Genomic DNA, 143,789 nt, shown 5'->3' with positions numbered 1-143,789 from the left:
TTGGTAACCACAGTAGAATTCCCGGAAGGAGTCCAGGTCTTCACAGTTGTTTTGTGTAGAACAGAATACAGAGAAGTGAGCTTGGCAGCCTGCAACTTCTTAGGGTGTGAGGGAAAAATAGTGACTTGACCACCTGTTATGACAGAGGTCATCTCATCCATAGAATGCAGAGCCGCATCATCAACAGTCAGTGTTTGAAGAAAGCCATTAATCACAGCAGGACTGAAAGAGAAAATATGTCCACGCACATACTCTTTACCATACTTGACATATTTGGGATCCTTCACGGCTTCAGTGAGGTTACAGTAAAATTCACGAACAAGTGCCCTGCAGTACGGACCAGCAGTGGTAACAGTGGACAACATGTTCCTTACCTCAAACAACTTCACCATGTTCTGAGCTTGATAGCTTTCCTCATCAATATTGTGTTCCTCAAGGAACTCTCTATCAGCATACTTATCCCAGCAGTCAGCAATTTCCTTGGAATAAAAAGTTGAGGAATAGGAAGAATTTACTCGGTAGTCTTCTCCTAAGGTGTTGTCCAGGGTGTCGGCAACACCTTCCTCAGCATCTTTTTCTTCTTCCTCAGAGTCATCAAAATCTGACTCTTCATCCAATTCTTTCTCAGCATCTAAGTCTTAACTTGAGTCAGTGCTGGAACTATCAGAGGGATGTGGGCGGTTATCAGCATACTCTTGAAGCATCTCCTCATCTGGTTCATCATCGGAATTTTGAGGAGGAGCAGCAACTGTAGGATTCTTGATTTTGGACTTCTTCATCTTAGCCATGAACTGTGCTATTGAAATTTCTTCATCATCAGTGAACATAGAAGGAGCATGTGTGGAAGTCTCCTCAACAGCAACAGATGCAGATGCATCTTCCTTGACAGTAGGTAGGAACAGAGGTTTGAGTCTCTGAGGCAGAGGACTCATCATCATCAGAGTTGGAATCTTCCTCAGATGCTTCGACAGCAACAAATGGAACTGAATAGCATGTCCCGAAGCTTCCATCACAGAAGACTTTCCTCTTTTCCGATGTACCAGTTTGTAATCTTCATCATTGCTTGCATCACCAGAGGAGAATTCAGTGTCCACCAGAGAAGGTCTAGATGATTGACCCTTCCCTCGAAATCTTTTCGAAGCGGTGTAATCTGGATTATAACCTGCTTGCCTCTTGGATCGGCGAGTCAAGGGTTTCGTGGGAAACACCTTGTTTAGTACGGACATGTCAGACAAATTTTCCACGTCAATGGCATTACCAGGCTCTCCTAGAGGGATGGAGTCCAAGGGCACAGGCTCCTCAGCAACTGGATGCTTGTTTAGCCACGGGGTGTGGTGATGTAGGTGTTGGAACACCTTCCACAACATCTTTTGTGTGGCCCATCTTAGATCGAATATCTTGGGGATCAAAACACTTTTCTCCCATTAATTCTTACGAGATTTAAAAACATAGAAGAAATTAGGGCAATATGTGAGCAAAGACTATGAAAATAAGGAGAGGCGAGGTTTGAAACAAGGAATTAATGTATTTCCAAAAACAGATAAATACTCAAATATATATATCACTCAACCTTTCCTAAACTCACTCGGATTCTCAGTAGGCCCCAAAGGTAACAAAATCCCCTAATGGTAATAAATTTGATTTAAATTAGGCACTAAATCTCTTCGATTCCCACCAATAATCTAGGTCCAAATATTTCACCAATTATTTCCAAAATAAACTCCTCATCAGAATATAACACCACTGAAACAAAATCCAATCCAATTCAAATTCAAAAAATCAGAGGATAGGGCAAAAATCAAAAAAATTTTGTTTGATCAGAATTCATAACCTTTCGGCCAAAGATATTCACAAATAAAAATATGCATGTCCTAAAAATGTCTAAAACAAAGTGTGACATAAAAATAAAATGCAATCACATGCAAAATTATATGTTGACAAATGAGGTGTTTTCAACGATGTTGGCAACATCTTTCAGCAACACTTCTGGATTCAGGAAAAATTTTGGTAACCAATTCATTATTATAGAAGTGGTAGCCTGCACACTAAAGGAAACGATCTTCAATGGACCCCTTTAGGTAGATTTTTCCATTTGCTTCTGATTTTCAATCAAAATTGATGATTGAATCGATTCAAGTTTAATCTTTTTGTTTTTTTGAGATTCTGATTTTGCAAAGTCACTTTTCATTTGGGACTGGATCATAGAATACACGAACATCCCTCCACTACTTCGTGACTGTAAGGCCCAGAATTATTTAATTTTAATTCGAGAATATTTAATTTGGGAATATTTAGAGTTTAGAATGAAATTCTAATATTCTTAAATAAATAAAGATTGAAATTGAATTAAATCGCTTTTTTGGGGACTGAATTGCAAATAGCCAAAAGTTTAGGGACTAAACTGCAATTTGGCTAATATTTATCTAGACTTACACTTATATTCAGCCATTCTCACGTGAAGATCAGAAAAGAAAAGGCAGAACTCGACTTCAACCCACCCTCAAGACGCCATTTTTACCCACAAAACCTCCGATAACTCGTGCTCCGGCCGTCAAAAATTCGAGATAAATATATATCTGCGATCACCGCTCCGAGAGCTACGTTTTGATACAAGTTTCATTCACTTTTCTCAGATTTTATTTTTATGTTGAAGATGGAAATTCATGATTTGAATATATATGCATATATGAGCTGTACCGATTATGTATTCGCAGACGGTTTGAAAAAAGACTGTCGTTCGAATTTTATATGATTTTAGAAAGCAAAATTCAAACCCTTTCATTTCTGTCTATGCTGATTTTTGAGTTATGTGAGCTGATATGACAAAGATTATAAGTTATATTGATTGTTGGATTGATTTGATTATGATTTGGATCGTCGGTTTTTAGCCGTTACGCCGTCGGTTTCAGAATTACTACACTTTTGAGTCTATTGAATTAGTGAAGCTTAGATTGAATGTATAGATGATTTTTTGGCTCATTCATATTCCATTTTCAGCTTGGTATCAAAGTGTATTGAAGCCGAGACAATAGTCTTCGAACCGAGAAAGATTGAAAAAGGTTTGAAGTAGTTTGATTGATTGACTTGCAACAAATTCGAGCAGATTTTGATATATATATTCGTCATGTTATGTTTTCAGATTTAAAGTACTTTCAGACGCGACATTGAAAGGTATAAATGACAGCTAATCCAGATGGGATAGAACACTCGAAATAGCTATTGTTTCGAGTATTCCCTTGTTAATCACATACGTGTTTGATTTTGTGTTTTTATGTGATTAGATGATTTGATGATTTCCTTGCTTATGTTCTTAGATGTTCAAGATGTTTTATAGTATTTAATGCATACAGATTATGTTGCATTCATCTTGAACTCCAGCCTGAAAAGCACAGAGGGTTGAAAGGCCTAGAGTGCATATGACGTTTGGAGGACTGTAGTTGAGTGACATGGAATGTAGACTTACTTCCAGAGCCAGAAGACTCACTATAGTTGCACCAAAGTCAGAGGAAATAAAATATTTGACTTCACCTCGATTGGGTGAGTTGGTATTTGTTGAAGATTTTATTTTCTCGGGATCCCAAGAATTAATATTCAGTTGAAATAAGATTTGATAGTCTTCCATTGAAACATGCATTGCATTCATGTTTATTAGATTGCATGTTTTGTTATTTATACTGGGATTTATTCTCACCGGAGTTATCTGGCTATTGCTGTGTGTTGTATGTATGCATGGCAATAGGTGGGGCAGGAGCTGGTCAGACTCAACGTGGATAGCTCGAGATAGAGTTTTAGCCTCTGAGGACAAGGGATTTTAAGCAAGAGAACATGTCTTTTGAGCTGTTAAACATGTTAGAACACAAACAAGAACCTTTGTATATATATGTGCGAGTACTCGTTTATATTTGATGTCGTGTATCCTAGATGAAGGGATTAATTTACATGTTTATGACTGTGTAGTTGAATCAGAATGCATGTAAATGAGGTTTGAGATTGAATAAGAGTTGTATATCTCATGTTTACAGCCTTGAAATGTTAAATTCTGATTTTTCAGTACAGGGCACAGACCCCGTGCCAAGGTCTGTGCAAGGGTCCGAATGCACTCTGTCTTGGAATCCCATTTTTGTTGCATTCAGCCATGGGCACGGACCCTGGTCCAGAAGAGGCACGGACCCCATGCCTTGGGTCCGTGCAGTGTCCGGACCAAGGTCCGTGTGTGGTTTGTCCGGAAAAAAAAAATTATGCTTTTCGCGAAGTGTTTTTGCGTCGCCAAATGTAAGGTTTTGCGTCGCCAAATGTCCTGTATTATTTTATTTGATTATTAAGCAGACTAATATTCAGATTGAATATTTCTAGTTATTAATTACCCTGTAAGATTAGATTAGCACCCGAGGTCCCCACAGTGACTTAGTCAGAATTCTTCTTTAATTAATCCATATTAAACTGTAAAACAATTTTCAAAGAATCCTGAGTGAAAAATAGTATATGGTTACAAAGTATCCAACACATCACAAAACAGAATGAATGAATGAATGCAATATGCCTAAGGAATCCTAAAAATTCACATGCATGAAAAGGTGTTGTCACAGGGTGTTGGCAACACTCCTGACAACATCTCAGTTCTGTCTATAATGCACACATACTGAGAGACTTCCTTAGACTGGAGAATCTCTCGAAATCCAAAGCTTTTGTGAATATATCAGCTAATTGGTTATTTGTTCCAACAAACTCAATTAAGATCATGCTTTTCTCGACCAAATCTTGAATGAAGTGATTTCTAATGTCAATGTGTTTGGTTTGAGAGTGGTGTACTGGATTTTTGGATATATCAATGACACTAGAATTATCACAGTACACAATAGGAGTATCACTCTTAACACCATAATCATTTAGCATTTGATTCATCCAAAGGAGTTGTAAGCAACAAATACCAACATCAACATACTCAGACTCGGCAGTAGAAAGTGAGACAAAGTTTTGTTTCTTATTATACCAAGACACTAAGTTATTCCCCAAGTAGAAACATCCTTCCGAAGTGCTCTTTCTCTCATCTAAATCCCCAGCCCAATTAGCATCACTAAACCCTAACAAATTTGAATTGGTTTCTTTAGTGTACCACAAACCCAAATTCAAAGTACCTGCCACATATTTCAGTATACGTTTCACGGCCTTTAAGTGAGTAATTTTTGGGTTAGACTGGTATCTAGCACACAAACAAACACTATACATGATATCAGGTCTAGTAGCACTTAAATACAAAAGACTATCAATCATGCTTCTGTAGAGGGTGTTGTCAACATCTTCGGCAACATCCTCCCTAGACAGTTTTCATTAGACCCCATAGGTGTGCGCATGTATTTAGTGTTGTCATTCAGAAAATTTTTCACAATATTTTTAGCATACTTGCTTTGACACAAAAATATACCATCATGCATTTGTTTCACTTGCAATCCCAAAAAATAAGTTAACTCACCAACCATGCTCATTTCAAATGTAGAGGACATGCACTTCACAAAATCATCAACAAGTTTATCATTTGAAGCACAGAAGATTATATCATCTACATACATTTGGCATATTAAGATATTACCTTTAGACTTTTGCACAAATAAAGTCTTATCAATTTCACCTATTTTGAAGCCAATATTGAGCAAGTACTCGGTTAGTCTTCCATTCTATGCACGTGGTGTTTGCTTCAATCCATACAATGCCTTTTTCAAGTTATACACATAATCAAGATGATTTGGACCCTCAAACCCTTTAGGTTGTTTCACATAAACTTTTTCATTTAGGATCCCATTCAAAAAGGCACTTTTTACATCCATTTGAAAAAGTTTCATTCCCATGTTACATGAAATAGCAAGAAGAAGTCGGACTGACTCAATGCGGGCTACAGGAGCAAATGTTTCATCAAAATCCACCCCTTCAACCTGTGTATACCCTTGACCTACCAACCTAACTTTATTTCTAATGATGTTTCCCGACTCATCAGTTTTATTTTTGAAAATCCACTTAGTTCCTATAACATTACCATGAGCAGGACACTGTACTAAGTACCAAACATCATTCCTAACAAATTGTTCTAACTCTTCATGCATAGCATTGACCCAGAAGCATTGACCCAGAATTCATATTTTAAAGCTTCTTCAACCTTTTTGGGTTCAATGTTTAACACAAAACAAGAAAATCTTACCTAAGAATATGTAGAGCTCATGCATATTAAACCTGCCATCTTTCGATAATCCACGTTCTCTTTCCTTCTAGTTTGCAAGTCTCCATGCACATATCCAATTACTTGTGATGTTGAGTGATTCTTCTGAATTCTGCTGGGAACATTTTTTTTCAGCTTCGTTTACCTCACTTTCTCATCAGTATCCTCATTAATAGGTTTCTCAACTTTTGTTTCTGGAATTTCTGCAGAAGGTGTTGTCGGAGGTGTTGTAACACCTTGGACAACATCTAAATTTCCAGAATTATCAAGCAGATAATCAACTTCATCTTGCAAAGTCCTATTTTTTATTTCAGCTATTTCATTTTGTTGTAGGAGCAGAAAATTCATGAGAAATACCTTTCTTATCACATAAACTAGCAAAAGAAGAGTTTTCGAACTCCTTACCATGATCATTACGAATTCGGATTACCTTCAAATTGTGTAGGTTCGAAATCTTAGTGAGAAGTTTCTTGAAGGCATCAAAAATGTGTCTGATTTTTCTCTCAAAAAATTTACCCAAGTATGTCGTAAAAAATCATCCACACAAACAAATAAATATTTTTTACCGCCAAAGCTTTCAACATCCATTGGACCCATCAAGTCCATATGTACAAACTCAAGGCAACATGTTGTCACAGATGTTGGCAACACCTCGTGTGACAACCTAGTCTGCTTCCCTTTTTGACACGCTTTACACATAAATGAAATACCAGATTTTAAGTTAGGCATACCTCTGGCAAGATCTAACTTACTCAAGTTCTTTAGTATCTTGAAATTCGCATGACCCAATTTTTGATGCCATAGGTCAAATTCAGTCACTTTTGTGTGCCTACAAGCCATCTCTTCTCCGAGTTGATAGCAGTTGTCAGATGACCTAGTACCTATCATGACACACAAATTTGAATTATCAAATACTTTGCATAATTTCTTATCAAATTGCACATGCAAATTATCATCACAAATTTGGCTTATGCTTATTAGATTTGCAGTTACCTTCAACATGAAGCACATTGCGAAGCTTAGGCAAACCAGCAACATTCAGAGTTCTTTTTCCAATAATGTTTCCCTTTGAACCTCCTCCATAGGTTACTTTTCCACTTTTATGTTCAACATAGTCAGTGAGAAACTTCTTGGAACCTGTCATATGACGTGAGCTGCCACTATCAAAGTACCAAGCACCTGAAACATTAGTTCTCAAAGCAGTATAAATCATATGACAGAGATTATCAACTTTTGGTACCCAAACTTTTCTTACAGAAGATCTGTTTCTATAGATGTTGTGAAAGGGTGTTGGCAACACCTTAGGCAACAACTTTAATACAGATCTCTATCTGTAGTCTTCCTGCAGATTAAAACAGTATGGTTTGATATGACCAGGTCTATGACAGTAGTGACAAATATACTTACGTTTCCTTCTAGACATTGAAGGAGCGGTAAGTTGTGGCTTTGGTTTTGGAATATCAATTGGTAAGGAATTTTTGCTTGAGCTTTCAGTATTGTTACTTTTCTTGACAAACACAGGGCCTTTCGAACTTTCACCAACCTCAAATTTGCTGTTTTCAAAACCTAAACCAGTCGTACCATCTCTTCCCATCATGAGTAGATAATCAAGCTTGGAAGTGCTTGAATTAAACTTGACTAATGTAGCTTTTGATTTTCCGAGTTCTTTCTTAACTTGACTTAATTCCATGTCTTTATTACTCAGCATAACTTCAAGTCTTGACACATCAGCCTTTAGATCAGAATTTTCTTTTGAAAGAATAGTATTCATTTTATTCCTTTCAATCCAATCAGTATGTAGTTCTTCAAACATCATCCGAGCTTCTTCCATGGATATTATCTCATCACCTGAATCATTATCACACACATTATCAGTAATGAAAGAATTTAAACATACTGACCTTTGGGAGGTGTTACAACCAGGTGTGGAAAAACCTGCGGCAACACCTAAAGGATTGAATTGAAACTTATTTTTGCTTTCCAGTAGGGCAGATAAGGCAGTGTGGCTTTCTTCTTCTTCTTGTTCTTCTTCATCAGACTCTTCATCACTCAAAGACATATTCATACCTTTCCTAAGTGTGTTAACACACTCATTTGCATAATGTCCAAAGCCTTGATAAGCATGACATTGTACCGTGTCTAACTTCTTTGGTACTGACTGCTTCTTCCCTTCCAACATCAGTCGAGGCTTAGGAGTATCAGTAGGTTTCTTTTGTGACTGTTCTGGTCCAGTAATTTTCAAAGGCTTGCTAGTAAACATTGGAGTCTTGAGTTTTTGATCCGTCTTTCTTGTCTCTTTCATCTTCTTCAGATAATCATTGAATTTTCTAGTCATGAGAGAGATCGAATCATCTTCTAAATCAGACTGATGAACTTCTTGATGGAATTGAACATACTCCTCATATGAGGGCTTTGAAGCTTGAAGTGCTATTGATTTCCCTTTATCCTTCTCTTGTGCTGTAAGGTTCATCTCAAAAACTTGAAGGATACTAATCAGTTCAGTCATCTTCATCTTTGAGGTATCTTTCACTTCTTCAAGCGCCCAAATCTTCCCATTGAATCTCTTTGGCAAAGATCGAAGAACCTTGTTCACCATACTTTCACTAGCAATAGGTCCTCCAAGAGCATGCGCCTCTGTAGCTATCTCCTTAAGTCTTTTATCATAATCATCAATAGTCTCATTCTCATCCATCCTGATATTCTCAAATTTTGTGTTTAGTAACCTCAGTCTTGTTCTTCTCATACTATTGATGAGTGCATTTTGTATTCATTATTTCGTGATAGTTTTATGTCTATTTTGTGTGCATTCATATTATTTTTATGTGTTTTTATGTGTTTTAATGCATGCTTGTGTATTTCACTCTCTGGGTTAATTTTGTAGGAAAATGGATTTCTGAAAAATGAGTTACGGAGCATCCTTGGTGAAAAATTCAAATTTAATTTTAGAAAGACCCAAATCAGATCTCCACTGTTCAAAATAAATTTCAAGATGTTTTGAAGCTGCTGTCAAATTTTAGGTCGATCCGACGACTAGAACTCGAGATATGATTTTTTTGAAGAAAACTGGCATTGGGAAGAAAAATCAGGCGCCTAGGCGCCGCGTCTGTGCAAAAATAAAATCTGGGCAGAAAGGGACGCACTCGAGCGCGATTTTCTTTCGCTCGAGCGCGCCCCTAGGATGAGAATTTCAGCGCCTAGGCGCTAGTTTCGGTGCCTAGGCGCTGCTTGCTACAACTTAAATTGTAATTCACCCAAGTGTAGGTTGTCTGCAAGTAATATACTCGTGAGTACGAGATCGATCCACGGAGAGGATGTTGTAAGTTTAATTTTAGCAATAATATATTATAGATGAAAATATTATTATAAAACTTCAAATACACAAATTATAAAATTGTCAAGGTTTCAAAGGTTCATTGTTGGTTTATTTAAGATTGCTTAATAAAAATAAATAAAAGAAACTAAAATAAAAATAAACATAAAAGAACAATGAAATATTTAAACAAGTATATCATATAATATAGTTCCCACTATATTAATATCAACCGATATTTAATACATGGTACCCATAATATATATATAAATGCATAAATATAAATTGACATAAAAGTAAATGTTAGATCAAATCACAATATTTTATTTAGAACATCCGGCAGAGCCACGCTATCGTCTAAATAAAATATATGACTTTATGTTAGATGCGATAAAGTAAATGTTAGTTGCGGAAAAGTAAAAGTTAGATGCGAGAAAGTAAATGTTAGTTGCGGAAAAGTAAATGTTAGTTGCGATAAAGTAAAAGTTAGATGCGAGAAAGTAAATGTTAGTTCAAATCACAATATATTATTTAGAACAACCGACAGTGTCGCGCTATCGTCTAAATAATATATATGACTTTATTATAAATAGATACATATATTTATAGTATATAATTATTGTAGTATTTATTGTATCATATTTGACAACAAATCAAGGTAACCACATTCAAGGTACCAAGCATTTGATGTAAATAGATAACAACAAATCATCCAAAATTATACCTACAAATAAAGATCAATTAGTAAAAATAAAAATAGAAAAGAAAAGAATATACAAAATATAGACAATCTTACTTGACCAACAATGAAACCTTTTCACCTTGACATAAAAAGATTTAGCTTTCCATGAACATGAAACTCAAGAATAAAGATAAAAGAAATTTCATACTTGAACTTGAGAAACTTGCACACTCAAACTTTTATTCTCACACACACAATATTTATTTTACAAATGAAGAATTCTCTACACTCTTACACCCTACAAAGCTTATACAACACATCTATTTATAGGCCAAATGAGAGCAAGAGTCCAAGGCTCATTAAATGTGAAATAGTAAAGTTGGTGGGTGCTTGTCTCCTTGAATGTCAATACCATGACCCAACTTTAATTGGCATGTTTGATGCCTTAGACCACCGATTCAGCCTTTCTTTTCAACATAGAACACGTAGGATATTTTGTGTAGATGTGTTTGGACAACTCATTCACCCTTTTGGATAACATATGAAATACTTATGATATTTTTACTCCAAGCTGGTCATAGTAAAAGTAAATCTATCTCCATTTTGATGTTTGATTATTTTGATCATCTTAATGAAGTTTTTGGAATTTCTTGTCTTCTACAAAGTTGAAGATGCCTCTTTTGTGATTCTACAGGTTTTGAGATTACTCCATTATGACCTCTGTAGCTTGAGTAATTTTATTTTTACCAAACCTGCGTAAACCGTAAAATACAACATTTTAGTAAAACATTTAAATATAAACACATAACACTAAAATAATACAACTTCATAATTTTAATTAAACTTAAATTTTAAAACACACTTTTTAACATATAAATAATTACAAATTTTAAGTTTCATCACACCCCCAAACCGGATAATTACTAGTCCCTTAGTAATAAAATATCATAAAATATCATAAAATCACAAGTTAGATTTTTATTCCTTAATATATATATTTAAATTTGCAAACTTTGAAATTTTAAAAACACACTTGTGAGGAGATCATATGTTTATTTATAAATCTCATTATCAACCAATATATCAATATGTAATTGGATGGGCTATACATATATATTTCACACAATATCAAAATATTAAATATATATAATTTCTTTTTTTTACATAAATATTTTCTAAAAACTTTGAGAATAATATAATTAAAAGGATAATAGAAATCATTTTCATAACATGTATATCAAGAATATTAATGTAAAAGTCTCAACTCCATATTCTCTCGGGTTAAAGTATTTCATATATAGCTGTTTTTCACTCATGGAGTTGGAAGAAATTATACACTCTTTGAAAATGGCTAGTAAAGCAGACAATCAAATAACCTAATATTGAAAATAAGATAGGATGATTTACAAAGAATAAACCCATTTTTTTTTTTTTTTTTTTTTTTGCTTGGCTGCAAAATTGTTTTTACATAATCAAATACCTCCAATAAACTTTGAAAATGTAACATTTTTTTTTCAAAGTTTATTTATTTTTTTATTTTTTATGAGGTAAATCTATTACATTAATAATTATAGTAGAGATATTAATACTCTACATCTTTACAATCAAACTTCAAACAACTTTGCAGCCAATTTTCATTTTTCTTTTTTTTTTCTTTTTTTTTTTTTTTCAAAATGGGTTTAATCTAGTAATCAACCATTTCTTAATAATCAATAAAAGCTTATAAGTTGTTTTCTCAATTCTTACCCCTCACTCACAAAATTTATGTGAGTAACTATTGCACTTTTACAAATTAATTCCCTCAATTATACATGTTATTATTTATTCAATCAATATCACTTTAATTATATACTCATAAAAGTTTTAGAAAATATGTATTTGAAAACACACAATTATATATTATTTATAACTTATATCCCATCAATTATATATTTTCTATTAAATTGATAAAAAGAAGAATAAATAAACATCTATACAAAAAAACTTCATTTTCTTAGTAGTTTGCAATTTAAATATATACGAAATATTAAAATCTAATCTATTGTGATAAGATGATAAATAAAAACTAATGCGTGTCAGGAGTTTTTGACTCCTTACTCTGCCATTGAAAAAGAAAAATAAATATTATTATAGAAATATATTTTTTTTTAAATTTTAATTTTATTATTATTTTTTTTTTTTTAGAGATAAACCCTCCCCCAAACTTGAATATGACATTGTTTTTAAATTTTTTTTTTTTTTTTTAATAAAGAGTACATGATGAAAGAGATATCACCTGGAATTATTGAAGATGAGGAACAAACACAAACCATTTCATGACATGTTGAATCAATGATCCAGTTTTCTTTTCTTACTAGTTGGTTGAGACCAATTGATCTTTGTTATAGCTGAATCAGGTTGATGAACAAAAGCTTGGAGATCATCAATTAATTGGTCTTCATTCGAAGCAGAGATGAGCATCCTTCGTGAATTTTCTGAAATAAAATTTTGTTCCACGGCTACATCGAGAAAAGTCAACAAACCATCATAATAGTTATTAATATTCAACAAGCCAACAGGTTTATTATGGATATTAAGTTGTGCCAAGAAACAACATGAAAAATTTCTTCTAAAGTACCAAAACCACCAGGTAAGGCAATAAAAGCATCAGAATTTTCTATCATTTTAGTTATTCTCTCGTACATTGATGAAACTTTCAACTCTTCCCCAACCGTAACACCTGTAATATTTCCTTCAGCTAAAGCTGTAGGAATAATACCCAAAACCTGACTACCTCCAAGATGAGCTGCTGTTGAAATAGATCCCATTAACCCAATATTGCCTCCTCCGTAAACCAAGTGAATTTTTCTCTCTGCTAACTTTTTTCCAAGATTAATTGCTGCATCAACAAATATTTCATTCTTTCCAGTATTAGAACCACAAAAGACACAAATATTTTTCAATTTTTGTGAAGAAGATCCTGTCATGTTTTTTTCTTTTTTTTTAAAAAAAAAATATAGAGAGAGTTGAGTGATTTTATAAGGAAAACAAGGAATAAGACAGAAATAGGAATACAGATGTGAACAAAATGATGAAAATAGTAAAAAAATAATATATAATAATAACATGCATGCGTATAAACAGTGATGTGATTGTGGCTCACAGTGTTCCTTCAATATTTATGAGTCGAGGGTTGGCTTACCATCCAATTTTCTTATAAATTGGCAAATAGGGTCTTTTTTAGTCAGATTCCCAAGACTATCACCATGACGCTGCGCTTGGAATAGTTTCCATAAATGGAGAAGTTGACCTTGTACATCTCCACTAGAATGCGTCTCAAGAGTCAATGAGATATCATCCAATGACTCTTTACTCAGCCCATTCTTAATGAAATCAATTTTATCTTCTCTATTTGTGGAAACATATCCCAAAGATCTGCATTGTCTATTACAAGTCCATCTGGCACAATTATGACAAACATCTAACCTTTTAGCCCTTCTTTTCTTCGCATAGGTACTTTTTCCTAGTCCAGACATATTTCGAACAAGTAAGAATTTTGGAACTTCACCACCTAATCGAACCTTGGCTTCAATTATAAGACGAATATCCTCCGGGATTCCTTTTTGCATAAGCATTCTCAATCTTTCACATCTGCCTTCATAAATCATTCTCAGAACTTTTTTAGAAATAGATGGAAAATATTTACCAAGTTTTTTGATAGCTTCATCCATAATATATATTTATATATATATATATTCAATTATTTTGGGAAATTGAAATAAAACCGACTGAAAGTAGTCACGGAGTACCGTTATCCGCCACTTAACCGGGAAGTGAACTCAATTCTGCAAAAATAAAATAAAAATATAAGTAACAATTAAGTTGGATCATATAAAGGCATAAACTCTTCATTAAGAACTTCATTTTCTATAAACGGTTTAAGTCTTTGCCCATTAACTTTAAATACATTATTATTTTTAGGATTTTCAACATCAACAGCACCATGAGGATAGACAAATTTAACAATAAATGGTCCAGACCATCGCGATCTAAGTTTTCCTGGAAACAAATGCAAGCGAGAATTATAAAGTAAAACTTTTTGTCCGATTTCAAAAGATTTTCTCATAATATTTTTATCATGAAATGCTTTTGTTTTATCTTTATAAATCTTTGCATTTTCATATGCATCATTTCTTAATTCTTCTAGTTCATTTAATTGCAATTTTCTTGATTTAGATGCATCATCTAAATTAGTATTAAACGCTTTAATTGCCCAATAAGCTTTATGTTCAATTTCAACAGGTAAATGACAATGCTTTCCAAAAACTAATCTATATGGTGACATCCCCAATGATGTTTTAAATGCAGTTCTATATGCCCATAATGCATCACTTAATCTTAAAGACCAATCTTTTCGATTTGGATTGACTGTTTTTTTCCAAAATTTGTTTTATTTCTTTATTTGCAAGTTCAACCTGACCATTCGTTTGAGGGTGATATGGAGTAGAAACTTTATGTGTAATACCATATTTTCTTAACAACGAAGAAAATGATTTATTTATAAAATGACTTCCCCCATCACTTATTATAGCTCTAGGTATTCCAAATCGACTAAAAATATTTTCTTTCAAAAATTTTATCACAACTTTATGATCATTAGTTCTACATGCAATTGCTTCAATCCATTTTGAAACATAATCGACAGCTACTAAAATATAAGTGAATCCAAAAGATAATGGAAATGGACCCATAAAATCTATTCCCCAACTGTCAAATATTTCAATAATCATGATTGGATTTAAAGGCATCATGTTTCGTTTTGAAATTGAACCCATTTTCTGACAATTTTCACAAGATTTGCAAAATGAATGTGTATCTTTGAATAAAGAAGGCCAATAAAATCCACATTGAAAGATTTTTGCAGCTGTTTTCTTTGACGAAAAATGACCTCCACATGCCTCAGAATGACAAAATTTAATGACACTACTTACCTCATTGTCGGGTATGCATCGTCGAAAAATTTGATCAGGACAATACTTAAACAAATAAGGATCATCCCAATAAAATTTTTTGACCTCTTTCAAGAATTTATTTTTATCTTGTGAACTCCAATGAGAAGGCATTTTATTTGTCACAAGAAAATTTACAATATTAGCAAACCAAGGCATAGTAGTAGCATAAAATAGTTGATCATCCGGAAAATTTTCATTTATTGGTATTTTATTTTGAGATGATTCAGAAATTATTCTTGATAAATGATCGGCTACTACATTTTCTTTTCCTTTTTTATCTTTTATTACAAGATCAAATTCTTGTAACAACAAAATCCATCTTATTAATCTCGGCTTAGCATCTTGTTTATTTGATAAATATTTTATGGCAGAATGATCAGTGTAAACAATAGTAGTAGAACCAATTAAATAGGATCGAAATTTATCTAATGCAAACACTACTGAAAGTAATTCTTTTTCAGTTGTTGAATAATTGATTTGAGCACTATTTAAGGTTCTACTTGCATAATAGATCACATAAGGTTTACCTTCTTTTCTTTGTCCTAACACGGCTCCTACAGCATAATCACTTGCATCACACATTAATTCAAATGGTAAAGACCAATCAGGAGGTTGTAAAATAGGTGATGTAGTTAAAAGATTAATTATCTTTTTAAAAGCAGTTTCACATTCTTGAGTCCATTCAAATTGTGCATCTTTTGTTAAAAGATTTGAAATTGGTTTCGATATTATGCTAAAATTTTTTATAAATCTTCTATAAAATCCCACATGACCCAAAAATGATCGAATTTCTTTGATCGTGTTTGGTGATGGTAGATTAGCAATAACATCAACCTTAGCTTTATCAACTTCAATTCCTTTTTCAGATATGACATGCCCTAACACAATTCCGGATTTAACCATGTAGTGACATTTTTCCCAATTTAAAACAAGATTTTTTTCTTCACATCTTTTTAAAACTTCTTCCAAATTTTTAAGACAGTTTTCAAATGAGTTTCCAAAAACAGTTATATCATCCATAAAAACTTCCACAAATTCTTCAATCATGTCACTAAAAATACTTAGCATGCATCTTTGAAAAGTAGCCGGGGCATTACATAAACCAAATGGCATTCTTTTAAAAGCAAAAGTTCCGAACGGACAAGTGAAAGTAGTTTTTTCTTGATCTTCTAATGATATTGGTATTTGATAATACCCCGAATACCCATCAAGAAAACAATAATAAGGATTACCTGCCACTTTCTCTAAAATTTGATCTAAAAATGATAACGGAAAGTGATCTTTTCTAGTTGCATCATTTAATTTTCTATAATCAATGCACATACGCCAACTAGATGGAATCCTAGCTTGTAATAATTCTCCCTTTTCATTTTTTATAACAGTGATGCCTGATTTTTTTGGTACTACTTGTGTTGGACTTACCCATTTACTATCCGAGATTGGATAAATAATTCCGGCATCTAATAGTTTTAAAACTTCATTTTTAACAACTTCTTTCATGTGTGGATTTAATCTTCTTTGTGGTTGTTGATATGTTTTAGCATTTTCTTCCAAGTGAATTCTATGTGTGCAGATTAAAGGATTTATACCTTTTATATCTTGCAAAGTCCATCCAATTGCATTTTTGTGTTTTTTAAGTAGTGTTATTACATCTTCTTCTTGTTTTGGTAAGAGGGTAGAAGATATTACAATAGGATATGTTTGATTTTCACCAAGAAAAGCATATTTTAGTTCTATTGGCAAGGGTTTTAATTCAAGTTTTGGATGATCATTTTCTTTTACTTCTTCAAGTTCATTAATTTCTTCAAATAACTTTGATTTAAAAACATTTTTTGAATCAAAACTTTCCACTAAACAAACTTCAGATTGTTGATTTAAGTTTTCTTGGTGTATATTTTCTTCCACAATTGTTTCTATTGCATTATCATCTTCATCTTCATTAATACTTGGTTGTTTACATAAATTGAACACATTAAGTTCTAAAGTCATATTTCCAAAAGACAATTTCATTATTCCATTTCGACAATTAATTAAAGCATTTGAAGTTGCTAGAAATGGACGTCCCAATATTACTGGAATTTCGTTATGTACTTCTATTGGTTGTGTATCCAAGACAATAAAATCCACAGGATATATGAATTTATCGACTTGAACTAACACATCTTCTACGATACCTCTAGGTATTTTGATTGACCTATCGGCTAGTAAAAGAGTGACAGATGTAGGTTTTAAATCTCCCAACTTAAGCTTTTCATAAACTGAATAAGGAATTAAATTCACACTTGCTCCCAAATCTAACAAAGCTTTTTTAATTTTATTTTTTCCAATAATACATGAAATTGTTGGACAACCGGGATCTTTATATTTCAAGGTAGAATTATTTTGAATAATAGAGCTTACTTGCTCCGTTAAGAATGCTTTCTTCTTTACATGCAATTGTCTTTTCACAGTACATAAATCTTTTAAAAACTTTGCATAAGAAGGCACTTGTTTAATAGCATCTAATAATGGAATATTTATTTTTACTTGTTTAAAAACTTCATAAATATCAGAATCATTTTTTTGTTTTTTATTATTTACTAATGCATGAGGAAAAGGAACATGTTTATTTATTTTATCATCAATTTTCTTATTTTTAGGACTCAAAGCATCATCTTTCTCAAAAGTATCAGGATTTGAATCCTTACTCTTTGAGTTTAATTGATCTTTGTTTTCATCACTATATGGATCATTAACTATTTTACCACTTCTAAGAGTAATAACAGATTTTACTTGATCAAATTTTTCTTGATTTTGATTTTTAGGATTAGGTTGTGGTTGAGATGGAAATTTTCCTTTTTCATGAATATTAAGTGCAGATGCAAATTTTGCAAGAGTTTCTTTCAAATCATTCATAGATTGAATGTTTTGAATATTGATAGACTCTTGCTTTTGAATGTATGCATGAATTTCATCTTCAAAATTTTTTCTTGGAGGTGGGATATAAGGAGCATAACCTTGATGATTTTGGTTATTTTGAAAAGGTTGTTGTGAAGGTTGTACATTATTATCGTTCCTCCAACTAAAATTGGGATGATTTCTCCAACCAGGATTGTATGTTTGTGAAAAAGGATCTAATGTTGGTTTTTTAAAATTGTTAACATAATTGGCTTGTTCATGGAGACATTCTTTAAATGAAGGCAAAGTAGGACAATTTTTTGTAAGATGATCATGTGTGTCACATATATGACAAACAATTTCTTGAACACTTTTTAATTGATCACTCTTTTTCATTTCTAATGAATCGATTTTTCTTGCTAAAGATGCAAGTTTAGCTTGAACATCTACATCATCTCTAAGATGATAAATACCACCTCCATTTGTTGAATTATTGGTTTTACTTGGTGGTTCAATTGAGCCTATATTATCCCAATTTTGAGCATTTTCTGCTAATGACTCCAAATATTCCATAGCTTCATTTGGGTTTTTATCTTCAAAAGTTCCATTACACATGAATTCTATCATTTGCCTATCTTTAGGTATTAAACCTTCATAAAAGTGAGAAACTATTCTCCATATTTCAAAACCATGATGTGGGCATGTATTAAGTAACTCTTTATATCTATCCCAACATTGATAAAATGTTTCCCCTTGTTTTTGAGAAAAAGTTGTAATTTGTCTTTTAAAAGAGTTTGTTCTATGGGAAGGAAAAAACTTTTTTAGAAATTGTTGTTGCATTTCTTCCCATGATCTTATTGAACTTGATCTCAAATTTTGCAACCATGTTTTAGCTTTATCTTTTAAGGAAAAAGGGAAAAGCTTTAATCGAACAGTATCCATGCTACAATTTTGATCATTATAAGTGTTGCAAACCTCCTCAAATTCTCTTAAATGCAAATATGGATTTTCAGAATCTAAGCCATGAAAATTTGGTAAAAGTTGAATGACTTGTGGCTTAAAATTGAAATTAGATGCATCAGGAGGAAAAACTAAACAAGATGGTGTACTAGTTCTTATTGGATTCATATGGTGCCTAAGTGTTCTTGGTTGTTCATGTTCTTGATGATGATGATTATTATTATTATCATCTTGATTATTAGAATTATCGTCCATGTTTAAAATATTTTCAGTTACTCGAACAAGTCTACCACTTTGTTTACGACTCCAAACAATCATACAATAAAAAACAACATACTATTTACATAATAACAAAATTAAACTTAATTTATACCTCCCCGGCAACGGCGCCAAAAACTTGCTACAACTTAAATTGTAATTCACCCAAGTGTAGGTTGTCTGCAAGTAATATACTCGTGAGTACGAGATCGATCCACGGAGAGGATGTTGTAAGTTTAATTTTAGCAATAATATATTATAGATGAAAATATTATTATAAAACTTCAAATACACAAATTATAAAATTGTCAAGGTTTCAAAGGTTCATTGTTGGTTTATTTAAGATTGCTTAATAAAAATAAATAAAAGAAACTAAAATAAAAATAAACATAAAAGAACAATGAAATATTTAAACAAGTATATCATATAATATAGTTCCCACTATATTAATATCAACCGATATTTAATACATGGTACCCATAATATATATAAATGCATAAATATAAATTGACATAAAAGTAAATGTTAGATCAAATCACAATATTTTATTTAGAACATCCGGCAGAGCCACGCTATCGTCTAAATAAAATATATGACTTTATGTTAGATGCGATAAAGTAAATGTTAGTTGCGGAAAAGTAAAAGTTAGATGCGAGAAAGTAAATGTTAGTTGCGGAAAAGTAAATGTTAGTTGCGATAAAGTAAAATTTAGATGCGAGAAAGTAAATGTTAGTTCAAATCACAATATATTATTTAGAACAACCGACAGTGTCGCGCTATCGTCTAAATAATATATATGACTTTATTATAAATAGATACATATATTTATAGTATATAATTATTGTAGTATTTATTGTATCATATTTGACAACAAATCAAGGTAACCACATTCAAGGTACCAAGCATTTGATGTAAATAGATAACAACAAATCATCCAAAATTATACCTACAAATAAAGATCAATTAGTAAAAATAAAAATAGAAAAGAAAAGAATATACAAAATATAGACAATCTTACTTGACCAACAATGAAACCTTTTCACCTTGACATAAAAAGATTTAGCTTTCCATGAACATGAAACTCAAGAATAAAGATAAAAGAAATTTCATACTTGAACTTGAGAAACTTGCACACTCAAACTTTTATTCTCACACACACAATATTTATTTTACAAATGAAGAATTCTCTACACTCTTACACCCTACAAAGCTTATACAACACATCTATTTATAGGCCAAATGAGAGCAAGAGTCCAAGGCTCATTAAATGTGAAATAGTAAAGTTGGTGGGTGCTTGTCTCCTTGAATGTCAATACCATGACCCAACTTTAATTGGCATGTTTGATGCCTTAGACCACCGATTCAGCCTTTCTTTTCAACATAGAACACGTAGGATATTTTGTGTAGATATGTTTGGACAACTCATTCACCCCTTTTGGATAACATATGAAATACTTATGATATTTTTACTCCAAGCTGGTCATAGTAAAAGTAAATCTATCTCCATTTTGATGTTTGATTATTTTGATCATCTTAATGAAGTTTTTGGAATTTCTTGTCTTCTACAAAGTTGAAGATGCCTCTTTTGTGATTCTACAGGTTTTGAGATTACTCCATTATGACCTCTGTAGCTTGAGTAATTTTATTTTTACCAAACCTGCGTAAACCGTAAAATACAACATTTTAGTAAAACATTTAAATATAAACACATAACACTAAAATAATACAACTTCATAATTTTAATTAAACTTAAATTTTAAAACACACTTTTTAACATATAAATAATTACAAATTTTAAGTTTCATCACTGCTGTGCGAAATTTTTAAAAAAAGGAATTTTCGAAATATTAAATTTTTGAATTTTTGGACTTTATTTGACGGGCTTTCAAATACATATAAAAGAGGGTTTTAAGACCGCATCGAGGGAGGTTCCAACACGCAGAGAACACAGACAAGAGGCGAGAGTCGGCTACGGGCGTGTAGATTGAAGATGCTCCATCAGAGTTTTTCTTCTTTTCTTCTTTTATTTCTTAATTTTTGTTTAACTATTATTTTCAATTATTGAGTAGTTTATTTTCAACCAAGACGGCGTGATTTGGCCGAACAAATTCATGTAAAAAACTTGGATGTTTGTTTGGGATTTTTCAGAGTTGATTTTATTTTATTGATTGTCAGATTTATATTTGTCTTGTGAATAGTCTGATCAACTGTTTGCTTGCATGTTAATCGATTCCAAGTCGACAGAGGAGGTATTGATTTCGATCACTCTGATAATTAACACATGGTAAAACCGACTAGAAATAGAATTCGGTTTCAGTGTGCGGTTTGGGTGTAAACTGAATTTTCATAAATATTTAATGCATTCAAATTTGATTAGAATTACGAAAGATTAGTTCATCAATATTTGAATAGGTTTGATTGTTCTAGAAATAGTCCTTTGAACAAATTAGGAGGATTCCCGTAAATTAAGATTAAATCTGAATCCTGAATCAACTACATGTTACATGATTTGTTTGGTACCTTCGTGTGTCTTGGTTGTCTTTGTTTGAATTATTTTTATCTTTAGTTATTTTTTTTCTTATTTTTTAAGCAGTTTTTATTTTATATTCTTATTTTATTTAATTCAAAATCATTTATATTATTTTGTCTAGATTAAGTAAAATAATTAATTTTTGATAATTGACTGCAGTCCCTGTGGGATCGATACTTGGACTCTCAGTCCACTTTACTATTACTTGACCTGGTGCACTTGCCAGTAGATTTTTATCAAACCAATTTAGCCGGTCAAGTTTTTGGCGCTGTTGCCGGGGACTGTTTAGTTAATATTAGGATATATTATTTGCTTGAGACTAGACATTTTTTCCCCTTCTATCTTTTCATTCTTTTCGTTTTTTTTTTAAATTTTGATTTTTTCTTTTTCTTGTGAGGTACTTGAAGATGGATTATCGACAGGTGTTCACAAGATTTGGCCAACAATACTCAGAGCCATTCTATGCTGTTTGGGGGAGATTCAATGAATTGGCGAATAATTTTCGATGTCATCAGTTTTCGAGCTACACCCTAACTCAGATTTTTTATGGTGGTTTAGATGAGATAACAAGACGTTGGGTAGATGATGGAGCTTTTGCAACTGACAGTCACTTGTTCAACAGAGATGAAAATAGTGCGATGCACTTGTTAAATGATATGGCAGATTTCGACTACCATTGGCATTGTGATCCTTCACTGCAGGGTTGGAGTCATCAATATCCTCCAGATATCAACTCTAAAAATTTTGCTAATCAACCACCTGAGCATCAAGAAGAGTATATAGGGCATTCTGAGGACCACGTGGCTCATTTGGAGAAAATTGTGCGACAACAGACAAAGATAAATCAGTTCTTCAGAAGCCGCATCAAACCTTTGAGTATTTTGGATGAACAGATTGCGCTTCTTAGAAAACCTATTTCTGAAATCTGCCAAGAGAATGAAGTAATTGAGCCAGATCAAGAAGAACTATCAATTGAGGAATCATCTTGTGATTATGAGCCAACAGTGAAATTGGAGGAGGAAGACACATACAAGACTACAGATTTTACCTCGTCAATGGTCGTTCCATGTACACCGTTAGAAGATTATTTCTTGCCATTGATGCCACCTCCAACATATTCCATTCTCTATGAGCTTTAGCCTAGATTCGAAGTCTCCTTCCAAAAGAAAAAAAATAATGCTGAGTATTGTTGGACCGACAAGCTTAAACTGCATATACCACGTCATGCTTGAGGGCGTAGGAAATCAAGACTCATACGTAGAGTTGTATGATTCCTACTATAGGCGGCAGCCACTCTTTGATGTTTGCTACTGCATAATCGGGCATTAGACTATAAATTTAGCGCTGACTGGGAGGCAACCCAGTATTCTTACCTTGTTTTTTAGTTTATTTTTGTTTAGTTTTGCTTTTATTTTTTATTTTATTTTGCTTCTTTTCCATTCTAGTTTGCCGTGCCTGCCGATATACCCAGTTTGTTGCTACCGTCCCAGCGGATACTGTCAAGAAGAATGAGAATGAATCGAAAACCAGGGGAGTGTTGTTTTTTTTTTTTATTTTGTTTTTGTTCGTCTTGCATATGTGTGTTTGTTCATGCATCTTGTTTGTGTTTCTAGAGCATTAAGGGCAATGCTTTGGATAAGTATGTGGGGTGTTGTTTAATTTTATTTTGTTTCGTTCATCATTGTGTTTTGCATTCATATGGTCTAGTTTATGGCATATAGTTCGTAATCATCCATATCATTGTGTTGTTGTTTGTCTTGTGTGAATAAGTAGAATGATGATTGTTGGCCTATGATGATAGAGTTATTAAAATTATTTTTGGAAAATGTTGCTTTTGATTGAACATGAGAAACTGTTGGTTGAATCGTGAATCATCTTAAGCACGCATGTTAGACTAGTGTATTGTAGCGATGTAATTGATGAAGTTCGTTTTTGCTTGACCATTGCACGACGATAGATGTTTGTTGATCATTATAGTGACTTTGGATTCCCGATGATTTTTAGACATTGCATGTATGATCTTGGGCGTACCGATAAAATTTTTGAAAAACTTTTGTTGAAAATTAAGTTAACTCCTTCCGGGTTACGAGTAGAGATTGAAATCCTAATCTCTTGTTCTTGACTAAGTATGCGGATTCCATGGGGTTAATAATTTTGAAATTTTAAAATAACAATTCCATCCGGACTTGGAAATTGATTGAAATTCTATTCAATTTTCCATAGCTAAGTTTGCGGGTTAAATGGGATTGATGCTCCATCCGGGCTATAGACGAGGGGATTGAAATCCGAATCCTATCTTAGTTATAGCTAAGTTTGCGGGTAATTATTGGGGCTTAATAAAATACCGGGTGCAAAATCCGGAGGTACGTAATTAATCTCAAGAAAGCGCATGTTTTTTTTTTGGGATTGTTGGGATGACGGAGTGCTGGATTGTGATACTTACACTAATTTTTCATAGGTCGCTAAGCATTCTTAGGACATATTCTTTTGAAGTTGCATGAAACTGGAATAACATGGCACACACACACGTTTACATTAAACTGACGGTGTATTGTGAACAATCAAAAGTTTGTGGTTTTTAGTTGTTGAAGTTGAAACTTATTGGAGGCTATGTTGTTCATGATTCATTCTTACTTATGTCGTTGTTTGCATATTATTTTTGCATGACTTGCTCGAGGGCGAACAAGGTTTAAGTATGGAGGTGTTGATGAATGCATTTTGTATTCATTATTTCGTGATAGGTTTATGTCTATTTTGTGTGCATTCATATTGTTTTTATGTGTTTTTATGTGTTTTAATGCATGCTTGTGTATTTCACTCTCCGGGTTAATTTTGTAGGAAAATATATTTTTGAAGAATGAATTACGGAGCATCCTTGGTCAAAAATTCAAATTTAATTTTAGAAAACCCAAAATCAGATCTCCACTGTTCAAAATAAAGTTAAAGATGTTTTGAAGCTGCTGTTAAAATTTCAGGTCGATCCGACGGCTAGAACCCTAGATATGATTTTTTGAAGAAAACTCCCGCTGGGAAGAAAAATCAGGCGCCTAGGCGCCGAGTCTGTGCAAAAATAAAATCTGGGCAGAAAGGGACGCGCTCGAGCGCGCCCTAGGATGAGAATTTCAGCGCCTAGGAGCTAATTTCGGTGCCTAGGCACTGCTGTGCGAAATTTTTTAAAAAAGGAATTTTCGAAATATTAAATTTTTGAATTTTTGGACTTTATTTGACGGGCTTTCAAATACATATAAAAGAGGGTTTTAAGACCGCATATAGGGAGGTTCCAACACGCAGAGAACACAGACAAGAGGCAATAGGCGGCTACGGGCGTGTAGATTGAAGACGCTCCATCAGAGTTTTTCTTCTTTTCTTCTTTTCTTTCTTAATTTTTGTTTGACTATTGTTTTCAATTATTGAGTAGTTTATTTTCAACCAAGACGGCGTGATTGGGCCGAACAAATTCATGTAGAAAACTTGGATGTTTATTTTGGATTTTTCAGAGTTGATTTTATTTTATTGATTGTCAGATTTATATTTGTCTTGTGAATAGTCTGATCAACTGTTTGCTTGCATGTTAATCGATTCCAAGTCGACAGAGGAGGTATTGATTTTGATCACTCTGATAATTAACACATGGTAAAACCGACTAGAAATAAAATTCGATTTCAGTGTGCCGTTTGGGTGTAAACTGAATTTTTATAAATATTTAATGCATTCAAATTTGATTAGAATTACGAAAGATTAGTTCATCAATATTTGAATAGGCTTGATTGTTCTAAAAATAGTCCTCTGAACAAATTAGGAGGATTCCCGTAAATTAAGATTAAATCTGAATCCTGAATCAACTACATGTTACATGATTTGTTTGGTACATACGTGTGTCTTGGTTGTCTTTGTTTTAATTATTTTTATCTTTAGTTATTTTTATTCTTATTTTTTAAGCAGTTTTTATTTTATATTCTTATTTTATTTAATTCAAAATCATTTCTATTATTTTGTCTAGATTAAGTAAAATAATTAATTCTTGAGAATTGACTGCAGTCTTTGTGGGATCGATACTTGGACTCTCAGTCCACTTTACTATTACTTAACCTGGTGCGCTTGCCAGTAGATTTTTATCAAACCGATTTAGTCGATCAACTATCAGATCCTTCACAGTTTTCTTGAAGGGATTCCCACGCATCTTTAGCAATAGTGCAGTCAGCTATGAGTCCAAACATTCTCATATCCATAGATGAAAAAATTGCATTGAGTGCTTTAGCATTGTGACTCGAACTAAGTGTTTTCTCAGTGGTCCAAGTTGCTTCTGGCTTGATAATATATTCTTCTTCTGGATCTAACATCTTTGGAGAAGTCCTGTAGTAACCCGCATTTCTAATTAGTGATTAAATGAGTAATTAATCACGTGTTCATGTTTAGATTAAGAAAAACATGATTAAGTAAGTTCTTGTTGGGATAACGGACTTCAGAAATGGATTCAGGACACTCGGAAATAGCCGGGAAGGTCCTAAGGGTTCGGATGGTTCGGAAGCTCCGAACCAAGTCAGGAGGCTCCGAACGGGTTCGGAGGACCCGAACTCAGGATCGGAGGCTCCGAAGTGGATCGAAAGCTCCGTCGGTAAGATCGGATGTTCCGATCAGGACCAGGGCACACATCATCGCTTACATCAGCAAGGTGACGTCATGGCTGACGTAATATTGGGCGATCGGATGCTCCGAAGGAGGGATCGGAGGTTCCGATCGTGTTCAGACAATCCGAACCAGGTTCGGAGGCTCCGAACATTGCCTATAAATAGAGGGTCCGAGAATTCATTTTCTCGCACCAATTTCCTCTCCTCTCTCTCAATTCCTAAGCCTTCTAACTCAGATCTAGGGAGATCTAGGCGTCCTACGGGGAATCCGGAAGTGGCTTAGTGATCTAGACGTCTTCGCAGAGCTACGGCCTAGTTTTGAGGCTATCATCAGCAAAGGACTAACGACGGACGCAGGTATAGCTTTGGCATCCTAAAAATATTTAGGAGTATGCAATAGCTTAGTTAAGGCTTTTAGAGCTTTATTGTTGATGCATGGATATTTGCATTGTAGTAGCAGTAGACTGGACTAGTAGGCTTGGAGTCAAGGTCAGTGGAGCTAGGTTTGATTAGCAGTGTTAGAGGTACGTAAGTACTGACCGAGATAGCCGGCATGATATATTTGCTTATATGTTGCATGAGTATGTGCTATATGTTTTATCATGTTTTAGCATGTTTTACCGTCTTAGCACATACATGATTTTACGTGTGACTGCATCCGAAGAGATGTGAGTCATTGACAGTCTCCATAGGGAACAATGATCTCATTTTGGACTCGAGTCAGGTATGACAGTTTCCATATGAGGCTTGTATCCTGTTTTGGATTCGGGTCAGGATGGGGTTGACTCAGCCCTGATATGGAGTATACGAGTACCCCGCGGAGTAGCTCTCTAGCCGGTACTGTATATTCTCGACGTCATGAGCAAGTGTTTCCACTTGAGTTTTAAATCATTTGTGTGCGCATATTTGTATTTATATCATTGCTTCGTATTGAGCGTTCTAGCTCACGCCCCTGTGTTTGGGTATTGTGTACCTTGTGGCGGGTCAGGTTTGAGACTGGACGGTCCAGGCGGCTCTCAGCAGGATTGAGCTTTGGGGAGTGCGAGGTTGTAGAGGGTAGGGATTTATTTACCCTGAACCTTCGATTTGGTTGTATAACAGTACTTATACACTTGTGATAGCGTCGGTTGTATTCTGCCGATTGGATTTGTTGTATTTTAATTATCCACTCTTTACGCTTTAAGCTTTTATTGCGTGCGCTTTTACTATAACTCTGATTAGGTAGTGAATCCGGGTTGGATCACTACATTTTTGGTATCAGAGCAACGCATTGCACTGAAAATATCGTAAAGCGGATTAAGTAATTATCTGTTCTTATGTAACAGATGGCAGATTACGACGAGAGTCACGGTAGCGTAGATGGCGGTCGTTGGGGCGATCCGGACGATCGTAGACGTCGGGGACAGCCCGAGGAGCGCAGGCGAGTGAGCATGCGTAGATTCAAGGAAGTTAGCCCGAAGCCTTTGACGGGTGGTGAGACAGCTGAAGAGGCGGAGGATTGGATGGAGAGGATGGAGCAGTGCTTTCAGGAGTTCCGTTGCACGGCTGAGGATAGGATGGAGATTCTTGCCTTTATGCTTGAGGGCAGGGCGAGGAAGTGGTGGAGATCTACTTCCGCACCGTTCATAGCAGCTAGAGGTGCAGCTACTTGGGTTGAGTTCCGTACTGCTTATCAGAGATTTTATTTTTCTCTAGCTCTTCGTCAGGCAAAAGCCAGTGAATTGTTGAGTTTGCGACAGGGGACGATGATGATCGAGGAGTACCAGCAGAAGTTCTTTGATCTGCTACCCTTTTGTCCTCATATTGCTGATAGTTCTATGGCGAAGTTTGATCATTTCCTTCAGGGTCTGAACCCTGACATTCATCGTATGGTTGCTGTGGCCGGCGATGGGACTTACAAGGATTTGGTGGACCATTGTCGCCAGGCCGAGGACAGTATTCGGAGGAACAGGGGACTTTACTCTTCTTCTTCCAGGCCAGCGAGCTCTAGTCCTTTGGGTTTGAGAGGACAGTCCTTCAAGAAGCCAGGAGGTACTTCTTCTTCTTTCTCTGGATCTGGTGGAGTGCATCGTTTTGGTGGACAGAGACCGAACCGGTGTACTCAGTGCCGACGCAGACATCCGCCAGGGCAGTGTGGTCGATCGACCACTGCATGTTTCCAGTGTGGCCAGGAGGGTCACATGAAGAGAGATTGTCCTATGCTGATTAGGGCAGTGAGTGGTTCCGAAGGTTCTCAGGCATCTGTTCAGCCACCTCAGTACCAGCAGCCAACTTTCCAGTAGCAGTATTCACAGCAGCGCCAGCATCCGCAGCAGTCTCAGAGACAGCCTACTCAGACTCCTTCTCGGGGTCATTCTTCTTTGAGGCCACGTACCCAGGGTTAGGTCTTTGCGCTTAACCAGGAGCAGGCAGAGGCTGACAGCGATCGGATGATTGCAGGTATCTGTAGTTTATGTGGTTTTCCTGCATATGTTTTAATTGATACCAGTGCATCGCATTCTTTTGTCTCAGCACGTTTTGCTAAAAAGTATAGATTGCCATTTATTCCTTTAGACGTGTTGCTAGTGGTTTCTACTCCTATGGGGAGCGAGGTTTTAGCCAAGCGTCTAGTTGTGGGTTGTGTTTTGGATTTCGAGGGACATCAGCTTAGTGCTAACCTGATGATTCTAGCAATGGAGGATTTTGATTGCATCATTGGGATAGATCTATTGACTACCTATCGAGCGATAGTGGATTGCTATCAGAGGTTCGTCCAATGTACGGGATAGTTCTCTCCGTACAAATAGTGACGCCAGCGATAGTGGATTGCTATCAGAGATTCTAGTCTTCACATGATTTAGATCTTGCAGCCATTGTCTTTGCTCTTAAGATATGACGTCACTATTTGTACGGAGAACGATTCGAGATCTTCACCGATCATAAGAGTTTGAAATATCTGTTCACTCAGGCTGAGTTGAACATGCGGCAGCATCGTTGGATGGATCTTTTGAAGGATTACGATTGTGAGATCAAGTACCATCCAGGTTCTTCAAATCCCATTGCTGATGTGCTTAGTCGCAAGGTTTATGTGAGTTCCCTTCGTACCAGTTCGGTTTCGAAGGCAGTGGAGGAGTGTTGTTCTTTGGGATTTACGTTCCGTCATAAGAAAGAACAACAAGAGATTTGTGTCTCTTCTGTGCTTGCAGAGCCAGCGCTATACAGACGAATCCGAAAAGCTCAGAATTATGATCTGAAGACTCAGAAGTTGGCCCGGCTGGCTGAGGGTGATAACACTTCTGGTTTTCATCTGCAAGAAGACGGTCTGTTGTGTCTTTCTGGTCGAGTTGTGGTACCCGAAGATTCTACTTTGAGGGATGAGATCTTATCGCAAGCTCACCGCAGTCGATTATCTGTACATCCAGGCAGCATGAAGATGTATAAGGATCTTCGCACTCGATTTTGGTGGAAAGGGATGAAGCTCAGCGTTTATCAGTTTGTATCCTGATGCCTTGTGTGTCAACAAGTCAAGGCAGAGTTTAGACGATCCGGAGGGTTACTTCACAGCCTAGAAATTCCTGAATGGAAGTGGGAGCATGTGACGATGGACTTTGTCACCCACTTGCCTATGTCTTCCAGAAATTGTGATGCTATTTGGGTTGTCATGGATCGGTTATCGAAGTCAGCGCATTTTCTTCCCTATAACCGCGATTACACCTTTGATAGGATGGCGCAATTGTATGTGCGAGAGATTGTTTGATTGCATGGGATTCCGTTGAGCATTGTCAGCGATAGAGATCCGAGATTCACCTCGAGATTTCGGGGTAGTTTCCAGCGAGCCCTTGGTACTACTTTGAGCTTGAGTACGGCTTATCATCCAGAGACGGACGGACAGTCGGAGCGTACTATTCGCACTCTAGAGGATATGCTTCGCGCGACGGTGATGGATTTTGGTCCAGTGTGGCATGACCATTTACCCTTGGTGGAGTTCGCCTACAACAATAGTTTCCATCGCAGCATTGGCATGGCACCATTTGAGGCTCTTTATGGACGTCATTGTCGTACACATTTGTTTTGGGACGAGGTTGGCGAGCGTCAGGTTGAGGGTCCACAGATGATTCAACAGATGATTGATGCAGTAGAGTTGATCCGACGTAGGGTTAAGGCAGCCCAGGATCGACAGGCTAGCTATGCGAACACTCACCGCAGGCCACTTCATTTTGAGGTAGGAGAGTATGTTTTCTTGTGTGTGTCACCTTTCCGGAAGGTGATGAGGTTTGGTCGCAAGGATAAACTGACACCTAGATTTATTGGTCCTTTCGAGATTCTCGAGAAGGTTGGGGATGTTGCTTATCGTCTGGCCTTGCCACCCGATCTTTCGGAGATCCACGATGTGTTCCACGTGTCCTTGTTGAGGCAGTATGTGGCAGACGAGTCGCATATTTTGCATCCGACCGAGGTAAAGGTAGATCGAGATCTATCATATGTGGAGAAACCCCTACGGATTCTTGACAGGAAGGACAAGGTACTTCGTAACAAGCGCATAACATTGGTTATGGTACAGTGGCAACGCAGAGGGACAGAGGAAGCTACTTGGGAGTTGGAGAGTCGGATGTTAGCCGAGCACCCCGAGTTATTTTGAGATTTTGTACTTCTTTGTATCAAGTTATACTTGTTCAGTTGTAATAAAGAACATTTGGTTGGCTGTTTATCTTTTCCTCTAAGACTTAAATTTCGAGGACGAAATTTCTTAAGTGGGGGAGAATGTAGTAACCCGCATTTCTAATTAGTGATTAAATGAGTAATTAATCACGTGTTCATGTTTAGATTAAGAAAAACATGATTAAGTAAGTTCCTGTTGGGATAACGGACTTCAGAAATGGATTCAGGACACTCGGAAATAGTCGGGAAGGTCCCAAGGGTTCGGATGGTTCGAAAGCTCCGAACCAAGTCAGGAGGCTCCGAACGGGTTCGGAGAACCCGAACTCAGGATCGGAGGCTCCGAAGTGGATCGGAAGCTCCGTCGGTAAGATCGGACGTTCTGATCGGGACCAGGGCACATGTCATCGCTTACATCAGCAAGGTGATGTCATGGCTGACGTAATATTGGACGATCGGATGCTCCGAAGGAGGGATCGGAGGTTCCGATTGTGTTCGAACAATCCGAACCAGGTTCGGAGGCTCCGAACGTTGCCTATAAATAGAGGGTCCGAGAATTCATTTTCTCGCACCGATTTCCTCTCATCTCTCTCAATTCCTAAGCCTTCTAACTCAGATCTAGGGAGATCTAGGCGTCCTACGGGGAATCCGAAAGTGGCTTAGTGATCTAGACGTCGTCGCGGAGCTACGGCCTAGTTTTGAGGCTATCGTCAGCAAAGGACTAACGACGGACGCAGGTATAGCTTTGGCATCTTAAAAATATTTAGAAGTATACAATAGCTTAGTTAAGGCTTTTAGAGCTTTATTGTTGATGCATGGATATTTGCATTGTAGTAGCAGTAGACTGGACTAGTAGGCCTGGAGTCTAGGTCAGTGGAGCTAGGTTTGATCAGCAGTGTTAGAGGTACGTAAGTACTGACCGAGATAACCGGCATGATATATTTGCTTTTATGTTGCATGAGTATGTGCTATATATTTTATCATGTTTTAGCATGTTTTACCGTCTTAGCACATACATGATTTTACGTGTGACTGCATCCGGAGAGATGTGAGTCATTGACAGTCTCCATAGGGAACAATGATCTCATTTTGGACTCGAGTCAGGTATGACAGTTTCCATATAAGGCTTGTATCCTGTTTTGGATTCGGGTCAGGATGGGGTTGGCTCAGCCCTGATATGGAGTATACGAGTACCCCGCGCAGTAGCTCTCTAGCCGGTACTGTATATTCTCGGCGTCATGAGCAAGTGTTTCCACTTGAGTTTTAAATCATTTGTGTGCACATATTTATATTTATATCATTGCTTCGTATTGAGCGTTCTAGCTCACGCCCCTGTGTTTGGGTATTGTGTACCTTATGGCGGGGCAGGTTTGAGGCTGGACGATCCAGGCGGCTCTCAGTAGGATTGAGCTTTGGGGAGTGCGAGGTTGTAGAGGGTAGGGATTTATTTACCCTGAACCTTCGATTTGGTTGTATAACAGTACTTATACACTTGTGATAGCGTCGGTTGTATTCTGCCGATTGGATTTGTTGTATTTTAATTATCCGCTCTTTACGCTTTAAGCTTTTATTGCGTGCGCTTTTATTATAACTCTGATTAGGTAGTGGATCCAAGTTGGGTCACTACAAGTCCAACGAGGCAGAATGCTTTGCCAAGCACGGACATCCATCGTTTTGATGGTATATCGCATCATAGTCTTCCATAGTGCGTAATTCATGCCATTAAGAACCGTATGTTTCAAAAACGAGTTCGCAACAGACGATGAGTCCATCTTATTCCCTGTAATAAAATAAACAAACCAAGATCAGTTCTTAGTATATCAAGAAGATGGCTCTGATGCCACTTATAAGAGAATGGGGGTTGCATATAAACAGTTTGAGGTGTTTTCACAAGGTGTTGACAATACCTGAGTAATTTGCAGCGGAATATAATTTAAACGTGAATAAAATAAACAAGCAACCAAATAAATAGACTCAAATGATTTTAAGCAAGAGTATAAAATACTCTTGCAGCGCCTCAGGGCAAAACTTCACTAGAAAATAAATCAAAGAGTTTTACAAACCCTAAAACTAGTGATTATTGTAAAAAATCAATTTTTTCCAACATATGAGAAAATAAACGAATAAAAGTTTCTTCTAAAAATTCTATGAAAGATAGAATAGTAAAACGAGATAAGAAGAAAAATCTTGAAGCCAAAAATACGTGAGCATGACACTTCTTGATCAATGATCTTTGAGTGTTCTTCAATGCTTCAAGTAGTCACGACCGATACAAGCTTTAAAAGATCTTCAGTTCTTTCTCAACGTACGTATTATGAAGCTAGTAGAAAATCTCACGGTCTCTCTCTCTTTCTCTGTGTACGTCCATCTTCAATATATAGGATAGAATCCTTCTTCAACATATTTCCTTGTAGGCGTAGGATTCTTGTGATTTGATCATATCAAATCTACACAATTAAAGCAAGATATATATTAGATATGATATGATAAATATTATAATAAGCTTATCAATATCTCAAACCAACTTATTCAAGGAATAAATAACTTGTTACTTCATGTCCAAGAAAGGCAAAAGATATTAAATAAAATATTTTCAAAATTTGAGAAATTTAAGGAATAAAATATTCCTTTCAACACTGACTTAATATTCTCCGCCAGATGCTCATTAGTATTCGGACTAAAAGATAGGGACGATTTTTCAAAATTAATAACCTGCCCCGAGGCCTTCTCATAAAGCAGTAGACAGTTGCGCACAACCAAACAGTCCTCCATCGTAGCTCTGAAGAACAACAGACTGTCATCTGCAAAGAAAAGATTAGTAAAAAATGGACATGAGGAAGCAAGGCGAACACCTGTGATCAGCGGCGACTCTCAAGTGCAAGAAGAGCCGCTGATAAGCCGTGGGCACATAATACAAATAAGTACGGAGAAAGAGGGTCTCCCTGTCTGAGCCCTCGAATCGGAACAACATTTCCTACTCGATCACCATTCAGAGAAAATGAATATTTAACTGTTCGAACACAACACATAATTTTCTCCACCCAAACCCGAGAGAAGCCCAGCCGGAGCATAATTCCTTCAAGAAAAGATCACTCAACTCTGTCATAAGCTTTACTCATATCAAGCTTTAAAGCAGCATAGCTCTTTTGTCCCTGTTTTCTGCTCCTTATCCAGTGCAGTGTTTCGAAACTCAAGATAACATTATCAGAGATTAGTCTGCCTGAAATAAAAGCACTCTGGAATTCATTCACCGTATTTTTGAGAATGGGTCTCAACATGTTAATCAAAGCACGAGCAACAATTTTATAACAAACATTGCACAAACTGATAGGCCGATAATCCTTCATAGTCATTGGATTTGGTAACTTGGGTATCAAAGTGACAGTTGTGGCAGGGCCCTGATAATTGTATTGTTGTTATGTAATAATTGATGTTTTTATTGTTGTAAGTGCAAGTCTAAATCCCGTCCTATCCGTCTAAATATTCTCCATTACTTTTTTCTCAAAGTCTTGGAATAAAAACCATGCCAACTAGATGATACGAATGATTCTCACAAATTAACAGGTTCGTCAACTCTTTCATGATGAACATTTCAAATAATATGTGATATTTCATCCCCTCTAAAATCGTAGATCGGAGAAACATTATTACTCACTCGTTCGTGTGGGTGTTTTATATGATGGAATTCAAGATTTAAATTAGGACATCAAATTACATAGTTACACAAAAATTTTTATGAGACGATCTCACGGGTCAATTTTCGTGAGACGGGTCTTTTATTTAGGTCACCCATGAAAAAATATTTTTTTATTAGAGGTCTCAAAACGGACTAGCGGAATGGACCGATCTACAACCCGTCGCAACCCACCATTAGACGGGACAACCCACCTTTTAAGCGGGTGGAAAAATATTAACTCAACCCCCTATTTTAGGTGGCGCGAAGGACCAACCCAGCGGGCCTTCATGTAATTTGACGGATTTTGGTCGGCCAATCCGCAACCGACCTCCAACCCATCATTAGACGAAGCGAAACGGGTCAGCCCATCTTTTAGGCTGGTTGAAAAAATGTCAACTCAAACCACCTATTTTGTATGGCAGGGCGGGCCAACCCGAAGGCCTAGCCCATTTTGACACCTCTATTTTTTATGCCGAAAGTATTATGTTTTAATATAAATATGATTTTGATTGTCCCGTCTCATGAATAAAGACTGATGAGTCTCACAAGAGACCTACTAATTAGTTGTGGTACTGATTTATTATCTTTTGCGGAGGAAGAATAGACAAATTGTTTTGCAATAATTCCTTAATTTTTCAGGTCTATCAGTTCTTACTAAAAATTCTGAGTAAATAACAAACTAACGCTAGATTATTAACACAAAAGTATCAAATTTCATTAATACTAGCTATCTACGTATATAATTTGTATGAACATAATATTTATACACAAAATTTCTATGAGACGATCTCACGAACTAATTTTGTAAGACAAATTTTTTTATTCAATTCGATCAGTAAAAAATATTATTTTTTATGTCAAACATATTATTTTTATTGTAGATATATGTCTGATTGATCTGTATTATAAATATATATTTGTGAGAACGTTTCATATTAAATATACTCTTATTTATATGTATATAATAAAAATTATTATAATTTTTACTCACATATTGTTTAATATATTTTTTTAGAATACAAATACAATATTGATTTAGATTATAGAAATATGAAGCAACTGTCCGTACTACAAATGAGATTTGATCGTAGACTCGAGACGTGTTTTTTTTTTAGCAGAAGAATTACAAATAAAACTTTTAAATCTACCTAAATAAATTAAAAAAATAACCCGCATAAAAATTACAGTGAAAACTTCTAAATCTATCTAACTAAAGAAATAGAAAAAAAAAACCCACAACCAACGATAATCAAAACTAAGACCAATTCGTCTCAGGGTCTGAACTTTAGCCACTGGGTTATAGCCTCATCGGTTGTATAATGTATTTTGAATGAACAAATAACATAAATTTATAAATATTTGTATTATTTCAATAGTTAAATAATAAAAGAGATGAATGTAATCTAGAAAGAAACCATTTTTATGATTTGGACTCGAACCTAACTCCAATCCAAAAAGTTAACACAAGGATGGAGGCTTGTCCAAATTTATATATACAACTCACATGATTTTTATCCAATCGATATGGGACTATTACCATACCAACATCCTCACATCCAGGAACGAACATCTGAAGTGTAGAGATATTAACGGATGAACCAAAAACTATGGGTAGTCCAACACATGATGGTGAATCTGACTCTGATACCATGTAAAAGATGATGAAATTTAATCTAACTCAGCCCTAAAAGCTAAATCAAGAAGGAATTATCCAAGTCCATATATGTAACTTACAAAAAATTTACCCAACTGATGTAGACAATTACACAGTAGTACACATCCCTCACGCACATGAATGAACATATGCAGCGTGAGGTCTACAAGACTATGGGTCACCAAACTACGAGAAGAACATGTGGCGAAACTATAAGATACCCAATTATAGACAGTCCAACACATGATGATGAAACCTAATTCTACCGACTAAAACACGATAGAAGTTAAAAGGATATCGATGAATTTTTTTAAACAATTTAACCGACATGTCACTAACAGATTAATAATAGATTCTCGTGTAAGAATTAGAATTAGAATTTTATTTTATCGTACAAATGTATTTAAATTACTTTAAAAAAATAAATTTATTGAATTGCATTAATATTAATGTTTTTTTGGTGAATAAAACTGGATTGAAGTTTGGAGAAAATAATATTAAAACAACTATGAATTAACATGACTTAGGGAGTGTTTGGTAGAGCTTCTACAAAGTGCTTTTTAGCTTCTAACTACATAGAAGCGCTTTTGAGTGTTTGTGAATATTAAATTCTACTTTAGCTTCTACAACTTTTACCCAAAAGCAAAAAGCTAAAATTTGATGTTTTTTTTTGCTTCTGCTTTTTTGTTTAAGACATAAAATTATAAATTAACACTTATACCCTTAATAAACTTATTATATTACATATGCTTTTATCATTTTTTTAAAAATATTTTTTTTAATTTGAATTATTATTACAAGCATTTTTTTAAAAAAATATTTTTTAATTTTACATTATTATTAGAAGAATTTTTTTAAAAAAATATTTTTAAAAATTTTTACATTATTATTACAAGCATTTATTTAAATATATATATATATATATATATATATATTGAATTTTCATAAATTTTTGTACATATCTTGTATATTTATACAAATTTTTTCATTTTTCATTTTTTATATTTTTATTTTTATTAATCTTATATATTTTTCAAGTATTCATGTTATAAAAATAAAATATATTCGATACAAAATTCATAATGTAATAATAATAATATATAAACTCATTTTTTATAGTGTGAATATCAAAAATTAAATAATTAAATAAATGTATGGTTGTCATTTAGTTAAAAAATTAATCTTGGAAGTAATTATTCTCCAAACACTAAACTTTAGCTTGTATTAGCTTTCAACTTCTATTTCCAAGCACTCTCAACTTTAGCTTCTCGCCAACTTCAAAATAATATCTACTAGAATCACTTTTAAATAAGTAGAAGCTCTCCAAAACACTCCCTTATTAGTATTGAAAAGGGAACTGCTTCTTATGGGGACGGGACTTATTGATCAAAGGATTACGTTGAAGAATAAATACAAGTTCTAAGGTGTTTGTTTTAAGGGATCCTTGGCTTCTTCGACCCAAGCGTTTAAGCCAATCATGATGCCAAATCATTTTCATGCTAATATGAAGGTGTGCGAGTTGCTAACACCATCCGGGGATTGGAATTGGCCTATTGTAAACAATCCTTGTGGGATGTGGATAGAGATGAACTAGCTCATATTTCTATAGGATTTGGAGAGGGGAATGATACACTTGTGTGACACTATAATCCAAAAAGAGAATACACGGTCAAGTTTGGGTATTTTTTTATCTAATGACATTGATGAATCTGATAGCAATGGGCTTTCTTGTGGGTTTAGTCCTGGGCTTCGGAAGTTATGGAAGTTAAACCTCCCTAGTAAGATCAAGATTAGAGATGATAACAGGTCAGATGGTAATAGACCCGACCCCGCATCGAACCCGGCGGGGCGGGTCTAGACCCGGCCAAGCGCGTCCATATGCGGGTCCTGTTTTGGCCAGACCCGTCCCGCCAAAAATATATATATTAATATATAAATATAAAATATATATGTATATATATATATATTAATAACATATAATTATATTTTTATATTAAATAATCAATACTTTATTCATAATTTGAGTTTATAATATTTTTGGGTTGAAATGATTTTAATATATCATGATATTTTTAATATGAAAATATATTATTATAAAATTTCTTTACTTTTTAATTATTAATTAAATAAAAAATGATATATTTTAATTTGTGAGAATATTTTTTGTCCTAAATATTGTTAATATAAATTTGAAAAATAAATTTAATGATTTTTTTGTTAATTTTTTAAATTATTTAAAATTTTTATTTAATAAAATTTAAATTATATAAGATTTGACGGATCCAACGGGTCTAACCCGGATTTGACCCGTCGGATTCACGGGATGGGGCGGGTCCAAGGGGAGGTGGGGCGGGTCTCGAGTTTGCCCAAACCCGCCCCACTGCCATTCCTAATCAAGATACATCTCTGGTGTGTATTATTCAATGCACTTCCAGTTCGCACCAATCTAGCTGTTCGAGGATTGAAAGTCCATCATCTATGTCCGAGGTGTAATGCTTATCCTGAGGACATCACACATACATTTTGGTACTGTTCATATGTCCGAAAAATATGGAAGAAATCAGACTTATGACCTATTCTTCGAGGATTTAATGTTGGTTCAGTTTTCGATTTATTCTGTTTTATCACTGCACAGGGGTTTAGACTTTAGTGATGGTATAGCTCAATATGGCAGTGTTGTGTTGGAGTATATGGATGGATAGAAACCAGCTGGTCTTTAAGGGCAAGGCACAACTGCTTGATACAGTATTGGCTCGGGCTTTCGGGGTAAGGTCTCTCACCCCATTCCTGTCTATTACTCGTAGTTCTAATGTTGTCCACCCTTTGCCAGCTTCCACCTGGCAACCTCCTTCGGTTGGCACACTTAAAGTTAATGTGGATGCAGCGATGAATGAGATGCAGAACTACTTTAGTGTGAGATTAGTGGGACGGGACAACAATGGTCTTGTTTGGTTTGCTGAAGGAAAATGCTTCCCATGTAGGTTCTCTCCTCATATCGCATAATTAATTGCAGTTAAAGAGAGAGTCTCAAGGGCAATACATATGGGGTGGAATGATTGGATGGTTGAATCGGATGCGCTTTCGATGATTCAAGTTTTAAAGACTCCCACACCTTTTTCTTTGGATGCTCCCATATATGAGGAGGTGCGCAGACTATGTTCCAACAATCATGTTAAAGTTATTAGATATAACCCAAGAAAGACTAACATGGCGGCACATGTTACAGCCAAACATTGTTTTCAATCTGAGATTAGTTCTTTGTGGATGGAGGTCATTCCTTGGTAAGCCTGTCGTACCAAATAACTTGTTGATCATCTAATGAAATGTGATTATCTTTAAAAAAAAAAAAAAAAAACCAAAATATATTTATACGTAATTCTTAAATTAACTTTAAATATAAAAATGAGATTAAAAAAAGTTAAATATAAAAATAAATAAAATAAAATAAAATTTGAATTGTCCCGATTTGACGTCATCAATCACCAGTCTTGCATCAGGAATAGTCTTCCCGTTCCGGTACGCCTCTACTCCTCTCCTGAATTAATTCAAGGATCTACGGCAACGGCAATCACAACACACCAAGCAAATCCTATCGGGACACGTGTCCATCATTCCACGTGTTTTATCTTCATTCGTTAGAGCCTTTACAAAAACCCCCGCTTCCAAAACCCCCTCCGTCCATATTAGCATCGCTCTCCGGTCTTTGTTCATGCCCTCCTGAGAACATCTAAATCGCTCTCCGACAATGGCGACCGCGAGTTATATTCGCGTGCTGCTCTTCCTATCGATCTTGTTTTTGAATTCGATTCGATCTGAATCGGCGGTGGCGAGCATAGATCTCGGTTCGGAATCGCTGAAAGTCGCCGTCGTCAATCTCAAACCCGGACAAACTCCGATCTCTATCGCTATCAATGAAATGTCGAAGCGAAAGACCCCAAATCTCCTATCTTTCCACGCGGATACGAGGTTAATCGGTGAGGAATCGCTTAACCTTCAAGCTCGTTACCCCAACAAAGTGTTTTCTCATCTACCCTCACTACTCGCCAAGCCGTATAGTTTTACTCGGGATTTTCTGCGATCACTCTATTTGAGTTACGAGATTAAGCCGGATGAAACTAGGGATGTGGCGGTTTTTCAGACAGATGGCGCTGGGGAATTTGGGAATTTCACGGCGGAGGAGATGGTGGCGATGATTTTGAAGTATGCGGTGGGATTGGCGGAGACGCAAGCGAGGACGACCATCAAGGACGTGGTGATCACTGTGCCCCCGTTCATGGGGGTGGCGGAGAGAACGAGTCTGGTGACAGCGGCTGACTTGGCTGGGATCAATGTGCTAGCTTTGGTGAACGAGCATTCGGGTGCTGCATTGCAGTACGGGATTGATAAGGACTTTTCTAATGGGTCGAGGCAAGTGCTGTTTTACGACATGGGCGCCAGCAGTACTTATGCTGCGTTGGTGGAATTCTCCGCGTACAATGCTAAGGAACACGGCAAGACTGTATCCGTTAATCAATTTCAGGTGACTTTTTTGGTCATGCAGACTTTAATTATTGCTGTTTCTGGTTCCTGACAGTTTGTTGCTGGTTGAGAGATGGCTATTTCATTGTTTTAACTTCTTGTAATTGCCTTTGTGTAGCACGACATATTTTGAATTTTTTCTATGGCATTGATCTTAAAAAATAATGCTAAACCCTTGGTAGTTGGTACTCATACCTTATGTGATGATAGCACACCTTATGACCTTTTGTGAAGATAAATTGCGTAGCCCTTAGAGATATTTTTGCCTGTCTGGAAAATGTAGAGTTAATGGGAAATATTACCACTAGGACTCCTTATTTGACTCATGAATATGGATATGTATGCGGTATGTCACAGAGCATTCTGGCATATTTGTTGTCCTCAGTTTATACAGACAGACAGAACAATGTTTTCATGCATCAAGCTAATTTCAAGAACTTTGTGTATGCTAGTGCTACCTTGAATAGCATGACATTGTGGACCTTATTCTAGGTGAAGGATGTCAAATGGGACGAAAAACTTGGTGGTCAGCACATGGAACTGAGGTTGGTGGAGTATTTGGCAGATGAATTCAACAAACAGCTTGGAAATGGAGTTGACGTTAGAAACTCTCCTAAGGCAATGGCCAAATTGAAGAAACAAGTTAAGCGCACAAAAGAAATTTTAAGTGCCAATCTGATGGCTCCAGTTTCTGTAGAATCCCTTTACGATGATCGGGACTTTAGGTCAGTCTCAAGCTTGAAAGATTTTTCTATACTTCTGCTTGTTTATCTAGTTTAGGCAGGCAATTCATCTTACGTTTTCAAAGTACTTCCATGAAAATCAACAGACAGCTGGAGATACCAACTTTGAGTTCATGGATTAACAAACTTGTGTGGGAACCTGAGTTGTATGTTGTGAACAGGAATATCACACGCCCACAATTTTTTGAGCTAGAGATTCCAGTTGACTCTTGTCCAATGACTGAACTCTTGCTATTTACCTTGACAAGCCTCTCTGTTATGTATTGTTCTTTAGGAGCACAATAACTCGTGAGAAGTTTGAAGAGCTTTGTGAAGATATTTGGGAAAAAGCCCTTGTCCCTGTTAAAAAAGTTCTCGACAACTCAGGACTGAAGGCAGATGATCTTTATGCGGTGGAGTTGATTGGAGGTGCCACTCGAGTGCCAAAGTTGCAGGTCTTTCTCTGATCCAACTAATAGAGCTCTATTATTTGATGAAAGAGCTAATGCAAATACGATTTTTTTTAGAGACTAATGAAAAAGTTCTTCATATCTAGAATTTGTTAGTTTTGCATTTAGGTATCAGAAATTGGAACGATGCTTTGTCTTTATACCCTTCAGGTTTAACCATCTAAGTCGAACAAATATATACCAAGTCATGCTTTTGTCGCTAATTGACTTGTGTGTCTGGCCAAAGATGCCGCCATGCTCTTTAAAGTAGTGGAAGGAAAATATGGCCAGCCATTTACAGCATTTTTCGTATCCGTGCGTACTTGATGATTTTGAACAAACCAAACAAAACCTTTTTCTTCTGCAGGCTAAACTTCAGGAATTTCTTGGTAGGAAAGAGTTGAGCAAGCATCTGGACGCTGATGAAGCTATTGTTTTGGGTGCCTCACTGCATGCTGCAAATTTAAGTGATGGAATCAAGTTAAACCGAAAGCTAGGAATGATCGATGGTTCTCTTTATGGATTTGTGCTTGAGTTGGATGGTGATGGTCTTTTGAAAGATGAAAATACCCGGCAGCTGATCGTTCCAAGAATGAAGAAGTTACCTAGCAAAGTAAGATTTTTTTGGACAGCACAGTGGTGTATTTGTTCCATGGTACTAAGTTGATATGATTTACTCTTATCACAGATGTTCAGGTCTGTTGTTCACAACAAAGATTTTGAAGTTTCACTTGCATATGAAAGTGAAGATATGTTGCCACCTGGCACACCCTCTCTTACATTTGCTCAATATGGTGTCCTAGGTCTCACAGATGTCAGTGACAAGTAAGAACTTTGTGCTTAGAAACTCGATTACATCTGACCATGGATTCTCGATATGAATGAATAGTTATAATGCCTGCTTTGTCTCCAGGTATTCAACACGGAACCTTTCCTCCCCAATTAAAGCCAGTTTACACTTCTCTCTCAGTAGAAGTGGTATATTTACCTTGGATCGAGCAGATGCCGTAATTGAAATAACTGAATGGGTAGAAGTTCCTCGAAAGAATCTCACATCGGACAACTCAACATCTGCTACTGTCAATATTACAGATGCTGCTTCTAAGAATGTTTCGGAGGAGAGCAGTGCCGAGTTGGAAATGAATAATGGCGTCAGTAACAATTCAGATTCCAGTGTTGACAATTCTAACACGTTGGATCTAGGCACTGAAAAGAAGCTGAAGAAGCGGACTTTTCGTGTTGCTCTTAAGGTATTAAGTTATGCTAGTGCTGCAGTTTTCTTATAATAACCTTTTAAACAATTTTTATTTAATATGTATTACAGTAATTTTACTTTCTAGAATTCTGCTTGTTTGTTTCTTGTAGGTTATTGAGAAGACAAAAGGGGCTGTAATGCCTCTCTCAAAAGAATCTTTTGCTCTGGCTAAGCACAAGTTAGAAGCTTTGGACAAGAAGGATGCTGAAAGGAAAAGAACTGCTGAATTGAAAAACAACTTGGAAGGATATATTTATTCTACTAAAGACAAGGTGATAACATTAATCTGTTGGATTGTTCATGCCAATCGATTTTGTCTTATTATTTATAATATTTTAGCGTATTAATGGATGTTATTCGAGTACCTGATAGACTTGTGTTCTTTCAACCATTGATATAGCTTGAATCTGAGGAGTTTGTGAAAATATCTTCAGACGAAGAACGACAGTCCTTCTTTGAGAAACTAGCTGAGGTTTGATGCCACTCTCTCTGTCTCTATCTAGTATCTCCCCGTACTTGCTTTCTCGTATATTTTGACTCATATATTTGAGTTAAGTACTGTTTAAAATATTGGTTTAACCGACCTACAAATTCCAGGTGGAAGATTGGTTGTATATGGATGGAGAAGATGCTTCTGCAAATGAATTTAAGGAACGCCTGGACATGTTGAAAGCTATTGGCGACCCCATATTCTTTAGGTCTGCCACTGTGGTTTGTTTAAACAGATTAGCAAAAAACATATGCGTTACTATTGTAGCTGTTACATATAGTTATGTGATGCAGGTATAATGAGCTTACAGCACGACCTGCTGCCTCAGAACATGCACTGAAGTATCTTACTGAGCTGCAACAGGTGTAATACAGTAATACATTTGTTGCTTTGATGTTTCTCAAGTAAATGACTCTTTCTGATATAGCTGAACGCTGCTAATTGGCAAACACAAATATTTTTTTCCTATTAGTGATGGAAATAATGTGGAATTGTTTTTAGTTGGGTTTACTAGTAAGTGAAAATTGGAGAACAAATGAAATGCAGTAAAGTTTTTCATCGACTCCTCCTTTTCCACTAATGCATAAAATCTGAAAGAAACTGGACTTGCATGAAGGTCAAAAACTGAATTTCATAGCTTCCCGATGTTATTGATATTTTGAATTATGAATTCCTGACAGACAGCATTTTGGAAATATGCTTGGGCATACAGTATTGGGTCAGTCTCTTACGTTTTTCTGTCAATGCATATTTTAGGTTGTGAAGGGATGGGAAAAAGACAAATCCTGGCTGCCAAGAGAGAGAATAGATGAGGTGCTCATGACTTTATTATAATAAACATTCATGTATATTACAAAGGACCCTGCAGAATGAGTACAAGTATGAACTTTGTTTAATACAAATAAGAATTTTGTTTTAATTCTGTCTTTCAGGTTATACGAGAAGCTGAAAAGTTAAAGAATTGGTTAAATGACAAGGAGGCTGCTCAGAGGAAGTAGGTCACCTTTTGTCATTAGTTATTTTCTATTTTACGTTGGTTTCTCCACCTTGCCTCAGGTTTTGAATGTTGTTGGTTTTTAATGTTTGTTGTCCTAAATATTTTTGGCATATCATTTTCTGTTTCTCATAACCTTTTTGGCAAAGTTTGGTTGTTTGTTAGCTTTTACATTTTTGGGCTAGTGTATGATTACTACTTTTTCCTTATTGCTTACAAGAGAAGTAATTTTCTGAATCTTTTGGGCTGATGGTTCTTCATAAAATCCCCAACCTGACCAATTGATTTTAGTGAAGCCGAGCCCCATAGGAACAAGAAGGTAGAAATTTTCCAGCTCACTGATGTAGTGATGAGAACTTATCGTATTGCTTTAGGAGATCGAAGTTGGGAATCACAATTGTTATTCATTTGCAAGTAGTTGGATGGAGGGTTTTTATGAGGTGTCATCCTAGATAGATGTCTTCTCTTAACTGTTCAACCTGTCTCTCTTACCATTGCTTTTTAATGAACTCTATTTGTTATTAAGTAAATCTTTAAAAATTAAATCTTCAAAGTTAAACATTAAACACAAAATGAACTACCCTATTTTTTAAGCATCAAATTTGTCATTTATTTTTTATATTAAAGAAGTTTTTACTGCAATAAATAACATGAAACCGATGGGTAGCTCTTATTTTACCAATATTGATTGGAAGAAAGAAATGAAGTAATTTACTAAGAATATGTGATGAAGGTAGGTTGGTCTACTAATGCTTTTTTTTTTGGGAATACTAATTTTATTGATGGAATAATTGGCAAATTTGTGGGGATGGAATGCTTGATTTTCTTATTCCTCTGGATCATAGTATTTGTTGAATCTTTTCATTATCAAGCCCTCACCGTCGTCTTCAACAGGACTTCTGTATTTGGAACACCCGCTTTCACATCCGACGAAGTATATTCGAAGGTTTTTGATCTACAGGACAAGGTATCTATTTCTATTTTGGGCCTTTTCTTTGCTTAACGTCTATAGATCATCCCTGGTTTTTTTCAGTCCCATAACTTGGACATTATTTCCTCGTTGCAAATGGGAGAGGTTCTTCTTCCAAGTCTTTGTTTATGTTAAATCATTAACACTGCACACCATTTTTGCAAGTTAATTTACCACTCATCCGTGTTAAAAAGACAGTTATCATAGTAAATATCGGGCTCACCACCGGAAAATTACTTGGTTGGCTAAGTGATTCTTTCATGTCTAATGTGACATAGTAAAGTACTTGTGAGATGTGATCATGGCAGTTGAGTTCCTTGCTAATGTTTATTCTCGTTTATGTTGATTTGTGTAGGTTGGAAGCGTCAACAGAATTCCCAAGCCAAAGCCAAAAGTTGAGAAACCTCCGAAGACAGAAACCCCAAGTTCTGCTGATAAAACAAATGCCACAGACACTACTACATCTGAAGAGACAACGGCTTCAAAGGGCCAAGCAACAGGAGATTCAGACACTGTCGGTGATGACAAAGTCGATGTGGCACATGATGACAAAGTCGATGTGGCACATGATGAGTTGTAACAACGATTTAGAGATGCAAAACATTGGAGCTAGTAGTTCTGCAATACGAGAGCAGACATAACCTGCCTCCAATATCGAACAGTAGCGTAGATAAGAACTGTTTAGAGATCACAGGATTGAACCCACTTTTGGTGACGGGATCTTGCTTCTGATCCATCAGATTATTAGACACATCACCCTGGGTTCAAACCATACTCTTTACAAGGCACCTTTTGCTTTTCTTATTTATGATCTTTTATACTTGTAACATTAAGATGCTTTTAGGATCATGGCCAGGCATATCATCTACGAGCTTTGTTTGGCCATGGAAAGAATTTTTGTCCGACATTCGAGGAATAGAAGATTGAATTCACAGACTAATATTTGGACTCTGTTATACCAGTTATGTGGACTAGTATTTTTGTCTGTAACAAGAAATTCATTTTTAACTTTGATGTCATATTATTCTCCACCATGCTTTATTGAGACTAGTAACTGTCACGCATTACATACAATCTAAAGAAACAAATATTTGCACACTGGCAACTGCAAAATTTGTAATATCTGTACAGAAAGGAAAGAGACTAAAAAACCGAGAAGCATAATGATGATATCACATATCCGGGATGACGATACCCTGGGTGGATATCACATACCCGGGATGACGATACCTCGGATGGATTGGACCCGGAAAGATAGTGTAACTACGACATGTTAGAGAACCCGGGACTGGGGGGCAGTAACCTGAGATCTGCAAGAAAGGCTTAACCTGGTAGGTCTTAGCATCCGGACCGACACAGGAGATCGAAAGGGGCCTGGGAGCTAGAACCTCCCGGAGTAAGCCTTCGGAAATTAGGAAAGGAAAGGAACACCAGTGGGGCCCCGGCCTTTCTATTTTTAGGGCCAGGAAACGGCCACGTTTATTTGAAGTATGTCAGAGTCAAATCACAAATCCAATCATTACTAAACACGAGCCAAAGGAATGGACTCTGTCCGGAAATTATGGGGGTCTAAATCACACGTGATAACCATCTTATCACCCTAAAAGTTGTCAGTAAGGTCATACCCAGTGATCATTGAGGTCCCGGGTGGGCGAGTATAAAAGCCCATTCTGGGGGGCAAAGGGAGGAGGCACTGAAAAAAAACGGACAAGATATTCGTATATTTTGTATCTTCACTTACCTTTTTCGCTCGGGAATTTACCCATCCCCGGGTAGTCATTTTGTGATAATCACATCATTGGCGCCGTCTGTGGGAAACTTGAGTCTAAGGCATAGATATGACCATCGTCGATGATCCTGAAAGCTCTCGTCGAGCAGTGGCCGCAATCCAGGAGCAAGTGGACGCTATGGTGGACGCAGCTCTACAAAGGATCATGGCGGTACAACAAGGAGAAAAGGAGGGCCAAAGGAAGGATAAAGAAAAAGAAGTAGAAGGGGAAGGAGAGCCAGAACCGAGGCCCGAAAAAGAGAAGAGTAAAGGCATACACGTAGAGGATGAGGGAAATTCACATGCGGGATCGGCAAATGTCACCATGGCAGGGGAGCTGAAAATATTGAAGCAAAAAATACAAAAACTGGAGAATACTGACCCGCGGGAATCCGCGCGGATCAAAAGTTTGGGCTGTCCCTTCTCTCCGGAAATCATTGGGGAGCCATTGCCAGTCTATTTCAAATCCGCTAAAATCAAAGAGTATGATGGCAGCGCTGATCCCGAGGAGCATGTAACCCGGTTTGAGAATGTGGCAATGTTGCATTGTTATGGGGATCAAATCAAGTGCAAGGTATTTCTAACTACCTTGGTGGACTCCGCCCAGAGATGGTTCGAAAATCTGGAGGAAGGAAGCATCAAGACTTTCAAAGAATTCCGGGAGGTCTTCTTGCAACACTTCAGCAGCAGCAAGCGATACAAGAAAACCACCCTCAGCCTCTTCGAGATAAAGCAGCTGAAAGAGGAGTCTCTAAGAACTTATATTAAAAAGTTCAATAGAGTGGCCTTGGAAGTACCTGCATGTGCACCTGAAACCAAAATCACTGCTTTCACGCAAGGGCTCAGAGAAGGAGAATTCTTCCGGTCTCTGGTCAAGAGGGCCCCCCGGTACTTCGAGGATCTCTTGGCTCGAGCCGAGAAATATATCAATATGGAGGAGGCCCAGCGACAAAAGAGGGAGAAGGACAGGAGGGAAGAGCAAAAGGAGAGAGGAAACCAGGGTGGTCAAGGAAGAAGAAGGCAGGATCAACCGGGGAGGCTTGCTGCTTTTGCTCCTCACAGGGTAGCCCGGGACCGGGAAATACACTTGTGTGAGGAGAATGTCCAGCCGTTGCCTCCGAAAAGGCCGGGAAAATACTGTTCGATACACCGGGTTAACACACACGACACTAGCGAGTATCGGAGGCTCGTCGTGGAACCAGGATAGCCTATGCCTGAGGAAACAAAGCATGTGGAGAGAAAGCAGAGGGGACGCCCCTGGGTACCCCGGTTTGACATCTCACGAGACAATAGGCCTGACCCCTCGAAAGCCCGGGAGGTAGCGTCACGGGGACCTGACAAAGGACCCCGAGAGGGACCTTCCAAAGGGGTGATCAACATGATTTCGGGAGGATCCACTGATGGGGACTCTAATAGGGCTCGGAAATCTTGGAGCAAAAGGGAGGTCCTGGGAATCGAGGCCCGGAGACCAGATCCCTGTCCCGTCGTTACCTTTGGGCCCGAGGATTTGGAGGGAGTGTGTTTACCCCACAACGATGCTTTACTCATCCGAGCGCAGGTGGCTAACTATGACATAAGAAGGGTGTTTATGGATTCGGGAAGTTCTGTGAATGTCATTTTCCAGAATGCATTCGAGCAAATAGACTTGCGGGGATGTGAGGTTAACCCTGTAAAAACATCCCTGTATGGGTTTGCAGGACATACCATTCGGCCTAAAGGAGAAGTGCGGCTGCCTATTACGTTAGGATCGGGCGATATAAAGAAGACTGTCATGGCCCTCTTCACCGTGGTGGAGGCCCCATCTTCCTACAATATTATCCTGGGAAGGCCGGTCTTAAATGCCTTTAGGGCTGTCGCTTCCGCTTACCACCAAAAGATCAAATTCCCGGTGGGGGATCGAGTGGGCAAAGTAAAGGGAGATCAACACTCATCCCGACGGTGTTATGCGGACACCATCCGGGTGGATAACAAGAGGGCACGAGGGACGAAGAGGATAGATGGTTCCAGGCAAGAAGAGGTGTGCGCGGTAGGAGAAGTAAAAGAAGAAAATGAGGAGGTGGAGGTAGTGCCTGGACAGCCAGGGAAGATCACCCGGGTGGCTCGGGGGATGGAGCCTGCTTTGGTTGAGCAATTAAAGATCTGCCTGATCCAGAACGCGGATGTGTTTGCCTGGTCTCCCAAGGAGATAACTGGAGTCCCGGCCCACTTGGCAGAACATAGGCTAAATATCCTCTCAGGTTCCCGGCTCGTCAGACAAAAGAAGAGACACTTCGAGGCAGAAAAAGACAAGGTCATTGCTGAGCAGGTCCGGGAACTTCTGGAAGCGGGGCACGTAAAAGAGGTACAGTTTCCTACTTGGTTATCTAACGTAGTGCTGGTACCCAAAAGTACAGGGAAATGGAGGATGTGCATAGATTTCCGAGACTTAAACAAAGCCTGCCCCAAGGACTGCTATCCCCTCCCCCGGATTGACCAGTTAGTAGATTCTACTTCTGGTTATGAGCTGCTTTGCTTTATGGATGCTTACCAGGGATACCATCAAATTCCCCTGGCTAGGGAAGATCAGGATAAGGTCAGTTTTGTTACGTCAGGAGGAATGTTTTGTTATGTGGTTATGCCTTTTGGGTTAAAGAATGCATGAGCCACCTATCAAAGGATGATGGACAGAGTTTTCAAAAATCAATTGGGCCGAAATGTCGAGGTGTATGTAGATGATATCCTGGTGAAATCCAGGACCAGGAACCATTTTATTCCTGACCTGGAAGAAACCTTTGGTACCTTGCGAAGGTATGGGGTGAAGCTTAACCCGGCCAAGTGTGTGTTCGGAGTGAAAAGAGAGAAATTCTTGGGATTCGTAGTGACCGATAGAGGAATAGAGGTAAACCCGAAGAAAGTAAAAATCCTGAGGGAGATGCCATCACCCTCCTCCATTAGGGAAGTGCAGCGGTTGACTGGAAGAGTCACTGCCCTGTCTCGTTTCGTCGCTCGGTCTGCCCACCGGAGTCATCCCTTCTTTCAGGTGTTGAGGAAGGCCCAGAGATTTGGATGGAGTGAAGATTGTGAACGGGCTTTCCAGGAATTAAAGGAGCATCTGGCAAATCTGCCCATCCTGGTTAAGCCCGAACCAGGGTAGAGATTGTGGGTTTATATCTCCACGACAGAGTCTGTTGTGAGCACGGTGTTAATAAAGGAAGAGGGAGGAGATCAAAAGCCATTTTATTATGTAAGTCATGCTCTGAAGGGGCCCGAGATCCGATACAATGAAATGGAAAATATGGCCCTGGCCCTTATTTTGACTGCCCGGAAGCTCCGACCTTACTTCCTATCGCATCCGGTCACCGTCCTGACCAATAGCCCCTTGGGCCGGGTGATGACTCAACCAGATGCTTCAGGTCGATTGGTCAAGTGGGCAGTAGAATTGGGAGAATACGATATAGAGTACAGGCCTCGGGCAGCTATTAAGGCACAGGCTTTGTCTGACTTTCTGACCGAGGTCATCACATTTGGACAGGAGGAAGTGTGGAGAATCTTTGTGGATGGGGCCAGCAGTTTGGAAGGAAGCGGAGTGGGGGTGATCCTCATTTCTCCCACTCAGGAAAAAACTAAAGTGGCGATAAAATTATCATCTTTCAAGTCAAACAATGAAGCGGAGTATGAAGCAGTAATCTCGGGCTTGAAATTGGCTCGGGAGGCGGGAGCCAGGCATGTGATTGTATATTCGGATTCTCAGCTGGTAGTACAGCAAGTCCAGGGAACTTTTAGCATCAGGGAGAAGAGATTGCAGGAGTATGTGGGACTTATCAAACAACAGGGAGAAGAATTTTCTAGTTGGAGCATTGAGCAAATTCCCAGGGAGCATAATGCGGAGGCAGACGCCCTAGCCAGGGTAGCATCATCCCTCACTGGTATTGATAGCCGGGAGGTGATACAACAGTCCGGGTCGGTGATGGCCATTGAAGAAAGGGAAGAAGAGGCCTCGGAAAGATCCTGGATGGCTCCCCTTGTAGAGTACTTGCAGACAGGAATCCTTCCTGGGGAGGAGGCACATGCCCGGAAGCTCAGGAGGCAGGTAGCTCGATTCACCCTGATTAATGAAAAGTTATACCGGCGATCTTTTCAGGGTCCCTTGCTAAGGTGCCTAGCCCAAGGAGAAGTGAGGTATGTGCTTCAGGAAATACACGAAGGCTGTTGCGGAGATCACGGAGGGGCTCTGAGTTTGGTCCGGCGTACCCTATTGGCGGGATACTGGTGGCCCACCCTGCAGCAGGATGCCCGGCAGGTAGTCAAGACGTGTGAAGGATGCCAAAGGTTTGGGAACTTCTCTCATAAGCCAGAGGCGGAGTTACAACCAATGTGGTCATCCTGCCCTTTTGATCAGTGGGGCATGGATATCGTGGGGCCATTTCCTGTGGGCCTTGGACAAAAAAAGTTATTGTTGGTGGCAGTGGACTATTTCTCTAAATGGGTGGAGGCTGAGCCATTAGCAAGAATCACTGAAGAGGCGGTGTTGGGATTTATTTGGAAGAACATTGTCTGCCGGTTTGGTTTGCCAAGTTCCAGGGAAAGAAAATAAAAGATTGGTGCACAGAGATGATGGTAAAACAGGTATTCACTTCCGTGGCGTACCCCCAAAGCAACGGACAAACGGAAGTAACTAGCAGGACTATCATCCAAACTTTACAAACCCGACTTTTTGGTGCTGGTAAAAGTTGGGTGGAGGAGGTTCCCGGTGTGCTATGGTCTTACCGCACTACCCCCAGGACGGCCACAGGAGAAACACCTTTCAGCTTGGTGTATGGGTCCGAGGCTGTGATCCCAGTGGAAATAGGACAAACCTCCCCCCGGTTGAGAGCTCACCAAGAGGGAGAAATCATGGATAGGATGCAAGAATTAGACCTTATTGAAGAAAAAAGAGAACGGGCCGCTATTCGAATGGAAGCCTATCGGAGCAGGATAGTCCAGGCGTTCAATCAAAAGGTCAAAACCAGGGAATTCCAGATAGGAGATTTGGTACTGAAGAAAGTTAACCCGGCAGGAGGGGTAAAGAAGCTAGAAGCAAAGTGGGAAGGACCTTACAAAGTAATTCGGAGGATAGGAAGGAGCGCCTGGTATTTGGAGGACAGCCGGGGCAAAGTCCTACAGAGGCCCTGGAATACCCTGCATCTTAAGTCTTATTATCCTTAAAAATACATATATGCCTGTAAATTATGTTCCTGCCGTGTGTATAAATAAAAGGTATGTTTTGATCTGTTGTAAATCGCAAAAATATTCAAAGGCCCGTGGTAATTCACGAGTCATGTAAACCCAGGTGATCCACCACCCTGGTACTCAAAGGCCCGTGGTAATTCACGAGCCATGCAAACCCAGGTGATCCACCACCCTGGTACTCAAAGGCCCGTGCTAATTCACGAACCATGCAAACCCAGGTGATCCACCACCCTGGTACTCAAAGGCCCGTGGTAATTCACGAGCCATGTAAACCCAGGTGATCCACCACCCTGGTAGTCAAAGGCCCGTGGTAATTCACGAGCCATGTAAACCCAGGTGATCTACCACCCTGGTAGTCAAAGGCCCGTGGTAATTCACGAGCCATGTAAGTCCAGGTGATCTGCCACCCTGGCACCAAAAAGCCCAGGATTCTTGGCGCTCGGGCATCGAAAATGCCCGAGAGAGTAGGCCACCCTCGTGGTATATCAAAACAAAGGATTTATCCAAGCATACAGAAAAAATCATTCGAATAAAGAGGTGAATCAAGAGCAAAGTTTTTTCCTTAACAAACAAAATATACATGTGTAAAAGTTAGGAGCCCAAGCCTAAAAGCTCCAATGAATAGTCTAAATCTAAGAACCCGAGGGGTCCGTCCCCTCTTGAGATTTCTGCTCTTCGCTGGCGTCTACCCTTTCCTGGGGCCCTTCTCCTTCATTTTCAGGACCGGAGGGTAAAGAAGCAATGGCCAAATTAAGATCTGAAACTCCTTCCCGCATCAGGCCAGCTGCCTCGTACTGAGCAGAACAGAGGTCAAAGCCTTGGGTGAAGAAGTCGAAGGACTTATCCATCACCGTCTGCTCGAACTCCTTAGAGGAAAGGAAATAATTCTGCCATTCAGCTTCGGTGCCAAAGCGCTCCTCCAAAGCCTGGGCAGCATCCAGAGCTGAAGAATGATGCATATCCGCCTCCGTACGAGCGATTACCAACTGGTTCTGCATCACCTCCGCAGAAGCCTGAAGCCCACTCACGGCGTACAAAGCCAGGTCTTTTTCCTGCCGAACTTGACCAAGCTCCCGGGTAATTTGCTTTATTTGAGCCTCCAAAGATTGAATCTCGGCAGAGCGGCGATCTTGGATCTCAACTAACTTACGCTGCCATCTTTCCTCACCCGCGCCACATCTGCTCGAAAACCCTCCAGCGACTCTCGGTGGGATCGAACTTCCGCTTCATGAGTCTCTCTTAGGGCGGTTGCCTGCGATTGAAGTGGGGTGATATGCTCCTCAAAAGAGCTGCACCTCTCGCTCTCTCGGGCAAGACTAGCGTTAGCCTCATCAAGGGCATTGGCCAGCATGCATAAACCCTGCATCCAAAGCAACCAAGGGATTAAATAAAAACGTGCACAAGCACCTTTTTTCAGGTACCTAAAGGGCAGAGTTTACCGTATAAGCATGAGAAACACCCTCCGATAGTTTGGAGGTGATACCACGAGCTGCCAGTAAAGAGTGGTCTTCTGGGGAGAGCAAGCTTTGGATTTGGGCAACTTTGGAAGAGGCCGTCCCTGATAAGAACAGAGGAAGTCGAGAGCCCCAGGAGGTAGAATCCACTTGGTCACCCCAGGCGTGAGAAATGGGGTCACCCGCAGAGACAGAAGCGTCCCAGCCCGGAGCCCGAAGGGCCATAGAAGAAATAGGAGCAGATGAGGCCGGGTCCTTGGACAGCGGGAGGTCCTCCGAGTCCGCCAGGTCGATCATCTGGGATACCTGGCCAATTTTCCTCTTACGATGGGAAAGTGGTACCTCATCTTCCAAGTCCTCTGATGACAAAGATAGCTGGGCTTGGGAAGCAAGTAGAGGTGGGCATAGCGCCGTCACAGGAGTCCCGGCAACAGCAGTGCTTAAAGGGGGAGAGAGCACAGCTGAAAGAACCGGCACTGTAGACGGGGGACTACCACGGTGGGTAAACGCAAAGGACTTTGCGGATGAATAGGACTCTTTTCCTCCCTACGGGCCTTCTTCCTTCGCTCGGCTAGGGCTTGGGTTTTCTCTTTAGCAGCCTTCCTCTCAGCTGCCCGCCGGGTGAACTCTTCCCTGATCATATCTGATGGCTCTGCACCAAAGGAACAAATGTGAGTACGTGTACGTATTAATAATAAAGTAGTGTAAAGAAAGTCAGAAAACAGCCATTACCAGGTTGAGCCCCCGGGTCGCTGTATGCATTGATTACCTGGTCAAGGAGATCTTCCACCCGGGTGCCCAACCCGTAGGCTATGATGTTATCATTCGTTAATAAGGCAGGGGAGGAAAATGTCCTATTCTTGACTAAGGTCAAACTACGAGTATAAGGTTCCTCAACCTTATAATGTTCGGGAAGCTCAGGTTGAGGAGGGAGACTAGATAAGAACCCGGTCCTAAAAGGGAAAGGAGCCGGGGGTTGAATAAAAAAATACCGCTCTTTCCATCCCTTTAAAGATGAGGGGATATCGGAAAGAAAACGAGCATTCAGCCGTGCGGCCAGGGAGAAAGCTCCTTTGTTGAAATGGCAATAAAAAAAATAGTGCAAAATTAGAGGGGTAATGGCTAAATTGTGCATTTTAAAGAGGATATAGGTCGAGGCCATTATTCGGAAGGAGTTCGGGTGGAATTGATTAATAGGAACGTGAAAGAAGTTGGCAACATCTAGATAGAAAGGAGGAATGGGAAATCGAAGGCCACTCCGAATCTGGTCTCGGAAAAATGTGTAGCAAGCGTGAGGAGGAGTATCAGGAGTGCTCCCAGGTAGAGGACGGAATAAGGAATAGGATAAAGAGATTTCCCCTGAGCCACGAAGTTCCTCCGCGGCCCCTTGGGAGAGGGTGCTAGGAAGGTAAGTGTACCAACCCAAGGAAGAGGGCACAGAAGATAGGGGTTTTGGGTTCTTCACTTTTTGTTTGCCTTTTCCTTTGGGGCGAGAGGAAGAAGCAGCGGAAGGCTTCGTCGGGAATCGGGAAGCTGGCTTAAAAGAAGAAGGTCGGGAAAGCAGCGCAGAAGCAGAGCGAGCATCGCTCGAGCTACCGCTTGGCTCCTCGTCTCTGGGCGAGCCTTTGGCGTTCGCTCCAGAGGTAGATGAGGTACCTGTAGACATTGAAATAAAACTTACAGAATTAAAGCGAATAAGGGATGCAGGGAAGCGGACAACGAAACTGAAAGCACAGTCGCTGAAAGCCAAAGGGTAATGAGTTCGAGAAGAAAGACGATGAGAAGAAGAAGGAAGGGTCGCGAAGGATTAAATACTAAAAGGGGGCCAAAATAATCTGAGCCGTGTATTTTGAAATAAACGGCAGAGATACGCAAAGCGTGCTCAAGAAGCTGAAGCAACGTCTGACAAATTCTCTGACAGACGCACTACGAAGCATCTAGGGCTGACGTAAGGGTAGCGACTCCCGGGTAGATACCCCGGGAGATAGGACCCGGGATGACGATACCCCGAGTGGATTGGACCCGGAAAGGTGGTATTGGCCTCTCGGGACAGCGGAGCAGGTCCTAGTCCGACTATCTTTAGGAAGTGTGATGATATCACATACCCGGGATGACGATACCCCGGGTGGATATCACATACCCGGGATGATGATACCCCGGGTGGATTGGACCCGGAAAGGTGGTATTGGCCTCTCGGGACAGCGGAGCAGGTCCTAGCCCGACTATCTTTTGGAAGTGTGATGATATCACATACCCGGGATGACAATACCCCGGGTGGATATCACATACCCGGGATGACGATACCCCGGATGGATTGGACCCGGAAAGATAGTGTAACTACGACATGTTAGAGAACCCGGGACTGGGGGGCAGTAACCTGGGATCTGCAAAAAAGGCTTAACCTGGTAGGTCTTAGCATCCGGACCGACACAGGAGATCGAAAGGGGCCTGGGAGCTAGAACCTCCCGGAGTAAGCCTTCGAAAATTAGGAAAGGAAAGGAACACCAGTGGGGCCCCGGCCTTTCTATTTTTAGGGCCAGGAAACGGCCACGTTTATTTGAAATATGTCAGGGTCAAATCACAGATCCAATCATTACTAAACACGAGCCAAAGGAATGGGCTCTGTCCGGAAATTATGGGGGTCTAAATCACGTGATAACCATCTTATCACCCTAAAAGTTGTCAGTAAGGTCATACCCAGTGATCATTGAGGTCCCGGGTGGGCGAGTATAAAAGCCCATTCTGGGGGGCAAAGGGAGGAGGCACTGAAAAAAAACGGACAAGATATTCGTATATTTTGTATCTTCACTTACCTTTTCCGCTCGGTAATTTACCCATCCCCGGGTAGTCATTTTGTGATAATCACATCACATAACGTCGTCGAGAAGAGTGTGCGAAGAAAATTTTTTTTTATCACTATTTGTTTCTAAAATACGTGAAATCATATGGTAGTTTTTGAGATATTTATGAACGTGAGCACTAATATATTTTATAACGTTGGAGAACAAAGTAAAAAGTTCGTAAGCATGTATAACTGATCTATTAAAGAACTGAAGCAAATGTCGACCTAATCTGTAGTATATATGTATTAAAAAACTTTCCTTATTATATTAGACCACCTCAACAATAACTTCAAAAAATCTAAAAATAAATATTATTATCATATCCATTTCTGTGTGCCTTCTGCCATCTCCATGCTACACTCAAACTTCGTTCAAGATTTGTGTATGTGGCTGTCCAGTTAAGTTCATTCTTGATCTTGGAAGGATCACTATAAACTTCTGCATAATCCCCTGGCCGTCGGCTTAGGTAATCCACCTTTATGTCCACACCCGTCGCCTTTTTACAAGCTTCCACGAATTCTTTAACTGACCTACCTGTAATTGTTGCAATGACATCAGTTTAGAACAATGCAAATATGATAGAAACGTTTCGACTTTTTTTGAATTTTTTCGACTGTGTTTCAAGTATAGCTGGAATGATTGACCTCTCCCTGTTCCAACATTGTAAATACCAACTTTTCCGGGTTGAGCATTAGCTAGAGCTTTCACATGTGCGTCTATCAAATCAGTGACATCAATGTAGTCTCTCACACAAGTTCCATCAGACGTCTTATAATCGGTTCCTCTTATCTGCGATCAGAGAACGATGTGAGCTTTTCTCGCATAATACCCTCCACCGTTGAAAGGTATAAAACATGAAAATTTAATGAATATTAATCTTTTTCTTTGTTTTATGCATCTGCTTTCAATTGTTCCATGTGACCAAAATAAGCCATCTGTAGAATATTTACAAGCAAAGTAGAACCTTTAATCCTGGAATGATTCCTCTTGCTGCATCAAAACAAGCACCCGATATTCTTCCTTGTTCTCGCAATTCTGGTCGTGGAGATTCTCCTAGACGTCCCTCGGGGTCTGAGCCAATCACATTGAAGTACCTGATCACAAGCTCATGCCATGTAAAACTTCTTGCAAACACGTGATGGATAGTTTGTATGTGACAAATGTCATTTTGCAACTGCTATTTCAGTGAATGAGAAAGATATGTAGTCCTTGGGACAAGAAGTTCATGTTAAAAACATAATATTTTTGCGGTACTCATTTTTTTCCCAGTTTCTTCACTCTTGGTTATTGTTGTCTGAAGTCGGACAAAGAGAGGCACATACCTTAAGATCATGACAGCCATGTTTGATGTACTCGAGAAGTCCCGTATAATATCTTCTGCCATTTTCTTGGCCTTTCCATATGGATTAATAGGTAGCTGAATTTTTTAAATAACTAATATCAGCCACAAATCTAAGTCTACTCTGTAAATTCTTAGTTCTCCCTATGTTCAGGGAACAAGAGCAGCATTCTCGAGTCTTTTAGAACTTCATAACCTTATTTTAGCAGTGGTGGGATAACTGATCACAGCTCGTGAAAATGATCTATATTATTTATAGGTGAGTGGTGACTCACTTGAGGAGTGGCTTCTGTTATTGGCATCGTGTCCGGCTCTCCATATGTTGCACAAGTACTCGAATATATCAAAGTTTTTACACCATGTGTAGCCATTGCCTTCACAATCAGCAATGTGTTTGATGTAATATTATGATAATACCTGCAACAGTTAAAGAAAACAAAGATGTAGGACAAAATTATTGCGATGACCCAAGTACAAATCTTGTAACTCAAATAAAGTGAAACAACGCGTACCTTAGAGGTTCAGCTGTACTTTCACCGACGTATGCAACAGCAGCAAAATGCATAACAGCATCAAATGCATTCTCTGAAAATATTTTGTTTACCTAATACAAAGCTAAGGAAAAGATGATCATATCAGAGAAGGTAGTAGGAAACATGAGCTGATCAAGTACATATCAAAGAACTGTTGAGGATACAGCTGTTGCATCTCCAAGATCAGCATATATAAATTGAAGTCTCCCTGGTTCTGGATAAAGTTCTTGAAGAGTTTTAACGGCCCCAATGTTGCCACGAGAAAGATTGTCCTGTCGAAATTTACATCATAAGTACATTCTGAGAAAATGTTCACACTTTATATATATAAAAAATATATGTTTTAACTTCTCTACATCAGCTGAAAATCAAGTCATTTCAGTAATGAAATGATGCTAAAAGGAGATATACCACAATGGTTACACGATACAAATCCTTAAGAAGTCGAAGAACCGCATGAGAACCTATATAGCCTGCACCGCCAGTCACCAAGACATGTGTTACACCTTGCTCATGCTGAAAGAACTGATCACCAATCAAGATATACAAGTCAGATAACTTCATTTTTATTTGCAAGAACAACTTCTGAGCACCAAGAGAGTATTTATTGTAGCCTAAGAAAAATTAGATTTATAAACATGTTTAGGAAATGCATAAAACATTGAACCAGACAAACACAAAATATATGATGTAACATGAAGGGGCAGTTGGGTAGTTGCCGATGCAATGCCTGCTCCAAAATATGCTCATGCAAAATAATGAGATGATTATGATGCACTTTAGCTTCTGTGCATGGCAAAACCTTCTCCAAAAAATCTTAGGCATTACTCTCTCACAAAAAAAAAAAAGGCATTCGACTAGCAATCTAGCATAATCATTTAGACTTTAGAGTCACAGAGCATAAGAAATAGGTATATGTCACTGTCATTTGCAGCAGCTGCTACAAATTGAATCACCAGTTACCTTGGTTGAGCTACTTGTAGCGGGTGATCGATTGAGCATGAAAAGAAAAAGTGCGGTGATTCCAGCAACCACGATAATTTTCCTTGTGAGGTTGCTCGTGCGCTGCTTTTCTATATAATCCATTCCTAGAAGCACTGTAAGATCCTCAAGCACATCACCAGGAGATAAAAATACAAACTAAAATGTAGAGTACATATTTAAATACAATCTGATGTTACATGACAATGTTCTACAGTAATTAGTGTAATCTTCATTGATATCAAGACTCATCAAGGACCATACCATTAGTTCACTACAGTCAGACTATATAAGTCTCTATCGTTCGTTCTGAACAATTTTGCAACAATTTCTTGATACCACAACGAATTTTCTAAGATCAATGAAAATATGCAATGCATTACCCATCCTAGAAGAAGAGCTGAATTGCGACAGTCAAGCAAGCAATAGGGAATAAATTTTCACCTTAAAATTCTATTAGCAAACTCGAATTATTCAGACGATTGCAGATGTCCTAAGTTGCAACCAAATGCTCGGTCTTGAATCGTTCCATATAAAACAGGATCATGCAAAATCCTTTTTTTTTCATCCCAACAATTGATGAAACAAATTCACGTAAACAAACTAATAAAATCTTCTTTTATGTTTTGCAAAGAGAAAAAACTAAACTAAACTAAACACGATCTAATGACAAGGAAGCAAATTCAACGAACTCGACCCTTTTCAGTTGTCAGAAATATAAAACAAGATGGCAAATGGAATCATTGATCGAACAGAGTCATCGATCCAATCAAAGAAGACAAGAAAAGACTAAACTTTTGCACTTGCCCACAAATTAGTTTTTCACCAAAACAAGAAATCAATCACAAATTATACGCACAATTCAAACTTTTCTCATCTGTTTAATCCATTCAACTGCATCCGAATCACCATGCACATGAGGAAAAAAGAGGAAAAAAAAAAACAGAAACGATTTGAATAAAAGTCTTACCAGGAAACACAGAGAAGAATAAAATTAATTAAACGAAGAATATATGGTAAGTCGAAGCTGGACCGGATGTTATTATATATATATTTATACAGGAAAAGAAGACCAATTGACAGTGATTATTTGGCCTCAATGTCAAACGGCTGCTGGAAAATACGAAAGTTACGAATACACACACATATATAATTGAGTAGGTCTATGCAAGAGGCTAGAAGAGGGTTTTGTTTATTGTGAGAGAGTTCGATTCCGTCTATATTTATAATAATAAATAATAATTTTGATATAAAAATAAAATAATAGGTCAAATAATTTGTAGTACAAAATTGATCGGTTTAATAAGAGTTTTGTTATATATATATATATATATATATATATATATAATATAATATAATATAATAATTAACAAATGTGAAGAAAGAAGGTAGGCGCTAGGAAGACGTGAAGAATGCGGAAGATTTCGAAAATCTCAAAATTTGTAGTGAAAGAAAAGTGGACAACTCTCGACTTCTCGTTCTTCATGCGTTCTTCATGCGTATAAGACTACATAACTAACGATCCATGAATAAAGCAACCTCAAAATCAGGCGATTTTAAATATTAACCACCTTACACCCATTTATAGTGTGTGCATGTGTACATTGACCTTTTGGAAAGTTCCAATCAATTTTACGAGTTGGTGGAGTTGGTAAATATTCGGGCAATGGTCAGGTTCTCAATTATTCCTACCAACAATTAGATTAGCCTATCGCACAGCACTTTTCAGTACAGACTTGCAGTTTACTTGACAAACTTGATTTGCAAGCTATTGCGTTAGTTTGAATTCGATATGACAATTAAACCCGACTACACATTAAGCCCGACCCGGTGGGGCGGGTCTACATCGATCATGCGGGTCCGGGGTGGGTCCCAAATTTGATCGAACTCGTCCCATCAAAAAATATATAAATATAAAATATATGTATATATATTAATAATATATAATTATATATTTTTTTATAAATAATCAATTCCCTATATATTTTATATAAATAATCAATACTCTATCAATAATTTGAGTTTATAATATTTTTAGATTAAAATTATTTTATTTTATTATCATATGTTTAATATGAAAATATATTATTATAATTTTTTGTTATTAATTATTAATTAAAAATTATTATAAATGTTAATTTGTGATAATATGTTTTGTCCTAAATATTATTAATATAAATTTGAAAAAAAAATTTAATATTTTAAAAAACTTTATTTAATAAAATTTAAAATATATAAATTCTGGCGGGTCCAACGGGTCTAACCCGAATTAGATCTATCGGCTTGGCGGGACGGGTCTCAGGTTTGGCCGAACCCACTCGGTTGTCATCCCTAGTTCGAGAAATTTATCCAGTGGACGTCGAAAAATAACAACTGCAAGTAGTTGTCAGAAGTTTACTCAATGCACGTCAAAAGATAGGGGCTCCAGACACGACGGACCAACAACCCAGTCCAGCCCCGACCCATAGCCCATATATATGTGCTCTTTTTAGGGTCCGGTCTAATAAATTTATTTTTTATTTAGTTCACCCACTATTTGATATGAAGTAATTAAAATTTAAAATAGAGTTTGAGAAATTTCAAACAAAGTCAATCAAAAATTTTGTGTTGGATATTAAATCATATTATAAATATAATTAATTGAAAAATAAAGAACGTTCATTAGATCTGATAGACTTTACTTTTTTAAAAAAAAAAAAAAAAAGATTAAACTATTGTAATATAAGCTAATATTTTCTATAAAGTTCAGGGAACTAAATCAACTAATATAATAAAATTTAGTTTTTATATCATTATTATGATATTATATTTAATAAAATTTTAAAATATATGAAATGACTAAATGATACGTATTTAGAGACTACGAGATTTAAGATATACAGTTGACATGTTGGCACAGCTATTATCTATAAATTTTGTGCACATAAAATTTAGATATTAGTCCCCTTGACAAAACAAATCCTTGTTATTTTTCTTGTTTTGTCGTTATTCATTGAGGGCAGCTGAGCTAGTAGTTCATATCTAGGGACTTTGCACTTGTACCATTAAAATATTTACATGCACTCTCTAGAAGAGAAAATTAGTGCAAAATCCAATAATATTAAGGTAGTGTTTGAGAGAGTTTTTATGAAGCACGTTTCATTTTTTTTTTTAACAAAATTTAAAATTTTATTAAAAAAAAGCTGAGAAGTATTTTTTAAAAACTTTTTTCTTCTAAACACTACCTAAACACTACCTAAAAAACAGACGGACATGAAGTTCCAAATGGCCATTAAAATTATGGCGTAAATGGAGAACGTTGACTCCACTATTCCTTCCATTCTACTGCAATCAAATTACTTTCATTTTAGGTAACGCGCAATGTTTAATTAATCCATTTGTTTATATTGTTTACATTTTTGACGTGTTGCGCATCAAGCCTACCATCTTTTATTTGTAGATTTATTTATTCATTTTTGTATCAATCAATGATATTTAAAAGTCAGACATTTTTCATGTTCATTGTAGTTTGTAAGGCTGTCAAAGTCAACGGGTCGGCAAAGAAGCAACAACCATATCATATCTCACACCAATATGATAATGTAGACGACGTAGTTTTTGGACATTTTAGTAGGGGTGTTCACGGTTCGAATAACCGCCCGATCCGAACCGAAATCAAAAATTTGGTTCGAACCGAAAACCGAACCGAAAATTCGGTTCGGTTTTCGGATTTCCGAATTTTCGGTTCGGTTCGGTTTTTTTTCGCGGTTAACTGAACCGAACCGAACTGAAAAACCTTTTTTTTTTTTTTGAATTTGAATTTGATTTTTTTTACCAATCAATTAATATGTACATCAATATTGTGTGCCCATAAAATTAATTTTATTGAAAAACTAAAATAACAAAAGTCATCCTTCGTTCTTTTTTTTAAAAAAACATAATTGGTTTAATTAGTTATCTAATTATTCAATCATACTTGAATTGTGGATTCAACTTGAAAAATGTATTGATTTAGTGATTTTAAAAAATATTGATTTTTGAAATAGAAATAATTAAAAATTAATGAAGTTATTTTATTATACTATATATACACATATTTGCATTATATATTACATTATTTTTATAAATTCAAAAATTATTATTATTGAAATTAAAAACGTTAGCAATTTTTTTTTTAAATGCAGTTATTTTCAAATATATTTTTCGAAGTATTAAATCACAAATATTTGATTTAACCATTAATATTTTTCAAAAAAATTTTCGAATAACTAAAAATATTTATTTTTTTAAAAAAAAAATTATTTTAATATTTTTTTCAAAAAACCGATTTTTAGAAAAAAAAAAAAAAAAGGTCAAAAAAATTTTTTTTTAAAAAAACCGAAAAATCGAAATAATTTCGGTTAAAAACCAAACTGAACCGCCCAATTCGGTTCGGTTTTCGGTTTGGCTTTTCGGAGAACCGAAATTTCGGTTCGGTCCAAACCGCCCGAATGAACACCCCTACATTTTAGGAACACAACAAAATATTCATGTTAACATCTTGAAAAATATATATTCATAACAACATAGTCTAAAATATCAAATATATTTATTTATTTCAATCAATCTACTTGGTTCAATTTTTTAAATGACATCCAACCCATTCAGATGGAGAAAGTTTTTAAAGAAAATTTGTTGGAAAAAAAAACGAGAAAGACAATTTCCAACTACTGTGTGCATCTTGTAATCCATGTGGCTCTAAATTTTTGCTCAAATCAAATTCTTTTCTTCAAATCAATTCGTTTCATCCAAATGTGTAATAAAGAGTTTGCTTTAAACATGAAACTGACTATATGTTTTTGAAAAACAAGAAGGCTGAAAACCTCAATCAATAAATTTTCATGTGTGTAAATAATTTATTAAATTATTATTTAAACATGTGATATGAATTAGAAAAGACTATTTCAATGCACAGCACAGCACCATATGTTGTTTCTCTCTCCACAGCAGAGGATCTGGATCCCAAAATTTTATGTACCATTAATTTTCACAAACCATTACAACAAAGCGTCATACATGTTTTTTTTCTTGAATCGGTCTACCGTCTACGGAAGAAATTTTGACAACTTGTTCCTCTGTATTTTAAAATTTTGGAGAGAAAATAATTATTTAAAGCAGAATAAATGTACGCCTGATGGGTAAGGCACACCAATCATAATTTTTGAGGATGTATTTACATAAAATTAATTAACTAAATTATTACACTGCAACAAAATTATCTCTCACAAATTATTAAAACTTTGATATATATATATAGTGTAATTTGCGCTGGAATTAAATTGCAGTAAGAAAAAGAAAGAAAAGGGCTTTTGGCCTCGGGCCTCCGCATGCTTAAGAGTGTGAGAATAATATTTAGGGCCCAATCATCTATTGGCTTTCTCTAAAGAAATTAGCAATTGTTCCATTGGCTTTATTTAATTAAAACCAGAAAGGGCCGCGTTTTTTACTGGGCCCGATGCCTACCGCCTAAACCAAGTATGGCCCTATAGAGTAGTACTATCTGAACGGGCTACAGAAACAGGCCAGAAAAAAGAAATTGGCAACCTAGTTAACGGATTAGTAATCGCAAATGCATTAAGCATTTATCATTATTGGGCTTCCCCGCCAGAAACAGGGCCACAAGCCAATTTTTGCTGGTGCTATCCACTAATGATACGCATTTGGGCTAATAAAAATATTGGCCCAACACTATGTTTTGTCTTATCGTAATTTTATTTCATGTAAAAATTTTCTCCCATGTTAGGGGTGTATTCGTTATAGAGTTTTACTGGTTTTTTTAAAATTACAGACTTTTGTGAAGTTGATAGATTTGTACTGACTTTTGTAGAATTTCACAGAATTCTAAAGACTTTCACATAATCTTGCAGATTTGTTTTTAATGACTTTTACAGACATTTGTAAATTTTTTCTAGAAGTCTGTGACTTTTGCAATTTATGATTGTGAATTTTTATTTCTTTAAATTTAAATTAATAGTTGGGTGTCAATAACTTCTAATTTATATATATATTTTAAATAATTATATTTCTTTAAAATATTTTTATCTATCGATATTAATAGTTTTTTAATTACTTATCGATTTGATTTAGAAAATTCGATAAATAATATTAAATTCATTGCAATTAAACATTAATGTAACTCTATAAAATATTAATATATTTAATTTGAATAAAAATTTTGTAGAATCTCCCGTAATGATGTTAGTATTTTTATTTATTGTAAATTTGAAATAAAAAAATATGTTTGTATAGAATTATTTTTAATATAAGTAGTATGCATGAGATTGGTGTTTATATAGGATTACTTTTAATAGAAAAGAAAGTGTGTATGAGTTTGAGAAATTTTTAAAAATAAATCTCCACCCAAATCTTTAGGTTGAGCCAAAAACAATTATTGACATTTTATTATTGTACCTTATATTTTAATTTTTGTACTTAATAGAATTTCATGGAGTTTTTAAAAATCTATTGACATTTTGAATATCAAACTTGACTTTTAAAAAACTATACAAATTTTCATCTTGAATACCACTAAATTTTTATGGAATACATAAAAGTCTAGATTGAATACCTCTAAACTTTTAATTTTCATAAAAGTCACTAAAAGTCTAGAACCAATAATATTTACAATATTTTTTTTATGCGAGTTGGTCTCATTTCAATTTTATGACACTCTTCTATTTGAATTATCATGTAAAGTATTATTTTTTATCCTAAAAATATTTTTTTTTATTGTAAAGACTAGTCAATTGACATGTTAAACAATGATCAAACATTTGGATAAAGAAATCCAGAGAAAAGAAAATCCTTATTGAAAAGTGGGATAACATCGCTTTTGACATTAAAGACATGTTTATGGAAAGATGCATTTCTGATTAAACGGAAAAGTTTATTCTACCCAGTGCTTTTGGGATGACGTGGCAATCCGTGATTGGTTAAAATTAATGAGCCTCACGTGATGTCCTTGAGATAACATAAAACTTCCCGTATTTAACACATGTGTAGGAGGGCCAATGGTGCGGCTCATGAGCTAGCAAGATATGCTCTAAAAACTCAACAATCTGTATTTTGGTTTGAATGTAGCTTTTCACCTTGGCTTTAAGGTGTTGTATTGAAAGACTTTTGATATAATATTATGTGAGTTTTTTTTTAAAAAAAAAAAAAAATTAGTTCCACGCGTAATTGTATGAAAAAAAAAAAAATTAGTTCCACGCGTAACGATATTGTTGGTTGTCAAAAAAAGATACAGACGTACCTTGTTGGATTTCTCCTCCGCACGCGGTGTCGCCGCCCCTCGGTTTCTTCGCTCCTTAAGTAATCTCGCGAACTACGACTCCACCTTCATTCATTCGCCATTAACATCCTATATACGCCCCCCTCTTGTCTATATATACCGGTCCCGCGCCGCTCGAAACGTAATACAGATCACAATTCGAATTTCAAAATTAAAAAGCTTCTGCTCTAGATTTGAACAATATGAGTAATTACGGCCAAACTCAAGGTAATTTTTTACGAACATGTTTCAGCTATGTGTGTGTGTGCGTTTGATGCTCGGATGGAGAAATGAAGTATTGGAATTGAGCTGGATGATCAATTGTGAATTCTGATGATATATATGTCGCTTTGAAACTTTGCAGCGGCGTATCCGCCACCGAGCACGGCGCACCCGGAGGAGACGCATGGACACGTGGCTCCGCCGCCACCTGTCGGTTACCCGACGAAGGATGGATCCGAGGTTCAGGCCGGGAACCCGTCGCCGACCAAAACCACCAAGTCCAGAGGCGATGGCTTTTGGAAAGGATGGTTAGTTTTAACAATCATCAGTTACAAATATACTAGTAATTTTCTTTCAAAATATATATATATATATATATATATATATATATATATATATACTAGTAATTGTTTAATAAAATTAATTCCGTTGTCACAAATCCTTTTTGTCCACCATTTTTATAATAATGTTTTTTTATAAAAAAAAATATTTGCGGATAATTATTTTATAAAAATACTTTTAATATGAAAAAATGTTTCGATAGGAAATATTCCGTCTTGGATTGAGTCGCTTGTATTGTCTTCTGTTTGATAATTATAATTATTACAAGTCTTCTAAAAAACATCAGCATGTAGATAAAATTATTATGAAAGTCGTGTTTTTTATTTTAAAAATATTAATAAATGTATGTAATTTTTTTTTAAAATTATACTTTGACAAGATTTTTTATTTTTTTTCTCTCATTAAATACTTAAAGTCTGAAGAATTTAGTTTTTTTTTTTTTAATCAGGACACTGATTTGTTACAACTCTCCTATATTGAAATATGGTCTCAAATAACAAACTCGAGATTGTGCATCAAACTCAAGAGAGTCATGTAATATGGTTATGAATGATTTTCCTTATCCTTATTTAAAATACATATTATTGTTTTATTCGAAATTAGAGACAAAAAAAAAATGTATATATTATTTATTACCAAATTACGAAATATATAGTTGATTTTAATTTTGCATGATTTTGAAACAAAATTTCATTACATTGTTTGGAAGTGTGTGCAATGTAATGTGTGCAATTTATGCCGACTATGACACTAATTTATCACAACATTTATATCACTCGAACAGTGTAAATTATGTAATGAAATGTTTGATTTTGCAGTTGCGCTGCCTTGTGCTGCTGTTGTGTATTGGATGCTTGTTTCTGAGGAGTTGAAGTTTCTCTGGTCGAATTTATTACGACTTCCTTGTATATTTATTTTTTACATTTTAAAGAGTTTGTTTTGTTTTAGGATTTTGCGAGAAATATATTGTTTGAGATGTCATGTTCAATAATGACAATCCTTGGTTGTTCGGATTGTTGATTATGTTGGATTTGTTATATAATTGAATAAGATTTGATTTTTTTGAATGGTTCTTTATTTACATGGTTAAATGAGATTGGACTTGGAGGTATTCTTCTCCACAACCAGCTTGTTGGATTCTTTGTACAACTTTCATTAGAACAATAGAACTACAGTTGATTAGAGTTTTAATTCATACTTTAAACTCAAATGAAATCTAGTTCGGAAAGATTTATGGTGGCTGATCTAGTTTAAACATCACAAAGATTCTTATTAATTGTTACACATGTCAATTTTGTGACATAAATTTATGATTCATGAAAAAAAAATATTATTATTTATTTTAAAATAGTATCTTCATCAGTTGGTATAATCGAGCAAACTTATCTCATGAGTATCTTTCATGAAATTATTTTTGAAATAGATCGACATATAATCCCTATCTACAAAGTAAAAAATTTTAAATCATGAGTTTTATTTTTCCAAAACAAATTTTATGCTAAAAAATAAATATTAATAATATTAAAATTTTAGATTAAATCTACATTGTTTCACGAATCTATATCCAATAAAGGGGTTGACTCAACTCAATCACACTATAATGAAAATTATTATTTTTTTCACACTTAATCACATACTACATTTGTTTAAAATTATAAAGTTTGAAACTTGATCGTGACTTTTCGTCACATTTCACATTTTTTAGAACCTTAATAATGGATATATATTAGTGTCTAATGATTGGGCACACATGTGTGTATTTAATTTAAGGACAAATTATTTTAAACTCCCCACTACCAAACTTCTTTAGAACTTAACTCCCTATCCACCCCTTTCTTTATTTTTACTCCTTAGTGGTCCCCATATTTGAATTAAAATATAATTAAAACTAATCCTTTGTACGTGGCTTTGTTATACCTATCGAACCAGTCCCGGCCATGCAAGACTATTAGTTACGCAAGGTTTCCAGCCGATATACTCCAAATTAGGGTCCAACATGCTTCCGTAAGATGAATTAAATTTAAATACCTTTTTGACCATAATGTCGTCGGGTCATACCTGCCGAGTTTTACGAAGTGCTCCTCACACTCCAACCACGCAGTCGCAACAGATGGTTTCTACACAAACTCCTTCAACGACACCCAGCACAGCCTTAATTCGTTTTCTACCTTAAGGCGTATGATATATAAATTTAATTATAAAATATGAACATGAAAGAACGAGAGATTTAGGAAATTTATTCAGACATAATATTATTACATAAATCAACTCCTTTGAAGAGGAGAAGACAACTTGTTTAGCTACTCATAGTAGCCTTGTTCTTGAAATACATAAAAGAAAACTTAATACAAAGAGAGAGAAATATTACAATAATTTATTTGTAAGAAAACTGAAGGGAATGATCGATATCTTCAGCTTCCTCAAATTCCTGTATTTATAGCTGTAGTTCCACTCGTTTCACCGAGAAATTTCAGGGAATCTCACAGTTGTCTTGTATTTCTTTATGTCATTATTGATGGCATCTTTTACTAGTGGAGGAGACAGCTGTCTTGAATTTTTTTATGCCATTATTGATGACATCTTTTACTAGTGGAGGAATCACATGTCTGCCACTTTTTTTTTTGCTTTATTCTCCTCACATGCCAGCTTTATTGTTGTTGGGGCATCTTTTGCTTTTGAAGTAGGCCCCTGTGAAAACGCATCTTCGGTGGTCTTTGTCCACCTTTGCTTGTCTCGGAAAAATCCTTTCGATCCGTTCGGGGTCTAAAGGTTTTTCCAAATTGTGGCTCCTTCTGATTTGGGCATTCTGGGCAGATATTCTCTGACCATCGTCCAATATGAGCCATTTTACAGAATTTTCGGCGAGTTTCTTTACTCCCCGGCAGCTTGTTGTTCCACAAAAGATTTCTCTTCTTTTCGAAGAGTTCTTCTGCAAATGCTGTAGTTTTTTCTGTCATTGTGTTTAACAGGAATGATCCATTCACAGAATTCTGATAAAATTTGAATGGAAACTTGACTTTATCCATCTCAGTAAGACAGACCCAAATACCCCATGACCTTCTGATTGAGATCTCATTTTCCCCGAAAGTGGACACCAAAGGTATTTCTTCAGTTTTAAGATCCTTGATAAATTTATGACTGTTTATATCAGGTCTCCTCAGCTTGATAAAATGAAAGGGTTTGTGTGATCCTTTCACTGTTGGTTCTGGAGCTGCACTGAAAAAGTATAACTCAAGCACATCTCCTCTGGCCAAATGATCATTATTTGCCCATGTTTCTTGGACTGCTTCCTGGATTCATTTTGGTAACTGTGATATCTCCGGGAAGCTTGGTGATGTTGTATAAACTGAGGCCAAAGCCCCAAATTCATACCAGAGTTTTACATCTTTAGGATTGACATTGTTTTTTAGCCAAACCCTTGGATATATTCCTGCAACATCAACCCTGCAAGTGTTCGGGTTGATTTCATTCCTTGTATTCAATTTCTCCCACCTTTGTTGATAAACCTGGAATGGAGAAATAATAGATGGATTAGTATCAATCTTAGATTTGCCCTTGCCAGTATTGGGCCTAAGATTGATCTCTTCTTCTTTTACCCCAGAGGCGGAGGGTTGACTTGATGAGTTATCCTCATCAATTGTTGTTTCATCCAGATCATCAAAAGCTGATGATAGATTAGCACTTGTTTCTTGAGTTTTAGATTCTTTAACATCTTGTTTCAAAACCGGTGGTTGTATTTCTTGTTCTTGTAAAACCAATGGTTTTAGCATATCTTGTTTATGAGAAACCAATGGTTTCCCTATAGCCTTCATAATTGGCCCTTGAATAGCAGCCCATAGTTGTGTTTGAGCTTGCATACATCCTATAATTCGATTAGATACTTTGATCCGATCAGCTTGTTGTAATCTGCCGGCCATTTCAGCATTAATGGCTAACTGGTTGAACTCGTTTTGAAGCAACCCAAGGTGTTCCCTGAGATGCCTCTGCATTTTCATGATGAAATCCACGTCACTGTCTTCCATCTCTTGTTAAGAAATCTGCAAGAATATTTTCATGAGATTTAATAATAACAATATCAAAAATATAATTTTGACATAATGCTTTCCATCTTAATAACCTAGCTTTCTCAGGTTTAGATTCAATCTTATTTTTTAGAAAAACTTTTACCTGGGTATTATCAACCTTCAGAGTGAATTTTTTAGCAAGTAAAAATAATGGTCATTTTTCAAAAGCCCTTTTAACTGCATAAAATTCCTTCTCGTTGATATGTCATCTAATGGCCTCAGATTCTGAAAAAAGACCGCTACAGTATCTGCATGGTATTTCCCCATCTAGAGTGATCTTGGTAAGGACTGCTGCCCACCAATCGTCACTGGCATCTGTAAATAATACCAAATCATCTTCATCTACGGGTATAGCCATTTTTTGGAGATTCTTACATATCTCTTTTAATTGGTTTACCCCTTTAGTATGGTCATCGGTCCATATAAACCTAACATCCTTTTTTAACAAAGAACTGAACACCTTTCTGTACATTGCTAGATTGTTAATGAACATCCCTGCAAAATTAACTACTCCAAGAAAACTTTGGAGTTGTTTTACATCTTTGAGTTTATCTGGAAAATTCTTTACATTTTTCACAATATGGGGTTGTAGAATTATTTCAGTTTCATCAATCTCAATACCGAGGAATTCAATTTTTCTCGTTGCTATGACTGCTTTTTTTTTCAGATAAAATCAGTCCTTCTTGGTTATAAATTTTAGAGAAAATCTCTAAGTGTTTAACGTGTTCGTCTATATTTTTTTGATGCTATAAGAATATCATCAATATAAACAAATATAAAGTTGAAATAATCTTTAAAAAGGTTATCCATCTTTCTTTGAAATATCTGGGGTGCATTAGCTAATCCCATAGGCAAAACTTCCCAAATATAGTGTCCTTGTGGAGTAGAGAAGGCTGTGAATTTCTTACTTCATTCTTCCATTCGAATCTGGTAAAATCCAGACTTACAATCAAATTTTGAGAACACTCTAGCATTTCGTACACAGCTAATTAGGTGTTCTCTACTCGGTATGAAGTACCCATCAAACTTCAGGATTTTATTAATACCTTGGTAGTTAATAACTAGACTGCGTTTCCCTCTTTTTATTTCACCATGATTTCTAACCAGAAAACCTGGGCTGCTATATGGTGAAACTCCTTCTTTGATTAAACCAAGGTCCAAATGTTCCTTGATAATCATTCTCATACCCCTTTAATCTGTTATGTTCATCGGGATAGGCTTATATCTGACGAATTCATACTTTTTGCCTTCCTTTAGAGTAAGACTGGCTTTGAGTTGATTTCTATCCCACCATGCCAAAGGATGCTCGTTGTAACTTTCTTTGAGCCTCTTATTGACATCTTCAAGGGATACTTTATTCTCTAAATCTATATCTATGTGATTTAGAGTTACCTTGAGAAGCTCCATATCTTCTGTTTGGAGTTCTTGTTATGTTGTTATTTTCAACATGGTTTCTCCAAACCTTCTTGGATTTTTCATTTTTGGGTGAAAAAGTTGTCCTTTATCACCACGCTGGCTGCGAAATATTATCGGCAATTGTCGATAAAAAGCAACCTTGAGTCTTTGAACGATAATTTTATGATCACAAATTGTAGTGAACATAAGTCTTCGTGACTCATTGTCTTGTGTGTACTTCTTAAACATTTGTAAGAAGTTATTTCCTAACAGGATATTAGCTCTTGTATCATGGAAATAGATTGGTGGTGTTTTTACCTTGTACCAAGGTGTTTGACCTGCACCTCACATAAGGATCTCTGCTTGTTTTATTCCTTTGCAAAGAATTAAAATTCTTCGAGAGAAATCTCGTCCAGCAATTTTTGGCAATTCCTCTTCACATTCTTCAGGGAAGACTCCTCTTTTTGCTGTACAAATTCCTGCTCCCGAGTCAATATAAGCTGCAAAATACTCAGCCTTATATTGTTCATATAACATCCCTATCGAAATGTATATGGAGAAAGGACTTGTTGTCATTTTTTAAAGGGATTACTAAATGGCCCCGCTATTTTTAACAGACTGTGTTGTAACTCAGTAATCCGATTAAGACTATTTACCTTTAGTTTCCCAAAGGCCTCAGAAGGTAGAGTATGGTTACTCCTTTCTACTTCTTCAATGCGTTCTAGTAAATCATGTTCATGACTTACTAATTTCAACTGTTGCTTCTTCCTCTGTCTGTGAACAGAGTTCTCGAATCTGATTAAGGGATTGTCCCTTATCCAATTCTCTTGGTTTTCCATTTCGTAGAATTCTTATTGAATTCTCCAAGTCTTTTCTTTTGCCATGAACTCTATTCCTTTTTCAAGGCGTTTCCATGGTTTATGGTCCTCCAGAAATTCTAGACCAAGAATGAGTTGATCCATTTCTTTTCCTGGAATTCCCCAGATTTGAACTTCCAATTCTCCAATATTTATCACTCCTTGGTAAGTTCATTTTTCCTGTTGTTCCAAATAGTAAATCGAGTTACAAGGGAACAAGTTCCGATGACTTGTAATTTCGAATACTATTTTCACTTTTTTTCATCCTTCTGGAGATCTAAGTTTTTCTATTATAGAAAACTCTTTTTCTTCTGGTGGAATTTCTTGAATAGGAGATTTGTCTCATCTCCTGCTTGTCATTCTGTCTCCTTGAAAAGATAACCTTCGGGGTTCTATTTTAAGGTCTCTGTATAGAACCGGTCTGTCTTGAATTTGAATGTCTGTTTTCTGAATTAAAGGAAACTCGATTCTTTCCGGGTATATTGCTTGAGCAACTTTCCCAAAGATCTCTGGAATTTCAATGAACTCATTTCTAATAAATAATTCAGAATGGTGAGTATTAGAAAGAACATATGAAATTTGATACATAATAGAATATGGCCTATTACCTTCCTTCATTAGTCTTTTTTCCTTGAAGTTTTGATGCAAAGTCAAGGCTCGACTAAAATCTCTATCAGCTAAATTGTAGGTTATTCTTGGATAAATAACTCCCACTCTTTTTTCTGCACATAAATTTCTCGAGATAGTTCCTAGAACTTCATCTTGTATATTTCTCATTCTTTTATTGCATACTACGATATCTATGGGTGAATCTATTCCCTCTTTAAAAGTAGCCTTGATCATAATCTGGATTGCTCCAATATGAATCCAAGACATTGTCTTTGCTACTTCTGATTTTAATTTCTGTAATTCTTCTCGAATTTTTTCAAAGGGAATTAACTGCATTTCAATTTGATTACTGGTTAGTTCCATAGGGATCGCCATTTCCCTTCTGGATACCTTATAAATCAAATTATGTCTTCTTTGTCTTAGCCCTAGGTTTCCTAAGACTCTTTCAACTTGTCCTGCCGAAAATCCTTGGTACTTCTGTAATGTTGGATTTTCTCTCATAATCCTTTGGACCATATTATGAGATATCGTGGTTTGACTAAAGAACCCAGCCAAACTTTCATGTGTTTCATGGCGAAACACTTCCTCTTTACTCTGATTCTGATTCTGATTCTGATTCATCTTCAGAAACTTCTCGACTAAACAATATCTCTTCTTCGTATATGCTTTCATCTGAGGAGATATCCTCAAATTGATATACTTGGACTAGATCTTGAAAGAAGACCGCATCATCCATATCTGGTGTTGCTTCAAAGAGTTTAACTCCTTTTTTCTCATTTTCTGGACAATTTGTAGATATATGTCCTCTTGCTCCATATGTCCAGCAGTTGCAATCCTTGAAACTTTCACTTGCTCTTGTATGAGTTCTTCTGAAAGTTCTTCTTGATGGTGTTCTTTCCCTGCTTTGTGATGAGCCTGTTGATGGGGATGTTCTTGTAGGTTCACTTCTTCTACCTGATCTATAGGATCTGGTCTTTTGTTTGGACCAAAATGTTCTTGGTTTCCAAGAACTTTTCATTCTTTTATTATAGGGATTATTTCTGAATTTTTTCCTTTTAAATCCCTGTGATCTGTTTCCAATGATCGTTGGAAGATCATTTTCTCTACAACACAAAGGTGTACGCTTATCTATACCCCTTAATTTTCTTGTAGTTCTTCTGTAATGCTGCCATATTACACTATTTTGCTAATTTTTCTTTCAAAAAGGAGGCACGTCTTGCCAATGTATCAAGATTGCCTGGAACATATTCTTTAATCAGCATTTCTCTCCACGGACTTGGCATTTTTGCAAAAAATAGCTGAATAGCTATATTTTCCTCGACTCCTGAATTCCATCTGTATTTAATGAATAACATAATGTATTCATCAACTAAGCAGATATCATGTAACTCGAGGCTATAAAGAGCTTGAGTATATCTTCTCTTTTTCTCTGTATCTTGATTATTGAAATAGTCTACCCCTATGAATTGTGCTTTAAATAGGGTGACCATTCTTTCTCCAATCTCGCTGAGGGATTCTCCTGCTAAGATTGATTCCTTAGTTTCTTGCATAATCATCTCCCATGCGATCTTAACAGATCCCATTAGACTCATTTGTAGAAGTTTAATGAATCCTTCTTTATTGAGATCTAATGTCCCTGCTGCTATTCTCATAGCTGACGTCCAATCATCTATAAGATCTTCTCTGTTTTTTAAGTCCAAAACATCTAGATTTAACATAACCCTATAAGGATGTATTGGATCTAAAACAGTTTTTCCGTAAGGAGTTTGATGGAGTGGGATTTTACTCCTTCTCGATCTGGTTCCTGCTGGATGTGAATTTTCTCCAACCTGGAACTCACTATGTGGTTCTTCTGTTTTAACCACATATCTTGGGGGATTCCCTATGGGTTGTTCACCCTCAGGGGAATTCATTTTTAGATCTACTACTTTGAGATTCGCAAAAGAATCCGCAAGATGTTGTAGATACTCGAGATTTAATCTTTTTAAAGTAGTCATCAGATAGTGTTTTTTTCTGATACTGCTTTTATAAGATTAATCATCATTTCATCATTGGTTAAAGGTTTTTGGACCATTTTGGTTTTACCTTTCTGATGTAACAAAGGTTCGGTACCAAAGGAGAGTGGTAACCTTCCTCCTGTATTTTCTTTTCTAGAACCCGAAGTGTGTTCTAGATTTATGATTTTATTTTGAAGATCCTTTAGGTTTCCAAGAATTTCTTCATGTTTCTTAAGGATTTCTTCAATTTGCCGAGGTATTTCATACAGCTGATTGCTGTAATATTGTACCGTCTTTTGAATTTCTCTAAGATCTCCGGAGAGTTTAGAGGAATCTGGGGTAATCTCTAAAAATTGAGAGTTAGAAATCATTTTTATTTATCTCTTCAAAATTAAGAGCATTAATCACAACATGTTGTAAGTAATCTATTGTGAATAGATTAACTTGTTTATAGGATTTCATATGAATAAAATCCTCTTGATTCAAACATTCGTTTGAAGTCATCTTTTAAAAAAAAAATCTTCTCCTCAACAAAGAAAAACATGAATTAACGAATAATATTATGTCTGAATAATTAACCTAAGGCTTTGATACCATTTTTACGAATAATTCTTTGTATCATGAATAAGCACAAAATATTCAGATTTTAGCATAAAGTCTTTAGATTTTAAGCATAAAAAAGCATAAATTCAGTACAAGAATTAAACAATTAAATATTTAAGTTTTGTGGTCCTAGGGAGCTATTGCAAAAAATCTTATGTGTAGGGAGCTAGGACAAAGTCAAGTTTGGGTTTGGACATTTATCACCAATTTGCTCTTAATTTAATATAATATAATGTAGATATATTATGTAAAAGTTTTGATTTAGTAACTATTTTTATTTATAACATTAAATATGCTTATATATAATAATAATAATAATAATAATAATAATAATAATAATAATAATAATGAAAAATTGAGTATAATCTATCATACTAAATAAAAATAAAAATATAATATAATATTTTTGTTTTGGAAAGAGTCAAATTAAAGAAAAAATATATTATTCTAAAATTGAAAAATGATTGTACCAAAAATTAGTTAGATACCGATTCTCCATTTAGTATCAGCAGCTCCAAAGAAAAAGAAAAGAAAATAAAATTGATTAGTTAAATTCAAACAATTGTAATTATGACTATTGTTGTGTTAACAGTTATGTATCATTCTAAATAGTGTCTTCATCTTATACCGTCTAAAATTTAATACTTATACAAGATGTATTTGCATTATACATGTTATATTTGATATTTTTTTTATTAATATTAGCAACCGTGGCACACGCGTTGCGTGTGTAACGAAAAAATTTGACAAATACGTTCGTGTGTAACTTAATACATATTTCCAAAATAAATTTAATGCAGTCAAATAATATATCTAAAATATTTAACACAATATCAACATCATGTACCTTTTGGAAAGGAGTTGAGCTAAAAAAAAGTTGAAAATATAATCCTTATATATACATATTCAACGAAATAAGCAATTTCATTAGTTAAACTTGAAAGATATTCCTGCATATTTGAACTAAAACTTCCTTCACGACCACTTGCATTTTTTATGTGCAGACCTATAGTACTTTGTAGGAACCGAATAGTCGTCGTTGCTGCATAAAATCCAATGCCATGATATTATGATAACTAGCAAAATAATATATGAAAACCATTAACATACTCATGCACCAATAGTAAAATTGCAAGAAAAATCACTAATTCGAAAAAAAACTTCACAACATAAAATTTTAAGCTACCAAGAAGAATATAACATTGAATCACGTAGCTATCAACAGTATTTCAAAACCTGGAATTAAAAAACCCACAAAAAGAAACATTAAAATGTGTAAATGAAGTAAAATCATGGCAAAACTACAAATTAATAACAATTTCAGTTTGAACTGAATAATATTTATAATATTTACCAATTCTGAAATCATATGAATAAAATTTATATTTATAAGCCATCTTCAACTTTATGTAATCAAGCATCAAATTTCATTGTCATTGTGTTTTGGAAGATATCGTAGAGTCTCTGTTTCAAGCATTGACGGAATTAGGCCTTCAAAGAGAATGATGAGAATATGGAAGTCCAGAGTCCTTAATTTTTTTGCAAAATTAAGGAGCCCTTCCATTATATTTTTTCTTTTGTTTCATTTTTATGGTTTAAAACACATGTTTTTGTAATTCTCACAATGAGAAAATTATATTTATGCTGGAAAGATAACTCATATAGCATGATGAATCTATCTATGCTATTATTTTTATAAGTATCTATCTGGCATTTCCTTTTACATAAGTATTCGTTATGGTATTTCAATTGCATGTCGAAAAATGAGAAAGATCATAAGCATGAAATTAAAATAAAATAGTTGGAGGTTTGCATACCTTGTGAAGGTTTGTCCCTGCAGCATTAGAAAGTTTGAATGTGGTATGAGTTTATGTACCTTACAACGGTTGGTCCCTTATTTTGGTTCTTTAAGTTTTGAATTTGTAATCAGCCAAGAACGAAGTGTTGGAAGACATGCAGACAGAGTGGTTTCATCCTTTCATTTGAAATTTGATTCATATTCTGGTAAAAAAAGATATTGAAACAAAGTATATGTTAATTTATCTAATCTATGTAAAGAAAATTTCCTATTCTGCAAAAGAAAAGTTGAAGGAGCAGATAAGTTTAAAAAGCTGTCCAGCAGGTGTTGTAAACACAATTCCTACTGGAATTAAACTAACTGAATGAAATCTTCAAACATGAATAATAAAGTTTATGAAGCTGTCAAGTTTTTCTGTCTCCCTTTATCACGCTAAGATTTTTGATTCAATTGAAAATATTTCTAGGCTATCAAATTGTGTCAAGCCTCCAGGCGTTGATCGATCTTCAGTCAACACACCAAAACTGGTAATAAGAATATGGATTTGGGTGGCTGTGTAAAGAATATAAAATAAATTAAGGTATTTGATTTGTATTAAGAGGCTATAATGGTAAGTTTTTGTTTATTGTGTTTCAAATTATTTCTACCATTTTATTTCGTATGATTAAAAATAATTTAATGACTTATATCTCAAATTCCTTCCTTATCTTTCCCAAGTTCTTTCCAGTTTTCTGTTTCTGGTCACACGTGTTATTAAATTATGTATTGATAAGTTATAATTCTTTTTATGATTTTCATCCATGATAAAGATCTTGGTTGAATTTCTTAAATTTATCTGCTACTTGAACTTTTCTTTGTTCAACGTATAATTTTTACTGCAATACTGCCATATCCAGAAGGTAAATAATCAAAAAACTCATGAACGTGGACACATCGCACAACTTCTATATGGGTCATAAATTTGCACTTATCAACTGAAGTTGTGAAGTTCTTAACTTTTGCAAGACCAATACATTTATAGATGCTAAAGTAAATGGAACTTGAGTTTGTCTCCTTACGCCTTGGTCGTGTGTAGTAAAAAATAATTTTTCATTTGCACACATTTTATCGAACAGGTAGAGGTTGATTTCTTTCAAAGCAGTAGAGAAGCAAAAGAGAATTTATATTGGCAAATCAGTACAACCCGAATAGTGTAGGACTCGTATAACTTAAAATAATAAAATGAATGCGTTTGTTACCTTATGCAAGACTCAATTTGATGATTCTTTTATGAACTCCACTGGTCTTCGTTCAAAAACCTTCAGAACTTGGAGACAGTTTCTATTGTACTCTAATCCTTTATAAAATAGTAAGAGATGATCATCTTATTTCAAGTTCGTTAAACGTACCTAAAATTTCAACACAAAATAATTGATTCACAATATTCTAGCCTAGTCATAATTCTAGCCATGAAGATTGTTCTTCTTTTTGAAACATTTCGTCAAACAGTTAATGATCGAGTTCTTACTGACAAAAAATGTGTATAAAATAAACTGTAACAATACTCTCTTGCAGATGAAAAATAAGAGACATTAATTGAACACACTACTTAAAAAAATATCATTACCTTCGTTCATTAAAAAATTAAAGCACCTATTATAGTTCACCATCGGGGGAAACTCAAAAATCTTACATAATGATGGAACTGTCAGCAACCTTCTCAGCTTCTTTCTCAGTACAACGTATGAAATTCAAACCATGTACTCTACTCAGTCTCTTATTATATATAACCTGCAAGTCAATAAAATATGTGCACAAATTTTAGAATTTGAGTGTGAGAAAGTCAACATAGAAAAGGAGGAGGCTTTCTTTGTATTCATGAGAGAGGAATTCAGGGACGGTTTGTGGAAGTTTCCAGATCTGTGAAGGAGAAAAAATTGATCGATAACTTTTGAAGAAGAGAATATCAGGAACGGTTTTTTTACCTTAAAGAACTAGAGGTGGTTTTTTTTTTTACCCAACGTTGTGAGAGTATTGGAAGATAGTATTATTGGAAAATGAGAAAAGCCATACCAACAAACCAAAAAATTAGTATATGACCTTCATCTTAAAATAGCAAGAGAATAGTAAGAGATTTGTGAAATTGAACTCCTTCTAACATGATGACTTTTATGACTAACATATCAAGACTTGTCATTAAATATTAGTTTTCTATATGAAAAAAATAATATTCAATTATCTTAATATATATATTAAGGAATTAAAAAAAATATTTTACGTGACAACGGTATGTAGCATTAATTTATTGTTCCGTAATCTTTTTGTTAGTAAGGCGGCAATATAAATTTTATAAAGTAATATCGACATCTTATCTTATATCTATCATGTGAAGACAAAAATTCATGTCTTTGATATTCCCAAAAACCATGTTCACAAAATCCAATGCCAATCCAACCGGACAACAATAACAATGCTAACTTCTAACCACACGATGATCCAAAACACGACCTTTGACCAAGGTTGTCTTAACTAAAGTTCCCAAATTTTTTTCAAGCATTTTATTTTTCACAATTGCCCTCAATATGACTCATAAATATGATTTAATTGGTAACTTAATTGATAGAGCTTCAAATTTGGGAAATGAAAAATGTATTACGAAAAATGGAGAGAAATGGTATTATCATATACAATCAAGGGCAATTGGGTGTTTTCATTGCACCACATGGATTCAAGAGTCAAGACTAGAAACAAAACTCCCTTTCAATGTCCCACAATCCTCGATAGCTCCAAACACCACACACTCACACACAACCTCTCCCTCCTTTCCTTTTTCTTTTCTATTATATCACCATTATTGATTCATCATCATCAAATTCTTGAAACACCACAACAAATAATTCTGAATCATCACACATCCAACTTCCCAATTTCCAACTAAAAGTTAGATGTACAAATTCCACTCGACCAATCATTTCTCTATCTCCGCGCAACTTTTCTTGTCATTTCTTGCTTGAATCCTTTCTTCCAAAAGTACATATCCTTTTGATTCCTTTTTTTTTTTTTTAACTTTACTCCGATCATGCTTCATAGTTTACTGCCAACCCTTCAACACAATCCCAAAGCCTCCTCCTCCTCCGCCATGACCTCCGCCGGAAAGCGCGCCGTTGACCTGGCCAGCCCTTCTGTGGCCGAGCCCATCAAGCGCCAACGAACCCATCTCTCCCCCGTCGACAAGGACCTGCAGTCCGAGGAAGAAGGGGAGGATCAGCTGCAGGCCGTGGCTGCCGGAGCCTCCGCCCGGGAGGATGATGACTCGACGGGGCTCCGCCTGCTCGGGTTGCTTCTGCAATGCGCCGAGTGTGTAGCCATGGATAACCTGGACGACGCCGGCCAGCTCCTGCCGGAAATAGCTGAGCTTTCCTCCCCCTTCGGCTCCTCCGCCCAAAGGGTCGGCGCATACTTCGGTGACGCGCTTTCGGCGCGTATCATCAGCTCATATCTAAGCATCTACTCACCTTTCAGCCCTCTGTGCAAAACCCACCACCAAAAACTCCTCAACGCGCTGCAAATCTTCAACTCCGTAACCCCTTTGATCAAATTCTCACACTTCACAGCCAACCAAGCGATCCAGCAAGCACTGGACGGTGCTGATCATGTCCACATAATCGACCTGGACATCATGCAGGGCCTCCAATGGCCGGGATTGTTTCACATCCTCGCTTCCAAATCAAGAAAGGTCAAGTCTTTTAGAATCACAGGGTTTGGATCCTCTGCAGACTTGCTCAACTCAACGGGTCAGCGTTTAGCTGAATTTGCTACCGCACTCAACATTCCTTTCGAGTTTCAGCCCATCGAAGGGAAGATTGGAAACATAAAAGATTTGAATCAATTGAATATCAAAGCGGGAGAAACCATAGTGGTGCATTGGATGCATCATTGCTTGTATGATGTATCGGGGAGTGACTTGGGAGCTTCAAGAATACTGACTATGTTGAGGCCGAAACTGATAACCATTGTTGAACAGGATTTGAGCCATGGAGGGAGTTTCTTGGGGCGATTTGTGGAGGCGTTGCATTACTACTCGGCGTTATTTGATGCATTAGGGGACGGATTGGAGACGGAGAGTGTGGAGAGGCACACGGTGGAGCAGCAGCTATTTGGGTGTGAAATTCGGAACATTGTGGCGGTGGGCGGACCCAAGCGGACAGGGGAAGTGAAGGTGGAGAGGTGGGAAGATGAGTTGGTTCAAGGCGGATTTCGACCGGTTTCCCTTGCAGGCAACCCTGCTGCTCAAGCCAACTTGTTGCTTGGGATGTTTCCTTGGCAAGGGTATACATTGGTAGAAGAGAGTGGATGCCTGAAGTTGGGATGGAAAGATTTGCCATTGCTCACAGCCTCGGCTTGGCAGCCATGTGAATAGTCGATCGGGTTATTACATTCCATGTGAGCAAGGGAATGGATCTCGATATTGATGTTCTTGCTTAGAGTTTTATGATGGGATTGTGGATACAGAGCCAAGTTCTTTTTTGAGATGGAGCAGGGGATAGATATAGATGTTCTTGGTTGAGAAATTGGTATCTAGTCTCTACAATCACACTGAGATGGCGATACATTGTATTTGTTCATTTTGTTATATATATTATTCTTTGATGTTGAAATAAAGAAATGTGCCAACCTTCATAGAGATTCAATCATGGATTCTTGGGACTTATTCGGAGTCTGTTTGTGAGATTTTTTTACGTCCAATAATATGTGATTTTTATTGTTTCTTTTAGCACCTGATCGACACCTTAGGTACAAAAGTCACCTTTTTATTCACTTTACTCGACAGTCTCTCTGTATGATCAGACACTTGCTTAATGCTTGAGCCCACTGTTCACAATATCTTTGATTCAGCAGGATAAATGTCTCGGAAAAGATATTTTTAAATTAACAGATTTTGCTCTGGCCAGAATTTGTTGTACTGTTGGTATTTAAATTGTGATAGATTCTTCAATCTTCATTGACGTATTCATTCCAACCAAGTAAAGTAATCAACTCCAATGCGAGAAAGTACCCCGAAAATCGCATTCTTGATTTTAGATAGTCCCGCAAAAGAAACAGATTATTTAATAAGAATGAATAGCAACTGCTGAACATTGGAAATGAGAATAACCTTTTAAGTTAGAGAAGCATCCTCAGCATAAGATCAATGCCACAAAAATCTAGAACCAAAGCATCGCAGAGATACCAAATTGATATTCCCATGATTCCACATAAAATACCCTATTTATCTAGGAAAGCAAATGGATTCACCTTAAATGTTCCATTTCATCCAAAAGGGAGGGAAAACATGAAGTGCTAGATAAATATAAATCGGATGCTAAGCACTCTATGACCTATCCACTACAATAATGATTCACAAAAGGAAACAAAACCAACGGAACTTGGTTAGGTTCATAATTGAACTGCAAGAACAAATACCGTAGTAGCTGAACACAAACTATATTACAACAAGAAAAATAGTTTCCAAACATGATCCACAGTTAGTACTTTTTCCCAAGAATAATTCCGATAACAACTGAAACTAAAGCCACACCAAAAATAAACTTAAGGGCTGTCAATTGAGATACCTCGGTACTATGAAGTGACATATTTGTCGATAATGCTCGAGTTGACTTCGGGTTAACTTCACCCTCCATTATTGCTTTCGAGGCATATTTGTTTGATTTTTTCTCTCTCAAGTGTTCTTTTAGACGCTCAATCACTGTACGTAGATCCTTCTTGGAACTTTTATATGTTTCATGAAGTGAATTAATCTCTTCCAAAACACCAGATATCTGAATGATGAAAATACTAATATAAATTCATCTGAATGACAACAAAATCTAAAAAGATCTCACAATTTCTGTAAACAAGACAAGATGGAGTACTAACTTGAGACTGTAGCTTCTGGCCTTCAGAAGCAAACCTTTGTGTCAGCTCTTTTATTTCTATTCCTGCAATATTTTTTTCTTCAAGTGCAACAACTTCAAGAGTTTTCAGTTTCTGTTCTAGCCCTTTGTTGTTCACCATTGCTTGGGACAAAAGAGAATCAGTTTTGCTGAATTTCTCATCTGACTGCCGCAACTTGTCCTCAAGGTCTTCATAAAAATTTACTTCTATGCTAGATTCAGCTAGTTCTTCCTGCATGATTTTCATCTTTATTTCATGGTTTTTCGAATGTTCTTCCATTTGTTTCAATTTAACATCTTCAAGATGGGATACCTTCTCTTGAAGGGATTCTTTCGTAGATGACATTAAATTGTCAAATGATGAAATGTCTTCTTTAGCCTTAAATTCAGAAACACTTGCAGGTTCCAATTCTTGAGTCAATTCACTGCCAAGAACTTCCTTTGAAGCTAGCATCCGTTTCAAATCTTGCACTTGTGATTGTGAAAGCTCCAATTCCCCTTGAACAGTAGAAAGTTCAGAAGTGGTCCTCTTCAGCATCTCTTCTACTTTCTGAGTTTCCGAAATACTTTCATACAAAATCTTCAGCTCATCTTGTAACGTCATCATCTGATCTTGCATTTCTATTGCACTGGATTTTGCTAGCTTAAGCAATCTTTCGAACTCCAAGACCTTTTTTGTTTCTGATGCAGCAAGCAAACTGCTTTGCTGGTGCAAGTCCTCAAATCTACCAGCTTCATCATTAGAAATTTGCAATTCTAACTTAAGATCTTCCATATCCTTTCTCGAGGTCCTCAAATCAAGACTGAGACAATCAAATGCTTCCTTCGTATCAGTCAGTTCCTTGTTCTTCCATTCTTGAGCTTTCAGCATATCTTGCATACTTTTAAGCTCTATGTTGTGTCTCGCCTCACTTTTTGAGTTGTGCTCAAGCATTCTTCCATGCTCGAGGCAAATCTCTTCATGCTTCTCTACGTTTTCTTGATAATGCTTTTTCGACAGCAAGAGTTCCTTCTTCAGGTTCATGTTCTCAAATTCAGAATCCTTCAAAAAATCAGACATTGTCACCAATTCCTCTTCAAGCTCTTTAACTTTTTCATGTGATTCTAGCAACTCTCTATTTGCCTTGGGATTCCAGTCGGTATGTTCAACAACAGTTGGCCTTTTGTTTGCAAAAGCGTTTGTCTCAGCTTTGTGGTCGCAATCCTTCACATCGAACAATTCCTTATCTACATGTATGAATCCACCTTCAAGGGTAATTTCTTTGGCTTCTTCCTCTTCTTTTTCTTCCTTCTCTGTGCTGTCAATCTCTGCTTCTGTTTTCTGAAACTTAAAAATATCATGAAAGAAAAGGGAACCTCAATTGAGAAAAAATACCAACATTCTTGTGTAGCATGGTCGAAAAAACGTCCTTGACGACGGTACTAAGTAATTTCATCCTCTTGACCAAGTTAAGTTTAGTGGTTTAAGTTAGTACCTGAAACTGAACAAAATTTGGCATGCTTGACAATCAACAGTACATGATGGAGCCTTTCAAATTTACTACTAAGATAAGCTATCTTGTTCCTACAGAACAGAAAATGACAGGACGATTCTCCCTTAGGACAGTAAGTAAGTAAGTAACAACACCTTTTCAAAACAAGAAAAAGAACATGAAGATATAGTAAATTAACACCTTTTTAGAAAAAGAAAAAAGAACATAAAGAACTAACTAAATTAACAACTTTCTAAAACCAGACAAAGAACATAAAGTCATGAAGTGCAAAATTAACACCTTTTTAAATAACGGGAAATAACAAAAAAAACAATCTATTTTCACCTTCTTATTCCTTGCATACTAGAGAAAACAAGCACGGTAACAATTGTTTGCATATCAGCTTTGTAATTGACGAAGCAATCACCATTAGTCTAACATTTTGAAAAGTGAAATGGAATCTATTATACATGGAGAAAGAACAAGATTTGACTGATTTGAGCACCTCAAGAGATCAGAGTATTTACAAATTATTTATTTTATGAAAACATGATTAAAACTAATTATTAACTAAAGCTAATCACACAAATATCTCTGGAAACTTTCTGTTCACAACATCCAAAAAAAAATCTGACCTTAATGGGAGCTTCATTTCTCTCGACGTTGTCAGCAACATCTGGCATAGGCCTAAAACCTTTAGGAATCTTGTCTTCCATGACTGTATCTGATATAATTTCAATCAATAATGGTAATTGGTAACATATATCAGATCTATCGACCGCATAAATATCATCCATATATTCCAAAATGCAAATAACGCTGGTGGACCGGTGATAAAAACTACAACTGGTTAATAGCATCATATAAAACAGCATAAGAAATATGGATAACGAATGTGCTTTGAATTTTAAAAAGTTAATAATCAGATTACATTATCCCTTTCGGACAGTATGACTAATATTGTAATATTAGCTGCCAAACATATGACAAAATGGGTAAAAGCAGCAGTTCTTCTATTAAAAAATAAATAAATATATATATATATAACCCATGGATTTAAGCATAAAATTATGAACACAGTCGTACATGTTCTCACTATGGTGACTTTACACTTAGTTTTGTCCGTGTTTGAAATATAGTAAGAAACGCAAAACCAGTCGCATGTTAAAAAGAAGATAGAAATTGCCGTTTGATTTCAGCCGGCGCCTGGACGAATATCAACTCACAAAGTAAAAAAGAATAATAGGATAATCAGGACAATATTGCTCTGGTCTAAATTTTAATCAAAATACAGTCGTATGACTGTATGAATACAATACTGACTGATTGAATCAAATCCACTAAAAAAATCGATGGAAAAACAAAATAGTTGAGTTGATTTTACACCAGATTAATCGATCAAAGCAAAACAAAAAAAAAAACATTGCAGCTATGCAAGAAACGAAGCATCATAATCGCAGGAACATATTCATACACGCTACAAATCGAGTGAAATACAGACTTGCCTGACAGATTCCCCTTCCGAGAGACGGTTTTCCTACTGCATCCAAAGGTGTTTGATTGAAGATTTTAAACGGAGAGAATATTAGCAGTGAAAAGCAAGGTGAGTGGCTTGTTATTTAAAATTTTGAAAAGACTGCCAAAGGGTCGTCCTTTAAATTTTATTTTATTTTATTTTTAAATATCAAAAGCATCTCTTCGAGTGAGCTACTTTCATTTTTCCTAATTTTAGTTTGTTTTTTAAATTAAAAATTCTAATATGAAATTATATAATTATATATCAACGTTATATTAGAGTTGTGTCGGCTTCACACACACACACACAAAAAAAAACTAAATTGTAGAAAAATAAAATAATAATAAAATTATCTGATTAAACTGATTTTGACAAAATAGAGAGTCCAAATTGTAGAAAATTAAATATATAGGATTGATGTAATAATATTATATTACGTTTGGATTAAAGTATTTTAGTTGATCTGATTTCAAATCTGCACCCCCAATCCATTATGTCTATTTGTTAAAAATTAGAACGAAAGATTTGAAATATCTTACTAAATAATGTTTTTTATTTCAATTTAAGAATCTATTCCTAACTTAATTATTTCAAATCTATAGATTCAAATACTTTGATTTGAAATTCTCTCACAAATACTTATTCATCGATCCACAAATGCAAATCTTACTGTTTTCTTTAGTTAAATTAATTGTTTTTATGATATTTCATCGAACATATTGGGAATATTTCAAAAATGTAATTGTAAATTAATGAGACAAATTAAATTCCAAATAAATAATGTTTTACTTGGATACTTATAATATTTTATCGATTTAATAGTTTGTTAATTTTTATTTATTTATGCCATTAATACATCTCGTTTTCTTTAGTAATTATTCGAATAGATTTATTTATTATTTTAAAAAAATGAACGCAGGTAAATTTGTAGACAATATCATTTAATCCAACAAAATAAAACTATTTTTGCGATTTTAACATTAAATTATTATATAAATATTAATGGTGAAATATTCGTGAGACTCTCCTAAGAAAAACTAGTAAAAAATTTAATATAGTAAAGATTAATAATTTATCACGTACTTAATACGACAAAAAAATAACCAATACTATTAATCAATCGGTCATAAACAAATATCAAACATACATTTACACACAAGAAAAGAAAGCAATGTCCGTAGCCAAAGAGATTTCTACGGGTAAACTCTGCCTTACACAAGTCATTCACTACTTTTTAACGGGATCTTCCTGCCGGAGCGAGAAGGAGCAGTCGTCGCCGGAATGAACCAGAAGCCTGAAGAGGACTCATGGCTCAGAAACACTTCTCTTACAAAGGTTTCGTTCCAATCAGACGTGTTAAGGGATGCACCTGGGTGGTTTTTTAGACAACCTGAGATAAATTACTTGAGTCCTGATCCGGATGTAGTGTTATAGTCAAAATCCCCAGGAATAAAGACAGGAAGCTGGTTTGAAACAGCGTCTCTCTTATATCTAGGGGGTAAAGTCAATGGCAGTTTATCTTGGCCGTCTCTTGAGCTTGAAACCCTTTCAGATTTCAGGCCATCGCGATTTGGAGCACTTAAAAGTGGACCACCGAAGAAGATAGATTCTCCGGTGTATGTTAGTTTCTCTGGTTGCTGGACCGATGGTTTTGCTGGAGGAAGTGAAGGTTCTCGGGGGAGAACAGCAGGCTGCTTCTCGCGATTAATAGATGCTGCATTGGCATGTGAAGATGGTTTTTTGCGGGCTTCTGAAGCAGATACTGGAATGGATACATACCTTCCAGCTTCTTGATCCCAAACAACAGATGTTCTTTTTATGTCTCTGAGCAAGGATGATGCATGAGGAGCAGCAGAAATCATTAAAGGATCTGTAGTGCTACTCTTTTGTACAATCCTCCCGTCCAATCCAGAGGGGTTGAGTGACGCTAAGCTACTTTTAACAGGGGCTGAGACTCGAGAAATTAGGGGCTGATCTGGTACAATTCCAGGTACCGAGCTAGATGCTACGAAAGGGTTTGACCCATGAGCCTGCGGAAGAGGGCTTAACGTGACAGATTCATGGACATGGCTTGGGCTGCTGAAACTGCTTACACTTTGGGTGCCAGTTTCATATTCATCCCTGCTACCTTGACTGGGAGCATAAGTGTTTCTCAAAGGAGAAAGAGTGAGTTCATTTCTGACATCTTTGTTTCCTCCTGTTTCAGTGCTCATACTGCTTCTAATGCTAACATTCTCGCTGGAACTTAGTTCAGAATCATGCAAGTGACGATTATCGACAGGCCGTAAGATGGAAGAAGATGCCCTTGCCTTCGCAGCAGCTTTCACAGCCTCACCCGAATCTAGTTTAGCAAGCTTCCAAGCACTGATGCGAACTCCCTTTTTCTGTGCCTTGTTCCTCACATCGCCAACGCCAGTTGCATCAGGATCAACAGTTGATGGAACCACACCAGGTCCTAGCTGCGGTGCAACTTCTTCCTGATATCCAAATTTCAAAATAGAAAGAACTTTGGATTCGCCCATGTAAACAATCAATAAAGAGAATTCAAGATTGATAAGAGCTTCTCGATGGCCAACAAGATTTAAGAAAGTTAGGTGTTATCCTACACATTTAATTTTTGTTTATAATTTAATTTCATCCCGTAAATAAAAGATGCTTCCTTCTGCTGATGAATCAAGGAAGATGGAATAAAACGTTTACCTGAAACAAGTAAACTTCAAACAAGGTGCAAAATATGCAGCCACGCAATTTAAACACCATAAAAAAAATTTATACCTGGTAATCTACAAACACCCTAGGAGGAGTGCACCAGGCCCCTTTATATTGCAGTCCCAAAGAGCTTCCACCACTGAAACCAGTTGTAGCAGATCCTGATGGAGAATAAAGAATATTTGGGGGCTCCTCATCTACGGATGCTCCCGCAGGAGCCTCGCTCATGGCCCTCATTGCCACAACATATTCATAAGTTGTAATTCCCTAGTATACAAAGACAAATGTTGACAAGTTATGATTATTCAAGGATGCAAATCATACAACAAAATATCCTTTAGAGTGATGTATAAAAACTTCATGAGTGCTCCGAACGAAGGTTCCAACCAAGTATTTAGACTGTAATGGTTGTTGGTAGCTTTAGTAGTTACTTGAGAAAATGAGAAATACAGGGAAAAATAAGACACAGGTGCTGACCTTTCTAATAAGTATCATATGGAAAAAGAAAAGTTCCCCCAAGGGTACACAAGCCAGTAAAGAGAGTGCTGTACACACAGCCTGCAGCATAACATGCACACCATGACATTAATACTTGTTATCTTTATTTGGATCAAAGGATCTGGCTATGAATTCATGTAAACACTGGTCAGCTATAACTTCAAAGCAAAAAAGATCAACAAAATGAAAACAATCAATTCCATTATCCTGTGCCACAACAAAATCAAGATTTTCATTTCTATAGCCGCTGTGCATTGAATTCAAAATAAAGAAACAAAAACGGACGATCTCACATGTTTCAAAACATCCTTCAATTCAAACAAAACAAGGTTAATCAGTAATCAACAAACACTAGCATTCGCATTTGCCTTATCGAGAATGGATTTACCACTACAGTTGCAAATGGCGCACGTGAGAAACCATTTCCAAGCCTATCGATAATTTCTGTCTCCATGTGCTTCTTCTTCACGAAGCAACGAACTATAACAGTAATCCCGACTAAAACTTCAAGAGAAAGCTGGAAAAAGAGTGAAATTAGTCATCTAAAACCTTCCTGACACTGAGCCGATAGTTTCCCCCAAAACTTACCCAAACTAGGCTGATAGCCATTAGTGAAATGAATGTCATATAATTTTTCCGCCCGACACAGTTATTGAGCCACTGCAATATCAATTAAAGAAGTTAGCTTCCTCGACAGAGATACAACTATAAACATCTTGCATCAAAATTCCAGAAGATCCATCAAGAAGAATCTCTGCGCATCAAGGGCCATACCCGACAATGGTGATCAAATCCATCCACACACTTGTCGCAACTTCTACAATGTTTGCTGAACTTGCGAACCTATGGAGACGTACATGCAGCGGTCACCACATGTAAAAATGATAGGACACGGAGAAAGCATAACATAAAACAGAAGGTTGATAATCAACATCAACAGATACGGCTAAAATAAATAATTGCTATACTTGTGAGCTATAAGTTTTAAGGTAGACACACGATGAAATCAGTGACAGTCAGTCAATGAACCTTGCAGAAGTGATAGTTAAAAGCATATAATATGCAATCCCCCAAATTCCTTGCAGTGAACATGTTTACAAGTATGGAGCAGAGTTCTATTTTGTTTTGTAATGGCATCATTCCTTCAGTAATCAACATATAGCATCTCGATTTATTGTTGCAACACATAGCATGTAGAACTATGAAACAACTACCCACCTCAGCATTGCACAACGTGCAAAACAAGGCATCTTCACCTGTACCTTCCTGATCGGTGACCTCGTCAGGTTTCCGGCAATCCTCGTGAACAAAGATTGCACAAACAATTCCTCCAAAAATATTGCATAACGACCTACTACTTGGTGGGAGCACTTGAGCATTGGTTTTCACAGATTCAACAGAACCTTTTCTGCTGGAATTAGCGCCTCCAAAGGAACTTCGTGAAGCTGAAGATGCAGAAGAACGTGTGCCGTTGCTAACTTCATCAAACTTCCTGTTCCGTCCACGTGAAGTTGATTCGTGCTTTTCCCTTGTGGTGTTCGTTAACTCGGGGTCAAATTTAGACATAATACCAGGGTCCGCTGGGTTAATTGCAGTGCTTCGAGCATAAAGGATGAAAACCAACAATGCCTGCATTTGGAGAATCAATGGATTTAAATTTTACACAAATTTTTACAATGCAATTATGAGAGTCATGTGAAGTCTTGATATAAAATGCCGATTATCATATGAACAATGATAAATTGTGAAACAGTAACATGAAAATAAAACAGAAATGTCAAATTAGTGTTAAAAACATTGAAAAGATCAATAGAAGGAAAAAGCCTCACGAAAATTTGGGTAAAATGTCAATTCAGCCATCTTTCTAACAAATATAAATAGTATGACAAGACATTATGTGTCACGAGCTTACTAAATGTCCAGTTACATTCAAAATAGTATCAATATAATCATCATCAACAAAAACGCTAGGTTGCCAAGACTGGGCCTAGGGTCGTCCACTAAGTCCTCGGACGTGTAAATTTCTAGCCCATTAATTGAAATTATCAATGTCATCCCATTTAATTCCAGAGGATGGTTTGTTACAAGATAATTGTATTTTTTACTTAGACAATATTTCCTATTTGCAAATGATCGAAGTCATCAACTCATCTTCGATAGAATTTCCCTCTTTGTACATTTATTTCCATTATCTTCACAATAAAAAGCTTGATGATTGACATCACCATATTACTGTATCATTCAACAGACAGCAAAGTTTGGAGTTTAAATTCAATCAACTTACCTTTTTAACATGATTTTAAGTTCCAAAAATTTCTACTCCTTTGCTTCCAACATTTACTTTCAGAACTTAAAAGGAAATCTAGCGGGAAAGACTTCAATATCAATTAAGCCATTTGAGAATCCAAAATCTGGTTAAAGGGGCAATTTTCATTTCTTAATTTGCCATTGAATATTTACTCTCATCTTTCCTGTATACTGTAAGTCTGTAACAAAATTCTGTATAAATTGTCGTCGATAGTAGCACCTGTTTTGGTTTTGTTCAAACATAATAAGATTGCCATGCATAAGCCATATCTGTGATACGTACCACGGGGGAATACACAGCAATGAGAACATACTCCAATATTTGGCCACCAAGGAAAGGAGCAAAGAAAGCATAAAACGCCACCACTAGCAAGAAAAACACAGTGATAGCGACCACCTGTAAAAGATAGAATTCAAGTTTTCGTCTATGAGCTGGCATGCATAAACATTAGAAGAAAGCAGTTTTCACAGAAACCAAAAACTTGTTAACGCAAAGTCACACCAAAGCAATGCAACATAAAAATGTTGGAACAAGTCAGACTAATATCAGGTGACACAAAATACAACTCCATCAAAAAAATTTATATTAAAAATCACATATTCAGAGACTCACAAGCGCAAAGTAAAACCACGTGGCCTAAACTAGAAGAGATGAGGATTACGCAACGCAATGGTAAATATTTTTTTTAAAATTATTAAATATTAAGAGACACAAAGCACCTATAGCTTAAAAAGCAGACAAGCCTATGTCGTTGCTTAAATTTTTCCAGTAACGCAGATGAATCAAATGAGTGGGAATTTTAACCAGCTCCATCATTACCATAAATATTCAAAACACAACTACTTTGATACTGAATGAACTCAAGTGCAGGTTGAAATTATAAACAAGCTCTCTAGTTTTTCATAACTCAAACAAGGCCCAAGCTACATGCTACAAAAACCATGATTGAGCAAATCAGCAACCATCAGCAAACATTTGGCCTTGAGCACCAAAAGAAGAACTAAGGTATCCTGGCAACTCTTATCTAAATATAAACTATCCAAATGCTGTCACAAATATGAAAGCAGGAGAGAAGGCAGCCTCCTTATATAAATTTACCATCACAAAATCAAAATGCTGCAACACAAAACAATCATTCAATAAGCTAAAAGTAAATAGTCAAAGCAGAAACTCAATTTACCACGGATCCACGTCACAGAGCCAAAAAAAAAAAAAAGATAGGAAAAACAATTTATGGCCGAAACCATTAAAAATCCTTCAGAAATCAAAATCCCAGAAATTTTCTCAAATTAGAATCATAACCACAATCAGCTGCACACCAACTCAATTGAGTAACAACAAAACAAATAAAAAAATTCCCATAAAAAAAACACACACAAACATTAATGACGGGCAGTGCGAGAAATAAGCTGAAACAAAACCTGCAAGGTGTGCGCTGGTAACTGCCACCCATGTTTTCTCACCATCACTTTTCCACCTCCACCCTAAAATCCCCAATTCCTCCCAAGCAGTCTTCCCCAATCCCAACGCACCACACTGCCCTCGAGCGTGCGTGTTGGTTTCTCGACCTTTTCCCTCTGTCCAATCCAGAAAACTAACTTTACTAAATGGGTTTTTGCTAAAAGAAGTAAAAACGAAAGTTAGACAATGTAACGTAAATAGCCCCAAAAAAAGATTTATTTTTTAATAGAAGACTTCTCCAAATTTTTTTCCCCAAGAATCAGAGTAGTTTATAATAAATTTCAGTAACTGTAATTACTTACAAAAAGAAAGAGACGTCAGAGTTAATTTGTTTGCTTGCGTTGAAGTTGGGAGGGAAGAAAGTACAAAGCGCTAGCAGACAAAGCGACGGCGGGGAGCTGAGGGCGGTGCGTGTGTGTGTGAGGTGTTTCAGAATATATGAAGTAGGCGAGTGCAGTTCAGCTGCTTTACATTCTGGATAACATATTTACACAAAATATAATAATAATAATAATAATAATAATAATAATAATAATAATAATAATAATAATAATAATAATAATAATAATAATAATAATAATTCTATTTCCTTCAAAAATACTTCTAAAAATAAAATTAAAGAAATAATCATTATATAAATTATAATTAAATAATATCAATCCATGTCCCCAGCTTGTTTTCTCAAAAAAAAAAAAATATCAGGGGAAATTATACCAATAAACCCATCCGTTTTTTTTTTTTTAATTCATTTGTCATCTTTTGAAGTATAATTTGTAAAAACTACTTCTAGTCTAGAATAAAATTATTATGAAATGTAATGGATTTCTCCCACTTTTTTATTCGATTATTATTATTATTTTGAGATATGGCTTACATATTAATCAAGATTTTGGGCAAATGGTATTGTACCTTATATGATTAATATTTCTATCGTCATACAAAAAAACCTATGTCTCATACCCAAATATTATTATAAGCTAATTATATAAATAGGGTGTGCTCAAACAAAAGACTAAAATAAAATATGTGTTGTAGACTTGTAGTAAATTATTACATATTTAATATCAAAATAAGTTTCATGTAAGACGATCTTACGGATATAAATTGTTAAACGAGTCGATCAGATCCATACAAAAAATAATATATTTTCATAAGTCGAATTTAATCAGAAGCCCATCTCACGAACATGCATCATGTTTTTTGTTACTATTATTACATTATTATGAAATTTCGTCCAATACAAGTCATCCATCCGCATAGTTGCTCAAATTGTAAAGTTGCAATCTGAATTATTATGTGTATTTATGAATATTCTCTAATATTAATAATAGTCATAATAACAATAATAATATAATATAATATTTAAAAAGTGTATTACTTACAATAATTGTAATTAATCGTAATTATTAACTTTTTAACAGATAGTCACGCGCGACGTAAAAATCGTGTAAGCGATTGAAATATCGGAAACCCTAAAGAGTCCAATCGATTTTGGGGAAGAGCAGTCATCCACTCGCCCAAACCCTCGCGTGGATTTGCAGATCTGGAGATCGAAAAATTTTACAGAAAAAATAAAATTACAGGTATGACCATCTTCCCACCACCCCCGTCCTTTTAGCCCTTTCGTTTGTTTCAACTATAATTTTTCGCCATTGCCTTAGCTAAGTCACCGAATTCTGACGTTTTTCAATGTTTTGGAGTTTTAGTTTTCTCTACGGTAATGCTGGTGTATCAACTGGGCAATTTGGGACTCAATGATTTATTAAATTTCGAATTTTTTGTAGCTGCGATTCTAATTGTCAGCTACTTAACAGGAGTCTGTTCAAAATTACTATCCATGTTTGAGGGGGGCGGGGGCCGGAAAAGGTTCCTTGTGAACTTCGTGTGGAAAGCTGTAGTTTTGAACTTTATGTTTCTATACGCTATAATTGTCGTGGAATGGTTGGCTTTTTAATACATGGCTGGAAAATGCCATAATGGGTTTTTTTGTATTTCCAGAAAGTTGCCACTTTTGCTTTTTCTGGTTTGGATCAATTCCGTTAATTGAGGTCAGCTACAGTGGATCATTCTGGCTTGAATTATTTCGAATTTGAAAAAGATCGGTGACTTATGATGCTGAAGGTAGAATCCATCATATTTAGTTAGCTATGACTTATGAGCCCAAATGCTGTTGTTAATGTTTTGTGTTTGGAGCCCTATTCATCGAAATATCGGTCGGGAAGATGAATGTATTCTGCGGTATGAGTGGTAGGTGAGGGGAACATACTGGAGATTTATAGGAAAGAAGATTATGATTTTTCCCCTTTGCTGATATCATTTTTTTATGGAATGACGAGATCAGTAACTGGTAGATATTGGAGCTAATGACAGTCTTCATGGCAAATGTTTGCTGCATGTGCCTCCGTTCTCGTTGTCCCATTTAGGCCTCAATGATAGATAAAGGGTTTAAACAGTATACACCATGGCAGTTATGGGATTTAATGACAGTCTTCATGGCAAATGATTGCTGCATATGCTCTGTTCTTGTGGTCCCATACAGGCCTCCCTGATAGATAAATGAAATTTCATAGTATAACTCCAAAATGTCTTCTTTCGATTTTATATAGCCAATTTGTTGGAGAAATCAGAGGATCTGAATGTGCTATAAAAACTGAATAGTATATGAGATTGAATGTTAAATACATGGCGTCTATGATTTTTTGGCACAGAAGTGGAGGCTATCCAGCATGGCATATGTTTCGCATAGCATATGTTTCATTTTGCATATGCTAAAAAATCATTGGCTTCCATTAGTTTTGCATGGCACACGAGTAATTTATAGGGTTGGAGTTCTAGTTTGGTGAAAATTTCGATATTTGGGTATTAAATGAGACAGGAAATTGGTATATACTCATTTGTGTGAACATGGTTAAAGCTTACTCTCCAATTATCCACTGCAAGAATTGATTTTTTTCATGCAAATTATGGGAGGATACAAGATTTTTCTAGTGAATCTTGAGATTTCCAGTACTTCAATGTTTAAGTAATTAGATTCGGTTTTCAATAGTCTTTTGTACTGTCTTGCTGAAGCATTATTGATTGTCTTTTAAGATTTTCCAAAGTATTTTGTCATTTGGAAATTGAACCTAGCTCTCTTCACATTTGTTCATGATTGGATAAACACTTGGAGTGCGTACTTTTTATTTTTGTATAATATGTCGCTGATATGACCTTTTTTTCTAGGTGGCTATAGGAAAACTTGAATTTTAAGGAAACAGGTTGTAGTCATGGATATAGATCTTAGGTTACCTTCTGGAGAAACTGATAAAGAAGAACACAATGGAATTGTTAATATGCTAGATGGAGATGAGAAACCCCTCAGTTTAGATGGAGTTGGTGGAAGTATGGTGGATGTGGAGGAAAAGTTGCATATTGAAGATGGGGAGGACATAAATTCCCCCCTTCACGAAATAGATTTTAAAGATTTGACAATTCTTGAGCCTCTTCCTGGTATGGAATTTGGTTCACATGGAGATGCATATGCTTTCTATCAGGAATATTCTAGGTCTGTGGGATTCAATACAGCAATTCAGAATAGTCGCCGTTCAAAGACATCAAGGGAATTCATTGATGCTAAATTTGCATGCTCTAGATATGGAACGAAGCGTGAATACGAGAAATCTTTAAACCGACCACGCAGTAGACAAGGAAGCAAGCAGGACCCAGAGATTGCCACAGGTAGGCGAGCTTGTGCAAAGACAGATTGCAAAGCAAGCATGCATGTTAAGAGAAGGCAAGATGGAAAATGGATAATACATAGATTCGAAAAAGACCACAACCACGAATTGTTACCAGCCCAAGCTGTAAGTGAACAAACCAGAAGGATGTATGCTGCAATGGCCAGGCAGTTTGCTGAATATAAAAGTGCAGTTGGCCTCAAACATGACTCCAGAAGCTCATTTGAGAAGAATAGGAACATGACAATGGATGCAGAAGAGGTGAACGTTATGCTTGAATTTTTTATCCAGATGCAGTGTCAGAATTCCAACTTCTTCTATGCAGTAGATGTTGGTGAAGACCAACGTCTGAAGAGTATGTTGTGGGTTGATGCTAAAAGCAGGCATGATTATGTCTATTTTAGTGATGTTGTGTCTTTTGATACAAGCTACGTGAGAAGCAAGTATAAAATGCCTCTGATTCTGTTTATTGGGGTCAATCAGTACTATCAGTTCATGCTTCTTGGATGTGCTTTGATATCGGATGAAACTGCAGCCACATTTACATGGGTCATGCAAACGTGGTTGAAAGCAATGGGTGGTCAAGTTCCAAAATTGGTAATTACAGATCAAGATAAGGTTTTGAAGTTGGTAGTTTCCGAGATATTCACTTCCACTCCTCATGTTTTTTGTTTGTGGAACATAATGGGAAAGGTTTCTGAGACCCTGAATCATGTAATTAAACAGAATGAAAATTTTACATCTAAATTCGAAAAGTGCATATATAAATCAGTGACAGATGAGGAGTTTGAGAAGAGGTGGCATAAATTGGTCGACAGGTTTGGGCTAAAAGAGAATGAGCTGTTCCAATCATTGTTTGAAGACCGTAAAAAATGGGTGACAAGCTTTTTGAAAGATGGAATTTTAGCTGGCATGTCCACAGTTCAACGATCAGAGAGTGTGAACTCTTTCTTTGACAAGTATGTACATAAGAAGACCACTGTGCAAGAGTTTGTGAAACAATACGAGTCAATTCTACAAGATAGATATGAAGAGGAAGCAAAGGCCTATTCTGATACTTGGAACAAACAACCCGCTTTGAAGTCTCCATCACCATTTGAGAAGCACGTGGCTGGGATGTATACCCATGCCGTGTTTAAAAAGTTTCAAGTCGAGGTATTGGGTGCTGTAGCATGTGCCCCCAAGAAAGAGGAAAAGGTTGATGCCACCTTTAAATTTAAAGTTCAAGATTTTGAAAGGAATCAAGAATTTATCGTCACTTTGAATGAAATGAAATCAGAAGTATCCTGCATATGCCACTTATTTGAATTCAAAGGTTTTCTTTGTAGACATGCAATGATTGTCCTTCAAATCTGTGGAATTTCCACTATTCCTTCCCAATATATTTTGAAACGGTGGACTAAGGATGCCAGGAGTGGTGGTTATTCAACTGGAGATGCATCTGAACAGGTTCAGTCAAGGGTGCAGCGGTATAATGATCTTTATCACCGAGCTGTAAAATTAGGCGAAGAAGCATCATTATCACAGGAGAGTTATAATATGACTGTACGTGCACTTGATGGTGCTATTGAGAATTGTTTGAATGTTAACAACTCAGATAAGAATTTAGTAGAGACTGGCGCATCCGTCTCGCCAGGTCTTCTCTGCATCGAAGAAGACTTTCAAGGGAGTAAGACTAATAAGAGGAAAAATGCTACCAAGAAAAGGAAGGTTGTTGTGAATCAAGTTATCTGTTCTATTTTTCGTTATGTTTCCGTTGTGTTTAAAGGCTGTACTACCTGTATTGCAGTTAAATGTGGAGCCAGATATTATGACAGTTGGGACGCCGGAAAGCTTGCAACAAATGGTATGTCATTTTGAATTTCTTTGCTTCTGAGTTGTACAGGATATCGAATCTGGATGAGTTGTGAATTTGAACCTAAAAGAAGCTTGGGTGAATAATTATTAAAATAGAAATGCATGTCAAATTTACGAAACCATGGCATAAAGTATGTAGCACATAGTAGGGATAAAATTTGGAGTTCTTGTAGGCCATGAATGCTTGGCTGTTTTCGCTTTTTGTATGAATCAGAAAGATCATTCTGAAACTACTAATCTAGACAATACTGATAGGTTTTTGCAGTTTACTCCAACCTTCTTGTTATATTTATTACCAATTTATTGTTTCTTTTCTATGTGCAGGAGAAATTGAGTTCCCGGCCAGTCAATCTTGATGGATTTTTTGGACACCAACCAGGGGTGCAGGGAATGGTAGGCATTTTTATCAAGTTCACGCAGTGAATTGATCTTCGCATACACTATTCCTAACTGCCTTAAATTGTTTTGGAAGGTACAACTGAACCTAATGGCTCCTTCACGTGATAATTACTATGGGAACCAACAGACAATTCCGGGACTGGTATGCTATTTATTTGCCTTTAAGATAAGAAATAAGTTTTGTATTAGGATTATTTGTTTGGGATAATTAATTCCTGTTATCAACTTGTTTTGAAGGGCCAGCTGAATTCTATAGCACCTGCCCATGATGGTTATTATGGAACTCATCCTACCATGCATGGATTGGTACTTAATTATCCTGCATATATTTTTCTTAATATTTTCTTGGTGAATAGCATCTGATGTATAACAGAATTACCATGGATGTGTCTTTCTTCAGGGGCAAATGGATTTTTTCCGCACTCCAAATTTCAGCTATGGCCTTCGGGTTAGTCTTTCCAGATGACAAAAGTTAATAAATCTCCCGTGTTACTTACCTCATCGATCTGCGGTTTGATAATATTCATATATAGCCTTTGCAGGAGGAACCGAACGTGAGATCTGCCCAGTTGCACGATGATGCCCAAAGACATGCTTGAGAGTTGTCTTCTTCACGGCTAAACAAAGCGTTCAAGTCTCTCTCTTAATTAACTGTATAATGGGGCTGCAGTGTCTGGAGTGGCGGCACAAAATCCTGAATGACAGTTTCATGTTGTAAAGTGTGTTGTAACTTATGCATCAGTAGCCGATTTTAGACCAGTAGGATGATTGAATCTGAAAATGGCGGATTCTTTTAGCTGTGATCATGATATAGACATATAGTTGTATCCTAATGCAGTTGTGAACTAGAAATTATATGTAAATTATGCAATAAAATGAAGGGTCGGAGACAGGTTTAGGCTCGGAGTTCCTGTTGGGCTTAGGAGATACGAATTTGTGTTATACAAGCAGATTTCTGAAGTGATTTCTCACCTCTTTGTCCTTCGAAATTGTGTTCCATTACGGTGTTCGGTTTTAAACGAAAATTTGAGTTAAGTCATATTTTATTGGTTTTACAAAATTTCAAACCACATCAAATCATCAATTATTTATAACCAAGTCATAAATTTCAGTATGGTTCGTTTATGTTTGATTTGGATTTTTGAGTCTCAAAGTGAATTGTTCATAAGATATTGTAATTGTTTTTTTAAAAAAAATGTAGAAGTCGGCGTTAGATATAAGTTAAGGGAAAATTTTATACAGAAAATACTTATGCAGGTTGCAAATATATACATATTTTTTTTTTTGAAAAAGGCAGGTTGCAAAATTTGGAACTTCTGAAAAGGCAACTTTTATATATATATATAAACGAACACGAGATTTATATTATACCAAATCTGGGCTAATTAATTACATCAGCAATTAAAATAGGACTCGAAGGAACAGACATAAAAACAGCTTATGTAGTAAATGCATGACAGCATGGGCATTGAGCAACATGATTTGCTTATTGATTCACAAAAGTAAGGTAGTAAACGGAACATCTAACACTAAATTTTTACAATCATCGATAATTAAACTTAAACTAAAAGAATTTGATTCATGGGCGTTGAGATCTTCGATAACAAGGAGAGCATCATATTCGACCGTAACATGCGTCAAACGTAAAAATTTTTTGTCAATTTAAAAGTTTAGAGATATTCAATTTAGACTCTTATGTACTTCATAAAAGTTTAATGGTATTCAAGATGAACATTTGTAGAGTTTTAAAAAGTCATGTGATATTCAAACATGACTTTTAAAAACTCTACAAAAGTCTAAAGGTAATTAAAATGTCAATAAATTTTTAAAGACTCCATGAAATTTTATTAAGTATAAGAATTAAAACATAAGGTACAATAATAAAATGTCAATAATTGTCTTTGGTTCATGCTAAAGATTTGGGTAGACATTAGTCTACACACTTTCATCTCTATTAAAAATAAAATTTTTACAAACACTATTATCATACATACTACTTAGATTAACAATAATCTCTATACAAACCTTTTTTTTTTCTATTTCAAATTTACGATAAAATAAAAATTAATAACATCATTATATGAGATTATAAAAAAAATTACTTCAATTAAACATATTAAAATTTTACAGACTTACATTAACTGTTTAATTGCAATGAATTTAGTACTATTTATCGATTTTTTTAAATCAAATCGATAAGTAAGTAATAATTTATTTATATTAATAGATAATTTTTTTAAAGAAATATAATTATTTTTAAAAATATATAAATAGAAGTTATTGAAACTCAACTACTAATTCAAAGAAATAATAAACTTTAAAAATCACAATCATAAATTATAAAATTATTAGGTTTCTAGAAAAAGTTTGCAAATGTCTATAAAAATCATGAAAAACAAATCTGTAAGATTCTATGAAAATTTTTAGAATTCTATGAGATTCTACGAAAGTTAGTAGAAATCTATCAATTTCAAAAAAGTTTATAATTTTTAAAAAAGTCAATAAATCTATGTAACGAATACACCCCTTGTAGTGACCCGCAACGTGATCACCTACTAATCAGAAACTTATGCAAATAATTAAACAATAAATAATCATAATCAGAGTAGCTAAGAAAATAATACAAAATCCGGAACCGGCAGAATACAACCGGTAAACAAATCCAACTTGTAATCTACAAGGATAACCCAAATGTCAATACTATGTCCCAAAGAATCTTATTGCATGCTCTGATACCATAATGTAGTGACCCGCACCGTTATCAACTACTAATCAGAAACTTAGACATGCAATTAAACAATAAATAATCATAATCAGAGTAACTAAGGAAATAATACAAAATCCGGAACCGGCAGAATACAACCGATAAATAAATCCAAATTTATACAACTCAACTTAATACAAGTAAGGTAAAATCTAGTGGTTAACCCTGCAGTCTTGCATTGGTCACCAGCTAATCTCTAAATTCCTGAGAGAACTACCTGCAATTGCCCCGTCGAATGGGTGTCCAGACAATAGAAAATAACTGGACGTGAGCGCTAAAGCTCAGCACTCTAGTACGGATAAACATACATATATGATGCATACAATGTAATGAACGAGTATCATATTTGGGTAGACAAATCATAGTCTGCTCATACTGGCGCCTAGGATGTGAGCTGTAATCTCGGGAAATCAAACCACTGGATGCGACCACTCACTCCTAACCGGACGTAGACCCAACAAATGTCCCCTAGATCACTAGAGTCCGCTCGACCCGTTGGCTACTGTGACTTTCAGTGTCAAAACGTTCTATCAAGGGCTGATCACCATATAACACTGGCTTATCTCGAAGAAGATTCAAGCTCAATATGAATGCACATGCAGCATAATATCTCAAATCAATAACATGCATCATGTCATATAATATGCAACACATAAGCATGCAAACCCGCTGACAATCTCAGTCAGTACTTATGTACCTTACTAAGGCAGTCCTAGAAGCATCTATCTAGGTTCCAAGCCTACCATTTAGCACTACAAAGCAAAGTAACCATGCATTATATTCTTGCTCTAAAAGTCTTAACTAAGCTATAGTATAATCCATAATCTCTGTTAGGAGATAGAGCTATACTTTCGTCCGTCGTTAGCCCGCTGATGTTGAATGCCCCAGAGCTTGGGCACAGCTCCGTTATGACCTCTAGACACCTCACCAAGGCTCCGCCGCTTGGCTACTATTACGAACATTGTCCGTTATTTATAAAAATATAACTACCTACTCCAACTCTTTATAAAAGAGTCCCAAATCCCTTAAAATCAAGCCATCATGGGAGAGGAGAGGATTTTGAACGATTTCAAATGAGCCCCTCACTCCCATATTTATAGGCAACGTTCAAATCGTCTGATCCTGGGTTTGGACGGTCCGATCATGCATGGTAGCCACGTCGCATGCATGTGAGTTCGAACGGTCCGATCCCACTCCGGATCACCCGATCTCTTGCGTCCGAAACACTTGTATAATTTCCTTTGACGCTTGTTCGGGTTACACTTCGGATGGTCCGATCCACTCTTCGGATCGTCCGATCGGCCTTAATGACATCAACCATGACGGAATCCATATGATCAACTTTTGACACCTGTCCCACCTGAGTTCGGACCGTCCGATCTCATGATCAAAGCGTGCGATCTCCCTTAGCTTCCGAACCCATGCTGTAAGGCCTGAGATTATTTAATTTTAATATTCTTAAATTAAATATTCTCAGATTAAAATTAAATAATCTCGGGCCTTACACATGCCCTCCTTCCGAACTCCATTTGTTCGGATGGTCCGATCTTAGGGTTCGGATCATCCGATTCAACCGGTAACTTGGACCCCTTCCAGACTATTTTGGACATTCTGGATTCGATTTCTTGGTCCGTTTGATCATATAAAAATCCCTTAATCATGATTTATTTAATTTATCTAACTAATGTGTAAATAATTATTTTATGAATTTAATATTTATCTATGTTTAATTGTTAACAATAAAATTGTAATCGAAATTCATGGATTTGAAATACTTTCATCCAAGCGTAACCTTATAGAATTTATCGGAATTTTGGATATTGAATATTTCTATAGACTTTTAAAAAGTTAAAATTTAAGTACCACTGGCTTTAAAAATCCACTTGATATCAATTGTTGGAACGTCTATACTATATTATTAAATTTGAAACATTTTAATGTTATGATCCGTTATTTAAATGTCAAAATTATCATAATTTAATTTAACATACCATATTTAGCATTAATGACACTTTGGTACATTATATGCCAATACTTTTTGTCCTTTGATAGTTATTTATGTCACATTTAATTTGTTTTTTTGTCATTGATAGATATTTATATACGCAAACTTTATCTTTGTAATTTTTATTCATTATTATTATTATTTTTTGTTTTTGATTACAAAAATAAATTATACAAGCACCGAACTCAGGCATCCTGAGTACTAATTTAACGTCTTGACATTCGACTCCTGAATTTCCTCATTTGAATAGACAGCATAAGTTTGGAATCATTTTAAATTGAAATTGAAATTAAATTTGTTAACTATAATAAATAAATTGAAATTAAAATTGACTGTGTGTGTATAGAAATCCATCCATGGTAAACTCTCCTGGGACGATGGATTTGGGGTTCTTTCCAGTTCTTCATTCGCCGGGCGCTGGTTCTGCATCAGCATCATCGTTTTTCCGTTTCAAGGCGTAATCTCAAGGTGTGGGTAAGCTTATTTTTCAATCCTCATCCGAAACTGCGGCGAGTCCTTGTGGGGATGGGGAGAGGTTCCGAGTGAATATAATGGAGCGTTTTCGGCTAGTTTGGGTTTATGTTTCCAGAAAAAATAAATAAATAGTTGTTTTGGTCTTCAATTGTTGCCGTTTCGGGTCTTTTATTCGTTGAAATTCTGGTATTATGTGAATCGGGTGTGGTGTCATTTTTCATCTTAGATGAAGTTAAGTTGTGGATCAAGGCTTTGGAATGTTTGTTGTCCATGGGAGGCTGTTTTGGGAGTTGGTAATTGAAAATTTTAGCTTCGTATCAAAGAATTGTTGGAAGGGAAGTGAAAATGTGTTGCAATATTTGGAAAATTTTGAATGTTGTGGATAGTTTGGTGTGTGTCTCCATTGGTGTGGTTCTGGTTCATTATTTTTTAGATCTCCATTTGTTGCCAAGGCTGCTGATATGCATGTCCTGTAAAGCTTTATGTCGTACATATTCTTTAGCTGATTCCCATGTAAGGCGTATCAAGAATGAGAAACTACTTAGTATGCTATTTGGTGCATTTTTGAGTTTATCGATAGGCAATCGCGTGGCATTTGGTTTTTTTGAAGCAAGTTGAAGTGTAGAAAGAATAATAGTTGCTGGTGGTCCGTTGTGTTATAAATTTTATAGTCATTCATAGTTTGTGGCATGTGATCCTGAGTGGCTGAGTCGATACAAGTCCGAATTTAACCTTTATTGAAGTCCATTTTGTTATGTTTTAGATTCTATTCACAATTTCAAGTTCTTCTTTTTCCCATCTACAGGATTCATTATTTATAGAAGAACAATGAGTCGTGCTGTAATTTAATAGGCCTAGGAAATATTCATTTCGAAATGGTGGATTTTGTGGACACTGTGGAAACTGTGGGTGGTGTGACCGATTTATGTTTAATTGATAATGCAGATAGTGCTCAAAATAAGGATGGACAATTGATTGGTTGTCCTAAAAGTGATACTGTCGGGACTGAAGGTGAAAACTTGGAACAACATGATGGGATAGAATTTGAATCCCATGAGGCGGCTTATATATTTTATCAGGAATATGCAAAATCTATGGGATTCACCACATCAATTAAAAATAGTCGACGTTCTAAGAAAACCAAAGAGTTTATTGACGCCAAATTTGCATGCTCAAGATATGGGGTCACACCAGAATCGGAGAGTGGCAGTAGTCGAAGACCAAGTGTCAAAAAGACAGGTTGCAAGGCTAGTATGCATGTAAAGAGAAAGCGAGATGGAAAATGGTATATTCATGAATTTATGAAGGAGCACAATCACGAGCTTTTACCTGCCTTAGCATATCATTTTCGTATTCATAGGAATGTGAAGTTAGCTGACAAGAATAATATAGACATTTTGCATGCAGTTAGTGAGAGGACAAGGAAGATGTATGTTGAGATGTCTAGACAATATGGCGGGGGCCATAACTATTGTCTTGACAAGAATGAGTTTGATCACCAGTTCGACAGAGGTCAGTACTTGGCATTAGAAGAGGGGGATGCTCAGGTCATTCTTGAGTATTTTGTGAGAATTCAGAAAGAAAATCCATCGTTCTTCTATGCTATTGACTTGAATGAAGATCAGCGTCTGAGGAACTTATTTTGGGTTGATGGGAAAAGCAGGAAAGATTATATTTACTTCAATGATGTTGTTTGCTTTGATACCAGTTACATGAAAATCAATGAGAAAATGCCTGTTGTTCTGTTCATTGGCGTGAACCATCATTTTCAGCCAATGTTGCTTGGTAGTGCACTGTTAGCTGATGAAACTAAACCAACATTTGTCTGGTTAATGAAATCATGGGTTAAAGCAATGGGCGGGCAAGCTCCTAAAGTGGTAATCACCGATCAAAATAACCACTTGAGATCAGCTATTGAAGAAGTTTTTCCATATACACGTCACTGCTTTGCACTTTGGAATATATTAGAAAGGATGGCCGAAACTCTTGCCCATGCACTCAAATATCATGATAATGTGATGAAAAAATTCAATAAGTGTATATTCAAGTCGTTGACAGATGAAGAATTTGACATGAGGTGGTGGAAGATGATTGGCAGATTTGAACTACATAACAATGAATGGATTCTTTCACTGTATGCAGACCGTAAGATGTGGGTTCCTGCTTTTCTGAAGGAATGTTTTTTGGCAGGGTTATGCACATCTCAACGATCGGAAAGTGTAAACTCCTTCTTTGATAGATACATTCACAAAAAGATCAATTTGAAAGAGTTTGTAAGACAATACGGAGCAATGCTTCAAAGTAGGTATGAAGAGGAAGACATGGCTGACTTCGACACATGGCACAAACAGCCGGCACTGAAATCCCCTTCTCCGTGGGAAAAACAGATGTCAACAATTTATACACATGCAATATTCAGAAAATTCCAGGTTGAAGTTTTAGGTGTGGTAGGCTGCCATCCTAAGAAGGATAAAGAAAATGGAGGAATTAGTACTTTTAGAGTAGATGATTGCGAAAAAGTTGAGCATTTTATGGTGGCATGGAATGAGGCGAATTCAGAGGTTTCTTGTTCATGTATGATGTTTGAAAATAGAGGCTTTCTTTGTAGACATTCAATGATTGTCCTTCAGATATGTGGTCTTTCTAGTATCCCATCCAGATACATCCTGAAAAGGTGGACAAAAGATGCAAAAACCAGGCAAGCAGCGATAGAAGGAACAGAGAGAATCCAAAATAGGGTGCAGAGATACAATGATCTTTGTAAACGTGCAATTGAATTAGGTGAAGAAGGTTCTTTGTCTGAGGATAATTACAGTATTGCTTGCCGTACTTTAATTGAAGCCTTGAAGGACTGTGTAAATATTAATAATCGAAATGCCATGGAACTTAGTAGCAGTTCTGTTGCTCTTCGTCGTGCTGAAGAAGAGAATCAATTCGTCCATTCTACTAAAACAAATAAGAAGAAGACAACAAACAAGAGAAGAAAAGTTAGTAGCTTTTTATTTGCTGTCAATATCTATGTTCATTTGGTAATCATCTTCTTGTTATAAGGAATATATTCAATGAATGTCTATATCTCAGTTACAAACAGACAAGACAGCTGTTGTTGAAGCCCAAGACCATTTGCAACAAGTGGTGAGCCATAGTGTAGCTTAGTAAAAGTTTTTTCATGGCTTTCTTGTAACTTGCACGATGTCTATTAAAAGGCTGAAATGATTTGCAATCTTTGATATGCTTGAAAGAGGGATTTAAGGAGCTACACACTCCTGATTTGATTGTTCCCTCTCCAGGAGAATTTATGTTCAGATGGAGTGACCCTAAATGGTTTCTATGGATCCCAACATAACGTGCATGGATTGGTAAGCCTTTGTGAGGTTCCTGACCATATTACTGTAGGAACATTTTAGTGGTCAAAGATGCTAGCTTCTGAATGTAATTATTTTTAGAATGAAAATATAAAAAAAGCATGATGCATTATATTTAACCTTTTCTGTTGATTAGTTAAATCTGATGGAGCCACCACAAGATGCGTACTATGTTGGCCAACCGACAATGCAGGGACTGGTATTATTTTTTTTTACTTTTGTCATAAAAAATTAGATGGGTTTAAGTCTACAGAACCTTGGTTCTATTTACACGTGAAGTAATTTGATGGGGTGTGTTATCTCTTTTGGGTTGTATCGTAGGGACAGTTAAACCCCATTGCGCCCAATCATGATGGCTTTTATGGAGTTCAACAAAGCCTGCCTGTTCTGGTATTCTAGTGGATTACGCATCAATCTTGCAATGTTTATCATCTCAGACGACGAGTTACCTTTTTCACTCTATTTTGTAGGGGCATCTGGATTTTAGACAACAAAGTTTCAGTTATGGCATGCAGGTCATTTGTAGCAACATTTTGTCTCAATAATTCGCTACTTATAGACTTTACTCCTCAATAACTTCCATTTTGACCTATTATCAGGATGAACATAGTGTGAGATCGCTGCAGTTGCAAGGCAATGCTAGACATGCTTGAGAACTGCTACAATAGCCACAACTTTTGCCATCCGTCGAAATTTTACATTTTTGCTCGGATATTGTGGTTGTAGTGGATGTTTCAAAAGCTCGGTCGTATTAGGATCCTGCACCTCTAATTACTGTAGAAGACTGACCCCTCAAAATGATGTTATAAACTGTTAATAAATCAGGAAAAGCGTTTTTGTATCTCGTCTTTGGCTTTTCTTTCATATCATTGATCGATGAATATTGCTTTAACCTGGTTAGCTGTTCAACAATGTACAATGACATCTGCGACACGAGTCAGGAGCGGCTGCAAATTTCTGAATTCACGGAATATAGGCTCCGGACATGATCGCCTTACAGCACATATCCTTAACTCATTGATTTGCTGAAATTTTTCTTACTTTTAGCAGGTTCCACTTTGGCTGAAGGAACGTGAAGGCTCTAGCAACAGGGGGATCCCAATACAAAGTTTCTTGTCATCCATAGCCCCATTTTTCCTTCAAATTCCTGTGGCAAGCTTTTGCAGGTTTGTAGGTCAAGATAATCTGGATACAATCAACTCTTTGCTCTTTTTTTAGTCTCTTTCTATCAGACGGTGCGTTTGGAAATTTAATTGTGATTTTGTGCATTATTTAGGTTTGAAACTTAACCCCCTACTCTTTTTTTTTTTTTTTTCTCCCCAAAATATAGCAATCTCTCATTTGTATTTAGGAGAAGATTTTTTAAAAAAACTAAACACACAATGGTCCATTTATAATTTTCTATTATAAATTTTTGAAATCGTGTCTTTTGTTAACGGTGGCAACTTGTTTTCATTGGTAGAACAATGGACCTCAAATATGAAGATGAATGTATACTCTTTTAGATGCATTTTTCGGGTATTGTTATGGGGATAGTAGAAATTTTCTGGGTTTTCTGCCATCACATGTCCATGACATTATATATATATATATATATATAATCCTTAAAAAATCTCGATATTGTTTCAAATTTCTTATATAAATATGTTTATTAATTTTTTGTGTATTCGTAACCAAGACCAAATTGACAAATTATCATGTCATATTACCCACAAACTTAGCTGGCTACCAACGGGTAGTTTGTTTTTTTTTGAAAAAAAAAAAATTTAAGATGTTTGCCCGGACATTTTATTTTATGTCACATATATGCCAGCATTTAATGCATCAAATACGTCCTTAAATTTTTTTTAAAAAAAAAAAAAAAAAACAGTCATTTGATTGATGTCCAAGTCATCTGCACACTAATGTGTGTTACAAAATTTCAAATTTGTATATATATTTGGAAATACATGAAGTTAATAGATATTTTTTTATCAGAAATTTTAACAATTTCGATATTTTTTAAGGAAATGCATGCAATCAACTCTGTGTTATACCGGAATGTATGGTTTTTTTAGTTAATTTATATGTTACATACTTAAGTTCATTGAGAGTGAATTTTTTTACGTGCAGATTTTGATTATTTATGTTCAATCATGAAAGACTCTCTTAGTTATCGGGGACTGTGAAGGTATTTGACCAACTTACGAATTTAATAATTGTGGCTAACAAGAGTCTTAATTCTCTACACAACGGTCAAATCTGGGGAAGCGTTACCGTCCTTTATTAAAATGGTTAAAAAAAAATTACTCTCTTTTATAGCAAATTTCCCCAAAACAAAACCAAATTGACAAATTATCATGTCATATACCCACAGACTTGCAGGCTTTATTCGTAACCATAGATACATATCTGGCATGCATAAGTCATAACACATCCCATTCAATTCCACATCCACTTCATGTTCATATTTATTATTGTTGAATAAGATAAAAATTACATATCATGACTTCAACTTTTTTTTACCCTTTCGATGTATAAAAAAAAGGAATCTCGGCCGGAAACGGTCCAGTAAAAGGGGTCCCCTATTAAATGGTGGGCCCGATTCCTCGTGCAATGTAACTAGTGCAACCAAAAAAGCAATCGTCGATATTATAATTTTTGTACAAAAACAAACATATAATGAATTTGTATCTGTTAATCAAAAAGTTGGGATCTTTATTGCTTTAGGTAGAGTTTGTCAATTTGAAGGATAACCACTAAAGAGGGTCACAGTTTTTTAAACATTGAAAATATTGGTTTGATGTTTTAAGTTGTGGAATTGTTATTAGCAATTCCATTTTCATGTTTCACATTTTGGGTTTGGAAGTATTTTTAGCGACAAGATTTCATTGTTATCATATAACTATTTAATAGCTTCAAGAATATGATAATACATAGGGGTGGCAAATTTTACAAAAATCTCGACCCATCCCGATTTTCAACCCGTTTCCGTCCCGAACTTTTTTCAATCCGAGTGTTCGGGATTTTTCCCGAGCCGATCAATGTCGGGATCGGGATAGGCAACCCTTCCCGACGGGATTCCCGATCCGATCCGAATATAAAAATAATATTTTTTAATTAAAAAAATAATTTTTTTTAATTTTATGTTTTAATATTAATGTTTTATAATTATATACCATATAATTTTTTTTATATTTATCTTTTTTAATATTAACATTGAGTTATAATTTTTTATTTTGTTTTTTTTATTATTATGAATAATTATATGTTTTTTTATTAATCAAGTTGTTGTTTTAGTTTATTTGTAATGTACTAAAAAAATGTTTTAGTTTTTTATTGGTTATATATAAAGAAATTTTAATTTATTTGTAATGTATTAAGAAATTGTTTGCTATTTTTCATAAATATTTTCATAAAATTTTTTTTTAAAAAAATATTATTCGAGATTACCCTTTCCCGACCCGACGAAATCCCGAATGTTCGGGATCCCGAACATTTGGGTCCCGATACATCTCGGTGCGGGATCGAAAGAAAAAAAATATCTCAATTTCTATCGGAACGGGAATCGGGTAAGTAAATTACGGGACGGATCTCGACCCGATTCCACGCCGTAATAATACATCCATACTTAAAACTTAAACGAAGAAACTTTTGTTTCTATACACATTCACTCTCACTCTATTTCCCCAACAAGAAGGGAAGCTTGAAAAGAAAGAAGAGGCCATTTGCTTGAGCGAGCTTTCCCTTGTTCCAGATGCTGTTCATGGAAGCTCTCCCCATTTCTCTCCTCTTGCTAATCTTTTCTCTTCTCTCAATTGCAGGTATCTGCATCTTTTTTTTTTTTAATCTTTTTTCTTACAGTATCAGTATTTCTGTGAATTGGGCAGCATTGTTTGAGTTCGATTTTTGCTGCATTGTTGTTCTTTTATTCTTCTTCTACTTCCGACACGTATATTCTGTGAACGAATTAATTTCATCAACTGGGATATGGCAGCATTTACTCAACTCTGATTTCTTTGGATGATATGGTAAAATTTGTTGGGGTTTTTGAATCTGCAGAAGGGGGAGGTTCCATTGGTGTAAACTATGGGCGGATAGCGAACAACCTCCCATCGGCGACGAAGGTGGTGCAGCTCCTGAAATCGCAAGGTTTGGATAGAGTGAAGGTGTACGACACCGACCCGGCAGTTCTCAAGGCGTTGTCCGGGTCGGGTATCAGAGTCACCGTCAATCTGCCCAACGAGCTCCTCTACTCCGCCGCCCGCCGCCAATCCTTCGCTTATTCGTGGGTTCTCCGCAATGTGGTCGCCTACCACCCAGCCACCGCCATCGAAGCCATCGCCGTCGGGAATGAGGTGTTTGTGGACACTCATAATACCACGCGCTACTTGTTACCGGCGCTGTATAACATTCACGAAGCGCTGGTGAAGTACGACCTCCATGAAGATATCAAGCTGTCGTCTCCCGTTGCACTCAGCGCGTTGCAAAACTCGTACCCCTCATCGTCCGGTTCGTTTCGGCCGGACTTGATCGAGCCGGTGTTCAAGCCCATGCTGGAGTTTCTGAGGAAAACCGGGTCCAAGCTCATGGTGAACGTTTATCCCTTCTTCGCTTACGAGTCCAATGCGGACGTCATACCGTTGGATTACGCCCTCTCCCGGGAGAACCCCGGCTTGGTGGACGCCGGAAATGGCCTGCACTACTTCTCCCTCTTCGACGCCCAGATCGACGCCGTCTTCGCCGCCATGTCGGCTCTGAAATACGACGACGTCGGAATCATCGTCAGCGAAACCGGGTGGCCGTCCAAAGGCGACCAGAACGAGCACGGAGCGAGCGTGGAAAACGCCGCCTCGTACAACGGAAACCTAGTCCACCGAGTCCTCACCGGCGGCGGGACCCCGGCGCGGCCGAAGGAGAACCTGACGGTGTTCCTGTTCGCACTGTTCAACGAGAACAAGAAGGAGGGACCAACGTCGGAGAGGAACTTCGGGCTCTTCTACCCCGACGAGAAGAAGGTTTACGAGGTTCCCTTCACGGCGGAAGGGGTGAAGAGCTACAGGGACAGCCGACCGTCGGGCGAGCAGAGAGTATCGACGGCGAGCGGGGAGAGCTGGTGCGTGGCGAAGACGGAGGCGGGTAAAGATAAGATACAGGAGGGTCTAGATTACGCCTGTGGGGAAGGTGGCGCCGACTGCCATCCGATCCAGCCAGGGTCCACGTGTTTCGATCCTAACACACTGGAGGCTCACGCTTCCTACGCATTCAACAGCTATTATCAGAAGAAGGGACGTGGCATCGGGACTTGCTTCTTCGGTGGGGCCTCTTATATTGTCACTCAACACCCCAGTAAGATTTCTTCTATTTTTTTATTATCATTATTATTATTTTTAAATCTAACATTTCCTCGAGCAAGCTTGAGGTCTCACTTTTGTCGCTAAATCAATAAATTGTTGGTATCAGTTAAATTGATCGTCGCCCTTCATCGACGCCTAGTAACACTATCTCCTAACAAAAATGAGATAGATATCGAGTTCAAGATCCCAAAAACCAACTCCTCAAATTATATATATATCATATGACATATAGTTGCTGGGAGACACGAAATAAATGGGTCATGTTAAGAGTTTATGGTAGTGGCTAACATGTGGTGTGTATTATTAATAGAGTAGTAGTAGATTGTGGTGGAATTGGGGTGGGCCCCAAAGTGGCTGGAAATTTAGGTGCACGCCAGCTAATTGGAATGCACGTGATTGACCCACATGAATCTATTCTTTATCCTCACCTTGTCTTCTTTTTGTTTTCTAACCGTATTGGAGAGTGTTACTCTAGAGGTAGCATAGACTCGCTCTACGTTTTACGTTTTGACAGTATTGTTTCAATCTATTTTTTGATAGAATAGAAATATTAGTTACTCTGTTATTGGTAAATTACTTTTAATCCTTTGGTTGTAGAGTATGGTAAATGTGAATTCCCTACTGGATACTGAAGTAACTGAAGGAGAAGAACCAAGTGGGCGAGGCAGACGAAGAAGCCATTCAAAGTCTCTTTTGTACGGATTAGTTAATGTAGCATCATCCCAATCCCATCCTTTGTTATGACATATTCTAATTCTAGATTTATATTTATATATATATTAATTTGGCCAAAAGTGGTCTATATAATTGACGTGCTTTGAATTGGGCAACTTCTGTTTGATATGGATAATATTGACTATTGATTTTATAAGAATGAATCACATATATGTATATATACCTAACCCACATATATTCGCGTACAATGTTATGAGTCGTTTGATGTGAGTGATGGGATATTTGATTGATTATGTTAATTTTGCAAAAAGTTTAGTTATAAATTGTTGTATTAGTCACACATCATTTATCATCTCACTCTTTGCACTTATGTTTTTTGAAAAAGCACACGTGTTAATCATATTCATATTTACAATAAAATAATAATAATATTTTTGACATATAAAAATAATATTTTTTTATAAGTGATTCAAAAAAGAAACTCGTTTCAAAAACTTGACTTGTGAGATCGATCCTCTCGGATGAGTTTTTGTGATCTTGAAAATATAAGAAAGTGCAGCATAAATTTTGAAAGGTCTTCACTTTTCATATTCTTTATAATGCTTTGTGTGCTTTAGTGATAGATAACGTTGGGGGAATGGAAACAACAGCAGAGGTTTCTTTTAGCTTTTTACGCCGAATCTTGGAATGACCATGAAATGTCCGCCTGTTTATTAAGGCACCGTTCTGTTCACGGTATTAATAATATATGTATATCTCATCTCATCCCACGTTCTTTTCATCATATTATTGATTTATATATTAATTATTTATTTTACATCAATCAAATCATTAATTATTTATCTAATATCAATCAAATCATTGAATTCAAATTACTATATTACCCCTTATAAATAATATAATTTTTATTTTATTTATTATTAAAAGGACAAAATAGTCATTTAACATTTTTATATAAAATTTAATCAATTAAATCAAATAAGCCATAATCTATCAATCAAATCCAATACAATTTTAACTATCATTTTTTATTTATTTTTTATTACATTATACTACTTATTTATATATTACTTATATCATACCTCAAACCAAACGGTGCCTAAGAATATCCATGCTTCAGCTTAACTTGTCAAAACAATACACATTGTGATTGTATACGCATCATACAAATTAAGAATATTAGCATCATATATCATATTACCTATACGATATATAATAGTCGAGTCCTTGGGAGAGAGATGACACAAATTTTTTTTTCAAAATTTATACTAAATAAATATGTAAATTTGATTATATTTGTGTACATTTTTCATAATTTTCTCAACTAACATTATATATAAGATAAACAATTTTTAAATTTATTCATACATTACTTAAGAAATAAAAAAATCATAATTAAAAAAACTAATGAAAAATAAAAAATATAATATTAATATATAACATATAATAATAAATATATTATATTATTTTATGCACATGCATCGGGTATGCACATTTATGCTAGCTAGTACTAGTCTTATACAACAACGGTGTCAAACTTTGTGAAAATTCTCTAAGTTACCTATTAATCTAATTTTGAAAAGGGCGGAAACTTTCGCTTTCATAGTAAAGTGAATAATATTGCCCCTCCATAATTGGCAATATGTAATCTTAATTCCAATTTGAATTTTTTTAAAAAAACAATGTGGATATGAAAAGTAATATTTAACTAAAAGAAATGAGTATTTTTTGAAGTAAATAAAGTATTAAACATTTAAACTATGGCATATAATATATATTTACAGTGTACTCAATTTTAATTAAATGGTAGGATTGATTTTTTTTTTTTGGTGATGCTCGGGAAAATATGGTTTGGTATATCACTGAAGAAGATTATGACTATCAAGTCATGCAATCGTCAGATTATGAAGTTTTGAACGATCGATTCGCCTGAAATCGAATGAATGAACACCAAAAAGGAGTTGAAGGACTGCTCTAATGAATCTCCTCCGATGCTTAATTCAAATTTTGTATCAAGCGCGTGCTAAAAAATGAACATACATGTTCCCGATGAGGTGTCCAAATTGGTGGATTAGGTAAGTTTTTTACAATTTTTCAAGAGTTCGATTTCCTCTACACTTTGTGCATACTCCTAGCTCTAATCATGTTTTATGTGCACTTAACGTAAGGGCAAAAATTTTGAAATTTTATAAAATTTTATTAAGAAAAAACTGAGAAATGCTTTCTAGAAGCTCTTTCAAACATTATCTAAAAACTTTTCTATATTTGGATCAAAACGGTACCAGAAGTAAGTTTATATTAGTCTCATTTCGTGAAGTATATAATATAGTTTATAATACCCGACCTCCTTCGATCTGAAATGCTTTATCCACTTCTCTCAAGCCTAGTAGGCATCCATCTTCCCCCTAAGATGCCCTCCGCACTCCTTGACTTTGTCTTCCTTACCAAACCTTCACTCACTTCTCATCTCGGTGTCCGACCTAAGCACCTTGAACCCGAGTTGAGCCTTATATTGAAAGAGTGGGTGCCCGGTTAGCCAACTTGTGGTTAAGGGCTTTTATGACTCTATGTATAAACAATCTTTGTTTAATATAATTTACATTCATTAATGAAATTTTCTTTATCTTTCTTCATAATGTTATATTGTGATATACTATTTTTGTTTTGATAAAGACCTTGAATATACTATAGTGTAAGTAAGATGAGATAGTGAATAAAGAGAGATCACTATCATGAAACACATCTTATAGTCACTGCATATTCTAAACAGTTACTAGTCAATTGAGCCGTCCGCAAATAAGGATAAGGATCGCTCGAGATCGAGACTAGCATTTGCGATGCCAAGTACCACGTTTCATTGGTATGGAACATAGAGATGTTCAAAGCATGCAAATGGATATTCATATGATGAATGATCGAACTACCCTATTCGAACTTTCCAAGTGGTTATTATTAATTGAGTGGATAAGTCCGCGGTTTTGGTTGTACACCATTAGTCCTTACTACTTGAAACATCATGGAGACTCTATATGCTAGTACTATACTTTGACTCGTTTACTGACTCTATGAGGGTCATCAGGTGTCGAGATTGGGTACAGTTACAACACATATAGGAGTCGATGCTTTGTTATCAAGGATTCACCACACGCTTGCGAGTGTGGATATCCTATGCGATCTGAGAAGATATTAGTGTGACAAATATCTGGCCAGAGTACTCGATCTGATTTAGGTTACTTGGTTTCCTAGTAGCACATGCGATGTCACTATTTGATCTTCAAGATGCATTGCATAGTTATCGAATCTCGAACGACTCTCGATGTACCAATGGTTGTTGATTCGATCGGGATATTTGGATGAAGGGACCGTACTGTACGCTAACCAAAATCTATTGATTCTTGCAGGCACTATCAGTGATACCTAGGGAATCATGGGGCGATGTTGCTAGACGCTCTTACCATAATTCGATGGGTAAGTCGAAAATTGTTGTTCCGAGTCACAAGGAATTGTGAGCCTACGGCTAGCTGTATCCCTGAACCATTGAGGGTCACACAAGTAATGGATTACTAATCTCCGTTGAGATAGTTAAATTTAAAGAGTTAAATTTAATAAAAGAGAAGTTGGACTTCAAAACTAAAGGGAGTGGAATTTCCTAAAATGACATAGGGATGGGCATTTTTGGAAATCACTGAATTCGGATTCAAAAAAATTATCTTGACTTTAAAAGGCGCAAAAATGGTTTCTGTGCACATTGGTGAAATCAGTTTATCAATCGGAGTCATGATAAATTTAATATTAATTTCTATAATAACAAGCTTGGCTTGTTGGGCTTAAGTTATAGATCATGAGCCCTAAGGAGTTAGTGTCCTAATAGACTTATAACTTAATCTAGTCTAAAAATTATATATATATATATATATATATATATATATATATATATATGTAGTTTTCGAAAATACTAAGGGATTCTATCTTGCAATTTTCGAAAATCATATTATATATTCTAAAGGGTTTTTTCGAAAATCCTGTCCCTTTTTGAGAGAATTCAGTCTGTGATTTTTATGAAAAATTACATTCTGAATTGACAGATCAAATCTATTTAATCTCTTCGATAAACATCTGATTGATTTCTAGTGCAATCAATCAGAGGGTTTCAGTTTTCTGTTCCTGGACCTAATTCCAGAGATTGATCGAGCAAGTCATCAGTTCCTGAGATTTACAACAAGAGCAGATTTAATCTGTTGGAGTCCATAATCAAGCCATAGCTTGAAGAGGTAAAATATTAATTGTTATTATTTTACTTGCATAATTTAATCGTTAGGATTTGATACCCATGATATGGAATCGTTCCATATAAAATTTTTTAAACTTCCGCTGCATCGGGTATCAGATCTATGATCTGAAAACGTGTTCCAACAGTGGTGTCAGAGATAGGTTGCTCTTAGATCAAACGATTAAATTAATCGATTGTAAAAAATTTTTGAGCCTCGGGTTTTAGAAAGGAAAACAAAAATTTTTAAAATTAAATTTGATGGGCATCGCTGCCCGGGGCAGCGACGGGCTGCCCGAGCCCATGCCCCACGTGGGGGCGGGGCTGCCCGGGAACGTCCCGGGCAGCCCGGAAAATTAAAATTTGATTTTTTAATTAGAATTTTAAATTTTTAAAATTTTAGTTTATGGTCCGATCGAAAATTTTTTTGATTGGTCCACGAGGAATCGGGTCAAATTGTTTGATTCCGAATTTTTTAAAATTGATTTTTGGATAAATTTGAATTTTTGGAAAATTTATAAATTTTATCCGTTAAATTAGATTTTATAAAATTAATTATTTTGGTACAATTGATGATAAGATATGATCTTATGTATATATTAGATAAAATTTGATTTTATCTTTTAATTATGTTGCCATTGCATGTTATCCAATGATTTAATTATTGAATTAAATATTGGATAACGGATGATCGATTGCCATGACCAATTTTGTAGATGTATATTAGGAAATTTACATTTGGTTTTTGTTATTGTTGTTGGGTTTTATTAATGGGTTTGGTTTATGGCCCAATTTGATTTGTCATTTGTAATAAAAAGTGGACCTGGTTTATGGCCCGTTCCCACCCTTAAATATGTATCCCCTACTTGTCATCGAAATTTATTGTAAATTTATTAGACTTAGTGGGAGATAAAGATTTGAAGACAAAGGTAGGCCCAACAGACAATAAAGACCGAAGAAATGTAAATTGGAAGCTCAATGTAATAGGATTGCATTGCATACTTACATATCACCTAGGATTGAACTTAGACTCGTGATTGGCAACCACGGGTCGATTAGTTTTGGGGTCGATCATCCTAAATATAATATATGATATTATTGTTGTATGCATGTTTAGAATAAATTGCATGAATCCCGCAAACATACAAATATGATATGATGAGACAATTTTTCAAAATTAAAAATTTCTTATTTTAAATATGATTTAAAACTGATATCAAGATAAACAAAAGGGAATTTAAATATTGTTTAAATATTCCTACCTTCCATCAATGATCAATGTATGAGATGCTACCCGCGGGCACGGTCCGGCTCATATTATTGGGGGGGCCCCGTTCGTCGAAAAGCTGTACATTGGATCGACACATATTGTAAGTTGGATGGAACTCCCATGGGATTGACTCATATTATTGGGGATCCACATGGCGACCGTCCATCACAACTTAATATTGATGGGTCATCTTGACATGTCACAATAAACAGCGTCATATTATTGGGCCCTTATTGGACATGAGGTAAAAAAAACATGGGGGTTGCTTTGGAAGCAATTGGGCTCTACCTTTTAAAAATCATGGTTGGCTGATATTATTCGGGACTATGATTTGTCAATTGGACTCCATGTTTCCACTAAGGAAACCAGTTTCTCGTTTTCACTAGAGGGTAGTGAAATCGTTAAAATAGTGGGAGTGAAATTCATAAAATAAATATCGCCATATTTTATGTCTTAGTAAATTAATTAAGCAATCACTGATTATTGTCTGTTTCTTTTCAGTATTTCATTACAATGAATTCACGCAATCCACTATTCTCAATTCTCGAACAAAACAAACTGACTGGCGCAAACTATACGGAATGGTTCCGTAAGTTAAAGATTGTTATAAGTTCGGAAAAGGTTTTCTACGTGTTAAAAAAGCCTCCTCCGAAAGAAGCCCCGGCTGATGTGAGTCCGGAAGAATTGGCCAAACTTGACAAATGGTGGGACCATGATATCAAGGCCAAATGTTACATGCAGACTTCGATGTCTGATGAACTTCAGAGGCGATTTGAGAATGCAGTGAATGCTGCTGACATTCACGATACTCTCAAGGAACGTTTTGGAGCTCAGTCAAGATCGGAGAGGTATGCCACCGTCAAAGAGCTCATGACATGCCGCATGCGAGATGGAACTTCGGTCCGTGAGCATGAGGTACACATGATTGGGCTCATTGAAAAGTTGGTTACACTCGATTTGACATTGGAGCATGAACTGAACGCGGACTTGTTACTTCTTTCTATTTCTTCGTCGTTTGACGGCTTTGTGATGAACTTCAATATGAACAAGATAGAGGCACCCTTGAAGAGACGGTCAATATGCTTGTGACTTATGAGGCCACATTAAAGAAGGATAAACCGGTACTCTTAGTTGGTTCCTCTTCTAACTCTAAGAAAGGGCCAAGTGGAAAGGGTAAGAAATGTTCTGCCCCACCCAAGAAAACTGTACCAAAGAAGAAGAACAAAACAAAGGCTTTAAACGTGAACGGATCTGAAGACGTTTGCCATCACTGCAAGAAACCTAGTCATTGGAAACTTAACTGCAAAGTATATCTCGAGCAGTTGCGAACTGCAAAGGGTATGTTTTACATTAAAATAAATGTTTCACTTAATACTACTTCTTGGGTATTAGATACCGGATGTGGATCTCACATTTGCAATGATTTGCAAGTGATGACAAGAAGTCATAATCTTAGGATGGGTGAGACCCAGCTAAGGCTCGAAAATGGTTCTAGAGTTGAAGCCAAAGCTGTGGGAGACGTTTATTTAGTTTTGCAGAACAATTTTAAGTTACTTTTGAGAGATGTTTTATTTGTGCCAGATTTGGTTAAAAACATTATTTCTGTTTCTAAGCTTGATAGAGATGGTTTTTCTTGCAATTTTATGAATGAGATTTGCAATATTTACAAGAATGAATGTTTGATTGGATGTGGACAACTTGAAAACGATCTATATAACTTAAAATTAAAAGACGTTTCAATTAATTATGTTGATAAACCGGTAACAACAAATAAAAGAAAAAACGATAGTCAAAACCCGGCAAACCTTTGGCATGCTAGGCTAGGTCATATTTCCTCAAGGAGGATGAACAAGCTAGTGGGAGAGGGCATGTTTGATATGTCTGATATTAACTCTCTACCTACTTGTGAGTCCTGCCTAAAAGCAAAAATGACTAAATCTCCTTTCAAAGAAAAACCTGAGTGTAGTCAAAATCTGTTGGATTTGATCCATACAGATGTTTGCGGTCCATTTAGTATTGGTACTAAATTTGGTCACACCTACTTCATTACCTTTACTGATGATTATTCTAGGTATGAGTATTTATATTTGATGAAATATAAGTCTGAAGCATTTGAAAAGTTCAAAGAATTCAAGGCTGAAGTAGAAAACAAACTAGGTAAGAGTATTAAAGTACTTCGATCGGATCGATGTGGATAATATTTAAGTACCGAGTTTTTGCACTATCTAAAAGAGAATGAGATTCTCTCTCAGTGGACTCCTCCTATGACACCTTAGCTAAATGGTGTTTCGGAGCGTCGCAATCGAACATTGTTGGACATGGTTCGATCTATGATGAGCTTCACTGAGTTTCCAGCTTCGTTTTGGGGCTATGCGCTTGAAACGACGGTATTGTTGTTGAATAATGTCAACACTAAAGCAGTGAACAAAACTCCATATGAATTATGGACTGGCAAAACTCCTAAGTTTTCATACTTGAGGATTTAGGGATGTCCTGCTTATGTGAAGCAGACAGTGGGAAATAAGTTGGATAGTCGATCCACCTTATGTTATTTTGTAGGGTATCCGAAGAATTCAATCGGATATTATTTCTATCATCCTACTGAAACAAAAGTGTTTGTTTCGAGAAATGCCACCTTCATGGAGAAGGAGTTCTTACTTGATAAGAAAGGCAAGATGATGGAACTTGAAGAAATTCGAGAAGAACCCGAGATACAAAATAACGATCCCACACCTCAGGAACCATTAAACGATACGCCTCTTTCTAGAAGATCCGAGAGGACTTTTAGACCTCCTATTCGATATGGTTTACTTCTTGAAGGGGATCAAAGTGAACCCGACATTGGATGTGATCCAAGAAACTTTAAGGAAGCAATTTCTGATGCGGAATCGAACTTATGGCTTGAAGCTATGCAGTCGGAAATAGACTCAATGCATACAAACCAAGTTTGGTCTTTAGTAGATCCTCCCAATGGAATTGTTCCAATATGGTGTAAATGGATATATAAGAGAAAACTTGGGCCTGATGGTAAGGTATTTACCTACAAGGCACGATTGGTCGCAAAAGGTTATACTCAAAGACAATTTGACTATGATGAAACTTTTTCACCAGTCGCAATGTTCAAGTCCATAAGAATCCTTATTGCCATAACATCTTGGTATGACTATGAGATATGCCAAATGGATGTGAAGACTGCATTTCTTAATGAAAACATTAAAGAAGAGATTTATATGATGCAGCCTGAGGGATTCACATCCATGGGAAGCGAGCATAAGGTATGCAAGCTTCAGAGATCAATTTATGATCTCAAACAGACATCAAGAAGTTGGAACCAAAAATTTGATGAAACAATAAAGGATTTTGGTTTCATCAAGAACCCGGAGGAACCATGCGTGTACAAGAAAGTAGTTAAGGATGCTGTGATATTCTTAGTACTTTATGTTGATGACATCCTACTCATTGGGAATGATGTAGGAATGTTGCAGTCAACAAAGATATGGTTATTAGGTAGATTCTCGATGAAAGATTTGGGTGAGGCGTCCTATATTCTAGGAATACAGATCTATAGAGATAGATATAAGAGAATGATTTGACTCACTCAAGCTACCTACATCGACATTATATTGAAGAGGTTCTCTATGGATGAGTCCAAGAGAGGACATCTACCTATGTGTCACAGAGTTTCTCTATCCAAGTCTATGTCTCCCAAGACAGATGAAGAGATAGAGAAAATGACACACATACCATATGCATCAGCCATAGGTAGTATCATGTATGGGATGATATCTACCAGACCGGATGTAGCCTTTGCTCTGAGTGTCACGAGCAGATATCAGGCCAATCTCGGTCAAATGCATTGGAAAGCTGTGAAGGATATTCTAAAGTACTTGAGAAGGACTAAGAATATATTCATGGTTTATGGAGGAAGAGAATTGAAATTGGAAGGCTATACCGACTCTAGTTTCCAAAGTGACGTGGATGACTCGAAGTCAACCTCTGGATTTGTATTCATGCTCAATGGCGGTGCTGTCTCTTGGAAGAGTTCCAAGCAGGACACCACAACGGATTCCACCACTGAGGCAGAATACATTGCAGCATCAGCTGCTGCTAAAGAGGCCGTTTGGATGAGGAATTTTGTCCAAGCGTTGGGCGTAATTCCTGAAGCTGTTGGTCCAGTCCTAGTGTACTGTGACAACACTGGTGCCGTTGCTCAGGCAAAGGAACCAAGGTCTCATCAAAGATCCAAACACATACTGAGGAAATACCACATCATCCGGGAGATCGTGGAAAGAGGAGACATCACTGTCGAGAGAGTGACCTCTGCAAACAATATCACTGATCCACTTACTAAGCCCTTACCAGGACCATTGTTTGACAAACATCGCGAAACAATGGGACTACGTAGTATGACTAGTTGGCTTTAGGGCAAGTGGGAGATTGAAAGAGTGGGTGCCTGGTTAGACAACTTGTGGCTAAGGGCTTTTATGACTCTATGTATAAACAATCTTTGTTTAATATAATTTACATTCATTAATGGCATTTTCTTTATCTTTCTTCATAATGTTATATTGTGATATACTATTGTTGTTTTGATAAAGACCTTGAATATACTATAGTGTAAGTAAGATGAGATAGTGAATAAAGAGAGATCACTATCATGAAACACATCTTATAGTCACTGTATATTCTAAAAAGTTCCTAGTCAATTGAGCCATCCGCAAATAAGGATAAGGATCGCTCGAGATCGAGACTAGCATTTGCGATGCCAAGTACCACGTTTCATTGGTATGGAACATAGAGATGTTCAAAGCATGCAAATGGATATTCATATGATGAATGATCGAACTACCCTATTCGGACTTTCCAAGTGGTTATTATTAATTGAGTGGATAAGTCCGCGGTTTTGGTTGTACACCATTAGTCCTTACTACTTGAAACATCATGGAGACTCTATATGCTATTACTATACTTTGACTCGTTTACCGACTCTATTGGGGTCATCAAGTGTCGGGATTGGGTAGAGTTACGACACATATAGGAGTCGATGTTTTGTTGTCAAGGATTCACCACACGCTTGCGAGTGTGGATATCCTATGCGATCTGAGGAGATATTAGTGTGACAAATATCTGGCCAGAGTACTCGATGTGATTTAGGTTACTTGGTTTCCTAGTAGCACATGCGATGTCACTATTTGATCTTCAAGATGCATTGCATAGTTATCGAATCTCGAACGACTCTCGATGTACCAATGGTTGTTGATTCGATCGGGATATTTGGATGAAGGGACCGTACTGTACGCTAACCAAAATCTACTGGTTCTTGCAGGAACTATCATTGATACCTAGGGAATCATGGGGCGATGTTGCTAGACGCTCTTACCATGATTCGATGGGTAAGTCGGAAATTGTTGTTCCGAGTCACAAGGAGTTGTGAGCCCACGGCTAGCTGTATCCCAGAACCATTGAGAGTCACACAAGTAATGGATTACTAATCCCCGTTGAGATAGTTAAATTTAAAGAGTTAAATTTAATGAAAGAGAAGTTGGACTTCAAAACTAAAGGGAGTGAAATTTCCTAAAATGACACAGGGATGGACATTTTTGGAAATCACTGAATTCGGATTCAGAAAAATTATCTTGACTTTAAAAGGTGCAGAAATGGTTTCTGTGCACATTGGTGAAATCAGTTTATCAATCGGAGTCATGATAAATTTAATATTGATTTTTATAATAACAGGCTTGGCTTGTTGGGCTTAAGTTATGGATCATGGGCCCTAAGGATTTAGTGTCCTAATAGACTTATAACTTAATCTAGTTTAGAGATTATATATATATATATATATATATATATATATAGTTTTCAAAAATACTAAGGGATTCCATCTTGCAATTTTCGAAAAACATATAATATATTCTAAAGGGTTTTTTCGAAAATCCTGTCACTTTTTGAGAGAATTCAGTTTATGATTTTTATGAAAAATTACATTCTGAATTGACAGATCAAATCTGTTTAATCTCTTCGATAAACATCTGATTGATTTCTAGTGCAATCAATCAGAGGGTTTTAGTTTTCTGTTCGTGGACCTAATTCCGGAGATTGATCGAGCAAGTCATCAGTTCCTGGGATTTACAACAAGAGCAGATTTAATCTGTTGGAGTCCATAATCAAGCCATAGCTTGAAGAGGTAAAATATTAATTGTTATTATTTTACTTGCATAATTTAATCGTTAGGATTTGATACCCATGATATGGAATCGTTCCATATAAAAATTTTTAAACTTTCGCTGCACCGGGTATCAGATCTATGATCTGAAAACGTGTTCCAACATATATACCCAAGCCAAGCCTCATGGATCCTGATTCATTTGGCATTAGACCTATTGGGTTTATAGTAGAAAATCAAACAAACTGAATCGAGTCGAATAACAGTAAAAATATATGGCTCGAGTTCGGATTGAATCAAGTATATTCGAGTTCGAGTTCGATTCGAAAATCGAAAATTTCAAATATTTTGGCCCGAGTTTGGCTCGAAATAAAGTTCGAATTTGGATCGAAATATTCGAACATATTCCTGAACTATTGTTCGGATATTAAGGTTTGAAACTTCGTTCAAAAGCTCGAAATGTACGAAAAAGTTTGAAATGTGTATATATTTATTATATTATATTAATAAAATATTAAAACTCGCGAACTATCAAACAAAATAATTTTGAATCGAGCTCAGCTTGAAAAAAAATTTGAACATGTTTGGATTCGGCTCGAGTTCGACAACTTCGAATATGAATCAAATATTTATCGAACCGGCTGAAAAAACTCGCGAACAAGCTCGATTCATTTACACCCTTAGGACATTCTTGATACGAGGGAATGAGGTGGGAATGGACATTCCGTGTTCACCTCATTCCCTATACCCATACTTGGTTTGTCATTGGAATGGGAATGCAACCATTCCATTCCCAATCTCATTCCATTCCAAAGTCAATTCCATTATTACCTTATTCCTTTTCAACGTACCAATCGTGCCCTTAGTTTATAGGCTTGACAGACTTAACTCACTGATCAAGAGGGTTTGTTTTAACATGGATTTTCATATCTCTATGACTCTCTCTTATTGAAAAAGGTTTATGCTACTACACTACATGGGGAATGACGACACATTTGTTTTATTTTCTATGACATTGATTATATTTAATATTCATGGTATAACCCATCAAAAAAAATTATTCATGGTATAAAAACCCGTCCAAAAAAAAAATATTCATGGTATAAAATATTAGTTTCCCAGATGTTAAAAGGAAGTATTCCGAAGTCTGAAAACTTGTACGTCAACAACAACAACAACATCAACAAAGATGAACAAAGTCGAGGCGAAAGAAACTCTCTATCCGCAAGACGAAATTGCCCGTTAACAGTGCGCAACGTTGGCGGCAATCGTCTCTAAGATACAACGACTATTAAATCGAGATATAGCAGCATAACAAATATCTCGATCTTCGTCGAACTAAAATAAGTGTCAACTTTAACTTTGTGAGAAAGAGGGAAGAATATGCAGAGAAACTCAGAGAAATCAATCGTTTGATGTTATAAGATATTTCAGATATCTCTCTATGCGTTATAACAGTCATATATATATATATATATATATATATATATATATATATATATACTATCACTCCAAAAAACACGTTTTATGGCGTAAGAATGCAACCCATGACAAAAAAAGCCCAGAAAAGACGTGACTTTTCGAACTGCAGACGGTGCGCTCGATCGGTCAAATTTAACCGATCAAGCGCCCAACTTTGGCCCAACTTTATGCCTCGGAAAAATAGTGATATGAATCTAGGAGGTGCTCTAAGATTCATATTGTTCCAAGAATTGTCCCGTGATTTGCCCTCAAGAATTGAAGGATTCGGGATCCATGGAAATTTAGTTGGAGAACATGGAAATAATTTTGGGAATTATTATAAAATTGTTGAAGCTAAAAAGATCAAGAAAATAAAGAAGTTTTGGAAGCAACTTCGTAGCTGCAGCATGTCCGCGCCATTGGAATCGCGCGCCCGAACTATCGGTGAATTTCGACGAGTCAATGTGCGAAGGTGACGCACGCCCGCGCCTGGAACCTGCGTGCCCGCGCTGTTTTGGAATTTTACAAGATATGAGATGCGATGCTGACGCGCGCCCGCGCTACTTAATCTTACACACACTTCGGAGTGTTTGTGTGTGTTCGGGGATTTTTGATATATTATGTTATTTTGAGTGTTATAAGTCTATTATAAAACTTCTAGATGATATATTTGATATCTTTTGCAATATTTTTGCATTATCTTTAGGATTTTGGAATTATAATCCAACTAGGAGATCTTTAGTCTAATTCTATTAGGATTCCTCTTTTATATATTGTAAACTTCTCATTCATGAGAGACAATTAACATAGTTCATATTATTTATTTTTGTCGGTCTAAAATTCTCTCTAGAATTTTGCCAAAGCTTTGCTTTGTTTTTATCAAAATTAAATTATCAAAGTTTCATAAACTTTGTGAAGTTTGTCAATTGATTATCTTCGTAGATTGTCAGAGACAGGTTCCTCTGAAGGTTCCGTTGTGATTAATTGTTTTATCCTCGTGATTATATGTTGCTAGTTTCGTTGTAAACTAGAGGTGGATATCCGAAACTTACTTGTTCAAAAGGTCGGGACAAAATTAAAGAATCTTTTTGTTATTGGATTGAGGGTACAATTTTAATATAGTCGTGTTTGCCTTCCATGCATCCAAGATTCGCATCAAATAGGGTACACTCGGTCGGTATAAAACTACCGATCGGGCAGCCAACTTTTCTCAAACTTTCTGTCTCGGCAGGTGAGGGCTGCACTCGGTCGGTATAAATCCACCGATCGGGCGCACTAACAAAATAATAAAAATTATTATTATTTTATTTTTTTTATAACCAAATTTTATCCAAAAATAATAATTGATCATAAGACCTTGCCTCGCCTCGCCTCGCCTCGCCTCGCCACGCCGAGCCGACCGGCCGCGCGCGCGTGTGTTTGTTGCATCGATTAGCGTATTGTCCCTTTACAAAACATCCGGTGCCCTAAGGGCCCAATCCCATAATCCAAAGTTGGATTATATAAGGTGAACAATACATTGAACATGTTTCATTGTGGGACAACTTTTCCTCCAATTTATTTCACAAAATTCAAATTTTTGCATCAATTGGGACAAGCTTTTTGGACAAGTATACAAGCCTTTTGGACAAGTAATTCAAGCCCATTTCATGCCATTTTATTCCAACAATTCATTCAACATTTTTTTTCCCAACAATCCCCCACGTGAATGAATTTCACGTATATTAGCATTCTCACTAGAAAGTCATTTTGAGTTATTGGTACATCAGGATAGGTAGCTTATGGCCTTGAACCCACCTTAGTAAAATATTATCGGATTACTAGTTGCATAGTGACGCGATGTCTTGAACTAGTCAACTATTTATGTAAACCAAGTCAATAGTACTTACATAACAATACTCTAACATATTTTGTTCTCACTTTGTGTCCATTTCGGCCCTGGACCATATCTTAGATTCATAAGTGTTGCAATCAAAGCGGCCAATACTTTGAACTTATATAGGTGATCGCCTATCAAGAGTATCATGCATTCATAAGTGTTGCAATCAAAACGGCCAATACTTTGAACTTATATAGGTGATCGCCTATCAAGAGTATCATGCGTTACTCTACCTCATAGGTATAGGAATCATTAAAAGAAAACTTAACCTCGCCACATTTTGCAGGTCATTTATACTTGGATATTTCAGGAATGAGCAAGTAACAATTTCAAGCACTCAAACTAATATTTATAACTTAGTTGTCCTATTGAACCAAGGTTTTGGGATCTCCAATTCTCAAGGTTGGGTTACCGCTATAAATATTTTAGTTTGTGGATTTTAAACCCATTCCTCCAAGTAGTTTGTACATTTGATCTCTATTTATACTTTTTGTAAGCGGATCTGCAATGTTTTTCTTTGACTTCACATAGTCAACCGAAATAACCTCATTCGAGATCAATTGTATTGTGGTATTGTGTCTCCGACGAATATGTCGAGATTTACCATTGTACATAATACTTTGTGCTCTAACTATTGCTGACTGGCTGTCACAATGAATAGTAACGAAAGACACCGATTTATTCCAACAAGGATATCTTCTAGAAAATTTCAAAGCCACTCGGCTTCTTCTCTAGCTTTATCTAGAGCAATGAACTCGGACTCCATAGTTGACCGAGCTATACAAGTTTGTTTAGAGGATCTTCATGACACCGCTCCTCCACCGATTGTGAACACATATCCACTCGTATACTTAGAGTCTTTCGTGTCATAAATCCAATTTGCATCACAATATCCTTTTAGGACCGCAAGATATTTTGTATACACTATTCCATAACTCGAAGTATATTTCAAATATCCAAGCACTCTCATTAGTGCTTTCCAATGATCCTCTTTTGGATTACTTGTGAATCGACTTAACTTATTGACGGTATATACAAGATCAGGACGGGTACAATTAGTTAAATACATTAAACTTACTATCACTCTTGCATATTCCACTTGTGAAACAGATTCTCCTCTATTTTTGGCTAAATGTGTACCCAATTCCATAGGTGTTCTAGCCGGAGGACGATTTGTGGCATTCAATCGTTCAAAAACCTTTTCTACATAATGAGTTTGTGATAAAATAATTCCAGCAGGAATTCTAGAGACTTTAATCCCTAAAATAATATCACACAATCCGAAATCCTTCATGTCAAAATGTTGTCTCAACATTTTCTTGCTTTTCACAATAAATTCATGGTTGCTTCCCATGATTAACATGTCATCTACATAAAGGCAAACAATTACATATGCATTTGTAGTACCTTTAATGTAGACACATTTATCACATTCATTTTTTGTGAAACCATTTGACAACATTGCAGTGTCAAACTTGTGATGCCACTGTTTAGGTGCTTGTTTAAGTCCATACAATGACTTGACAAGTTTACACACATTTCCTTCTTTTCCGGGTACAATAAACCCTTCTGGTTGTTTTATATATATTTTTTCTTCCAACTCTCCATTCAAAAACGCTGTTTTAACATCCATTTGATGTATCTCAAGATCATGCAATTCTGCAATAGCTATGAGAACACGAATGGATGTTATTCTAAAAACCAGAGAGTAGGTATCGAAGAAATCATATCCCTCCTTTTGTCTAAAACCTTGAACCACCAGACGAGCTTTATATTTATCTATAGATCCATCTTCTTTGTATTTCCTTTTAAGAATCCACTTGGATCCCAAAGGTTTACATCCCGGAGGGAGATCAACCAACTCCCACGTATGATTATACATGATAGAATCTATTTTATTTTGTATGGCTTCCTTCCAAAAAGGAGCCTCAGGATTTGATAAAGCCTCTTGGAGAGTTCTTGGTTCATTATCTAACATGTATGTTAGAAAATCAGGACCAAACGACTTTTCAACTCGTGCACGCTTGCTGCGTCTTGGTTTTTCTTTGGTTTGTGGAGTTTTAATTGTATTTTTATAAGTTCGCTTGTTCGAACTTATTTCTTTCCTTTCTTTACAAAGAAATACATTTTCAAAGAATACAACATTCCTTGATTCCATGATTGTGCCTTTATTTACATCAGGAATTGTTGACTTATGCACTAAGAATCGATATGCACTACTATTGTATGCATAACCAATAAATATGCAGTCAACCGTTTTAGGCTCAATTTTTATTTCTTTTGTCTTAGGTACTTCTACTTTAGCCAAACACCCCCATACTTTGAGATATTAGTAAGAAGGTTTACGACCTTTCCACTGTTTATACGGTGTTTCATCTTTTCCTTTGATTGGAATCTTGTTTAGTTAGTGAGTTGCTGAGAGAATCGCTTCACCCCACATATTTTGAGGTAAGCCAAAATTTATTAACAACGCGTTCATCATTTCCTTTAATGTTCGATTTTTGCGTTCTGCAACGCCATTGGATTGAGGTGAGGAAGGGGCTGTCATTTGATGAATGATGCCCGAAGTTGAGCAAAATTACTCAAAAGAAGCCACATACTCTCCACCTCGATCACTTCGAATCATTTTAATCTTTGAACTTTGTTGATTTTCAATCTCAGTCTTATATTCTTGAAAGCTTCGATTGCCTCATCTTTGCTTTTCAATAAATATACATAACAAAATCTAGTGCAATCATAAATGATTGTTATAAAATACTTATTTTCACCTCGTTCTTGTACCATTTTTAAATCACATACATCGATATGTATTAATTCAAGTGGCGCAGTACTTCTTGTGACATTATGAAATGAAGTTTTAACCATTTTCGCTTCAACACAAATCTCACACTTGTTTTGTGGATTTCTTTTAAACGCAAGTATTACATTTAAATTTGAAAGTCATTGCAACGCATTGAAGTTAACATGTCCTAATCGTTCATGCCATAATTCATAACTTTCAATCAAGTAAGCAGAACCAATAACTTTATTCTTCGCCTCAGGGCGGATAACATTCATTACATTCAATTTGAAGAGACCACTATCTTGGTACCCTTTGCCAACAAATACACCAGATTTGGTTAATACAAATTTATCAGATTCAAAAACCATTCTAAAACCAGCCTTGCTCAAGAGTGAACCAGACACCAAGTTCTTTCTAATCTCTGGAACATGCAGCACATTCTTGAGCGTTACCTCTTTGCTCGAGGTCATTTTCAACACCATGTTTTCCACTCCAACAACTTCAGAAGTTCCCATGAACATCTTTCGATCCCCAACGGTGGCATAGGTGGAATACATATCTTTATCGGCACAAACGTGGCTCGTAGAGCCGGTATCGATCCACCATTCTCTTGGATCATCCACCATGTTGGTCTCACAAATAACTACACTTAAATCAATATCAGAAATTTTTAAAGGTACATACCTTTCTTGAACCATGTTCACTTGCTTTGGTTTTGATTTTTGTTGTTTTCTTTGGAAGACGACAGTCTCTTGCCATATGATTCGGTTTGCCACAGTTGTAGCAACTTCCTTGTAATTTCTTCGCTTTCTCATTTTTCTTTTCCTCATGGGGGCGCTTCCTCTTGTGACTCGTACTAGATTATCCTAGATTTGCTTTGGACTCGGTTTCCATCATCTTTTTGTTCGACTTGGCCTCAGTATTCCTGTTGTCCTCCTCGATACAAAGTCTAACAATCAGATCTTCAAGTTTTAACTCCTTACGTTTGTGCTTAAGATAGTTTTTGAAGTCCTTCCACATCGGAGGCAACTTCTCAATGATAGACGCGACTTGAAATGGTTCATTGATTTCCATCCTTTCGGCCAATAAGTCATGCAAGATGATTTGCATATCTTGCACTTGACTCATCACAGTTTTTGAGTCTACCATCTTGAAGTCCAGAAATTTTCCAACCACGAACTTCTTTATTCCTGCGTCTTCAGTTTTGTATTTCTTTTCCAAGGAATCCCAGAGTTCCTTGGCAGTCTTCACAGAGGAATAGACACTATAGAGAGTGTCATCAAGGTCATTCAATATGTAGTTTCTGCACAGAAAATCACTGTGGTTTCATGCATCAACAACGGTCCTCCTTTAGGTGTCAGAATTGCCTTCAACGACGACAGGGGGATCCGTCTTCAGAAATCTAGACAGATTCAATGTGGTAAAGTAGAAGAGAATTTTCTGCTGCCAACGTTTGAAGTCGGCACCATAAAACTTTGACGGCTTTTTTCCATGTGCAGGGGCGGAAGCGAGCGGAGTGAATGAAACGGTAGACATCTTCAAAATCCAAGAAATACAAAGTTTTCGTCTTGCGATTGTTAAAAGAAAGTATTCGAATTTTGAAAACTTGTACGTCAACAACAACAACAACAAAGATGAACAAAGTCAAGGCGAGAGAAACTCTCTATCCGCAAGACGAAATTGCCCGTTAATAGTGCTCAACGTTGGCAGTAATCGTCTCTGAGATACGACGACTATTCAATCGAGATATAACATCACAACAAATATCTCGATCTTCGTCGAACTAAAATAAGTGTCAACTTTGACTTTGTGAGAGAGAGGGAAGAATATGCAGAGAAACTCAGAGAAATCAATCGTTTGATGTTATCAGATATTTCAGATATCTCTCTCTGCGTTATAACAGTCATATATATATATACTATGACTCCAAAAAATACGTTTTATGGCGTAAGGATACAACCCATGACAGAAGAAGCCCAGAAAGAGACGTAACTTTTTGGACTGCAGAAGGCGCGCTCGATCGGTCAAATTTAACCGATCGGGCGCCCACTTTGGCCCAACTTTCTGCCTCGGAAAAATAAGGTGCGCTCGGTCGGTATAAAACTACCGATCGGGCGGCCAACTTTCCTCAAACTTTCTGTCTCGGCAGGTGAGGGCTGGGCTCAGTCGGTATAAATCCACCGATCGGGCGCACGAACAAAATAAAAAAAATTATTATTATTTTATTTTTTTATAACCAAATTTTATCCAAAAAGAATAATTGATCATAAGACCTCGCCTCGTCACGCCTCGCCGAGCCGGTCGAGCGCGTGTGTTCGTTGCATCGATTAGCGTATTGCCCCTTTACAAAACATTCGGTGCCCTAAGAGCCCAATCCCATAATCCAAAGTTGGATTATATAAGGTGAACAATACATTGAACATGTTTGGACAACTTTTTCTCAAATTTATTTCACCAAATTCAAATTTTTGTATCAATTGAGACAAGCTTTTTGGACAAGTATACAAGCTTTTTAGACAAGTAATTCAAGCCCATTTAATATCATTTTATTTCAACAATTCATTCAATATATTTTTTTTCAACACCAGAAATATCAAATGTTGCCATATAGTTAATATTTTCCGATGCCTGCAGACAGGGGTAGTGGCATAATACGTGGAACAAGTCGTCTTAAAATTAATCATTCACGAAAGAAATTAGTTAGTTTTCTTTGCGACATCAAAATCAGTCACTGCCTTCTCAATTCTCATAGTCAACAAGTGCCCCCCACTTTAGATAAATTACCTCCTCCTCCACTCTACACCGCAAAACGATACCATTTCTTTCTTTTAAATAAAAATTGATAATACGCCAACGGGCGATGAGACCTTAGTTCAATGATTAAAGTTGAGGTTTTTTGGTATCATATTCGATTTTCGTTGACTGCGGGTAGTTTTTCTAATTTATTTAGATAGATTTAGAAGTTTTTTTTGTAATTTTTTTGCTCGAGATAAACACGTCTCGAATCCACGTTCAAATTCTATCTGCATTGTGGATAACTACTTTATACGGTTATAATTTGGATCAAGATTGTAGTGTACTCTCAAAAAAATAAAAATTAATAATCCCATCTATCTATTATTAAATTAAAATCTCCATTACTCTGCTATTCAAAAAATATATTTACTAATCTATATAACATTCTCCTCCACGTTCAATATTTCTCATTATTATACTTTTTGTCATTTCAATTTTTTTTTAACAAAAGTTTCATTTTAATTTTGACAGAAATCAAATTGTCTCAAATTCGGTTTATAATCCGTTTTTGTTTTTGTTTATAAAAATTTATGTGTAATTTCGTCTCAAATCAGTTTTAAATTCGGTCTCAAATTTCTTTTCAAATATCATTATATATGAAAGTGAAACGGAGTAGTAATTCCGTAAAAAGTACGTCTATGATTTACATAAATCTAAAACAGATTTTATTTCCGTCTCAAAAATCTATCTCTGAAGCCATGTATTCTTGTAGTGGATCTGCTATATTATTTCTGCGGGACCGGAGATTTTTACTATATGTGTTTTTTATGCTTCAAATTTTCCTTTCAAATGAAAATATCTTCTTCTCACTTCTACCGCAACCTTATATTTGATTTGTCATGTGCTTGTATCGTATGTGTCGCAATTGTTAATAATATTATATATAATAAATATAGAAAAGTCATCCATTGTGTCAAAAACAATAATAAAATATCATATCATCCATACGTATATAAAAAATTAAAATAACCAATATAAACCATCGCATCTTTTAACAATAAAATAATAATAATATCCAGACAATTATTTAAACAATTTTGAAATTCCAATTTTTTTTTATATATATTCCTTAATTTTTTTACGAAATTGCTTAATAACAACAAAAAATTATAGATAAAAAAATAAAATTATATTTTTTTTTTAAAAATACAAATATAAAATTACAAGTAATCAATCACAACAATCACAACAATGTAATGAAAAAATTATACGTTAATGACGCACAACACATGTATTTTTTTATACTTTGAAACGTGAATGATTGCACATGTTTATATTATATAAATAATAAATCCAAAAATAGTTAACACTTTAATTTCATGATTTATATACAAAAGCAGTGTAATTCAAATTTCAAACAAATTAAGATTTGACTCATTCGCACACCCTTGTCGAGCACTTGAATTCCGGTATTTCGAGGAAGCAGCCACACACACCTTCGGCTTTGGTACGTATTCACTTTCTGATTTCCAATTATGGAAAAATTAAAATTATTCTATTTTATATTTTCTTCTTTTCAAATATCTGAAAATTATTTATTGCTATTTTTTGTTTTATAATTTTCAGAAAATTCATAATGTATTAATATATGATAAATAAAAACACAGTTTCCTAAACAAAGCGTAACACCAAACAAGCATAAAGTTTGATTTTCATCTCTGAAACCCATTTCTTATTAGTTATTACACAAGAAGAAAAATCAAATATAACGAATATATTTCCAAAAACATTTTTTATAATTATTTTTTCATTAAAATTTATTACAATTCGTAACGTAATCATTGCATTTAATTCAATGTTTCACAATTTCTTAAAACATCCTACTATTATGGGGTATTTCAATAAACTTAAATAGCATCAACAATAAAAATTATTTCCAAAAAAAAAAGTCCATGAACTATTTCTCAAAATATATCCCTAAAACATAAAAATAAAAGGAAAAAAAAAACTTATATGAGATTGTGTTACACTGTTACGGGTTAATTTTGTAAAATAGTGTACCGACTTAACCTGAACCCATAAAAAGTATTATTTTTATGACAAAAATATTATTTTTTTCTACAAATATAAATTATTTCAACACACATGCACATACACAAATACATGGTGAACAACAATCGTGAGCACTTGTTGATGTGTCACTCATCTATTAGATGCGCATGATGCCACGTCAGCAGGTGCTCATATGAGTGCTCACGGTGGTTGCTCACCATATCATTTGTATAATATCAGTGAGATCATCATATGTTATCACGTTATGTTGGTTCAAAATAAAATCAAACTATCCTCTAGAACTTCATTGTCCGTGGCGAAGACCAATCGCAAACATACCAAGTATTCTTTGCTTTGACCGGTAAAAACGTTGAATTCAAAACCCATTCAAAATTCTTTATTATCGATGATGTTTCGAACTCGTACGATATGTATATATAAATTACATCGTAGTAATATATGTTTAAGAAAATAATTGAGGTATTTTTTTCCATCAAAGTTATATAGAAATTTAATTCGTTATATTTTTTTATGAAGTGAAAATCTATAACGCTATCTTTTGATATATATTGAGTAAGTCATCGGACTAATAAAATAACATTTAAATCAAGCTAATATATTTTTGTATTTTTTATATTAAAAATGATATGAAAAAGTTTAATAATATAGATAGATAAATAAACACTTTTATGAATTTAAAAAATCGGATAAAATATGAATAGCATAATATAGAATAGAATAGTAACTAAGGAATAGGGGTGCAAACGAACCGAATCGAGGCGAATAATGATAAAATTTTAAGGCTCGAATTCGGCTCGATAAGAGTATATTCGAGTTCGAGCTCGATTCGAAGTTCGATAATTTCAAATATTTTGGCTCGAGCTCGGCTCGAAATGAAGTTCGAGTTCGAGTTCGGTTCGAAATATTCGAACCTATTCGTGAACTATTCGGATATTATGGTTTGAAAAGCTCGAAAAGTTCGAAAAAGTTCGAAATGTATATATATTTATTATATAATTATATTATATTAATTAAATATTAAGGTTCGCGAACTATTCGCGAACTATTGAACAGAGTAATTTCGGCTCGAGCTCGGCTCGAAAAAAAGTTCGAACACGTTCGAATTCGGCTCGAGTTCGATAAGCTCGAATACGAATCAAATATTTATCGAGCGGGCTCGTAAAGCTCACGAACATATTTGGTTCGTTTGCACCCCTACTAAGGAACATGTGTTGCCTATTTTCAGTATTTTTTTCTTTCGCAATAAGTATTATAAAAAAAATTAAATAATTTTCTGGGTTTTATTTTTTCATGTTTCGATACTTTTTTGTTTTAATTTTTTTTTAAAAATCTAAATTTTACAAATTTTTTGTTGGATTTTTTAATTAATCAATTATATATTTATATATATATATATATATAGACACACATACAAACACCCAAATAAACAACAATTTATTTACTCGTGGTGATGGAGATAGAGCCGGCTCGTGGTGGGGGCTGCAGTCATCGTTTTGAAAACATTTATGTGCTTGATTTTGATATAGTACTATACAAGAATTTATTTATTTTTTTTAAAAAAACAAATAAACAAAATATTCCAAAGTATTTAATGTTTTGGTTGTATACTTTTATTATTTATATTTATATAGACTAGTATCTCTATGCACGCTTACACATATTTACACATTGTTTATTTTATTTTTGTTTGTTTGCTTTTTTAATTTGTGATTATCGTGTCATATTATATTACCCTTCTTCATGTAATCATTACATTTAACACATCCAATGAAACATAATATATGTTCAATTCATCCAAAGATGTGGAACTTGTCCATCAATCAGTTTATACGACAAAAAAATTTCAACTCAAACGCGTTGCGTGAGCATATATTTAATTATCTAAAAAAATATATCATTTTTATTATAAATTTTTAATTTAACTTGAATGAAATACACAGTGAGAAATCTAAAAATATTTTTAATTATATTAAGCATTAATAATTTGTATTATTTGATTTCTTGACTGAAAATTAGAGAGAGAGAAAGTTGAAGAGAGAAAATCATGAACAAAACAAATGATAAACTTTACTAACACTCCAAAATATTTGTTAGAGCATCTACATTGATGCATTATTTGGTGATTAATAACACCAATTAATGTTCATGCACCAATGTGGGTGCATGAATTATTAATTTGTCAGCCCAAAAATTCATACATATTAATCCTGTTATATACCATAAATAAAATAAAAAAAGAAACAGGCTGCACGTGAAAGCCCAAAAATTCATACATATTAATTCCGTTATAATCCCGTTTCATACTGTTTGATTTATATGTTGTTTTTAATTTCATGCAAATGTTTTTTTTTTCTTATGTTGTACTCCTTCATTAAAATTATAATAAATTTTAATTTTAAATAAATGAAACTCGTTAAATAGTTAACAAATTTTTTAACATGTTAATTATAAAACAAAAATATTATGTTATGTTAAATAATTACAATTTATATTTTTAAATAATAATATCTAGAGCTCCAACGGTTATTTTATATTTTTAAAATATATTTAAAATGTTTTTAATAAAAACAAAAATTAAATTAATTTTAAAATTGTAAAAAAATGAGAAATTTATTTATTTAATAATGAATGAAAAATGAGACCCATAAATAATGAGTGTTGATATTAAATGAATGTGAGTGTGTATTAATAATGAGAATGCGTTAATGTAATGAGTATGTGTCATGTGGACCCCACGTTTTTTGAGTAGATGGAAGATGGAATAATGAGGATTAATGAGTACCAATGCGGATGCCCTTATAGATGGTTTAACTTTAATACAATATATATAATTTTGATCTCACACACCTTAGTGTGCAGTATTTTCATGAACGATCGCAAAAACACGAGTTTTAGTGTTTTTTTAAAAATACCAAAACTCATATTTTTAGTGGTCGCTCATACAAATTAATTCAGCACATTAGAGTGCATGATATTAAAATTATATTTATAGATAGATAGATATGATATATTGCGAATGCTAAATTGTAACTATTCCATCTTAATTTAACATATGAAAATTCAATAATATCACATAATTATCTAATGACATAATCTTATCATCTGTCGATATCATTGTATATCGTATTTGTTACACTATACATATTTATATTATGAAAAATATAATATGAGTCGATGACTTGTAACTAATCAAAACCAGGTCTTAACTTCAAGAGAATTAAAGACCAAAACTTTCTCTTCATAAGTGCATCTATTTATACCAACTCATTCGGCCTTCTCCTTTCTATATAATAAACTCAATGAATGAGTAGTTTAATTTTAACATTCACACATGGCTACAAGTGAAACAATGTCTACCCCTAATGAATGGATGCAATTCTACCAAACCAATTACTTTTCCGATCACATCAACCAAATCCTCCCTCCGTCCACCGCCGCCGACTCGAGGAGTAGCAACTTGACCCCGAATCACGGCCGCATATCGAAGCCCCTCCGGCGTCGGGCGAGGGCCTCCCGGCGGACCCCCACCACCCTTTTCAACACAGACACGGCCAACTTTCGGTCCATGGTGCAGCGATTCACGGGGGCCCCCGTCTCTCGTTTCGCTCATGCCAGTTCTCAGCCCCCCGCCGCCGCCGCCGGCCTCCATGCTATGAATGAAGCTGCCACTGCTGTTATTAATGCTCCTGATCCCGCGGCTGGATTCCACATGCAGTACTATTCGCACCACCTCCTGCAGCAACAGCAAGTGTTCGCGATGGATAGGATTCAGGGCGGCGGCGGCGGCGGGGAGGTCGTTTCATGCCACGCGCCGCCGGGTTTTTCTAACACTAAAGATCATCGGGATTACAGCAACTACATGATGTGATCGATGAGATTGAGAAGAGGATAGTGATATATATATTCTCGAACATGGTGTTGATGAATAATCACTCTTCAGTGGCTTCACTTGAGGTGTAAATTCTTGATCAAAAATAATTACGAGTAATGCTACATGTATACGTGTCTTATATATTGGGTTTCACATAACACTTAAAATTATATGATTATATACATGCATTTTTGAAACATTTTTTCCAAATTAAGTGGATGGATTATCATGTAATTTTAAATGTTATGTCTTATTGTAAGAAAGGGCGGATCCAAATTCAAGCCCACCCGGGCTTTAGCTCGGGTGGGTCCGAATTTTTTTTAAATTTTGTATATAAAATTTTTAAATAATTTTGGTTTAATTTGGTGGTAGCCCGGGTAGTTTAATTCAAAATATTAAAGGATGCAGGAGCTTAGAATTTTAGTCCGGATAGATTAAAAATCCTGGGTCCGCCATTGAGTGTAACCCAACGTATAAAACTCGGGAATGGAGTGGTCTCGTGTCTAAATAAATACTGATCCTTTAACCTTTTCACTGTCGTATATATGTAAACCATTGATACACGAATTTGAAAATAGATCTGTTTTGAATGATGATCGAGTGACGAGTGACGTATATATATTTAAATCTTTAATTTTGAGAGATGTTAATGTCGCTGTATAAAGTTAAGATTTTGATTTTTGTGTAACGATTATTCAAATGAGTTGTATCAATCGACCATAGCCATCAGTCCATCACGTTTTCTTTAAATAAAATAAAACAAAAAATTCTTAGAGCTTCTCTAATTACTGGTCCAATTTGGTGCTCCAACTAATTAGTATTATTGCTGTGCTATGTATAATTTTTTTATAATAAGATGAGAGTTAATTCGATCATACATATAATAATTAATTGTCATATATTATAAGTTTGGTTTTCGATTATTAGATTATTTGCAAATATTATAAATAATATTATTTATAAAATTATGAAATTAATTATTGATTTATAGTTTTATATTTAGTTGAATAGAATAAAAATTTAAATTCAATCACCTAGAAAATACTTTAAATTTTTAATAATTAAGAGTATTTTATTTAGTTGAAGTAATTATTTAAATGAATTTAAGTAGTTATTTAACTTAATGTATTGATATGTTAATATATATATATATATATATATATATATATATATATATATTATAACAGATTGTTTTTCAATTAATCAGTTAAATTTGAGACGAAAATAATTTACAATTATATTTTAATTTAATTCTCAATGGAATAAATATTATTAAATAAATTAGTCATTTTATATGGTCTTTTATTTTATTAACCTTTCAATGAGTTTTTATTTACCAAACTAAATTCGTTTCTCCAACAAATTAATTAATACTATTTCTTTGCTAAGTTGGAGCACTACAGTGCTGCACTAAATTAGAAACATGTATAATAATGAATTGTCATATATATATATATATATATATATATATAGATATATTAAGTTTAGTTTTCAATTATTTGATTATTTGTAAATATTCTAAATAATATTATTTATACAATTATGAAATTAATTATTGATTTATAGTTTTATATTTAGTTGAATAAAATAAACATTTATATTCAATCACCTAGGAAATACTTTAATTTTTAATAATTAAGAGTATTTTATTTAGTTGAATTAATTATTTAAATGAATTTAAGTAGTTATTTAAATTAATGTATTGATATGTT

General features: G+C 35.9%; 13 protein-coding genes and 1 non-coding gene across 43 annotated transcripts; 11 read left to right on the top strand and 3 right to left on the bottom strand.

The window, feature by feature from the left end:
- Positions 1-18,753: 18,753 nt before the first annotated feature.
- On the top strand, positions 18,754-18,864 carry LOC140894077 (small nucleolar RNA R71). The gene has a single exon (XR_012153630.1). It is a non-coding gene; the product is annotated as a small nucleolar RNA R71 (small nucleolar RNA).
- A 20,212-nt stretch (positions 18,865-39,076) lies between these two features.
- On the top strand, positions 39,077-39,694 carry LOC140890065 (uncharacterized). The gene is made up of 2 exons (XM_073297821.1): positions 39,077-39,350; positions 39,423-39,694. The coding sequence occupies exons 1-2, from the start codon at positions 39,077-39,079 to the stop codon at positions 39,692-39,694; spliced, it is 546 nt and encodes a 181-aa protein (XP_073153922.1).
- A 199-nt stretch (positions 39,695-39,893) lies between these two features.
- LOC140890571 (heat shock 70 kDa protein 17) lies at positions 39,894-46,826 on the top strand. The gene is made up of 14 exons (XM_073298447.1): positions 39,894-40,928; positions 41,420-41,652; positions 41,945-42,104; positions 42,466-42,711; positions 42,787-42,923; positions 43,012-43,348; positions 43,464-43,625; positions 43,754-43,825; positions 43,951-44,051; positions 44,137-44,206; positions 44,600-44,656; positions 44,776-44,837; positions 45,732-45,804; positions 46,163-46,826. The coding sequence occupies exons 1-14, from the start codon at positions 40,155-40,157 to the stop codon at positions 46,385-46,387; spliced, it is 2,709 nt and encodes a 902-aa protein (XP_073154548.1). The 5' UTR covers positions 39,894-40,154; the 3' UTR covers positions 46,388-46,826.
- A 1,959-nt stretch (positions 46,827-48,785) lies between these two features.
- Positions 48,786-50,216, top strand: LOC140890064 (uncharacterized). Its single transcript, XM_073297820.1, has one exon. The coding sequence runs from the start codon at positions 48,786-48,788 to the stop codon at positions 50,214-50,216; it is 1,431 nt and encodes a 476-aa protein (XP_073153921.1).
- A 633-nt stretch (positions 50,217-50,849) lies between these two features.
- On the top strand, positions 50,850-52,148 carry LOC140890063 (uncharacterized). The gene has a single exon (XM_073297818.1). It carries the CDS (start codon positions 50,850-50,852, stop codon positions 52,146-52,148), a length of 1,299 nt encoding a protein of 432 aa, XP_073153919.1.
- A 5,116-nt stretch (positions 52,149-57,264) lies between these two features.
- On the bottom strand, positions 57,265-67,335 carry LOC140886785 (UDP-arabinose 4-epimerase 1-like). 4 transcript variants are annotated; one of them, XM_073293630.1, is made up of 10 exons: positions 67,204-67,335; positions 59,916-60,040; positions 59,364-59,477; positions 59,117-59,224; positions 58,932-59,023; positions 58,695-58,836; positions 58,403-58,497; positions 58,045-58,174; positions 57,725-57,869; positions 57,265-57,614 (listed from the first exon to the last, which is right to left on the bottom strand). In XM_073293630.1, exons 2-10 carry the CDS (start codon positions 60,036-60,038, stop codon positions 57,379-57,381), a joined length of 1,185 nt encoding a protein of 394 aa, XP_073149731.1. In that variant the 5' UTR covers positions 60,039-60,040; positions 67,204-67,335; the 3' UTR covers positions 57,265-57,378. The 4 variants fall into 4 exon arrangements, with proteins under 4 accessions (XP_073149731.1, XP_073149729.1, XP_073149728.1 ...); XM_073293628.1 differs by having other exon boundaries at positions 59,916-60,049; positions 67,204-67,334; XM_073293627.1 differs by lacking the exon at positions 67,204-67,335 and adding an exon at positions 60,904-61,092 and having other exon boundaries at positions 59,916-60,049.
- LOC140886786 (protein CYSTEINE-RICH TRANSMEMBRANE MODULE 6-like) lies at positions 67,289-68,862 on the top strand. Its single transcript, XM_073293631.1, has 3 exons — positions 67,289-67,449; positions 67,586-67,751; positions 68,604-68,862. Exons 1-3 carry the CDS (start codon positions 67,425-67,427, stop codon positions 68,647-68,649), a joined length of 237 nt encoding a protein of 78 aa, XP_073149732.1. The 5' UTR covers positions 67,289-67,424; the 3' UTR covers positions 68,650-68,862.
- Positions 68,863-78,089: 9,227 nt separating this feature from the next.
- Positions 78,090-88,137, bottom strand: LOC140891254 (uncharacterized). Of its 17 annotated transcripts, none has more exons than XR_012152463.1 (8): positions 87,998-88,116; positions 87,128-87,216; positions 85,004-86,347; positions 84,700-84,906; positions 80,781-80,878; positions 80,347-80,444; positions 79,128-79,311; positions 78,090-78,352 (listed from the first exon to the last, which is right to left on the bottom strand). XR_012152463.1 is itself a non-coding variant. In XM_073299656.1 (6 exons), the coding sequence occupies exons 2-6, from the start codon at positions 87,206-87,208 to the stop codon at positions 79,305-79,307; spliced, it is 1,737 nt and encodes a 578-aa protein (XP_073155757.1). In that variant the 5' UTR covers positions 87,209-87,216; positions 87,998-88,116; the 3' UTR covers positions 78,090-79,304. The 17 variants fall into 17 exon arrangements, 4 of the variants coding, with proteins under 4 accessions (XP_073155757.1, XP_073155756.1, XP_073155754.1 ...); XR_012152462.1 differs by having other exon boundaries at positions 79,187-79,311; XR_012152473.1 differs by having other exon boundaries at positions 78,090-79,311; positions 85,004-85,252; positions 85,334-86,347.
- Positions 81,847-83,817, top strand: LOC140891227 (scarecrow-like protein 23). Its single transcript, XM_073299609.1, has one exon. It carries the CDS (start codon positions 82,167-82,169, stop codon positions 83,505-83,507), a length of 1,341 nt encoding a protein of 446 aa, XP_073155710.1. The 5' UTR covers positions 81,847-82,166; the 3' UTR covers positions 83,508-83,817.
- Positions 88,138-89,091: 954 nt separating the features above from the next.
- Positions 89,092-95,427, bottom strand: LOC140887179 (probable protein S-acyltransferase 19). 2 transcript variants are annotated; one of them, XM_073294255.1, is made up of 10 exons: positions 95,287-95,427; positions 94,945-95,141; positions 93,806-93,919; positions 92,434-92,844; positions 91,990-92,058; positions 91,804-91,875; positions 91,604-91,732; positions 91,195-91,275; positions 90,784-90,984; positions 89,092-90,485 (listed from the first exon to the last, which is right to left on the bottom strand). In XM_073294255.1, the coding sequence occupies exons 2-10, from the start codon at positions 94,987-94,989 to the stop codon at positions 89,409-89,411; spliced, it is 2,199 nt and encodes a 732-aa protein (XP_073150356.1). In that variant the 5' UTR covers positions 94,990-95,141; positions 95,287-95,427; the 3' UTR covers positions 89,092-89,408. The 2 variants fall into 2 exon arrangements, with proteins under 2 accessions (XP_073150356.1, XP_073150355.1); XM_073294254.1 differs by having other exon boundaries at positions 94,945-95,100.
- A 1,021-nt stretch (positions 95,428-96,448) lies between these two features.
- LOC140886750 (protein FAR-RED ELONGATED HYPOCOTYL 3) lies at positions 96,449-101,865 on the top strand. Of its 5 annotated transcripts, XM_073293536.1 has the most exons (9): positions 96,449-96,567; positions 96,983-97,105; positions 98,207-100,410; positions 100,490-100,546; positions 100,882-100,950; positions 101,030-101,098; positions 101,194-101,262; positions 101,357-101,404; positions 101,490-101,865. In XM_073293536.1, the coding sequence occupies exons 3-9, from the start codon at positions 98,251-98,253 to the stop codon at positions 101,553-101,555; spliced, it is 2,538 nt and encodes an 845-aa protein (XP_073149637.1). In that variant the 5' UTR covers positions 96,449-96,567; positions 96,983-97,105; positions 98,207-98,250; the 3' UTR covers positions 101,556-101,865. The 5 variants fall into 5 exon arrangements, with proteins under 5 accessions (XP_073149637.1, XP_073149638.1, XP_073149639.1 ...); XM_073293537.1 differs by lacking the exon at positions 96,983-97,105; XM_073293538.1 differs by lacking the exon at positions 96,449-96,567 and having other exon boundaries at positions 96,611-97,105; positions 101,499-101,865.
- A 4,121-nt stretch (positions 101,866-105,986) lies between these two features.
- Positions 105,987-110,408, top strand: LOC140886717 (protein FAR-RED IMPAIRED RESPONSE 1). 6 transcript variants are annotated; one of them, XM_073293451.1, is made up of 8 exons: positions 105,987-106,199; positions 107,005-109,186; positions 109,281-109,334; positions 109,490-109,558; positions 109,701-109,763; positions 109,892-109,954; positions 110,035-110,079; positions 110,164-110,408. In XM_073293451.1, exons 2-8 carry the CDS (start codon positions 107,075-107,077, stop codon positions 110,215-110,217), a joined length of 2,460 nt encoding a protein of 819 aa, XP_073149552.1. In that variant the 5' UTR covers positions 105,987-106,199; positions 107,005-107,074; the 3' UTR covers positions 110,218-110,408. The 6 variants fall into 6 exon arrangements, with proteins under 6 accessions (XP_073149552.1, XP_073149556.1, XP_073149554.1 ...); XM_073293453.1 differs by having other exon boundaries at positions 105,988-106,193; positions 107,145-109,186; positions 109,886-109,954; XM_073293450.1 differs by having other exon boundaries at positions 105,988-106,193; positions 109,886-109,954.
- Positions 110,409-113,156: 2,748 nt separating this feature from the next.
- Positions 113,157-115,785, top strand: LOC140890867 (glucan endo-1,3-beta-glucosidase 3-like). Its single transcript, XM_073299000.1, has 3 exons — positions 113,157-113,367; positions 113,606-114,892; positions 115,498-115,785. Exons 1-3 carry the CDS (start codon positions 113,301-113,303, stop codon positions 115,530-115,532), a joined length of 1,389 nt encoding a protein of 462 aa, XP_073155101.1. The 5' UTR covers positions 113,157-113,300; the 3' UTR covers positions 115,533-115,785.
- A 25,629-nt stretch (positions 115,786-141,414) lies between these two features.
- LOC140893032 (uncharacterized) lies at positions 141,415-142,375 on the top strand. The gene has a single exon (XM_073302103.1). It carries the CDS (start codon positions 141,538-141,540, stop codon positions 142,072-142,074), a length of 537 nt encoding a protein of 178 aa, XP_073158204.1. The 5' UTR covers positions 141,415-141,537; the 3' UTR covers positions 142,075-142,375.
- Positions 142,376-143,789: the final 1,414 nt, after the last annotated feature.

This window comes from Henckelia pumila, chromosome 3 (assembly GCF_033568475.1).
Source record: "Henckelia pumila isolate YLH828 chromosome 3, ASM3356847v2, whole genome shotgun sequence".
Classification (NCBI taxonomy): Eukaryota; Viridiplantae; Streptophyta; class Magnoliopsida; order Lamiales; family Gesneriaceae; genus Henckelia; species Henckelia pumila.
This window is presented reverse-complemented; position numbering and strand designations above follow the sequence as displayed.

Bases quoted from the DNA above. Each gene is read 5' to 3' on its own strand.
- LOC140890065 (XM_073297821.1), top strand. From the start codon at position 39,077: ATGGCAGTGTTGTGTTGGAGTATATGGATGGATAGAAACCAGCTGGTC. The intron at 39,351-39,422 runs GTCTTGTTTGGT...AATTAATTGCAG, and splicing joins AGTGGGACGGGACAACAATG to TTAAAGAGAGAGTCTCAAGG.
- LOC140890571 (XM_073298447.1), top strand. From the start codon at position 40,155: ATGGCGACCGCGAGTTATATTCGCGTGCTGCTCTTCCTATCGATCTTG. The intron at 42,712-42,786 runs GTAAGATTTTTT...CTCTTATCACAG, and splicing joins TGAAGAAGTTACCTAGCAAA to ATGTTCAGGTCTGTTGTTCA. The intron at 44,207-44,599 runs GTGTAATACAGT...TGCATATTTTAG, and splicing joins ATCTTACTGAGCTGCAACAG to GTTGTGAAGGGATGGGAAAA.
- LOC140890064 (XM_073297820.1), top strand. From the start codon at position 48,786: ATGCCTGAGGAAACAAAGCATGTGGAGAGAAAGCAGAGGGGACGCCCC.
- LOC140890063 (XM_073297818.1), top strand. From the start codon at position 50,850: ATGGCCCTGGCCCTTATTTTGACTGCCCGGAAGCTCCGACCTTACTTC.
- LOC140886785 (XM_073293630.1), bottom strand. From the start codon at position 60,038: ATGGATTATATAGAAAAGCAGCGCACGAGCAACCTCACAAGGAAAATT. The intron at 59,478-59,915 runs GTAACTGGTGAT...ATTGGTGATCAG, and splicing joins CTACAAGTAGCTCAACCAAG to TTCTTTCAGCATGAGCAAGG. The intron at 58,175-58,402 runs GTATGTGCCTCT...GCTTGTGATCAG, and splicing joins ATGGCTGTCATGATCTTAAG to GTACTTCAATGTGATTGGCT.
- LOC140886786 (XM_073293631.1), top strand. From the start codon at position 67,425: ATGAGTAATTACGGCCAAACTCAAG. The intron at 67,450-67,585 runs GTAATTTTTTAC...GAAACTTTGCAG, and splicing joins TAATTACGGCCAAACTCAAG to CGGCGTATCCGCCACCGAGC. The intron at 67,752-68,603 runs GTTAGTTTTAAC...TTGATTTTGCAG, and splicing joins GATGGCTTTTGGAAAGGATG to TTGCGCTGCCTTGTGCTGCT.
- LOC140891227 (XM_073299609.1), top strand. From the start codon at position 82,167: ATGCTTCATAGTTTACTGCCAACCCTTCAACACAATCCCAAAGCCTCC.
- LOC140891254 (XM_073299653.1), bottom strand. From the start codon at position 87,208: ATGGAAGACAAGATTCCTAAAGGTTTTAGGCCTATGCCAGATGTTGCT. The intron at 86,348-87,127 runs GTCAGATTTTTT...GATATTTTTAAG, and splicing joins GAAATGAAGCTCCCATTAAG to TTTCAGAAAACAGAAGCAGA. The intron at 84,907-85,003 runs GTTAGTACTCCA...TTCATCATTCAG, and splicing joins GCCAGAAGCTACAGTCTCAA to ATATCTGGTGTTTTGGAAGA.
- LOC140887179 (XM_073294255.1), bottom strand. From the start codon at position 94,989: ATGGTGAGAAAACATGGGTGGCAGTTACCAGCGCACACCTTGCAG. The intron at 91,876-91,989 runs GTATGGCCCTTG...TTGATATTGCAG, and splicing joins GATTTGATCACCATTGTCGG to TGGCTCAATAACTGTGTCGG. The intron at 90,985-91,194 runs GTCAGCACCTGT...TTTGTATACTAG, and splicing joins ATATGATACTTATTAGAAAG to GGAATTACAACTTATGAATA.
- LOC140886750 (XM_073293537.1), top strand. From the start codon at position 98,251: ATGGATATAGATCTTAGGTTACCTTCTGGAGAAACTGATAAAGAAGAA. The intron at 100,411-100,489 runs GTTGTTGTGAAT...CCTGTATTGCAG, and splicing joins ATGCTACCAAGAAAAGGAAG to TTAAATGTGGAGCCAGATAT. The intron at 101,099-101,193 runs GTATGCTATTTA...CTTGTTTTGAAG, and splicing joins AACAGACAATTCCGGGACTG to GGCCAGCTGAATTCTATAGC.
- LOC140886717 (XM_073293450.1), top strand. From the start codon at position 107,075: ATGGTGGATTTTGTGGACACTGTGGAAACTGTGGGTGGTGTGACCGAT. The intron at 109,955-110,034 runs GTATTCTAGTGG...TCTATTTTGTAG, and splicing joins AACAAAGCCTGCCTGTTCTG to GGGCATCTGGATTTTAGACA. The intron at 110,080-110,163 runs GTCATTTGTAGC...ACCTATTATCAG, and splicing joins GTTTCAGTTATGGCATGCAG to GATGAACATAGTGTGAGATC.
- LOC140890867 (XM_073299000.1), top strand. From the start codon at position 113,301: ATGCTGTTCATGGAAGCTCTCCCCATTTCTCTCCTCTTGCTAATCTTT. The intron at 113,368-113,605 runs GTATCTGCATCT...TTGAATCTGCAG, and splicing joins TTCTCTTCTCTCAATTGCAG to AAGGGGGAGGTTCCATTGGT. The intron at 114,893-115,497 runs GTAAGATTTCTT...CTTTGGTTGTAG, and splicing joins TATTGTCACTCAACACCCCA to AGTATGGTAAATGTGAATTC.
- LOC140893032 (XM_073302103.1), top strand. From the start codon at position 141,538: ATGGCTACAAGTGAAACAATGTCTACCCCTAATGAATGGATGCAATTC.